The 144,179-nt window shown below is 39.5% G+C and overlaps 3 protein-coding genes, 2 long non-coding RNA genes and 1 pseudogene across 10 annotated transcripts; 4 read left to right on the top strand and 2 right to left on the bottom strand.

The window, feature by feature from the left end:
• The first annotated feature begins 12,389 nt into the window (after window positions 1-12,389).
• LOC121819182 (uncharacterized) lies at window positions 12,390-17,888 on the top strand. Its single transcript, XR_009599930.1, has 6 exons — window positions 12,390-12,540; window positions 12,654-12,712; window positions 13,475-13,643; window positions 13,981-14,145; window positions 17,483-17,561; window positions 17,874-17,888. It is a non-coding gene; the product is annotated as an uncharacterized LOC121819182 (long non-coding RNA).
• A 26,074-nt stretch (window positions 17,889-43,962) lies between these two features.
• LOC101102969 (lysozyme C, tracheal isozyme) lies at window positions 43,963-120,261 on the bottom strand. 5 transcript variants are annotated; one of them, XM_060412806.1, is made up of 8 exons: window positions 119,920-120,002; window positions 119,662-119,829; window positions 116,481-116,550; window positions 69,207-69,292; window positions 49,058-49,142; window positions 47,717-47,881; window positions 46,013-46,088; window positions 43,963-44,827 (listed from the first exon to the last, which is right to left on the bottom strand). In XM_060412806.1, the coding sequence occupies exons 2-8, from the start codon at window positions 119,662-119,664 to the stop codon at window positions 44,761-44,763; spliced, it is 552 nt and encodes a 183-aa protein (XP_060268789.1). In that variant the 5' UTR covers window positions 119,665-119,829; window positions 119,920-120,002; the 3' UTR covers window positions 43,963-44,760. The 5 variants fall into 5 exon arrangements, with proteins under 5 accessions (XP_060268789.1, XP_042102864.1, XP_060268792.1 ...); XM_042246930.1 differs by lacking the exon at window positions 119,662-119,829; XM_060412809.1 differs by lacking the exons at window positions 69,207-69,292; window positions 119,662-119,829; window positions 119,920-120,002 and adding an exon at window positions 120,128-120,261 and having other exon boundaries at window positions 49,058-49,292.
• On the top strand, window positions 49,174-68,909 carry LOC106991077 (uncharacterized). Of its 2 annotated transcripts, XR_009599931.1 has the most exons (4): window positions 49,174-49,225; window positions 50,357-63,842; window positions 63,950-64,123; window positions 65,852-68,909. It is a non-coding gene; the product is annotated as an uncharacterized LOC106991077 (long non-coding RNA). The 2 variants fall into 2 exon arrangements; XR_009599932.1 differs by having other exon boundaries at window positions 50,357-50,512; window positions 54,348-68,909.
• On the bottom strand, window positions 67,939-68,038 carry LOC114114169 (U6 spliceosomal RNA; annotated as a pseudogene).
• On the top strand, window positions 103,865-109,379 carry LOC101102714 (lysozyme C, milk isozyme). The gene is given in 4 exon segments (NM_001306119.1): window positions 103,865-104,000; window positions 105,762-105,926; window positions 107,966-108,044; window positions 109,313-109,379. Coding segments are annotated over 4 exon segments (447 nt in total).
• A 75-nt stretch (window positions 120,262-120,336) lies between the features above and the next one.
• Window positions 120,337-142,920, top strand: YEATS4 (YEATS domain containing 4). Its single transcript, NM_001163059.1, has 7 exons — window positions 120,337-120,387; window positions 123,235-123,354; window positions 125,817-125,883; window positions 125,986-126,080; window positions 130,185-130,277; window positions 130,369-130,456; window positions 142,751-142,920. The coding sequence occupies exons 1-7, from the start codon at window positions 120,337-120,339 to the stop codon at window positions 142,918-142,920; spliced, it is 684 nt and encodes a 227-aa protein (NP_001156531.1).
• The last annotated feature ends 1,259 nt before the right edge of the window (window positions 142,921-144,179 follow it).

Genomic DNA, 144,179 nt, shown 5'->3' with positions numbered 1-144,179 from the left:
GACCACCTGCAGAACTACTGGAGGTACTGACTTTTAAAAAGAAGAGTTTTCTATACCCCCCCAAAGTTGATATTAAGCCCTGAGAATCTGTTACTTTAACAGGCACTCCACGTTTTTTCAAATATTAACTGTAAATCTTAGAGTTTCGCAGAGTATTTCGTAGACTGAAGGGATATATACATGGGCACAGTTCTCTCTCTTTAAAAAAATTATTTCCACATTGAGAGTAATGGCCAGCCTGCAAAGAGATTCCCTATCCTGCCTCACTTAGCCCTGGAAAGGATTCAGTTCAGTTCAGTCGCTCAGTCATGTCCGACTCTTTGCGAACCCATGGACTGCAGCACACCAGGCCTCCCTGTCCATCACCAGCTCCTGGAGTCTACTCAAACTTATGTCCATTGAGTCAGTGATGCCATCCAACCATCTCATCCTCTGTCCTTCCCTTCTCCTCCTGCCTTCAATCTTTCCCAGCATCAGGGTCTTTACAAATGAGTCTGTTCTTCCAATCAGGTGGCCAAAGTATTGGAGTTTCAGCTTCAGCATCAGTCCTTCCAAAGAATATTCAGGACTGATTTCCTTTAGGATGGACTGGTTGGATCTCCTTGCAGTCGAAGGGACTCTCAAGAACCTTCTCCAACCCCAACAGTTCAAAAGCATCAATTCTTTGGCACTCAGCTTTCTTTACAGTCTAACTCTCACATCCATACATGATTACTGGATGGACCTTTGTTGGCAAAGTAATATCTCTGCTTCTTAATATGCTGTCTAGGTTAGTCATAGCTTTCCTTCCAAGGAGCAAGCGTCTTGTAATTTCATGGCTGCAATCACCATCTGCAGTGATTTTGGAGCCCAAAAAACATAAAGGCTGATACTGTTTCCTCTGTTTCCCCATCTATTTCCCATGAAGTGATGGGACCAGAAGCCATGATCTTAGTTTTCTGAATGTTGAGCTTTAAGCCAACTTTTTCATTCTCCTCTTTCACCTTCATCAAGAGGCTCTTTAGTTCTTCTTTGCTTTCTGCCATAAGGGTGGTATCATCTGCATATCTGAGGTTATTGATATTTCTCCCAGCAATCTTGATTCCAGCTTGTGCTTCCTCCAGCCCAGCGTTTCTCATGATGTACTCTGCATAGAAGTTAAATAAGCAGGGTGACAATATACAAACTTGATGTATTCCTTTCCCTATTTGGAACCTGTCTATTGTTCCATGTCCAGTTCTAACTGTTGTTTCCTGACCTGCACACAGGTTTCTCAAGAGGCAGGTCAGGTGGTCTGGTATTTCCATCTCTTTCAGAATTTTCCACAGTTTGTGGTGATCCACACAGTCAAAGGCTTTGGCATAGTCAATAAAGCAGAAGTAAATGTTTTTCTGGAACTCTGTTGCCTTTTCAATGACAGTTCCATGTATATGTTACCCTGTGCCCTGACCATTGCTAACTGGATTTTAGTTAGACCTGGGATACAGGTTTGTTGATCAATTAGAATTTCTTAAAATTTAAAGTAAATAAACAAAGCAATTGTCGTTAGTCCATGATGAGTACTCATAAACCAGGGGACTGAATGCACCAATGGGCCTTGTATCAGGGGCAGAGAGAGGCTACAAACAAATTTAGCCTCTACCACTGGACAGCTTTGCCCTGTCCAGGAACCTGCAGTTGAACAGGTTTTGGCAAAAGGTTTGTCCCAGTTTCTCATGATAAACCAGGTTTGGTCATTATATTACTCACACATTGCCAAAGTTAGTTACAAAAGTTTTTTTGTGTGATGATGTTAAACATGTACTTTCAACAAATTTAAATGTGCAATAGAGTAACTGCCCGGAGCCAGCGTGAGGAAACCCACCCATGACAAGGTCATGTGGAGAGACCTGATGGGCAAGGCAAGTCAGGCCTCAGGGTTTCCCCCTGGTATTTCCTGAGCATGTACCCCCCAAAATAAGAATCTGCCTGCCTTATTGTATTGTACTTTTCCACTCTTCTGGCACACTCTGGAAAAAGTTAACTCAGGACTTTAGTCTTCTGCATTTGAAAGGAATGTTTCAGTTCAAACCCCCTCTGATAACACTCTAGCCTGCCTACAGGACTCTTACAGCTGTGCATGTGATTGTTTACAGCAACCACCAGAGGCACAGGAAGCTTAAAACATCCTAGGAATGCAGGGGCTTCCGAGGTGTCAAGATCATTAGAATAAAACTGATTAAGCGTTTCATTGTTGAGCCAATACTTGCTGCCAAATTTTCGTATCTTTTATTTGTTGATATAGTTGGTATATAGAAAAAACAAGTAGCAACAAGTAACTATAGTCACTGTGTTGTACTTCATATCCCCATGATTTGTTTTGTGACTGGAAGTTAGTACTTTCGGACCTCCTTCACCTTTTCTTCCACTGCCCACCACCTTCCCCCACTTCTGGCAACTTTTCCTCTGTTCTCCATAGCTATGAGCTTGGTTTTCTTTCCTGTTGTTGTTGTTTTGTTTGTTTATTTATCCCATGCTGGCTCTTTGTTGTAGCCCTTGGGATCTTTGATCTTCACTGGGGCATGTGGGATCTTTAGTTGCAATACTTGGGATCTTTTTTTTGTCTTCAGTTGCATCTTTGGGATCTAGTTCTCTGACCAAGGATCAAACCTGGGCTCCATGCAGTGGGATTGTGGAGTGTTAATCACTCCACAACAAGGAAGTTCCTGTTGGTTCACATAGTAGAAGAAGAACTTTCAGAGTTCAACAGGCACCAAGTGAGTCACACGTGACTTTGGAAACTAAGATCAGAAAGTCTGTCCTCTACCTGGACATTCTCATCTTGTAGAATTAAGAAAAAGATCTGCCAAAAAAAAAAAACAAACCAAAATGAAACCAAAACCAAAAAAACCACCAAATATTTAAAAACCACAAAACCCTGCAGATGGAATTAATACTGTAGGTAGGCAGAATAGGGAAAAGGAGTCCAAAATGGCGGTGGCTAAAAGACAAAGAAGGGAAAAGCCCATGAAAATAGAGCAAAAGAAGGTCCAAGGACCAGAGTGAGGACCTCAGGTAAAACAAACAACACTCCTAGCTGGCCCAATTTACACAGGACAGCCCCAGGGAGAGATAAACATATAAAAAGAGAAGCCAAAGCTAGCTCTCTCTCTCTCTCTCCTGCATGCTGGGACGCTTTTCTCCTCGTGTCTTTGGATCACCCTCATGCCTCAGAGATGGATTTTCCTGCTATCTTCTAAATAAAATAAAGCTGTAACAATGAGCTGTAACACTGCTTTGTCTAAAAGCTATAACATGGTCCATTCGAGACCTGAGAGCTATGACACGGTCTATCCAAGACCTGAGAGCTGTGACACACCGAGGGGGCTTTAATGTCCATCACTCCAGATCTCTGTTGTGACGAGACAAAGAACCGAGGAACATACACTCACGTGACAATACATTTCCCCTGACAGTTATTTAACCTTTCCACTCCTTTCCAGCACCATCTCCACCACCACCCTCTGTCCCCATTTCTCCCCCATCCTTATTCAAAGCTGTTTTCTTAACTAAGCTAGTAGTTATTCACTCCAGACAGTGTATACTTTCAAGAGTTTGCATACTTAGTTTCCCATATTTCTTTAGAGAGGCTCATTCTTGATGAGGAAGTAAAACTCCAGCCTTTGCAAGTATTTGGTGGCTCCTGACTTCTCCCTGAAGCTATTTTTCTGGTGGAGCCAGGGAATTACCCTACTAACAATGAGCACAATGAACACATGGTTTGATTATCTGCCCCGTCAGGTGGGCCTCTCCTTCTGTGTAACTTAGAATAATCACTTGGATAGAATGCTAAGTGAACATCAACAATAAAAGGAAGTCTGATAGAGCACTCTGACATCAAGCCTGTACTTCCATTTCCCACAGATTCCAACTGTTTTCTGATGAACCGCCCATTAGAGGCATTTTGATGGGCCCTTATTAGGCAGTTTTATTGAAGTGTTGGTAGGGAAGCAACAGTTAGAACTGGACATGGAACAACAGACTGGTTCCAAATAGGAAAAGGAGTACGTCAAGGCTGTATATTGTCACCCTGCTTATTTAACTTCTGTGCAGAGTACATCATGAGAAACGCTGGACTGGAAGAAACACAAGCTGGAATCAAGATTGCCAGGAGAAATCTCAATAACCTCAGATATGCAGATGACACCACCCTTCTGGCAGAAAGCAAAGAGGAACTAAAAAGCCTCTTGATGAAAGTGAAAGAGGAGAGCGAAAAAGTTGGCTTAAAGCTCAACATTCAGAAAACAAAGATCATGGCATCCGGTCCCATCACTTCATGGGAAATAGATGGGGAAACAGTGCAAACAGTGTCAGACTTTATTTTTTGGGCTCCAAAATCACTGCAGATGGTGACTGCAGCCATGAAATTAAAAGATGCTTACTCCTTGGAAGAAAAGTTATGACCAATCTAGATAGCATATTCAAAAGCAGAGACATTACTTTGCCGACCAAGGTCCGTCTAGACAAGGCTATGGTTTTTCCACTGGTCACGTATGGATGTGAGAGTTGGACTGTGAAGAAGGCTGAGCACCGCGGAATTGATGCTTTTGAACTGTGGTGTTGGAGAAGACTCTTGAGAGTCCCTTGGACTGCAAGGAGATCCAACCAGTCCATTCTAAAGGAGATCAGCCCTGGGATTTCTTTGGAAGGAATGATGCTAAAGCTGAAACTCCAGTACTTTGGCCACCTCATGCGAAGAGTTGACTCATTGGAAAAGACTCTGATGCTGGGAGGGATTGGGAGCAGGAGGAGAAGGGGACGACAGAGGATGAGATGGCTGGATGGCATCATGGACTCGATGGATGTGAGTCTGAGTAAACTCCGGGAGATGGTGATGGACAGGGAGGCCTGGCATGCTGCGATTCATGGGTTCACAAAGAGTTGGACATGACTGAGCGACTGAACTGAACTGAACTGAAGTGTTGGGTAGAGCTTACAGGAAAAGCAGGTGGACAGGCAGGGGGGCCTTTTACTCACTCCCAGAGGGTCTGTGGGCAAACTGCTGGACTTCAGTGAATTTCTGTTTCCTTACCTGTAAAATGCCAATGTTGACAATACCTTTTTCAAGGGGAGTTAAGTGAGTTAATACATACAAATAATGCCTGGAACATGGCAAGCACTGTCTGTATTTGCTGTTACAGTACAGGAGGTCTCCAACTTCACAATGGCTAAAGGTTTTTCAACTTTACAATGGTGTGAAAGTGGTATGCATTCAGTAGAAAATATACTTGGAGTTTGAAATATAATCTTGTTCCGGGCTAGTATGTATTTTGTTTACAAGGGTAAACAACCAGTATACTTAAAACAATTCTGTACCAAGACAACCATTCTGTCTTCTGCTTTCAGGAGTGTATTCAATATATTACATCAGATATTCAACACTTAATTCTAAAATAGGCTTTGTTGCCCAATCATAGGCTAATGTATGTGTCCCAGGGAGGTTTGAGTTATGGTAGTCAGAAGTATGATATTTGGTAGGTTAGGCGTATGGAATGCATTTTTTATTTACATTATCTAACTTATGATGGGTTTATCAGAATGTTACCCAACTGTAAATCAAGGAAGATTGGTATATAGACTCCCTTCTTCTTTCAGAAACACAAAACTCCTGATAAAAATCACCTGGCAGAGGCCCAGAGCAGTATAAATTCATGAGAACTAATTTTGAAACATAAGAATATTCATTTAAACAATGGCATCGCTGGGTGTACCAGAGGGTGAAGAATCCACCTGCAATGTGGGAGACCTGGGTTCGATCCCTGGGTTGGGAAGATCCCTTGCAGGAGGACATGGCAACCCACTCCAGTATTCTTGCCTGAAGAGTCACGGCAGGCCTTAGTCTACGGGGTTGCAAAAGTCGGACATGATGGAGCAGCTAAGCACAGTAAATTCCTAGGGCAAGAGCTAATTCCTTTCAAATGATTAAAAATTCTAAAACATTCCCCCTGCATTTTGTCTGGAAGTTATAAAAAAATAGTTTTATAAAAGAATATAAGGAAGTAGCTACATTCTTATAACTATTACGCAAGAATTTGTTGCTATTGTTCAGCCGTTAATTTGTGTCCATCTGTTTGCAATCCCAAGGACGGTAATCTGCCCAGTTCCTCTGTCCATAGAGTTTTGGCAAGAATAATAGAGTGAGTTGCCATTTCCTTCTCTAGTAAAGCAAGAATCAGTTCAGTTCAGTTCAGTCACTCAGTCGTGTCCAACTCTTTGTCACCCCATGAATCGCAGCACGCCAGGCCTCCCTGTCCATCACCAACTCCCAGAGTTCACCCAAACTCATGTGCATTGAGTCAGTGATGCCATCCCAGCCATCTCATCCTCTGTTGTCCCCTTCTCCTCCTGCCCCCAATCCCTCCCAGCATCAGGGTCTTTTCCAATGAGTCAACTCTTCGCATGAGGTGGACAAAGTATTGGAGTTTCAGCCTCAGCATCAGTCCTTCCAATGAACACCCAGGAATGATTTCTTTTAGAATGGACTCGTTGGATCTCCTTGCAGTCTAAGGGACACTCAAGAGTCTTCTCCAACACCACAGTTCAAAAGCATCAATTCTGCGGTGCTCAGCTTTCTTCACAGTCCAACTCTCACATCCATACATGACTATTGGCAAAACCATAGCCTTGACTAGATGGATCTTTGTTGGCAAAGTAATGTGCTGTTTTTGAATATGCTATCTAGGTTGGTCATAACTTTCCTTCCAAGGAGTAAGTGTCTTTTAATTTCATGGCTGCAATCACCATCTGCAGTGATTTTGGACCCCCCAAAAATGAAGTCTGACACTGTTCCCACTGTTTCCCATCTATTTGCCATGAAGTAATGGGGCCAGAAGCCATGATCTTTGTTTTCTGAATGTTGAGCTCTAAGCCAACTTTTTCGCTCTCCTCTTTCACTTTCATCAAGAGGCTTTTTAGTTCCTCTTCACTTTCTGCCATAAGGGTGGTGTCATCTGCATATCTGAGGTTATTGATATTTCTCCCAGCAATCTTGATTCCAGCTTGTGCTTCTTCCAGCCCAGCGTTTCTCATGATGTACTCTGCATGTAAGTTAAATAAGCAGGGTGACAATATACAAGCCTTGACGTACTCCTTTTCCTATTTGGAACCAGTCTGTTGTTCCATGTCTAACTGTTGCTTCCTGACCTGCATACAGATTTCTCAAGAGGCAGATCAGGTGGTCTGGTATTCTTTTTCAGAATTTTCCACAGTTTATTGTGATCCACACAGTCAAAGGCTTTGGCATAGTCAATAAAGCAGAAATAGATGTTTTTCTGTAACTCTCTTGCTTTTTCAATGATCCAACAGTGGTTGGCAATTTGATCTCTGGTGCCTCTGCCCTTTCTAAAACCAGCTTGAACATCTGGAAGTTCATGGATCACGTATTGCAGAAGCCTGGCTTGGAGAATTTTGAGCATTACTCTAGTCAAGTGTGTGCTGCTACTGCTGCTGCTAAGTTGCTTCAGTCGTGTCTGACTCTGTGCGACCCCATAGATAACAGCCCACCAGGCTCCCCCATCCCCGGGATTCTCCAGGCAAGAACACTGGAGTGGGTTGCCATTTCCTTCTCCAATGCATGAAAGTGAAAAGTGAAAGTGAAGTCACTCAGTCATGTCTGACTCTTAGCGACCCCATGGACTGCAGCCTACCAGGCTCCTCAGTCCATGGGATTTTCCAGGCAAGAGTACTGGAATGGGGTGCCATTGCCTTCTCCCAGTCAAGTGTGTGAGATGAGTGCAATTGTGCGGTAGTTTGAGCATTCTTTGGCATTGCCTTTCTTTGGGATTGGAATGAAAACTAGCCTTTTCCAGTCCTGTGGCCACTGCTGAGTTTTCCAAACTTGCTGGCATATTGAGTGTAGCACTTTCACAGCATCATCTTTCAGGATTTGAAATAGTGCCACTGGAATTCTATCACCTCCACTAGCTTTGTTCATAGTGATGCTTCCTAAGGCCCACTTGACTTCACATTCCAGGATGAGACTGTGGCTCAGATCATGAACTCCTATTGCCAAACTGAGACTTAAAGAAAGTAGGGAAAACCACTAGACCATTCAGGTATGACCTACATCAAATCCCTTATGATTATACAGTGGAAGTGAGAAGTAGATTTAAGGGACTAGATCTGATAGACAGAGTATCCTTTTCCTAAGGGATTCCTGCCCACAGTAGTAGATATAATGGTCATCTGAGTTAAATTCACCCATTCCAGTCCATTTTAGTCCGCTGATTCCTAGAATGTTGACAGTCACTCTTGCCATCTCCTGTTTGACCACTTCCAATTTGCCTTAATTCATGGACCTAACATTCCAGGTTCCTATGCAATATTGCTCTTTGCAGCACTGGACCTTGCTTCTATCACCAGTCACATCCACAACTAGGTATTGTTTTTGCTTTGGCTCCATCCCTTCATTCTTCCTGGAGTTATTTCTCCACTTATCCCCTGTAGCATATTGGGCACCTACCGACCTGGGGAGTTCCTCTTTCAGTATCCTATCATTTTGCCTTTTCATACTGTTCGTGGGGTCCTCAAGGCAAGAATATTGAAGTGGTTTGCCATTCCCTTCTCCTGTGGACCACATTCTGTCAGACCTCTCCACCATGACCCATCCATCCTGGGTGGCCCCACATGGCATGGCTTAGTTTCATTGAGTTAGACAAGGCTGTGGTCCGTGTGATTAGATTGACTAGTTTTCTGTGATTATGGTTTCAGTGTGTCTGCCCTCTGATGCCCTCTCACAACACCTACCATCTCACTTGGAGTGTGAAGACAAAAGAGTCTGAAATGCAGTACTTGGATGCCATCTCAAAAATGACAGAATAATCTCTGTTCATTTCCAGGGCAAACCATTCAATATCACAGTGATCCAAGCCTATGCCCCAACCAGTAACGCTGAAGAAGCTGAAGTTGAAAGGTTCTATGAAAACCTACAAGACCTTTTAGAACTAACACCCCCAAAAGATGTCCTTTTCATTATAGGGGACTGGAATGCAAAAGTAGGAAGTCAAGAAACACCTGGAGTAACAGGCAAATTTGGCCTTGGAATATGGAATGAAGCAGGGCAAAGGCTAATAGAGTTTTGCCAAGAGAACACACTGGTCATAGCAAACACCCTCTTGTAAGGAGGCCTTACAAATAGCTGTTTAAAGAAGGGAAGCGAAAAGCAAAAGAGAAAAGGAAAGATATTCCCATTTGAATGCAGAGTTCCAAAGAATAGCAGGAGAGATAAGAAAGCCTTCCTCTGCGGTCAATGCAAAGAAATAGAGGAAAACAACAGAATGGGAAAGAGTAGAGATCTCCTCAAGAAAATTAGAGATGCCAAGGGAATATTTCATGCAAAGAAGGGCTCAATAAAGGACAGAAATGGTATGGACCTAACAGAAGCAGAAGATATTAAGAGGTGGCAAGAATACACAGAAGAACTGTACAAAAAGATCTTCACGACCCAGATAATCACGATAGTGTGATCACTCACCTAGAGCCAGACAAGCAAGAATAATTGGATAGAAATGGTGTTTCTGGCAGATGGAACAAGTTAAGTTTACCCACCCAGAACGCTGAATCCTTTTACCAGTATTTGTGGGAAGGCATGTTAAGGTTTTTACTTGCCTGTTTTTAGCTTTTATTTTTAAATGGGGGGAAATTGCTTTACAATGTTGTGTTGGTTTCTGATGTACAACAACACAAATCAGCCATAATTATACATGCATCATCTCCCTCCTGAACTCAGAATTGCTCTTCTCCACAGAAATTTTTAGTAAAAGGTGAAAGATTTATATGATAGTAAGAGAAGCAGAATATTACTTGCCTTTAACAGATAATCTTATGGGGGTTGTGGATAAAATTTGTGGCAGTTACAGAAGTTGCAGAAATATCAAGTAGCAGTTTGCTATTTAAAATCTCTTTCTCTTTTTGTTTTTTTTTTTTCCAGTCCCAAGCAAGGGTGCTTTAGCCAACCATTTGGATGCTCCATTTCAAAGATATGATAAGATCAATATTTCCAAGGGACTAAGAATCATAAGTTTTATCTAAGGAGGAAGTCAGGAACATATTTGCCTGTTATCGGAAATCTAGGATAAGTACTATAATCTTTTTTATTTTCTTTAATAGTCTGTAGATTAGTTCAATATTTTTTGTGTGTGAAGTGCTGTCCCCAAATACACAAAGATCTGGACCTGGTGGGGTCTGCTTACAGAGTAAGGGACAATAAATCAAGCCTTTCAGTACATTTCCTGGACTTTTGTCAAAGCAGTTTCCTGGCTATCAATATTTACATAAGTTTTATACTTGCTGTGTGCCATTGTAGTTCTTGACATCAATATTTACAGTTTTATACTTGCTGTGTGCCATCTGTAGTTCTTGACATTTGTTCTCTGATTTTCCCCTCTTAATCTTGTAGAAGCAATAAAGGGCCCTTATAACGTCTTTATAAAGACAAACTTTCCTGAGACCCAGTGTGGTTAGTTAGACAAAGAAAATGTTGACTGTTACTTCATGTCTTAGGGTCCTAACTAGTTACTGAGGCAACCTGCACCCCTCAAGTGGCAAAAATGAGAAGGAATATTCTCACTGGTTACAAAAGTTCTCAGTACATACTGCTGCTGCTGCTAAGTCGCTTCAGTCGTGTCTGACTCTGTGCGACCCCATAGACAGCAGCCCACCAGGCTCCCCCATCCCCGGGATTCTCCAGGCAAGAACACTGGAGTGGGTTGCCATTTCCTTCTCCAATGCATGAAACTGAAAAGTGAAAGTGAAGTCGCTCAGTCATGTCTGACTCTTAGCAACCCCATGGACTGCAGCCCCCCAGGCTCCTCTGTCCATGGGATTTTCCAGGCAAAAGTACAGGAGTGGGGTGCCATTGCCTTCTCTGTCTCAGTACATAAAACAAGACAAATAAAGATTCTTGTTTTAATGTTTTTCATTCCTGTGACAAATGAGAGAGACAAAGGAAAGCATGACTCTTTCTGGGAGGCTAAGAATCGATAACCATGGGTGTTGATGACCAAAAACAAATTCACAGGAGGCATGATTCAAGATCTATTTTCACAAATGTTTTTCTCCTGCCAGTGTGAATTTGGAAAGGAACAGAGAAGGAGAAATTTTTATCCTCCTCTCTTGAGTGCACTACAGAGAGCTGGGAGACTGACATGGTAAGAATCCTTACCTTCTGCTGGTATCTTGTCAATTATTCCATATCTCAACTGCAGTTTGAGGAAAGAGGAGTGTTCTAACCTTTCCCTGTCCATCCTCATCACTAGAAACTCTACAGGAAGAAATGTGTTTCCTTTTGCCATTTTAAGGTTTTTGTTTGGGTCTCTGTAACAAAAGATTAACAAGAGAAAAGTAAACAAGTGCATTAACACGCACATCTCATATATGCTTATGAGAAATGCTAGCAGGCATAACTCAAAAAGATGGCTAGAACTTAGACTTACAGAGTATCTTAACCAAAGAACAATATACTTTTAGAGTAGCAACAAGACAGAGGAAAAGAATGCTAGGCTTCAAGGCTGGCAGATTGTGGGATGATAATAAATACATTAAAAACTAATACTCAGTAAAGGTGGTTTTATTGAGTCCTCTGATGTTGTCTTGGGGCTGATAAGAGTCAAGGGTTGTTGGTGATTCATATCTGCACAAATTTATGTTCTGCTTTCAGGGAACTAGGGGGAGGGCAGAGAATTTTTCTTGGATCTGCTTCTTTTCAATCGCCTCAGCTCAAAATAATCCTTGTGCCAAAGGGGAAGATTTTTGGGCGGCATATACTGTTATTCTCCTGTAAGTTTTGCTGTCAAGTTCCTTTGCTTTACAATGACCCTTTATGTTCTAACATGGAAATGTGAAGTAGGCATTGTCAGAAAGGAGTTAGGAATGTGTTCACAGGAGCAGTTTGGTTGAACAACATGGTATGGTGCTACATACTTATCAGAACACCAGGCAGTATGTCATGTTGTTCTGTGGAAATATATATAAAATAATTTTACGTGAAAAAGAAGACAACATAGTGAAAGCACATAAAGAAATTTAATGAAAGACTAGAGTTCTTTTTTGGTTGGATAAAATATTCATTCAGTAATCTTTTTCTTTATAGTTACTCAAATTTGTAATAAAATAGGAGGAAATTCTTCTTTGGGCTAGAGTGCTAATCCCAGTTCTTCCTGAGCAAGGTCATTAAGCAATATCATTTTAGTATTTTCTTGCTGGTTAATACTTAGGATATCAGCATATTCCTTTAAACATAAGGAAGAAAACTTTGGTCAGTGGACCAAAACACAGGACCTGCTTTCCACATGTCACCAAGGGTGGAGCCCCCAAACTAATCAGAGAAGGGGGAAGTGAAAAGATGTTAAATACCAAGTCCAGCCTGGATATCTGGCTTGTCAGTCAACATGAAGGCTGTCCTTATTCTGGGGCTTCTCCTCCTTTCTGTCACTGTTCAGGGCAAGAAATTTCAGAAGTGTGAGCTTGCCAGAACTCTGAAAAGACTTGGATTAGATGGCTATAAGGGCATCAGCCTGGCAAAGTGTAAGTTAACTATTCCTCCTTCAAAATAGTGAGCCAAGTGTGGAACAGATACTAATAGAGGATGAATAATAAGAAAGGGATGTTGTGTAATGGACTTTTTTTATTTCTTTTAGGTGTTGTACATTCACAGTGGTTAAAACATCAACGGTTCCTTTAGAATCAGATGTACCAGGTGAAGGACTGAGGCATGGGAGGGTCAAATTCTGTACCATTCTAAGCATGCCAGGTACTGCTATACTCCTCTAGAGCCACTGAATTTGCCAGCTGGCATATGGAGGCTGACTATAAGATATATTTCAGAACCTGAATGTCTGTTAAGCCCTTGGTATTTGACTCTAGCCATTTCCAGTTTGGAACTTGAGTTCTGCAAGCCTGAGTAAGGCAGTATTTTTCTCATTTTTAATGCCCTTACCATGATGTTGGGCAAAGTTTTTTAAAAATTTCATTGAACTCTTAAAACAGGGACAAATGGAACCTATTTCCCCTCAATCAATATCTATATAAGGATCCCTGAAATGCAGTAAGAAATGACATTATTCTGACTCTAGTTGATGAATTATTTTTCATTTTCTTCCATTCAAGATGTGTCCTAAGGAAAAGTGACTGTGTGTTTTAGTCCATATTTGTCAGTCATCACTGTATTTTTCAGATTGAATTCAGACATTTCTCCTCCATAACTATTTTTAAATGAATGAGTAACTGGCTAGAAGGATGGTTGGATGACATAGTCTTTCCTATTCTGTGACTCTTTTCAGGATTCTAATTTGATATCCAAATTCAACTTTAGGTATCATAAGAAATTTTTTTTTTCCTCCCAGAAAAAAACACTTAAAAAAAATTTTCCCTAATAAAAGTATTTTTCCATTAGTGTATGCATATGCCGCTAATTGGGCTTTCCAGATGGCTCAGTAAAAGAAACCATCTTCTGATGCAGGAGACGCAAGAGACGTGGATTCGAGACCTGGGTTGAGAGGAGGGCGTGGCCACCCACTCCAGTATTCTTGTGTGGAAAGTCCCATGGACAGAAGAGCCTGGCCGGCTACAGTCCATGGGGTTGCAAAGAGTCGGACACCACTGAAGCAACTTCGCTCACACATATACTGGTTATGACAAAATCTACTCAGTAACTGTTGATTTTTCTATTCTAGGCTGAATCTTACATGAGCAATGGGAGCAGGGGAAGGGTAATAGCAATAGACGAAACATCTATTTTAATATTTTTTTAAATATGTTACTTGTTTCATTAATATTAACAAATGTTTTGCTAACAAAAGAATTCTCTTAAGGGCCCTTTAACACGAAAGTGTTAAAATATTTTACAAGTAAAATACATCTTTATACTTATAAAATAAGTTGTTAGTAAAACAGAATTAAATAGAACTAATTATGCTGTGAAGTATAAGTTATGTCGTGTTGCTGTTTATTACTAATTTTTTTCAGGGATGTGTTTGGCCAGATGGGAAAGCAATTACAACACACGTGCTACAAACTACAATCGTGGAGACAAAAGCACTGATTATGGGATATTTCAAATCAATAGCCGGTGGTGGTGCAATGATGGCAAAACCCCAAGAGCAGTTAACGCCTGTTGTATACCCTGCAGCGGTAAGACAAGATAAGGTGGAGTGATGGCACAGGGCTCACCTGGTTACACCTGTTGGGTTATCCAAAAGGTTCGCTCAAGCTTTTCCATAAATATCTTATGGGAAAACTGGAATGATACTTTAGGTCAAGATTCAATAGAAATAGTGAGTGATGTTGAGCATCTTGTCATGTGTTTGTTAGCCATCCGTATGTCTTCTTTGGAGAAATGTCTATTTAGTTCTTTGGCCCATTTTTTGATTGGGTCGTTTATTTTTCTGGAATTGAACTGCAGGTGTTGCTTGTATATTTTTGAGATTAGTTGTTTGTCAGTTGCTTTGTTTGCTATTATTTTCTCCCATTCTGAAGGCTGTCTTTTCACCTTGCTTATAGTTTCCTTTGTTGTGCAGAAGCTTTTAAGGTTAATTAGGTCCCATTTGTTTATTTTTGCTTTTATTTCCAGTATTCTGGGAGGTGGGTCATAGAGGATCCTGCTGTGATGTATGTCGGAGAGTGTTTTGCCTATGTTCTCCTCTAGGAGTTTTATAGTTTCTGGTCTTACGTTTAGATCTTTAATCCATTTTTAGTTTATTTTTGTGTATGGTGTTAGAAAGTGTTCTAGTTTCATTCTTTTACAAGTGGTTGACCAGTTCATTATCAGAGAAATGCAAATCAAAACCACAATGAGGTACCATTTCAAACCAGTCAGAACGGCTGTGATCCAGAAGTCTACAAACAATAAATGCTGGAGAGGGTGTGGAGAAAAGGGAACCCTCTTACACTGTTGGTGGGAATGCAAACTAGTTCAGCCACTATGGAGAACAGTGTGGAGATTCCTTAAAAAAACTGGAAATAGAACTGCCTTATGACTCAGCAATCCCACTGCTGGGCATACACAGCAGTATGAAACCAGAATTGAAAGGGACATGTGTACCCCATTGTTCACTGCGGCACTATTTATAATAGCCAGGACATGGAAGCAACCTAGATGTCCATCAGCAGACGAATGGATAAGAAAGCTGTGGTACATATACACAATGAAGTATCACTCAGCCATTAAAAAGAATACATTTGAATCAGTTCTAATGAGGTGGATGAAACTGGAGCCTATTATACAGAGTGAAGTAAGCCAGAAAGAAAAACACCAATACAGTATACTAACGCATATATATGGAATTTAGAAAGATGCTAACGATAACCCTGTATGCAAGACAGCAAAAGAGACACAGATGTATAGAACAATCTTTTGGACTCTGTGGGAGAGGGAGGGGGTGGGATGATTTGGGAGAAGGGCATTGAAACATGTATACTATCATGTAAGAAACGAATCACCAGTCCAGGTTCGACGCATGACACTGGATGCTTGAGGCTGGTGCACTGGGACGACCCAGAGGGATGGTACGGAGAGGGAGGAGGGAGGGGGTTCAGGATGGGGAACACGTGTATACCTGTGGCGGATTCATGTTGATGTATGGCAAAACCAATACAATATTGTAAAGTAATTAACCTCCAATTTTAAAAAAAAGATTTAATAGAAATAAAAGTCTTGAGGGGCTCATCAGGGACTTAAAAAATCTCCATCTTAACTTCTAGAGGCTCTTTACTTTGCTCCTCATAATTCCTTAAGTTAGAAATTAAAGAGCTGGTATCATGAAAGTTTGCTGTTTGTTAACATACCAGAGTTTCTGGAGTGACCTATCACTTCATCATAACTGGACATATTAATGCTTTGTAAAGAACAATGCCATTCCTCCTACTTTCCTTGTTTGTGGAGGTTTAGGGATAATTTGGTTGTGTGGGAGTTTATTTGTTTTCTTCAATGTACCCTCCTTTATTAAAAAATAAAAGTATTAGTGGTTAACCAAAAAGAGGAATATATGTGGTCTTTTTAAAATATAACTTTTACTTTTTATTGTGAAATGTTTTAAATATTTGGAAAATTAGAAATATTAGCATAATAAGCATCAATTTGCTCATCATGTACTTTTACAGTTACTTACATTTTGTCATATTTACTTCTTTTATGTATATCATATATATGGGATTGTTTGCTGAGTGATTTTAAACTGATTTAGAAATATTATGACATTTCATTTCTAAATTTTTTGGTTTGCATCTTCAAAAAATCCAATGCCTATATAAGCATAATCATTCTAATAAGCTAATTAACAGTTTTGTGTAAATGGGGTGAAAAAAATATTCTATTGAGTTCCTTTTAAAGTAGAGATAACATATGAATCTTTACTGCATAAAATATTGAAGAAATATTGCAAAACCGATAGTTATATTTTAAATATTCAAAATCCTAATAAAAGATTAATCTTTAGAATATTATTTTGTATGCAGTTAATTTATTTTATACAAATATTTTACATTATAAAATAACCTGTGATCATTGAGTAGAAATTCTTACTACCAAGAGATGCATGAACACTGGTAACTTTTGGTATCCATATCTTCTTTCAGAATCTACATCACTCATGTAAATGAATTAAAGCTATATTATGCACAGTTATATCCACATATGAACATGTAAGCAATGTGTTTCAACATAAAAGAAATTGTACTAAGTTTATAGCTTTACAATTTGCTCTTTATTACACAAAACTATTTTTGTTAACAAATACTAATCTTTATTATTTTTTAAGATGAATAGAGTTATACTGTGTAGATGTTCTATAATTTATCAATCCACTTCTTTTTTTAACATTTGTTTGTTTATTTTTGGCCATGTGAAGTCTTAGTTGCCACAGGCAGGATCTTCATTGTGCCATACAGACTTCTCTCTAGTTGGGATGTGCAGGCTTAGCTGCCCTGCAGCATTTGACATCTTCCTTCCCCCAGAGATTGAACCAGCATCCCCTGCACTGGAAAGTACACTCTTAACCACTGGACCACCAGGGAGTCCCTCAGTCTCTCTCTTACTGTTAAGCACTTAGGCTGTTTTGATTTTCTCCTTTTATATTAACTGCTATGAAACATGTTATACACACATCTTTGGGTACATACCATTACTTTTTTAAGATAAATTTCCATTAGAATTGCTAAGTAAAAAACTCTAGACCTGTTTCTGCTTGTTTGTTTTGTTTTCACACTGCCTAGTAAAAAGGGTCCCTTGTATCACATTAGTTAATAGTTCCTGAACATCCACTGACTTTGGTAGAGGAGAAACAGAATGCTTTATTTCATACCAAAGGAGATGGAATGAAGAAAGAGTTTCCCTCCAACATTCACACAGATACATGGACTTTTAAAAAATAATATTAGTTGTTCTTTCCTCAGCCTAAGAGAAAGCTGACTTAACCTAAACTTAAAATGAAATTTCTATGAAGATTGTTTTCACTTACCACTTCTTTTTCAGATTTGCTGAAAGATGACATCACTCAAGCTGTAGCAAGTGCAAAGAAGGTTGTCAGTGATCCACAAGATGTTAGAGCATGGTATGTTTTTTTTCCCCCTTTCCAGTTTTACTGAGATGTAATTAACATACAGCACTGTGAAAGTTTAGGGTGTACAGCATAGTGATTTGATTTATAGTCATCATGAAATGATTATCACAATAAGTTTAGTAAGCATTGATTATTTCATATGGATACAAAATTAGAAAAATAGAAGAAAAAAATTCTGTGTGGGATGAAAAGTCTTAATAATTTACTCTCAACATCCTTTATATACATATAACATATAGCTGTGTTAATTATATTTATCACGTTGTATATTGTGTTGTTGTTTAATTGCTAAATCCTGTCCAGTTCTTTCAGGACCCCATGTACTGTAGCCCGCCAGGCTCCTCTGTCCATGATATTTCCTAGTCAAGAATACTGGAGTAGGTTGCTATTTACTTCTCCAGCGGGTCTTCCCGACCCAGGGATCAAACTTGGGTCGCCTGCACTGCAGCTGCAATCTTTTGCCATTGAGCCGCCAGGGAAGGTCTGTTGTACATTACATCCCTACTATTGTCTTATAACTGGAAGTCTATAGTACCTTCCACTGCCTTTGTCCAGTTCCTCACCCCTCACCCCGCCCTAAAGCCCTACTCTGGATAACCACAAATCTGACCACTCTTCTATGAATTTCTTTGTACATTTGTGTTTGAAATATAATGGACCTACAACACTGTGTAAATTAGTCTTTAGAATAAGACTAATCTTATTAGTCTTTAGTTCCTGTTATAGAGCACAGTATGCATTAAGCACTAAAGAGGAGAGCTGATTCATCCTGCTGTTATGAGAGAAGTGAGGGAATATTCCCAAAGACCCTGGTAAAACTGTAGCTTTAGGTTTATGCTAAACAGTGTATTACATAGAAACAACATTTTACCAGATTCAGAAGCTTACTCTTTTACTACTCAATTTTTTTTAGGGAATTTCTAGAGGCTTTATAATTCTCCATATAATACCAATACCTTGTCATATCTCAAAATTAGTTTTGGAATTAAGTAAATGTGGGCTGCACTTTGCAGTGCTGTTGTGGACTGCACAAGACTCAACATTTGTGTTCAGCATTCTGTGCCCTAGTGAAGCCTTTGGGGAGATGTGAAGGCCTTGGTATACATGTCTCCAGTTAATAAATAAGCAACACTTGGATCTATCTGTATCTTGATTTCATGTACTGATTAACTATTTTGTTCTGGCAAAGGATTTGAAGTATCTATAACACAATGAAGATATGTTTCAACCTTCTTACCATATGTTTCATCTTTTTCTACAGGGTGGCATGGAGAAACAAATGTCAAAACCAAGATCTCAGGAGTCATCTTCAGGGTTGCGGAGCGTAACAGTGGATTTTTCACTTCAGCTCATTTTGTCTCTTTTTGATATAAAGGAAGTAATAGTTGAGTAAAAGGTTTCACTACCACTCTTCAAACAAATTATGTTTTTATAGAAGCAAGAGCATGCAGTCTTTCTTCTGAGAGGCTTGACGTTTACCTCACGTGTTTATTGTTTGATATTAGGCCTACAACATTTTTCAGCTTGCTAACAGAACTGATGCTGGTGAATATTTGTCTAAAATCTTCATTATCAAATGTATCTAGTACATTCAGTTCTTAATCAAAGAAATAACCCAGACTTAATCTTGAATGATACAAGCACGCTCCAGTATTCAACAAAAATATAATGAGTATCTTTAAACAAATTGATCTTAGGCAAAGTCCCACCTGTGTAGGCATGTAAACCTTCATCTGTTCAGTCAAAAGGAGCAGAACAGTGAAAGCACGGAGTCTTAACCATGGGTGTTTGTGTTAGTCACTCAGTCATGTCCACTCTTTGCAACCCCATGGACTATAGCCCGCCCAACTCCTATATCCATGGAATTCTCCAGACAAGAATACTGGAGTGGGTTGCCATTTCCTTCTTTAGGGCCTAACCATGGAACCACCAAGGAATTCCCCTCACCTTAACCTCATAAACATAAATTTAAATTGGGCCCTCAAGTCGGCCTAGTCATCTTAGTCACTTCTCTGCAATCCTTCTGTGTTGGTGTCCCCACTCACCAAAACGATGGTCACTAATTTTTTTTTTTTCTTTTCTTTTTTTGACTGTCACTGTTTACCTCTCTCTTTTCAAAGTCCCAGCACATATGCCCAACCACTGGCCTTCTACAGCTGCACTCAACTAGATGATCTAACCTTATTTTACACTGACAGAACAGAAGCAACTCATACAAATTTTTACCCTCCTGGCCACCGTAATAGAGTTCGCGTCTTTCCTTGGGCCCGCCTTCCCTTCCTTCCCCTTTATTGCTAGGATGAAGGGCCTCTGCTCCAGCCAGTGGCAGTGTCTCCACACACAGTCCATCACCATGCTGCCCTGGTAACCTGGCTTGTTACACAGAACTCTCCGTGGGCTCTACGTAACCCTCCAACTGCAACATCATTCTCTGCTCCCTTTCCAGTAACACCTCTGGGGTGCGATATCTATATTCACCCACTCCATGCTCTCACCTCCCTTTGTGTTTTCACCTCTCCTTAATCTGACTGCGGTCCTCACTCAGCTGAAAACGGCTCCAATGTGACTCCTTCCAGGATGCACTGGGGCCAGTTCTAGTGATCAGTTGTTTTCTGCTCACCCTACTTGATCTCTCAGCAGCATTTCAGAGTGAACCACTTCCTATTTCTGAAAAGTTCTTCTTCCTCAGCTCTCCTCCTTTATATTCTGTCTCATTGATGGTTCCTACTCAGCCTTTCTTGGCTGGCTGTTTCTCTGCTGACTGATTTTTAGATGTTGGAGTATCCCAGGGCTCAAGCCTGTAACCATTTTATACACGTTTTACTTATTCTTTTATTTATTCTTTTTTGATGAAGTATAACTTTCAAAGGAATAGTTTTTCCCACTTTTTAAAGAGACTGAAATAATCTCATTCTTTCCCCAAATTTGCAAATACAGTACAACCTTTTATGTTTTCTGAACAGTTTGAGAATACACTGCCAACACAGTGCCCTTGGCTCTGAATCCTTCAGTGTTTAACTCCCACAGAACCTGAAAACGTCATCCAAATCATCAGGTGAACACTGACAAGACCACCTAGTCATCTGATCTATGCAATTTCATCGATTGTTCCATAAACCCTTTATTAAAAGGTCCAGTTCAGAATCACATGTCATATTTGGTTCTTATGTTTTCCTGTTTCCTTCAGTCTAGATCACTTCTTCATCTTTCCCATGACGTTTATGACCTTAACCCTTCTGACGACCTCAACCACCTATGGTGTAAAATGGCCTAAGGTTTTTCTGATATTCTCTGGAGTAGGTTAGGTTATGCATCTTTGGCAGGGATGCCACAGATGTGATATCATGCACTCTCATTGTGTCCTTTTAGGTGACATGCAGTTTTGAAATGTTCTGTTACGGATGATGTTCACACTGATCATTTGATTAAGGTAATGTCTGCAAGTCACCTCCACTGTGAGGTACTTGGGAGAGGATGAGGTACTTTGAAATCTGAGAAATTTGAGGAATTTTCTTCCTCATCAAAATGTCAGTTTTTGCATGTACTTATTATATCAGTATGGACCCCTGGCTTCCTACTTTATTCCAATTATAATGAGTCATAATCCATTGCTATCATTTATTTTGATGTTCACATTGTTCCTTATATTTCTCCTTTCAGAAAGCCTCTGCAAGCTAGCTTCTGCGTCATCTTGACATGATCTCATCATTCTTTGGGCACTTTATTGTTTTCTGGCACAAGCTATTGTAATGCTCACCTTGTTCTCTTCCTGCTTCAGCCTAGAATCAGGTATTTCTCCAAAAGCTCTTAGCCCTCACAGTTGATAACAGTATTAAAAAAACAGTTCTGGGCACTAGAGTGGCACTGTTCCCATGCCCCATCAAAGGAAAGAGCTAGAAGATGTATGTATTTGCCTAATTTTATCTACTCTAATTGAGTTCATAAAATACCTCCAATTCCAATGCCATATTACAAGGTTAATTGTAGATTTTCTTTTATGTTGATAACTTCCTTGTAATACAGTCAGAAAGCAGGTACCCATTTTTCTTAAAATTCTTAAAGCATATCCTGATCAGTTTGCCTGTATGTAACCAATCTCCCAACACTGCCACACAATGGAATAGATGGTCTCCACTCAGGCTTTGATACCCCTCAGGCAGTCACCCCTTCTTCCACATTGGGACATCTTTACTGCATTTCATCTCTGACATACCATGCTGGGACACTGTTTTTACAGCAAGGAGGGCAAAAAGTTTTTCCTCTTGTTTATGCCCACATTCCCAATACCTAGAACAGTGCCTGTAACGTGATATATGGTCAATAAAAACCAGCTGCTTGAATGAATCTCCCTGAGGATTTAGTATATTCCCCCATGCTGGGCATTCTGAGAGTTTTTTACTCTCCAATCTCACTTCTAGTATAGCAGCTTCCGTGGCTCCAAGGGCCAGGTCTCAAATCTATGTGACCAGTTCCCTGGAGGACAGCAGAGGGGCCCAACTCAGGTGCATCCTAAGATTTCAGGATTCTGGGAGCATTTTAATATGAATCAACAGGAAAGAATGTGGGTTTATTCATATCAGGATATCCAGGGGTGCATGAAGAAGTCAAGGTAGGGGAGAGAGGCTTGAAGAGTAAGAGCTCAGATGCAGAGATAGGATGTATCTGAGAAGCACCAGGACTGAACCATGACAATGGCTGACTGAAGAAACAACCAGAGATTAGCAAAAGTTGGCCTAAGAGAGAAAGCAATTCTTGTTGGAGATTTTGCTTAGTGCTTTTGATAAATGTCGTGTCTTACTTATACCTGTTATTTTAATGCAATCAAGTTCCCAAACCAAATTTTCACCCTTATTTAGAGAACGAAGTAAAAACAGATATGAAAGTTTCATCATTTTTAAAAGAAACCCAATTCCGATGTTGCTTAGTTTCACATCAGGATATTACTTGAAATGCAGAGTGATATTACAGATTAAAACTGGGCTTTCATGTGGCACTAATTATAGTTGAGCTCTGAGCACATTTCTTCCACTTTTATTTCAGTTCAGTTCAGTTCAGTCGCTCAGTCATATCCAACTCTTTGCAACCCCATGGACTGCAGCACACCAGGCTTCCCTGTCCATCACCAACCCCTAGAGCTTGCTCAAACTCATGTCCATCGTGTCAGTGATGCCATCCAACCATCTCATCCTCTGTCATCCCCTTCTCCTGCCTTCAATCTTTACCAGCATGAGAGTCTTTTCCAATCACTTGTATTTAGGAGACTTTAAAAATATTTTTTAAAAGTTGCTAAAGAGCTTCCCAGGTAAATCTGTCTGCCAGTGCAGGAGATGTAAGAGATGCAGTTTAACATGGCAACCTACTTCAGTATCCTACCCAGAAAATCTCATGGATAGAGGAGCCTGGCAGGCTAGAGTCCATAGCAACACACAGAGTCAGATATGACTGAAGAGACTTAGCAGGCACAAAGGGAATTACTAAAAGTTATAATCATGAGTGACTAATATCATATATAGATACAATGTTTTCAATTAAATATATGTCTATTAAACAAATTATATTTTAAATCATTTAAAATTTTTATGAGGTTATAAGCTAACAGTCAGATAGTTCTACAAGATTTTTATGTAACTCCCCATTTTTCCCTCTTCACATGAAACAGTGTTCTACTTTTTTAGCTTAATGTTAGGAATCCTAGGCAGCAGGCACCGCAACTACTGAGCCCCTGGGCTGCAATCACTGAAGCCCACACGCCCTAGAGCCCATGCTCTCCAACAAGAGAAGCCACTGAAATGAGAAGCCTGAGCACCACAGCTAGAGTGTAGTCCCTGCTTGGTGCAACTAGAGAAAGCCCCTGCGCAGCACAAAGACCCAGCGCAGCCAAAAAATAAATTTAATTAAATTTAAAAACAAATCCTAGGAAGTTCCCTGGGGGCCTTCCTGTTAGGTCGGTGCTTTCAGTTCCATTGCCTGGATTCAATCCCTGGCCTGGAACTGAGATCTCAGAAGCTGTGAGAAATGACCCCCCCCCCAAAAAAACAAAACAAAAAAAGAATTTTACATTTTCTCCCATGGTTTTATGTATCAGGCTTGTATTGTTTCTGATGTTGGTTCCTAAAGTGGAAGTTAAGGATTAAGTTCTATTTCCTTCTCCTGTATCTCATCACACATGGCACCTTTCCCTAAAACCCATCCTTCCAATGTAATTACATATACTTTTTAAGATCAATACTCAGTATTTGCATAGCTGTAAATACAATTACTTTCTTCTCTTATGCAAGATTTTATTTTCCCTAGAGCCAGTAACTGCATATTTGTTATAATGGCTTACCTTTATTTGTATCTATCATTAGTTCAATTCCCAAACTCTAGGGGTCTTTTTTCTTTATTGAGGTATGGTTCATGTACAATATTACTAAGTTTGAGGTGTACGACATAGTGATTCACAATTTTATAGGTTATATTTCATTTAGTTATTATAAAATATTGGGTATATTCCCTGTATGGTACAATATATCCTTGTAACTTATTTATTTTGGACTGTGCTGCATGGCTTGTGAGATCTTAGTTCCCAAAGCAGGGATCAAACACACACACCCTGCAGTAGAAGTGATGAGTCCTAGCTACTGGACAGTCAAGGAAGTCTCAGTTTATTTTATACATGCTAGTTTGTACCTTGCAATCCCCACTGCTCTATGTCTTCCATTTAAATCTCCTCTCAGGTCTTCAGAGGCAATGAGAATTTCATTAGTCTAACCTTGCTCTGAGTTTGTTTTTTTCATTTCTGTTATCATAGCTTTAATTTCCAACAACTCCTTTTAATTTTTGAATATTCTTTTATCATTGCGTCATGTACGCTATTTCTTATTTTGTATACAGTATTAATATGGGCTATATTTACTATATTTTGGATATAGTAATAATAAGAGCTTCCCTGGGAGCTCAGCTGGTAAAGAATCCACCTGCAGTGCAGGAGTCCCCCATTCAATTCCTGAGTCGGGAAGATCCCCTGGAGAAGGGTTAGGCCACCCACTCCAGTATTCTTGGGCTTCCCTGGTGGCCTGGATGGTAAAGAATCTGCCTGCAATGTGGAAGACCTGGGTTTGATCCCTGGGTTGGGAAGATCCCCTGGAGGAGGGCATGGCAGCCCACTCCAGTATTCTTGCCTGGAGAATCCCCACGGAGAGGGGATCCTGGTGGGCTATACTCCATGGAGTCACAGAGTTGGACATGACTGAGTGACTAAGCACAGCACACAGCATAGAAATAATAACATTTTGGTTGTTTTTGGTTTTAGTTGACTTCTCTATGTTTCCTTGTTTGTTTACTGTGGATTATATCTTTCATACCAGAGTCATTTTTCTGTTATTTGGCAATCCTTGGTTATCTACTTAAATTTAAGATTGGGAAACACTACTATTCATAAGGAACAAAAAAGTAATTCTGTAAATGCTATTGGAAAAATTGATAACTTTTGAGAAGAAAACTTCATTTAGATTGTGCTTCATAGCACTTACCAAAACAAATTCCAGTTTTATTAATGATAGTTAATTGTCTGGGGTTCTTTTGTTTTTTGTTTTTCCACACCATGTGGCATACAGGATCTTATTCCCAAACAGGGATCAAACCCATGCCCCGTGCATTGGAAATGCAGTTTTAACCAATGAACTGCTAGGAGAGTCCCTAAATGTTTCTTTAAAATCTATTTACCTGTTAAAAAAGTTAGAGAAATGATTGTCTGTCCTGGCTAAGGCAGACTTTCTAAATTTGAGGTGTTAGAAGAAATTATATTGAACGAAAGACCAAAAAAAATTTTGCAAGATGTGTATAAGTTACACATTTCAAAAGGGCAAAAAAAAGAAAAGAAATAAATTTGTAGAAAATATGAGACAGGATTAATATCTTTAAAACAAAAAATTTAAAAAAATAGAATAAAGTTTTAAACTGCAGTTGATAAATGGACAAAAGACATGGACAGACAGAAGAGATGGCTAGTAAATAGAAAGGGAAAGTATTTGACCTTGCTAGTAATTATTAAAATGCAAAACAGATAATAATGGGTGGTTATATTTATATCAGATAAGCAAAGAAATGTTTCATAGTTGGGCCTGTTAAGGATGTTGTGAAACCTGTGTTCTCATGAATTGTTTGTGAGTAGACCTTTTGGGAAAGCAATTTGGGAATGTTAATTAATGGTTTAAAAAAGATAGGTACACTTTTGCTTGTATGAGAGCATTATATTCAATATTTGATAAAAATATGAGATTTATTGAGTGCTTACTATTTGGCATCATCTAAATCTGTGCATGTATAAACTCATTTACATCTATAATAATTTTATTAGGTTATCCATTTAGCAAAGGAAACTGAGGCATAGGTTAGTAAGAAGTCTGTAGAAGTTAACATGAGTTACTGATAGAGCCAGGACTCCTGGGCAGTCCTCAGAACTTAGGTTCTGAAAACATTGCAATATTTTTAGATAGAGTAATAGTCAGGATGCAGACTGCTCATTATAAAGCAACATTAAAAGTTTGTAAAGATTTTTTATTGGTAAACCTGTGGAAATCTACTTAAGCACCAATTATCTAGATTTTAACTGAAATTCCTTCACAAGGAATAACTAAAGTGATAGGGAATCCTTAATGGGAGCTTCAGTTCAATTCAGCTTAGTCGCTCAGGCATGTCTGACTCTTTGCAACCCCATGAATTGCAGCACGCCAGGCCTTCCTGTCCATCACCAACTCCTGGAGTTCACCCAAATTCACATGCATCGAGTTGGTGATGCTATCTAGCCATCTCATCTCTGTCGTCCCCTTCTCCTCCTGCCCTCAATCCCTCCCAGCATCAGAGTCTTTTCTAATGAGTCAACTCTTTGCATGAGGTGGACAAAGTATTGGAGTTTCAGCCTCAGCATCAGTCCTTTCAATGAACACCCAGGACTAATCTCCTTTAGGATGGACTAGTTGGATCTCCTTGCAATCCAAGGGACTCTCAAGAGTCTTCTCCAACACCACAGTTCAAAAGCATCAATTCTTCAGTGCTCAGCTTTCTTCACAGTCCAACTCTCACATCCATACATGACTATTGGAAAACCATAGCCTTGACTAGATGGACCTTTGTTGGCAAAGGAATGTCTCTGCTTTTGAATATGCTCTCTAGGTTGGTCATAACTTTCCTTCCAAGGAGTAAGCAACGTTTAATTTCACGATTGCAATTACCTGTACTAAATAAGTGCTTTTACATTTCTTAACTTATTGAATATCCTTAACAACCCTTGGAGGAAGGTAGTATTGGCCCCATTTTGCAGAGAGATTTGATATCTTGCCTCAAGTTACTCAGCAGAGCCAGGATTTAAACCCATACAGAGTCTAGACTCAACCAACATACAGAGTTGTATCTCTTTTTAAAAAGCCCTACAGTCAAGTTACATTGTAAATTACATTGACTTTGCAAAAATAACAATTTTTCTTTGAATTGATTTACTGTAAATTGAGGCTTCATTTGGAAATTTGAAACATTTTATATAGATTTATAAACATACACACATATATACATACATATATAATGTATGTATAAGCATTTAATCTAAAGAAACAGAAAACTAAAATAGGCTAAAAGAAGTTTTAAATGTTTTCCCCTAGGATCTCATTGCTATTTAACCCAGTTCTTCCAATATATGGTACCCTTTCGAATCTTCTGATTTGTTGAAAATAAAGTGTAGTGACTAAATCAAACAACAAAAATCCATATATGTAGTGATGCAATCCCCTGACAAATGAGTTAAAATCAGATCCTCCTGACTAGATTTATTTTTTTAATTTTTATTTTTACTTTATTTTACTTTTACAATACTGTATTGGTTTTGCCATACATTGACATGAATCTGCCACAGGTGTACATGAGTTCCCAAACATGAATGCCCCTCACACCTCCCACCCCATATCATCTCTCTGGATCATCCCTGTGCACCAGCCCCAAGCATCCTGTATCCTGTATCGAACATAGACTGGCGATTTGTTTCTTACATGATAGTATACATGTTTCAGTACCATTCTCCCAAATCATCCCACCCTCTCCCTCTCCCTCAGAGTCCAAAAGTCTGTTCTATACATCTGTGTCTCTTTTGCTGTCTCGCATACAGGGTTATCATTACCATCTTTCTAAATTCCATATATATGTGTTAGTATACTGTACTGGTGTTTTTCTTTCTGGCTTACTTCACTCTGTATAATCAGCTCCAGTTTCATCCATCTCATTAGAACTGATTCAAATGTATTCTTTTTAATGGCTGAGTAATACTCCATTGTATATATGTACCACAGCTTTCTTGTCCATTCATCTGCTGATGGACATCTAGGTTGACTAGATTTAAAACTACCTGTTACACTCAGGCAGTCCTTGTTTCCCTAATCTTTCTGTACTATTTCCAAGGCCTGCTATATCCAATTCATCCAACTTCTCTCTTATTCTTTAAAATTCAGTTCAGATTTTACTACTGCCAAGAAGCCTTCCTTAATGTACACACACACCATTTACCCTTTTGTAGGACTCCGATCTGCTCTCTTAGCTCCCTGACTACTTCATGACACTGTAATGCATTTTTCCTTCTTATCTGTCTGCTACCTCTGCTGTATCTGCTGTATCCCACCCAGCATCTAACAATGTGCTTTTACTCTGCATGTGTTTTAAATTGATATGGTGGGGGAGGGTTGAGGGGGAACAGGAAGATAAAAATTTCCACATACTCAAAAAGGCATTGTCAACAAAGTCTATAGACAGACATACCATGAAGAAATAATGTATTCATACCCTCCATGACTTTTTTCTTTGAAACAGAAACAGCTCCTGCACTTCATTAAAAAAAGTCCACTAACCAATAACTAAAAGGCCTCTGCACAGCAAAGGAAACCATCAACAAAATGGAAAGGCAGCTTACTTAATGGGAGGAAATATTTGCAAATTATGTATCTAATAAGTCCAAAATATATTTTTGTTTTTATCAAAAGTACATAAACGCATGCAACTCTGTGGCCAAAAAAAAGCATAAATTTCAATTAAAACTGAGCAGAAGAGTTAAATAGATATTTTTCTAAAGAAGACATGCAGATGCCAACAGATACACAAACATGCTCAATATCACTAATGATCAAGGAAATGTGAATCAAAAACACAACGCACTATCACTTCATATCAGTTAGAAAGTCTGTTATCAAAAACACAAGAAATAACAAGGTTGGCAAGGATGTGGACAAAAGGAAACGTTTGTGCAATGTTGATTGGTACAGCCACATCTAGACTGTATACTGTCACCCTGCTTATTTAACTTCTGTGCAGAGCACATCATGCGAAATGACAGGAGGGATGAGGCACAAGCTAGAATCAAGATTGCTGGGAGAGATATCAACAGCCTCAGATATGCAGATGATACCACTCTAATGACAGAAAGTGAAGAGTAACTAAAGAACTCTTGATGAGGGTGAAAGAGGAGGGTGAAAAAGCTAGCTTAAAACTCAACATTCAAAAAATGATTTCATGGCATCTGGTCTCATCACTTCATGGCAAATAGAAGGAGAAAAAGTGGAAGCAGTGACAGATTTTATTTTCTTGAGCTCCAGAATCACAGTGGATAATGACTGCAGCCATGAAATTAAAAGACAATTGCTCCTTGGAAGAAAAACTATGACACACCTAGACAGTGTATTAAAAAGCAGAGACATTACTTTGCAGACAAAGGTGCATATAGCCAGTGCTGTGATTTTTCCAGTAGTCGTGTACAGATGTGAGAGTTGGACCATAACGAAGGCTGAGCGCCAAAGAATTGATGCTTTCAAATTGTGGTGCTGGGAGGACTCTTGAGAGCCCCTTGGACAGCAAGGAGATCAAACCAGTCAATCCTAAAGGAAATCAACCCTGAATATTCATTGGAAGAACGGATGCTGAAGCTCCAATACTTTGGCCACCTGTTGGGAAGAGCTAACTCATTGGAAAAGACCCTGTTGCTGGGGAAGATTGAAGGCAGGAGGAGAAAGGGGCAGCAGAGGATGACATGGTTGGATAGCATCACTGACTCAATGGACATCAGTTTGAGTAAACTCTGGGAGATAGTGAAGGACAGGGAAGCCTGGGGCCCTGCAGTCCATGGAGTTGCAAAGAGTCAGACTTTCCCCCCACTCTTTTTTACAGTCTATCCCCAGGCTCTACCTTACACCATGGACCCTGGGGTAAGAGGGAGGGAGAAGTCAAATGATGCCTGGCACAACTAGAAATGCCATCTCGAACCCCCGAGAGGTCCTCTGATAGCGGTTTCAGACCACAGAGAGAGCTTTGTACACCCTCCATAATGCTTGTAAAGGTTGCAACACAAAAACATAAAGTGACGAAGTAAAAATTAACAGCCCGTCAGGGAAAAAAATTAACAACCCATCAGGGCAGACAGATAAACAGTAAGTCAAGTGGCTAGTTATAATTCTACAGAATGCACAAGCATTATCTGCACTAGGCACAAGCATGGTTTCCATTTTAGGAGCTTTCTAACATTAATATTACGTGATTTCCAAAATCATTTCCTACTTACTGTTGATCCTAGGTTGCCAAGATGGGGCAGCCAACATGGCCTTAAAAATTAATCACCACTACTATTCAGATTAGATGACTCAAAAGTAGAGGGCTCACCATGTGGATCTGAGCAGGACAGGGGATAGATCAGAAAAAGAATGAGGGGAAAGTCCCATTCTACTTGAAACCTGACATGGGAGAGCATCCCTCCATGAGCCTAGTTGGATTACCGCCAAGAATGTGTTTGTTCATAAAAATAAAGTTCATGGAGGTAGTTTGACTTTTTACATGGTGAAATACAAGTACAAAATACATCGTCATGACTTCTTCTTGCCATTTGTCAACTCTTACTTCTATGTTGGCTTTAATCCAAGTAGATTTCCTCTAACCCAAGTGTACACGGAACCATTTTACACCCATCATGATGCTTATGATTATTTGCTTATTTTTGTTAATTTTGCCTGCATTGTGTCTTCATTGCTGTGTGAGAGCTTTCTCTAGTTGTGGTGAGTGGAGGCTACTCTGTGCTGAGGTCCATTGGCTTCTCACCGTGGTGGCTTTTCCTGTTGCAGAGCACAGGTTCCAGGCATGTGGGCTTCAGCAGTCATGGCTCATGGGCTCTAGAATGCTGGCTCAGTGGATGTAGTGCATGGGCCATGTTGCTCTGCGGCATGTGGGATCCTCTCAGACCACAAATGGACCCCATGTTCTCTGCATAGGCAGGTGGACTCTTAATCTCTAGACCACCAGGTCAGCCCTGGATGCCTATAATTTTAAAGAAAACAAAAATAAGTTGGTGAGGATGTGGGGACATTGGAACCCTCATACATTGCTGATAGGATGTAAAATCGTACAGCCACTTTGAAAACTGGTTTGGCAATTCCTCAAAGAGTTGGTTGCTTTAATGGCCCAGCAAGTACTCTCCTAAATGTGTACCCAAGAGAAATGAAAATATTCACATAAAACTTGAATGTACCTGTATGTTTGAGGCAGAATTATGTGTGATAGTCTCTGGAGGAGGAAATGGCAGCCTACGCCACTATTTTTGCCTGGAGAATTCCATGGACAGAGAAGCCTGGCAGGCTACAGTCCACGGGGTCACAAAGAGTTAGACATGGCTGAGTGGCTCTCACTCACTCACTCATGCATTTGAGTGAAAAAAGAAACCCCAAATAGTCATCAGCTGATGAGCAAATGAATAAAAGTAATATATCTAAACAATAGAATAGTATACAGCCAGAAAAAAGGAAGTAAGTATTAATTGTGCTATACAATGAGGAATCTTGAAAATATAGGCAAAGTGAAAAGCCAGACACAAAAGCTACAAGCTGTATGTACGGATGAGGAGTTGCTTCAGTCTCATCCGACTCTTTGTAACCCTATGGACTGTAGCTTGCCAGGCTCCAGGATTCTCCAGGCAAGAATACTGGAGTGGGTTGCCAGGCCCTCCTCCAGGGGATTTTTCTAACCCAGGGATCAAACAAATCCAAATCTCTTATGTCTCCTGCATTGGCATGCAGGTTCTCTAACACCAGCATCACCTGGGAAACACACTATATTTCCATTCATGTGAAATACCCAGAATAGGGAAATCTGTTAAAAAACAACAACAACAACAAAAAATAGTTGTTTAGGATGGGGACAGGGGGATTACTATTTGGGGTGATAAAATGTTCTGGAATGAGTGGTGATGATTCAATAATCCTGAACATATAACAAAAACTCTCACTTGTAATTTTTTCTCAGTTGTACATTTTAAAAATGTTCCCAATGAACACTGTGTGAATTTTACATCAAGAAAAATTTTTATACAGTCAACTGTCAAATTTTGTATAAAATTACAAAAATTTAAAAAATATTCTACAAGGTCTTGATTTCTATTTCCCCATTCTTCTACAAGTAGAAGAGAATATTTTCCAAAGATTGATTACTTCATTAAGATAAAGACAAAGAATAATAAAAGGAATCTTGTCCAGTTAGGCAACCCTGTTCTTTAAAAAAAAAAAAAACAACACTATAACAGACTTTAGTTCAGTTCAGTTCAGTTCAGTTCATTCTCTCAGTCGTGTCTGACTCTTTGCAACCCCTTGAACTACAGCACGCTAGGCCTCCCTGTCCATCACCAACCCCCGGATTTTACCCAAACTCATGTCCTTCGAGTTGGTAATGCCATCCAACCATCTTTTCCCCTGTCATCCCCTTCTCCTCCTGCCCTCAATATTTCCCAGCATCAAGGTCTTTTCAAATGAGTCAGTTCTTCAATAAGCAGGGTGACAATATACAGCCTTGATGTACTCCTTTTCCTATTTGAAACCAGTCTGTTGTTCAATGTCCAGTTCTAACTATTGCTTCCTGACCTGCATACAGGTTTCTTAAGAGGCAGGTCAGGTGGTCTGGTATTCCCATCTCTTTCAGAATTTTACACAGTTTATTGTGATCCACAGTCAAAGGCTTTGGCATAGTCAATAAAGCAGAAATAGATGTTTTTCTGGAACTCTCTCGCTTTTTTGATGATCCAGTGGATGTTGGCAGTTTGATCTCTGGTTCCTCTGCCTTTTCTAAAACCAGCTTGAACATCTGGAAGTTCACCATTCACGTATTGCTGAAGCCTGGCTTGGAGAATTTTGAGCATTACTTTACTAGCATGTGAGATGAGTGCAATTGTGCGGTAGTTTGAGCATTCTTTGGCATTGCCTTTCTTTGGGATTGGAATGAAAACTGACCTTTTCCAGTCCTGTGGCCACTGCTGTGTTTTCCAAATTGGCTGGCATATTGAGTGTAGCACTTTCACAGCATCACCTTTCAGGATTTGAAATAGCTCAACTGGAATTCCATCACCTCCACTAGCTTTGTTCGTAGTGATGCTTTCTAAGGTCCACTTGACTTCAGATTCCAGGATGTCTGGCTCTAGGTGAGTGATCACACCATTGTGATTATCTGGGTCATAAAGATCTTTTTTTCTGTGTACAGTTCTTCTGTGTATTCTTGCCACCTCTTCTTAATATCTTCTGCTTCTGTTAGGTCCATACCATTTCTGTCTTTATCTAGCCTATCTTTGCATGAAATGTTCCCTTGGTATCTCTAATTTTCTTGAAGAGACCTCTAGTCTTTCCCATTCTGTTGTTTTCCTCTATTTCTTTGCATTGATCGCTGAAGAAGGCTTTCTTATCTCTCCTTGCTATTTTTGGAACTCTGCATTCAGACGCTTATATCTTTCCTTTGCTCCTTTGCCTTTCCCTTCTCTTCTTTTCACAGCTATTTGTAAGGCCTCCCCAGTTCAGTTCAGTTCAGTTCAGTCGTTCAGCCGTGTCCGACTCTTTGCGACCCCATGAATCGAAGCATGCCAGGCCTCCCTGTCCATCACCAACTCCCGGAGTTCACTCAGACTCACGTCCATCGAGTCAGTGATGCCATCCAGCCATCTCATCCTCAGTCGTCCCCTTCTCCTGCCCCCAATCCTTCCCAGCATCAGAGTCTTTTCTAATGAGTCAACTCTTCTCATGAGGTGGCCAAAGTACTGGAGTTTCAGCTTTAGCACCATTCCTTCCAAAGAAATCCCAGGGTTGATCTCCTTCAGAATGGACTGGTTGGATCTCCTTGCAGTCCAAGGGACTCTCAAGAGTCTTCTCCAACACCACAGTTCAAAAGCATCAATTCTTTGGCGCTCAGCCTTCTTCACAGTCCAACTCTCACATCCATACGTGACCAGTGGAAAAACCATAGCCTTGACTAGACGGACCTTAGTCGGCAAAGTAATGTCTCTGCTTTTGAATATGCTATCTAGGTTGGTCATAACTTTTCTTCCAAGGAGTAAGCGTCTTTTAATTTCATGGCTGCAGTCACCATCTGCAGTGATTTTGGAGCCCCCAACAATATAGTCTGACACTGTTTCTGCTGTTTCCCCATCTATTTGCATGAAGTGATGGGACTGGATGCCATGTTCTTCATTTTCTGAATGTTGAGGCCTCCCCAGACAGCCATTTTTCTTTTTTGCATTTTTGCATTTCTTTTCCATGGGGATGGTCTTCATCCCTGTCTCCTGTACAGTGTCACAAACCTCTGTCCACCAGGCATTCTATCCATCAGATCTAGCCCCTTAAATCTATTTCTCACTTCCACTGTATAATCATAAGGGATTTGGTTTAGATCATACTTGAATGGTCTAGTGGATTTCCCTACTTTCTTCAATTTAAGTCTGAATTTGGCAATTAGGAGTTTTGACCTGAGCCGCAGTCAGCTCCCAGTCTAATTTTTGCAGACTGTATAGAGCTTCTCCATCTTTGGCTGCAAAGAATATAGTCAGTCTCATTTCACTGTTGACTATCTGGTGATGTCCATGTGTAGAGTCTTCTCTTGTGTTGTTGGAAGAGGGTGTTTGCTATGACCAGTGCATTCTTTTGGCAAAATTCTATTAGCCTTTGCCCTGCTTCATTCCGTATTCCAAGGCCAAATTTGCCTGTTACTCCAGGTGTTTCTTGACTTCCTACTTTTGCATTCCAGTCTCTTATAATGAAAAGGACATCTTTTTTAGATGCTGGTTCTAAAAGGTCTTGTAGGTCTTCATAGAACCATTCAACTTCAGCTTCTTCAGTGTTACTGGTTGGGGCATAGACTTGTATTACTGTGATATTGAATGGTTTTCCTTGGAAACAAACAGAGATCATTCTGTCGTTTTTGAGATTGCATCCAAGTACTGCATTTCAGACTCTTTTGTTGACCATGATGGCTACTCCATTTCTTCTGAGCTATTCCTGCCCACAGTAGTAGATATAATGGTCATCTGAGTTAAATTCACCCATTCCAGTCCATTTTAGTTCGCTGATTCCTAGAATGTCGACGTTCACCCTTGCCATCTCCAGTTTGACCACTTCCAATTTGCCTTGATTCATGGACCTGACATTCTAGGTTCCTATGCAGTATTGCTCTTTACAGCATTGGACCTTGCTTCTGTCACCATAGTTCATCATCAAAGCCAGTTTGTTCCTTGAAACGTCTGTTAAAAATGGCACCCCAAACAAGGAAAAGAGAATAAAATAGTCAGGAATGAGATAGGAGGATATCATAGTTCTTGCAGATAGTGAAAAATGTTGTCAGCAACTTGAATAGGTATAAAACTTCTGAAGAAAATATTAGCAAGTTAACTCAATATATGGTGGTGTTGGAGAAGACTCTTGAGAGTCCCTTGGATTGCAAGGAGATCCAACCAGTCCATTCTAAAAGAGATCAGTCCTGGGTGTTCATTGGAAGGACTGATGTTGAAGCTGAAACTCCAATACTTTGGCCACCTGATTGGAAGGGCTGACTCATTTGAAAAGACCCTGATGCTGGGAAAGATTGAAGGTGGGAGGAGAAGGGGATGACAGAGGATAAGATGGTTGGATGGCGTCACCAACTCGATAGACATGGGTTTGGGTGGACTCCAGGAGTTGGTGATGGACAGGGAGGCCTGGCATGTTGTGGTTCATGGAGTTGCAAAGAGTCGGACATGACTGAGTGACTGAACTGAACTGAACTGAACTAACTTAATATATTAAAAAGTTACAACATGAACAAATTGAGTTTAAGATATAGCACAATATCGGTTTAATATAACTTTCCACACTAATTTTATAAAGGTGAAAAATTGTCTGATTATTTTGTTGTACTAGAAAGTATTGATTGGGATTAGCATTGGTCATGATAGTAACTCTTATTATACTAGGAAGAAACGAAAAGAAAGTTTTCTTAATCTGAAAAAGATATCCACCCAAAAGTCTACAGTATAGTTTACATATGTGGCCTTCAAATCTGTAATTAAAGCCTGTGTCCTGTCAAAGGTCATCCTGACCTCATTCAGACCTCTGCTGTTCTATTAGGCACTTAATTGCTCATCTTCTCTATGATTTCATCAAAATTGATAGAATAAAAGAAAACTGAAGGGAATACTTTTTATCTTTAATACTATATAGAGTGCCTAAAAAGACATTATGAGCAGGTTAAATATCATTATGATTTTAAGTTAGAATTGCCTGAGATCATACCTGTATTGAGAGAAATGCAGAATTGGAAGAAAGGGTCAGTTTCAGAAGAGAGGACAAGGGCAAGATCTAGGGCAAGCTGAGATGATGGGTAGCTGTCATAGGTCCAAGGATGCTATGTCCAGAGCCCAGGAAATGCAAGCCCACTGAGGGAGGCAGGGCTGTTGTCTCCTTGGAGGACAGAGGCTAACTAAGGTACTACTCTAGGCAGCTCTCTAAAGAAGACCAAAGTGTAAGTCTCATGTTTCTAAGCAGTGTGGTAGGTGTTGCTATCATTATTTTATAGATAGGAGATTTAGGAACTACAGCTAGATGCTGAGTCAACAAGCAGTGTGACTCAGACCATCTTTCTGCCTCAGTAATACTTCTCATATTTAAAGACTCAGCATTTTTAATTGTCTGATGCTCATGCCTAAATATTTGTCAAATCTCCTTTAACTAATTGGGGAAATTTAAAGAGTACTTATGAACATCAGGTGGCATGAATGTGAAACAATGAGGTAAGAATCTTGCTAACCATTAGTAACATGGAAAGAAAATTCTGGTGTTAAGTCTTGTTGGATGGAATATTAAAGAACAGATATTTGAAATTTCTTGTAGAAGTCATTTCAGGTACCTGTTCCTTGGCATTACCCTGCCGCTGCTGCTGCTAAGTCGCTTCAGTCGTGTCTGACTCTGTGTGACCCCATAGATAGCAGCCCACCAGGCTCCACCACCCCTGGGATTCTCCAGGCCAGAACACTGGAGTGGGTTGCCATTTCCTTCTCCATGGCATTACTCTACATGTCTCCAATTTGATTTTTGTCTTTGCTGTTATATATGTATTTAAAATTTTTGTATATTTATTTGGGGCTGGGCTAGGTCTTTGCTGCTGCTAGGGCTTTTCCCTAATTGTGGGAAGCAGGGGCTACTCTCCAGATACTGTGCTCAGGCTTCTCACTGTGGTGGCTTCTCTTGCTGCGGAGCACTGGCTTTGGGGTGTATGGGCTTCAGGAGTTGAGCTCCCGGGCTCTAGACCACAGGCTCAATAGTTGTGGTGCATGGGCTTAGTTGCAGCAAATGGAATCTTTCCAGATCAGGGATCACACCCTATGTCTCCTGCATTGGCAGGTGGATTCTTGACCACTGAGCCTCCAGGGAAGCCTTGTCTTTGCTTTTTAAGAAAATAGTTATAGTTCATATTCTTAAGATTGAAACCAAAGAAAATGAGACCAGACAGGTACTATGTAGAAAACAATGAGTAAATATTTTTCTGGAGTCGGAAAGTTCTTTTAAAGCAGGATGGGGAACTCAGAAATCATAATGTTCTAGATCTCAAAGGAGTTTAGGAATCTCCTGGGATTTGATTTAAAATGATCTGGGGAATGGAAGATGGCAGAGGGAATAGGGCTCATAGATAAAGCAAGATAGACCATATGTTCAATTTTTGAAGCTAGGCAATGGGACATGGGAATTATTTTCTCTACTTTTGTATATGCTACAGATTTTCCATAATAAAAGGGGCTTTTTAAAATTTAAATGTTTTTTTTTTATTTAAATTTCTTTTCTTGGAATGTAGTTGCTTTCCAATGTTGTGTTAGTTTCTGCTGTACTTTAAAGTGAACTAGCTCTATGTATACATATACCCCCTCATGGCCCTTCCTCACACCCCATCCCATGCATCTAGGTCACCACAGAGGACCGAGCTGAGTTCCCTGCGTTGTACAATAGGTCGCCACTAGGTATCTGTTTTACACGTGGCAGTGCACACACACCAATCTTGATCTCCCAGTTCGTCTCACTGACATCCCACCCCCATGTCCATAAGTCCTTTCCCTCTGTCTCTGTCTCTATTCCTGTCCTGCAAACAGATTGATCTGCCATTTTCCTAGATTCCACATACAAGTATATTTGTTTTTCTCTTTCTGACTTTACTCTGTATGTCACATTCTGGGCCCATCCACTTATCTACAAATGACTTGTTTTTGTTCCTTTTTATGGCTGAGTAACATTTCATTGTGTATATGTACCCCATCTTCTTTATCCATTCATCAGTCAGTGGACACTTAGGTTGCGTCCATGTCCTGGCTATTGTAGACAGTGCTGCAGTCAACACTGGGGTGCACGTGTCTCTTAGAATTACAATTTTCTCAAAGCCTGTGCCTAGTAATGGGATTGCTGGATCATGTGGTAGTTCTATTTTTAGTTTTTTCAGGAACTTCCATATTGTTCTCCATAATGGCTGTTATCAGTCTACATTCTCACCAACAGTGCAAAAGAGTTCCCTTTTCTCCACCCCTCTCCAGCATTTATTTTTTGTAGATTTTTTTTGATGCTGGCCATTCTGACCATGTGAGGTGATACCTTATTGTAGTTTTGATCTGCATTTTTCTAATAATTAGTGATGTTGAGCATCTTTTCATGTGTCTTTTTGTTGCAATGGTAAATGGGATTGTTTCCTTAACTTCATTTTCTGCTTTTTCATTGTTAGCGTACAGGAATGCAAGAAATTTCTGTGCATTCACTTTTGAATAATGCAGCTTTACCAAATTCAGTGATTAGCTATGGTAGTTTTCTGGTGACAGCTTTAGAATTTTCTTCATATAGTATCATGTCATCTGCAAACAGTGACAGTTTTACTACTTCTTTTTCAATTCAGATTCCTTCTACTTCTTTTTCTTCTCTGATTGCTGTGGCTAGGACTACCAAAACTATGTTGAATAATGGCAAGAGTAGACATCCTTGTCTTGTTCCTTATCTTAGAGGATATGTTTTTGGTTTTTCACCATTGAGAATGATGTTTGCTGTGGGTTTGTTGTTTATGTCCTTTATTATGTTAAGATAGGTTCCCTCTCTGCCTACTTTCTAGAGAGTTTTTATCATAAACGTGTATTGAATTTTCTCAACTGCTTTTTCTGTACCTATTGAGATGATCTTATGGTTTTTATTCTTTAATTTGTTAGTATGGTATGTCACATTGATTGATTTGTGTACATCGAAGGGGCCTTGTATCACTGGGATCCAACAATCCTGGTATGATTCTTTTAATGTGTTTCTGGATTCTGTTTGCTAGTTATTTTGTTGAAGATTTTTGTGTCCATGTTCATCAGTGATATTGGTCTTTTAATTTTGATTTAATTTAAAATTTATTGGTCTTTCATTTTTTGGTGATATCTTTGTCTGGTTTTGGTATCAGAGTAATGGTGGCCTCATAGAATGAGCTTGGGAGTGTTCCTTCCTCTGCAATTTTTTGCAAAAGTTTGAGAAGGATGCATGCTAATTCTTCTCTGAATGTTTGTTAGAACTTGCCCATGAAGCCATCTGGTCCTGGACATTTGTTACATAGCAAACACTAACATAGAATTGTAAAGGAATTAAGGTGAAGTCGCTCAGTCATGTCCGACTCTTTGTGACCCCGTGGACTGTAGCCTACTAGGCTCCTCCGTCCATGGGATGCTCCAGGCAAGAATACTGGAGTGGGTTGCCATTTCCTTCTCCAGGGGATCTTCCCGTCGCAGGGATTGAACCCAGGTCCCCACATTGGAGGCAGACGCTTTAACTTCTGAGCCACCAGGGAAGCCCAAAAATCAATTAAAAAAAAAACGCTAAGCAAAATCTTTAGAGACATTGCTTTCCCTCTTGGGCCAGCTTTTACTAATCTGTCCTCGCATGGCTGATCACATAGACTTGAGACCTGACCCTTGGAGCCTCAGAAGCTGCTGTACTGGAATCATGTGGGATGAGAAAGTAAGAAAGCTATCGCAATGCCCAGCTTGGGGGAATATGCTAAATAATTGGAGAGATTGATTCAATCAACTGATATTTATTGGTCATGTATCATGTTATGGGCACTGTTATAGGTGTTTGGAATATGGATGTAAACAGGAGTAAAAAATTTCTGCCCACCTTCCTGTAAGGACAGTGGCCAAACATGATGTGTTAGAGATGTAACACAGTAGAGAAGGTGTCCAGATGTGGAAGAAGAGGTGACCCAATGAGAGGTATCAACGACTGTGTGGAAAGCATCTATTCCATAGTATGGCAGTGTTGAAAGATTGATTATATATAGACAAATTGATCAAATCTTTGCATATGCTCAGATACATTTAAAGATATTAAAGACAGTGGGAGCTTGGTTTCTCACTGTCATACTATGGAGTTAGTGAAAGTGAAGTCGTTCAGTCGTGTCCAACTCTTTGCGACCCGTGAACTGTAGCCCACCAAGCTCCTCCATCCAAGGGATTCTCCAGGCAAGAATATTGGAGTGGGTTGCCATTTCCTTCTCCAGGGGATCTTCCCGACCCAGGGATTGAATCCAGGTCTCCCACATTGCACTATGGATTTATCAACATAGAAAAGGAAATTTAATTAATAACTACAGTTAACCTTGTAGTGTGAGATTGGAATAGGACGTATTATATGAATTCAGTTTAAATAGATAAAATTATGTAATTACATACATTCTCCAGCTCTATCCATGGACGGAACCTGGGAACAGTGATACTCTAGTGCCCAGTGCTTAGTTTTTTAAATATCATTGTCCTCTGTGAGGAATAAGGGCTTTTTGGCAAAATACCTGATTCCAGGCTGAAGGAGGAAAAGAACAAGGTGACTCTTAGAACATCCTGTGATAGAAAACAAACAGGTGCCCAGAGAATGATGGGGACAAGTCAAAATGACAAAGTTAGCTGGCAGAGACTCTCATGGCCAAATCAGGGACAATATGAACATCAAAATAAATGATAGCAATGAATTATGATTCATTGTAATTGGAGTAAAGTAGGAAACCAGGGGTCCATACTGATATAATGTGTGCATGCCTGTTCTTTGCAACCCTATGGACTGCAGGCCATGAGGCTCCTCTGTCCTTGGAATTATCCAAGCAAGAATACTGGAGCATATAGCCAGTCCCTTCTCCAAGGGATCTTCCTGACCCAGGGATCAAACTCATGTCTCTTGCGTCTCCTGCATTGGCAGGCAAATTCTTTATCGCTGAGTCACTGGGGAAGCCCATGCTGATATAATAAGTAAATATAAAAAAAATTTTTTGTTGTGGAACAACATTTCTCAAAGTACCTACCCCTCTCCCAAATACTTCACAGTGGAGGTGATTTGCAGACATCACCTTAATCAAATGATCAATGAGAATGTCATCAGTAGTAGAACATTTCAGAACTGCATGTCACTTGAAAGGATGCATCGGGAAGAATACAGTATCACATCTGTGGTATCCCTGCCAAAGGTGCATAACCTAATCTACTCCAGAGAATAACAGAAAAACCTTAGGCCGTTTTACACAATGACTGGTTGAGGTCTTCAAAAGGGTTAAAGTCATAAAAGTCAAGGCAAAGGTGAAGTGAACTAGACTGAAGGAAACTGAAAAACATGACAGCCAAATTATAACACTTGATTCTGAATTAGACCTTTTCACTAAGAAGGATTTATGGGACACTTGATGAAATTGCATAGGATCAAATGATTAGGTGGTCCTAATTTGTCAGTGTTCACCTCCTGGTTTGGATGATGTTTTGAGGAGTTACACACTGAAGAATTCAGAGCCACTGGGCACCATGTTGGCAGTGTATTCTCAAACTGTTCAGAAAACATAGAAGGCTGCACTGGACTTGAAAATTTGGTGGGAAACTGAGATTATTTCAGACTTCAAAAAGAAAAGTGAAAGTTGCTCAGTCATTTCCAATTCTTTGTGACCCCATGGACTATACAGTCCATGGAATTCTTCAGGCCCAAATACTGGAGTGGGTAGCCTTTCCCTTCTCCAAGGGATCTTCCCAACCCAAGGATCAAACCTAGGTCTCCCACACTGCACGCAGATTCTTTACCAGCTGAGCCACAAGGGAAGCCTAAGAATACTGGAGTGGGTAGCCTATCCCTTCTCCAGCAGATCTTCCCAACCCAGGAATCCAACTGGGGTCTCCTGCCTTGCAGGCAGATTCTTTACCAACTGAGCTATCAGAGAAGCACTTCAAAAAGTAGAAAACACTCTCTTTCGAAAGAGACAAATATATGAATAGATAAAACACGTCTATCTTATGGTTATAGGCTTCAGCCCTGGGATGCTCCAACATTTAAAAATCGATCAGCAGAGAAACAGCCAGCCAAAAAGGGCTGAGAAGAAACCATCAGTGAGGCAGAATATAAAGCAGGAGAAGCTGAGGAAGAAAAAGTTTTCAGAAGCAGCAAGTGGTCCACTCTGTCAAATCCTGCTGAGAGATCAGGTAGGATGAACAGAAACCAGATGATCACTAGAACTGGCCCCAAGGCATCCTGGGAGGAGTCATGTTGGAGGCGTTTTCAGCTGAGTGAGGACAGCAGTCAAATGAAGAAGAGATGAAAAGAGAAAGGGAGGTGAGGATGTGGAGTGAGTGAATATAGATATCTCACCCTAGAAGTGTTTTTATAAAAGGGAGTCGAAAATGTTGTAGTTGGTTGCAGGGGTTAATAGTCAGCCACACGTTGCTCTGGCTAAGCCATGAGAAAATCACCATGGGAAAAGAATAAAAGCAAAATATAACAATACAGCATAACCCAAACAAAAGTACATCAGGTTGATTAGTTGGGGTCATCATGCCCTGCTAATCTAAGGAAAAACATGATGTGGCCCTTGGAACACTAGGTCAGCGCAAGTTCACATCACTGCTTGTGCACACACCAAGATGTTTTCCCAAGATGTTTTCCATATGCAGGTCTATGCCCTCCAGCTAGACGATACCCCTTGTATAAGAAAATAACAAAGATAGTTTAAAGTCATCAATAAAATGGGAGACATGACTGGGGACACAGGAGGCTGACTTCATCGCCACACCACAGATGCTTTCTGTTGCCAAGACACTAAATAAAAGCGATGCTCCGAAGAACAGGGCTCTTGATCTAAGAGGTCTTGAGTCCCCTGGTCCCATCTTTAAAACTTTAATTCTGACTCTAGTTTATTGTTCCCAAACTCTGCGTCTACCACTTTTGATCCCTACCTGCTGCACTGGCCGAAGCAGTTAGAGGGTTATATAGAGCCTATGGAGAGTTCTTTGTAAGATGAAACGTTACCAGGGCAGCTCATTCAGTGATGGGCATGATCCAGCAAAGGGGAGAAATTCAGGATGCAGGAAACCCTCAGCCTAAACTGGGGTAGAGAGAGGGCTGTGATGAAGACTGTATTTGGAGACTGTCATTTGAGGAGCAGAGGCCCTTCATCCCAGTGATAAAGGGGAAGGAAGGGAGGATGGGCCCAGGGAAAGATGTTAGCTCTGTTATGCTGGCCAGGAGGGGAGTATTCTGTATGAGGTTGCTTCTCTTCTGTCAGTGTGATATCATCTGACAGATGACTTAACTGTAAGACAGACTCGAAAGTCATCTGCTGAGAGCAGAGTATGGAAGGCCAGTGGTTGGTGTGTGTGCTGGGACTTTGAAAACAGAGAAGTAAACAGGGACAGTCATTTTGGAGAGTGAGGACACCAACACAGAAGCATTTCAGAGAAGTGACTGTGATGACCAGGTAGACTTGAGGGCCCATTTGAGATTTGTCTTTGTGAATTTTAAGTGAGGGGAAATCCTTGGTGGTTCCACAGTTAGGCCTCTGTGCTTTCACTGTTTAGAGTAAGAAGTCAAGCCCTCTTGGGGAACTAAGGTCCCAGAAGCTGTGTGGCACAGCCAAAACAGATTAAAAATTTAAAACAATAAGTAAGATATCAGCATGCTTATGGATTTCTCTAGCAGTACTGTTTCAGTACAGGTGAGGATGTAGGAAATACTAAGTGTCAGATCATTATTTCCCAGTACACACGTATTTCTTCAGAGGCATTAAATGGCTCTAAACAAAGGAAGACAAGGTATGAACTGCAAAGCGTTTAATGAAAATGTTTTTCTTTTACAACATGCATAATTTCACATCAGTTTAATAGCAATTAATTCAATGCTTGCAAACTCATCTGCCTCTGAATTTAGTCATAATGCATGAATTTAAGCTAATAAAACTAAGGACAATCAACAGCTCATCTAATCCTTCTTTATATTCCTCAGGATCAGCAGGATGCATAAATGAGTTCTTTATAAAGGCTAAAATAGGTGGATGTATCAATTGTGAGTTTATTTTTAAAAATCTGTGTAAATGCACCATTTCTACTAAAACATTTAAACCAAAGGTCACACTTATGAAAACAAAATTCTTGATTGGGGCTGTTCCCATTTTTAGCCATTTGACGTTCTGCTCTTTTTGACTGAACAGATGAGAGTTCACATGCCTACACAGGTGGGATTTTGCCTAAGATACATTTGCTTAGAGATATTCTTGTGTTATATTTTCTTGAATATTGGGAAGTAGTTATATCATTCAAGATTAAGTCTGGGTTATCCCTTTGAAGAACTAAATGTACTAGAGATACATTTGATAAGGAAGATTTTAGACAAATATTCACCAGCATTCGTTCTGTTAGCAAGCTGAAAAATCTTATAGGCCTAATATCAAATAAACACGTGAGGTAAACATCAAGCCTCTTAGAAGAAAGACCACGTGCTCCTGCTTCTGTAAAAACATTATTTGTTTGAAAGAGTGCTAGTATAACCTTTTACTCAACTGTTATTTCTTTAATATGAAAAACAGACAAAATGAGCTGAAGATGAAAACTCCACGGTTACACTCTGCAACCCTTAACATAACTGGTGACATCTCGGTTTTGACAGTTGTTTTTCCATGCCACCCTATGAAGAAAGATGGAACAAATGATGATAAGATTGAAACATATCTTCATTGTGTTATACAAACTTCAAATCCTTTGTGAGAACAAAATAGTTAATCAGTACATGAAATACAAGATACAGACAGATCCAAATGTTGCTTATTTATTAATTGGAAACATGTATACCAAGGCCTTCACATCTCCCCAAGGCTTCACTAGAGCACAGAATGCTGAACACAAATGTTGAGTCTTGGGTAGTCCACAACACAACTGCAAAGCGTGTTCCATATTTACTTACTTTCAAAAATAATTTCAAGAGATGACAAGGAACTGGTAGAGTGTGGAAAATCTTAAAAACTCTGGAAGTCCTTCAAATACATTGAGGTTAAAGTAGATTGTTTCTATGTAATACACTGTTTAGCATAAATCTTAATGTTTTAGATTTTCAATTTTCAATTCCCTTGGTCTTAGAGAATATTCCCACACTTTTCTCATAACAGTAAGATAAAACTGCTCCCTACCCTCCCACACACCCCTGTTTTTGGCCACACCACATGGCCTGTGGTATCTTAGTTCCCCAACCAGGTACCAAGTCCCCTCCTCCTGCATTGAAAGCATAGAATCCTAACCACTAGGGAAGACCCCAGATCTCTCCTTTAATGCTTAACCCATATCTTGCTCTGTGAAGGGAACTTACATAGTGTTGAAGGTTCATTATACTTGAAACACAAACAAACTCAGAAAAAGAAATCAGATTTGTGGTTACCAATTGTGGATACTGTGGGTGGGGTGAGGGGTGGGAATTGGATGAAAGCATTGGAAAGTACTACAAATCTCCAATTATAAGATAAGTAAACACTGGAGATGTGATGTACAACATGAGGAATATAATTAACACTGCTGTGTCTTACATATGAAAAGAGATTAGAGAATAAATCTCAAGATTTTTTATCACAAATTTTTTTCTTCTGTTTCTTTAATTTTTTTAAATTTATTTTTAAATGAAGGATAATTGCTTAACAGTATTGCATTGTGTTTCTTTAATTTTGTATCCGTTGAGATCATGGATGTTCACTAAAATTACTGTGATGATCATTTCATGATGTATGTGAGTCACTATGCTGTACACCTTAAATTTATGAAGTGCTGTGTGTCAATTACATCTTAACAACACTGTATGGAAAACAAAAACAAAAAAAGAACATACCATGCTGTAATGCCTTGCTGACTGACAATCTTCTTTGCACATGCTACAGCTTGAGTGATGTCATCTTTCAGCAAAGCTGAAAAAGAGGTGGTGAGAAATGAGGACAACGTTCACAGAAATTCATGTAAATTTTAGGTTCAGCCAGCTTTATTCTCTTAGGCTGAGGAAAGAACAACTAAAATTATCTTTTTAAGAGTCCTTGTATCTGTGAATATTGGGAGAAAACTCTTTCTCTCCATTCTATGCCATTTGGCATGAAATAAAGCATTCTGTTTTTCATTTGCCAAAGTCATTGGAAACTCTGGAACTGTTAACTAATATGACAGAAGGTTCTTTTTTCACTGGACACTGTGAAAACAAAACAAAAACAAACAAGCAGAAACCAGTCTAGCAGTTTTTTGCTCAGCAGTTGGAAAATTTATTCCAAAAAAAGAAAAGTAATAAGTGAGGTACCCAAGATGTATGTATTAATACAGAGTTAGATTAATAAAAATTAATAAGATTGATATTTGTTGAGAAAAATGATATTGTGTAATAGTGAGCAAATTGTAAAGTAGTAGCACAATTTCATTTTTGTTGAAGCATATTGCTTACAGGTTTGTATGTGGGTACAGATGTGGATTATATAGCTTTTTACATTCATGTACGTGAGTGATGTGTATTCTGAAAGAAGATGTGGATACCACAAGTTACCGTGGTCATAAGTCTCTGGGTAGTAGAACTTTTATTCAATGACCACAGATTATTGTATAATACAAATAATTTTTTAAACTAAACTAACTGTATATAAAAGATATGTCCAGAAACTAATCTTCTTTATTAGGAATTTTAATATTAAAAATGAAACAATATCAAATTTGCAATACTTCTCCAATATTTTATGCAATAAATATTGATGTGCACACGTGTGTGTGTGACTCTTTGCGACCCCACGTACTCTAGCCCCCCAGGCTCCTCTGTTCATGTTGATTTTCTAGGCAAGAATACTGGAGTGGGTTGCCATACCCTCCTTCAGAGGATCTTCCCAGTCCGGGGATTGAACCTCTATCTCATGTCCCCTGCGTTGTCAGGAGGGTCCTTTACTACTAGCCCCACCTGGGAAGCCCTAACTATTGCATATGTTATCTCAGTTTTAAAAGGAACTCAATAGAACATTTGTTTCACCTCACTTAAAAACAAATCCATATATTAACTTGTTAGAATGACAGTGATTAAATAGGAAGTGTATGTTTTAGATATGCAAACTAAAGAATTTAGGAATGCAATGTGATAATGTTTCTAATTCACTTTAAAATCACTCAGCAAAAAAAAACCCTACTGTATAATATATACATAAAAGAAGTAAATATGACAAAATTTAAAAAAAGACTACACAACTAAATTATCCCTAAACCTCTCCCAAACCAGGTAAATTAGTAGGAATGGCATTGTTCTTTACAAAGCATCAACATGTCCAGTTATAATACAGTGATAGATCATTCCAACTCTTGTATGTCAGCAAACAGCAACCTTCTATGATACCAACTTTTTAATTTCTTACTTAAGGAATTATGAGGTAGATGATAAAGCAGTTTCTAGAAGTTAAGATGGAGTTTTTCTGGGTCTCATGAACTCTTCAAGACCTTTTCATTTGTACTAAGTCTCTCTTCTTATAGGTACCACCAAATGGGCCCTGTGCCATCCCTCAACATTATCTTATCTTACCACTGCAGGATACACCACAGCCATTAACTGCTTTTGGGGTTTTGCCATCATTACACCACCATTTGCTGTTGATTTGAAATATCCCATAATCAGTGCTTTTGCTTCCAGGATTATAGTTTATAGCTTGTGTGTTATAACGGCTTTCTCCATAGGCCAAACACATCCCTGAAAAAAAAACATATTATTAGTAATAAACAGCAACAGCATATGACTTATCTTTCATAGCACAATTCTATTTTACTAATGACTTAATTTAGAAGCATAAAGATATATTTTACTTGTAAATATTTTAACATTTGGTGTTAGGGGCCCTTAGGAGAATCCTTTTGTTAGCAAATCATTTGCTAATACTAATGAAACAAGATAACACGTTGTAAAAAATATTAAACTAGCTGTGTCTTCCATTGCTCCCATGCCCCAGGTAAGATTGAGCCTAGAATAGAAAAATCAACAGAGTGGTTAAATGGGTTTGGTCACTAGCAGCAGATGCATATGCTAATGAAAAAATCTTTGTACTAGGAAAAATAAGGATTTACTAGGAGAAAGAAAATTTCTTATGATACCTAAAGGTTAATTTGGATACCAAATTACAATCCAGACAATAAGACTCATAGGACAGGAAAGACTATGTCATCCATCCATCCATCTAGCCATTTGCTCATTTACTGAAAAATAGTTATGGAGCAGAACTGTCTGAATTCACTCTGAAAAATACAATGTTGACATTGACAGGTATGGACTGAAATACAAGGGAACTTTTCCTAAGGCACATCTTGAATTCTGTGCAAGAAAATGAAAAATAATTAATGAACTAGAGTCAGAATAATAGAATGTTATCTCATGCTACATTTCAGGGATCCTTATGTAGATATTGACTGAGGAGAAATAGGTTCCTATAGTCCCTGTTCTAAGAGTTCAATGTAATTTTTTATAAAACGTGGCTGTTAAAAACCGGGCATCATGGTAGGGGGATTAAAAATGACAAAAATACTGCCTTACGCTTGCTTGCAGAACCCAGATTCCCAGCTGGAAATGGCTGAGGGCTGAAGTATATCTTGTAGTCACCCTACAAGTGCCAGCTGGCAAGTTTAGCGGCACTAGAGGAGTACAGCAAGACCTGGCATGCTTAGAATGGTGTAGAATTTGACCCTCCCATGCCTCATTCCTTCCCTTGGTACATCTGATTCTGAGCTGATGTTTTGAGCCATTGTAAATGTACAAACCCTTCAAGAAAAGAAAAAAAAAGAAAAGCCATTCACTCAAAGTCCCTTTCTTCTTCTTCCTCAATTCGTATCTGTTCCACAGCTGGCTATTTGGAAGGATGAAGAATAGTTAACTTACAGTTTGCCAAGCTGACTCCCTTGTAGCCAGCCAATCCAAATTTCTTCAGAGTTCTGGCAAGCTCACACCTCTCAAATTTCTTGCCCTGGACAGCAACAGAAAGGACAAGAAGCCCCAGAATAAGGAGAGCTTTCATGTTGACAGAAGCCAAATGTCCAAGTTGACCAGGTGAGCTGGACTTGGTATTTAACATCTTTTCACGTCCTTCTTTTCTGACCATTTTGGGAGCTCCACCCTTGGAGACATGTGGAAAGCAGGGATTGTTTATTGCTTCACTTACACTAAAAGTTTTGATGTCCTAAGAGTTAATTGCAAGAAAATAATGAAATGATATAGCTTGAAGACATTGCTCAGAAAGAAGTGGGATTAGCTCTATTGCCCAAAGAGGAACTTCCTCCTATTTTATTATGAATTTGAGCAACTAGGAGGAAAAAAAACCTGAATGAACATATTACACAATGGAAAATTGCTCCCATCTTTGATTCACATTCATTTGCATTCAGTTTTTGATGTGCTTTCATTATGTTGTCTTCATCTTTTTCACTTAGAATTATTTTATGTACACTTTCCACAAAGAATGTGACACACTGCCTGTTGTTCTGATAGGCATATAGCTTTTAAAGCACCACGTTGATCATGGATTCCTATACTGACTCTTTTGGTTGTTTCTCAGTTCTTAATTTGTAAATCGATATTTTACTGTTATAAGTAAGCCTCATGTGAACATTCCTAAGTCCTTTCTGACAATGTCTTACTTCACTTTTTCATGTTAGAACATAAAGAGTCATTGTAAAGCAAGAAAACAGTATAGTAAAACCTACAAAAGAATAGCAGAATCATGCCACCCCAAAATCTTCCCCTTTGGCACAAGGATTATTTTGAGCTGAAGGCAGTTGAGAAGAAGCAGATTCAAGAAAAGTCCCCTTCCTCCCTCTACTTTTCTGGAAGTAAAACATAAATTTGTGCAGAAAGTAATCACTTAAAACACTACACACTTATCAGCCCCAAGGCAGCACCTGAGGACTCTGCAAAAGAGCCTTTACTGACTAGCTATTATCTTCCATTCTTTCTTAATGTATTTATTGCCCCACAATTTCCAACTCTTGGAAGCCTAGTACTCTGTTCTCTGTCTTGTTGCTCACTTAAAAATATATTGTTCTTTGGTTAAGATAATCTGTAAGTCCACATTCTAGCTTTCTCCTTGAGTTAGTCATCCCTGCATTACTTACAAGTATACATGAGATGTATATGTTAATATACTTGTTTACTTTTCTCTTGTTAATCTGTCTTTGGTTACAGAGCGCCAGCAAAAAAATGAAAAGGGTAAAAGGAAACACATGTTTCCTCCTGTACAGTTTCTAGTGATGAGGATGGGACTCTGAAAGGCTGGAATACTCCACTCTCCCTGGAGACTGCAGTTGAGATACGGGATAACTGACAACAGACCAACAGAAGGTAAGAGATCTTACCATGTCAGTCTCGCAACTCTCTGTCTATAGTGCCTAGTCAAGAGAGAAGGAGAAAGATTTCTCTTTGTCCCTTTCCAAATTCACAGTGGCAGGAGAAAAACATTTGTGAAAATGGATATTGAATCATGACTCTTGTGAATCTGATTTTGGTAATCAATACCTATGGTTACTGATTCTTGGCCTCCCAGGTAGAGTCATGTTCTCCTTTATCATAAGGATGAAAAACTATCAGATGAGATTCTCCATTTGTTTTATCTTCTGTATTGAGAGCTTGGCTTTATAACCAGTGAGAATGTGCCCTCTGGTTTCTGCCCCTTGTGGGGTACAGGTTTCTGTTCTACTTGCATCAGCAGCCAGCTAGAAGCCTAAGGCATGAAGTGACAGGCAGCATTCTCTGTCCAAACAAGCTGGCTCTCAGGGAAGTGTGTCTTAATAAAGTGTCCAAATTCATAAGGGGCCTTTTTGGTCTCTACCTTCATTGCCTGCTTCTGAGGGGAAAAGTCACACAGCATTATCACTTTGCTGGTAACCCAGGTTAGGAGGTGGGTGATTTAAGATGTCTCACTTTGTGAGAGATAGAGGTTTATTTGTCACCTGAGACAAGGAAGGTCTGTGCTTTCTTAGGCTTTCTCTGCAGAGGCTCTGCATCTTGAGAAGGCTACATTTCTTAGAGAACACCACTTGTATCCATGGCTAAACCCTAATATTGGTTTTAAGCCATAAAAATACTCACAGGTTGGAGTCAGAACTGAAGTAGATATAGTGAAGATTTGGACTTTTACACCTAAAAGATTTTTTACATTTTATTTGTTTATTCACTTATTTATGTGTGGCTGCTCTGGGTCTTCGTTGCTGTCTTCAGGCTTCCTCTAGGTGCTGCTAGCAGGGGCTACTCTCTAGTTGTAGTGGGTGAATTCATGGCAGTGGCTTCTCTTGTTACTGAGCATGGGCTGCATCCAGGCTCCCAGGTTCTGTAGTTGTAGAGCGTGGGCTCAGTAGTTGTGGCGCATGGGCTTAGTTGCCCCACGGCATGTGGAATCGTCCCAGATCAGAGGTCAAACCCAAGTCTCCTGCATTGGCAGGGTTCTTAACTACTTTACCACCAGGGGGTCTCTAAAAGGATTTTTTTAAGTTTATTTATTTCTGGCTGTCGTGGGTCTTGATTGCTACGTGAGCTTTTCTCAAGTCGTGTAGAGAAAGTGCTGCTCTCTAGGGTGTGGGCTTCTCATCCCCATCATGGTGGCTTCTCTTGTCTGGACCACAGGCTCTGGGGCACATGGGCTTCAGGAGTTGGAATCCATGGGCTCCGTATTGCAGGTCCTGGGCTCAAGAACGTAGGCTCAGTCGTTGTGGTGCACAGGCTTAGTTGCTCTGGAGCATACGGGATCTTCCTGGATTAGGGATCAAACCCATGTCTCCTCCATTGGAAGGCAGATTCTTTACCACTGAATCACGAGGGAAGCCGGCTAAAAGGATTTTTAAGGGAGCTCTAGTCTTAAACAAATGTCCTCTTGGTACCTATAGGAAGATCAGATTAAAGAAGAAAGAAAGAGAAAGGAAGAAGAAAAAAGAAGAGAGAAGTATACACAGAATACCTTGGCTGTATATATACAAAACACTTCCTTAACATGTTTAGGAGGGGACAATCAGAGAACCAAATGTCAAGAACTGCAGATGGCACTCAAGTTGGTGTGAAACTTATGGAAATATTGATAGTGAGGAAACAGATTTGACGAAGGTCAAGAAAGTGCATAGAAAGTCTTGATAGACTGTCCCCTCCTCTGTAAGCTGACCCCACCAGGTCCAGACTTTCCCATATTTGGGACAGGTATTACTGAAAAAAAAAAAGATTGAGCTATCTTATCCAACCATTAAAGAAAAGAAAAACATTATGGTAATAATCCTAGATTTCTGGTAATAGGCAAATATGCCTCTGTGTTCCTTTTTCGAAATTCTTTCTTAGTCCCTTGGAAATATTGACCTTACCATGCCTTTGAAATGTAAGCATCCTAAAAGATAAATGTTGGCTAAAGCAAACATGGAACTGGGAAAAAAAAAAAACAAAAAAACAAAAAAATGAGAGACAGATTTAAAAAAAAAAAAAACAAATTGCTATTTGACATTTCCGTAAGCTCTTTCTTCAGATTTTGTCCACAGCCTCTATAAGATTATCTATTAAAGACAAGTAAAAATTTTTTCCACGAATATTGGTAAAATGCTTCAGCCATCTGAATGGGTATACTTAACTTGTTCCATCCTGCAAGAAACACCGTTTAGATCCAGCTATTCTTTTATAATAGTTATAAGAAATAACTACTCTACTTTTACTTTAAACTTATAAACCATAGAAGTTTCTTTCTCACAGCTCTGGGGGCTGGGAAGTCCAAGATCAAGGCACCAGCACATTGGATTCTTCTACAAGTCCTCTTCCTGGTTCATTACCAGTGCTTTCTTGCTGTTCTTCACAAGGTAGAAGGGTCTCTGTGGGGTCTGTTTTAGGAGCACACGAATCCCGTTCATGAAGGCCGCACCCTCATCACCTGAGAACCGCTCAAAGGCCACACCTCCAAATATATCATCTTTGGGGCTTTAGGATGTCAACGTCTGAATTTAGGGATAATACAAACAGAATATAACTACTCTTATAAAGCTATTCTTTTGTAAGTTCATCTCAAGGTGTAGCGGGAATGTTTGGGAATTTTAAATCCCTCAAAATGTGTTAGCTTCCTGCCCTAGCAATTTGCTAACAGTTGATAATGAATGAATATTGTTTATGATGTAAGATTAGTTCTCAAGATTTTCAGTGTTCTGGGACTCTGTCCGGTGATCTTAATCAGGAGTCCTGGGTTATTGAAAAAGGGGAGTCTATTTACAGGTCTTCCTTGATTACGGTGAGGTTACATTCTGATAATCCTACTGTAAATGAGACATATAGTAAGTCAAAGAATGTATACTATACACCTAACTGACCAAACATCATAGTTCTGCCCAGCCTACATTAAACTTTCCCGGGATAGATATATTAGCCTATAGTCGGGCAAAATCATCTAACACAAAGCCTATTTTAAAACAAAGTATTGAATATCTCATGTAATATATTGAATACACTTCTGAAAGTGGAAGACAGAATGGTTTTCTGGGTACAGAATGGTTGTAAGTATATTGGTTGTTTACTCTTATAAACAAAAAATATCACTAGCCTGGGAAAAGATCACATTTTCTACTGAATGCGTACCACTTTCATACTGTTATAAAGTTGAAAAACAAGAGCAAACATGAAGTTGGGGACCTTCTCTACTGTAATAGCAAATTCAGACAGTGCTTGCCATGTTCCAGGTGTTATTCTAAATAGCTTAATATGTATTAGCTCACTTAACCCACCTTGAAAAAGGTATTGTCAACATTGGTATTTTACAGATGAGGGAACAGAAATTCACTGAAGTACAGCAGTTTGCCCACAGCCCCTCTGGGTGTGAGTAAAAGGCCCCCCTGCCTGTCCACCTGCTTTTCCTGTAAGCTCCACCCAACACTTCAGCAAAACTACCTGTTAAAGGCCCATCAGAGTGCCTCTAACAGGAAGTTCATCTGAAAGCAGGCCAGTTAGTAGAGTTAGGATCTGCGGGAAGTGGAAGGACAGGCTTGGTGTCAGAGTGCTGTATCATCCTTTTGTCGTTGCTATTCACTTAGCATTCCATTTAAGTGAGTATTCTAAGTTACAGAAAAGGAGACGCCTACCTGTGTTTTCGTATATAGGTTCTGTTTTCTGCAAGAAAATGATGGGGCAGATAATCAAATAATGTGTTCGTTGTGCTCATTTTTAGTAGGGGAATTCCCTGGATCCAGGAGAAGAAAGCTTCTGGGAGAAGTCACAGTTCCCAGGAGCCACCAAATACTTGCAAAGGCTGGAGTTTTACTTCCTCATCAAGAATGAGCCTCTCTAAAGAAACTCAGGAAACTGATTATGCAAACTGTTGAAAGTATACACTTGTCTGGAGTGAATCAGTACTTGCTTCATTAAGTGCTGAGTTAAGAAAACAGCTTTTATAAAGATTGGGGGAGATATGGGGCAGGGGGTTGATGGTGGATATGGTGCTCAAAAGGAGTGGGCAGGATAAATAACTGTCAAGTGAACTGTATTAATTCCATCTGCAGGTTTTTAGCTTCTGATTTTTGTTGGATTTGAGGAAGTTTTGGGGGTTTGGTATCATTTTGGTTTGATTTTCGGCAGATCTTTCTCTTTAATTCTACAAGATTAGAATGACCAGGTAGAGGACAGACCTCCCTATACTAGCTACAGTGTCTGATCTTAGTTATGGTTTCCAAAGTTCTTTGCTACTCACTTGGTAGCTGCTGAACTTAGAAAGCTCCTCTTCTATTTTCTGAGAAAGGTGAGAATTGCGTTTTTAAAAGTTTGCACACAAACAGAAAACATCAGGAGTCTGTAAACGTCATAGAAGTTAGGTTTTGGCTTTGTGTCTGGGAGGGAGTCCCTTTATCCAGGAGAGTTGGTTTTGATCTTTCTAGGCAACAAGGCTTACCGTGGATGCTCCTCTCTCTTCAGCAGCCACAGGTCTGCTTGTGGCCTGGCATGTGCACCCTCCCCTTGCTTTAGCCACCCCGTGTGGACACAGGAGATTAATTAAACCCTGTGCAGTTCCTTTTCTCTGAAGAGTTCTAGGAGACTCTGCTCGAGAGGCCGTTCTGATTTTCAAGTGAGAGAAAATCTGCTAAACTTCTAGTCATTCTGGAGTAGCACCCTGAGGTGTCTTGCCACAAGTCAGAATCTTTGAATTCTGAGGCGATAGCTTAAATTCAAATCTTTTCCTTACATGTGTGATCTCTCAAGGAAAATGTTCCAAGTCCATGACTTATAGGTAAAACTGAGCATGTCTCTGAATGCCTGATTAATAAAAGATGGAGCCTTCCCTGTTGGCTCAGTGGTAAAGAATTAGCCTGCCAATGGAGGAGACGCAGGTTTGATTCCTGGCTTGGGAAGATCCCTTGGAGAAGGAAATGGCAGCCCACTCCAGTGTTCTTGTGTGGGAAATCCCATAGACAGAGGAGCCTGGTGGGCTACAGTTCATGGGGTTATGAAAGAGTCAGATATGACTTAGTGACTGTAACAACAGCAACGATGAAAGATGCTTGTCTGAGAATTTACATGGCAGGATTAGAAATCCAGGAACTTGACTGTCATCCTTCAGAAAAGCCCAAGCCTCATTGCCTTTGTTCCAGACAAATTTTCTGCAGGCGTTTGTGTGTTTGGGAAGGGTACGTGCTTCAAGGAAGACAGTGTGCAGGGTGTGGGTGAGGCCGGGGATGGTGTTTCTGTCCCTTGTGTCATGCCTGTGTCACTTCGTGCCACCCTCCACCCCTGGCTTGCTTTTAAAATTTCTGTTGTTTTGCAAGCAAGGTGAGGCAAGCAGAGGCACTGTAGTTCTTAGGGGAAAAGTTCTATGTAGCTTATAATTGGGAAAAGCTGGTGTTTAAGATCTGTTGGATCATACTTCAAGACAAAAGTGAGGTCATTACCCAATTTCTTTACGGACCACCTCCAGAACTACTGGAGGTGCTGACTTTTGAAAGGAAGATTCTTCTGTACCTCACCCCAAAGCTGCTACTAAGCCCTGAGCATCTCCTACTTTATCAAGCACCCCATGTTTTTTCAGATACTAATAACTGTAAATCTTAGAGCTCTTCAGAGTATTTCATAGACTGAAGAGGTATGTCCAGGTACACAGTTCTCTCTTGTTACACAGATTACTTCCACAGTTGAGAGCAACGGCCAGCCTGCAAAGAGACTCCCTGCCCTGCCTCACTTAGCCCTGGAAAGGAGAGTTCTATGTATATGTTACCCTGTGCCCTGCCCATGGCTAATTGGATTTTAGTTAGACCTCAGTTGCAAGGCTGTTGATCAATTAGACTTTCTTACAATTTCACGTTAAGAAACAAAGCAAATGTAGTTAGTCCGTGATGAGTACTCATAAACTGGAGGACTGAATGCACCAGTGGGCCTTGTGTCAGGGGCAGAGAGAGGCTGCAGACGAATTTAGCCTCTACCACTGGAGAGCTTTGCCCTGTCCAGGTACCTACAATCAGATAGGTTTTGGCAAAAGGTTTGTCCCAGTTTCCCTTGGTAAATCAGGTTTGGTCATTATATTAGTCATACATTGCCAAAGCTAGTTACAAAGTTTTTTTCTTGGGATGCGGATGTTAAACATGTACTCTCAACAGATTTTAAACATGCAACAGAGTATTGTTAACTATAGTCACTATGCTGTATATTACATCCCCATGACTTGTATTATAACTGGAAGTTGGTACATTGGGACCTCTTTCACCTATTTCTCCCACTCTCCACCCACTTATCCCACTTCTGGCAACCAACCATCTGTTCTCCCTATACCAGCTTGGTTTCTTTCCTGTTTAATTTCGCATATAAGTGAAATCAGTCTTTCTCTGACTTATTTCACTTACCATAATGTCCTCAAGGGGTATCCACATTGTCACAAGTGGCAAATACATTCTTTTATTTACGGCAGAAAAGTATTCCATTGTATGTATGTATTCTATTGTATTTGTACGTATTCTTCATCCATGCATCTATTGATGGATAGATAGATATTCTTCTATACCTTGGCTATGATAAATAATGTTGCAGTGAAAGTGGAATTTCAAATTGATGTTTTATTGTTTTCAAATAAATACCCAGTAGTGGGAATGCTGGATCATATGGTAGTTGTATTTTTCATTTTTTGAGAAAACTCCATACTGCTTTCTGCAGTGACGATATCCATTTATATTCCCACCAAGAGTGCACAAGCGTTTCTTTTCCTTCACATCCTGGTTTTTTGTTTGTTTGTGTGTGTTTGTTTTTTGTTTTGGCCATACCACACTGCACAGCTTGCAGGACCTTAGTTCTCAGACCAAGGACTAAACCCAGATCTCTATGGTGAAAACACCGAGTCCTAACCAATGGACTGCTGGGGTGGCCATTTTAGCAGGTATGAGGTGATATTCCAGGGGTTTTGATTTGCATTTCCCTCATGAGTGGTTGGGCTGAAAATGTACCCGTACCTTTTCATGCACCTGTTGTCCATCTGTATGTCTTCTTTGAAAAACTATTCACATCTTCTGCCTATTTTTTAATTCTTTGGTTTTTGCTATTAAGTTATATATATTCTTTACATATTTGGGATACTAACCCCTTCTCATCTATGATTTTAAATATTTTCACCCATTCAGTAGGTTGCCTTTCTATTTTGTCAGTGATTTCCTTTTGCTGTGCAGAAGCTTTTTAGTTTGATGTTGTTCCACTTGTTTTTATTGCTTTTGCTTATGAAGTCTGATTCAAAAAAATCACCATCAAGACTGATGTCTAGCAACATACAACCTATATTTCCTTCTAGGATTTTTATGGTTGCTAGTTTTGCATTCTTTAATCCATTTGAGTTAATTTTTCTGTATGGTGTAAGATAGTAGTCTAGTTTCACTCTTTGGCATGTGGTTGCCAGTTTCCCCAGAGCTGTTTATTGAAGATACTCTCCTTTCACCACTGGATATTCTTGGCTCCTTTGTCTTAAATTACCAAACCATATATGCATGAGGCTCTCTATTTTGTGCCATTGCTCCATATGTCTGTTTTTATGTCTATAGGAAACTAGGACAAACCTAAACAGTGTATTAGAAAGCAGAGACAATTTTGCTGACAAAGGTCCATATAGTCAAAGCTATGGTTTTTCCGGTAGTTGTGTATGGATATGAGAGCTGGACAATAAAAAAAGGCTGAATACCAAAAAATTGATGCCTTCAAACTATGGTGCTGATGGAGAGGACTCTTTAGAGTCCCTTTGACAGCATGGAGAACAAACCAGTCAATCCTAAGGGAAATCAAGCCTGAATATTCACTGGAAGGACTGATGCTGAAGCTGAAGCTCCAGGACTTTGGCCACCTGATGCAAAGAGCTGACTCACTGGAAAAGACCCTCATACTGGGAAAGATTGAGGGCAGGAGGACAAGGGGCGACAGAGGATGAGATGGTTGGATGACATCACTGACTCAATAGATATGAGTTTGAGCAAACTCCAGAAAATAGTGAAGGAAAGGGAAGCCTGGCATACTGCAGTCCATGGGGTCGCAAAAAATCGGTCGCAATTGAACGACTGAACAGTCAAGACTGAGCGACTTAAACAGCAACCATAGAATTTTGATTAATGTCTCTTTGATAGTTTGAAATCAGGAAGCATGATGCCTCCAGATTTGTTCTTCTTTCTCAAGATTGTTTTGGCTGTTGTTTTGGAGTCTTTCATGATTTCACCCAAATTTTGGATTGTTGGTTCTATTTCTTTGAAAGATGCTTTTGGCATTTTGAGAAGTATTGCATTGAATCTGTATCGTAGTTTGGGTGGTATGGACAGTTTAACAATATTAATGTTCCAGTCCATGAGCACAGAATATCTTTCCATTTATTTGTGTTGTGTATTCTTCAATTTCTTTCATCAATGTCTTTTAATTTTCAGTGTGCATGTCTTTCACCTTCTTGATTAAACTTATTCCTAGGTATTTTATTCTTTTGGGAAGGCAGCTGTGCTCACCTTGTTGGTTTGCCAAGGCCGCACTATTTTATTCTTTTGATGCAATTATAAATACGAATATTACATTTTATTTATTAAATTCCTTCATTTTTTCTGATAGTTTATTACTATATAGAAACAAAAAAATTTTATCTTAATATTTGCATCTTGCAGCTATACTGAATTCATTTATTAGCTCTAGCAGTTTCCTTGTTGGGAGTCTCTAGGATTTTCTGTATATGTCATCTGCAAATAATCCGTTTTAATTCTTCATTTCAAATTTGGAATCCTCTTATCTTTTTCTTGCCTAATTGCTCTGGCTAGGACTTCCAATACTATTTGAATAAAAGTGGTGAGAATCCTTGTCTTTTTCCTGATCTTAGATGAAATATTTTAGCTTTTTGATGCTGAGTATGATGTTAGCTGTAGGTTTGTCATGTGTGACCTTTATTGTGTTGAGGTATGTTCTCTCTTCTGGAGAGTTTTTGTCATAAATGGGTGCTGAATTTTGTTAAAAGCTTTTCCTGCATCTATTCAGATGATCATATGGTTTTTATACTTCAATTTATTGATGTGGTATATCACACTGATTGGTTTATGAATACTGGAAAATCCTTGCATCCCTGGGATAAGTCCCATATGATCACTTGGGTATGATCCTTTCAACATATTGTTGGGTTCAGTTTGCAAGTATTTTGATGAGCATTTTTGCATTCAGTTTCATCCGTGATATTGACCTGTAATTTTCTTTTTATTTTGTGGTATTTTTCTCTGATTTTGGTATCAGTATGATGGTGGCCTCATAGAATGAGTTCCTTCTGCAATTTTTTAAAAATAGTTTTAAAATGAATAGGCATTAAAACTCTTCTCTAAATGTTTGTTAGAATTTGTCTGTGAAGCTATATGGTCTTGGACTTTTGTTCACTGTGAGTTCTTTAAACACAGTTTCAATTTCGGTGCTTGTGATTGTTCATATTTTCTATTTCTTTCTGGTTCAGTTTTTCAAGATTGTACCTTTCTAAGAGTTTGTCCGGTTCTTGCAGGTTGTCCATTGTATTGGCATATAGTTGCTTATAGGAGTCTCTTATGATCCTTTATATTTCTGTGGTGTAAGTTGTAACTGCTTTTTCATTTCTAACTTTATTGATGTGAGCACTCTGTTTTTTCTTGATGAGTCTGGCTAAATGGTTATCAGTTTTGTTTATCTTCAAAAGAACAAGCTTTTTTAGTTTCATTGATGTTTTCTATTTTTTTCTTCATCTCCATTTCATTTACTTCTGCTCTCATCGTTATGATTTCTTTCCTTCTACCAACTTTAGGTTTTGTTTGTTCTTTTTTCTGTAGTTGCTTTAGGTGTGCTGCTGCTGCTGCATCGCTTCAGTCGTGTCCGACTCTGTGCGACCCCATAGACGGTAGCCCACCAGGCTCCCCCGTCCCTGGGATTCTCCAGGCAGGAACACTGGAGTGGGTTGCCATTTCCTTCGGCTAGGTTATTTAAGAGTTTTCTTGTTTCTTGAGGGAAGATTCTACGGCTGTGATCTCCTTTTAGAACTGCTTTTGCTGTATCCCATGGGTTTTGTATCGATGTGCTTTCATTTTCATTTGCCTCTAGAAATTTATTTCCTCTTATTTTGTAGCATGTTGTTTAACCTCCATGTGTTTGTGATTTTTACAGTTTTTTTCTCTTGTAGTTGATTTCTAATCTCATTGTGGAATAAAGAGAATCACGAGTTGTGAACATAAAAGATACTGATTTCTATTTTCTTAAATTTACTGAGGCTTTCCTAAATTTATTGATCCATATGATCAATGATGGAAGACGTTCCATGTGCACTTGAAAAGAATGTGTCTTCTGCTGCTTTTGGATGGAATGCTTTATAAAAATCAATCAAGTGCATCTGATCTAAAGTGTCACTTAAGGTCTGTATTTTGTTATTGATTTTCCATCTGAATGACCCATTGGTGAAAGTGGGGTGTTAAAGTCCCCTGCTATTATTGTGTTAATGGTGCATTTCTACTTTTATGGCTGTTAGCATTTGTCTTATATATTTAGATTCTCCTATGTTGGGTGCATACATATGTTTACAATTGTTATATCTTCTTTTTGGATTGATCCCTTGATTATTATGCAGTGTCCTTCTTTGTATCTTGTAACTGTCTTTATTTTAAAGTCTGTCTTGTCTGATAATGTTATGATTTTCATGGAATACCTTTTTGTCATCCCCTCACTTTCAGTTCCCTATATTTGAAGTGGGTCTCTTATAGACAGCATATATATGAGTCTTGTTTTTGTAACCATTCAGCCAGTCTATGTCTTTGATTGGAGCATTTAATCCGGTTACATTTAAGGTAATTATTAATATGTATATGCTTACTGCCATTTTTTAAATTGTTTTGGACTTATTTTTGTAGGTCTTTGTTTTTCCCCTTCCTCTTTTCTTCCCTTCTCTCGTGATTTGATGACTAACTTTTTAGTGTTATGCTTGGATTCCTTTGTGTGTCTGTGTGTGTGTATCTATTGTAGATTTTTGGTTTGCATTTACCGTGAGGTTTGATACAGTACTCTATATGTAAACAACATGGTTTTAAGTTGCTAGTCCTCTAATTTCTAATGTTTTTCCAATATCTGCTTATAGTCTTCACACTGCTCTGGTTTTGATATCATATTTGTATATGAATGATTTCCTACCTTTATGTTTGCCTTGATCACTGAGCTGACTCATTTGTAATTTTCTTGTTTCTAGTTGGGGCTTTTTTTCCCACCTAGAGAAATTCCTGTAGCATTTATTGCAAGATAGCCTGGTGGTACTAAATTCTCTTAGCTTTTGCTTGTCTGTAAAGCTTTTGATTCTCTGTTAAATCTGAATAAGATCTTTGCTGGGTAGAGTATTCTTGATTATAGGTTCCTCCCTTCCATCCCTTTAATATATTGTGCTATTCCCTTCTGGTCTGAAGAGTTTCTGCTGAAAAATCAGCTGATAATCTTATTCCATTGTATGTTATTTGTTGGTTTTCCTTTGTTGCTCTTAATATTTTCTCTTTGTCTTTAATTTTTGTCAGTTTGATTAATATGTGTCTCAGTGTATTCCTCCCTGGGTTTGTCCTGTGTGGGACTCCCTGTGCTTCCTGGATATGGGTGACTGTTTCTTTTCCTATGTTAGGGAAATTTTCACCTATTATCTCATCAAATATTTTCTCGGGCTCTTTCTCACTTCTCCATCTGGGACCCCTATAATGTGGATGTTGGCATGTTAATGTCCCAGAGGTCTTAGACTGTCCTTTCCTCTTTTCCTTCTTTTTTCTTTACTCTGTTCTATGGCAGTGATTTCCACCATTCTGTCTTGCAGCTCAGTTATCCATTTTTCTGCCTCATTTATTATTATAGATTCCATCTAGTATATTTTCCATGTCAGTTTTTGTATTGTTCATCTTTTTGTTCTTTAGATCTTCTAGCTCTTTCTTAAACATTTCTTGTATCTTCTCCATCCGTGCCTCTGTTCTTTTTCCAGATCTTATATCAACTCTACTATCATTACTCTGAATTATTTTTCAGGTATATTGCCTATCTCAATTTGAATTAGCTGTTCTTCTGGCGTTTTATCTTGTTCTCTCATATAGGACATATTGTTCTGCTGTCTCATTTTGTCTAACTTTCTGTGATTGTGGTTTCTGTTCCACAGGCTTCAGGGTTGCAGTTTTCCTTGCTTCTGCTGTCTGCCCTCTGGTGGATGACGTCTAAGAGGCTTGTGCAAGCTCCTGGTCAGGGAGGCTGGTGCCTGCCCAGTGGTGGGTGGAGCTGGGTCTAGTCACTCTGGTGGGGGTGTTGTATCAATGCGTGTGTTTAGTGGGCAGCTAGTGGAAATAGTGTCTGACTTTATTCTTTTGGGCTCCAAAATCACTGCAGATGGTGATTGCAGCCATGAAATTAAAAGATGCTTACCACTTGGAAGAAAAGTTATGACCAACCTAGATGGCATATTCAAAAGCAGAGACCTTACTTTGCCAACTAAGGTCCATCTAGTCAAGGCTATGGTTTTTCCAGTAGTCATGTATGGATGTGAGAGTTGGACTGTGAAGAAGGCTGAGTGCTGAAGAATTGATGCTTTTGAACTGTTGTGTTGGAGAAGACTCTTGAGAGTCCCTTGGACTGCAAGGAGATCCAACCAGTCCATTCTGAAGGAGATCCGCCCTGGGATTTCTTTGGAAGGAATTATGCTAAAGCTGAAACTCCAGTACTTTGGCTACCTCATGTGAAGAGTTGACTCATTGGAAAAGACTCTGATGCTGGGAGGGATTGGGGGCAGGAAGAGAAGGGGACGACCAAGGATGAGATGGCTGGATGGCGTCACTGACTCGATGGACGTGAGTCTGTGAACTCCGGGAGTTGCTGATGGACAGGGAGGCCTGGCATGCTGCGATTCATGGGGTCGCAGAGTCGGACATGACTGAGCGACTGAACTGTGCTGAACTGATAGGCTCAGGAAGACTTTAAGCAGTCTGTATACTGATGGGAGGGGCTGTGTTCCTGCCATGCTGGTTGTTTGGTCTGAAGGGTCCCAGCACTGGAGCCTATAGGCTGTTGGGTGGGGCCAGGCCCTGGTGAAAAAATGGCGGCTTCTGAGAGGGCTCACGCCAGTGAGTACTCCCCAGAACTACTGTCACCAGTGCCTTCATGCCTACAGTGAGCCAAAGCTGCCCCCCACCTCTGCCTATACCAGCATGAGGCCCTCCAATACCAGCAGGTAGGTCTTGCGCAGCCAGTCTGTGTTCCTTATGTCTGCCATGTCTCAGTTCAAGTTACTTGTGACCTTGTGTGCACCCTCCAAAAGTGAAGTTTCTGTTTCCCCAGTGCTCTGGAATTCCTGTGATCAAACCCTGGCCTTGAGAGACAAATGCTCTGGTGGCTCCTCCTCCTGATGCCAGAACCCCAGGCTGGGGAGTCTGACACAAAGTTCAGAATTTTCACTTCTGTGGGAGAACCTCTGTGATACAATTATTTTCCAGTTTGTAGATCACCCACCTGGTAAGTGTGCAATTTAAATTTATCATAGTTGCACCCCTCCTACTGTCTTGCTATGGCTTCTTCATTGTCTTTGGCTGTATAGGATATCTTTTTGGTAGGTTCCAGTGTTTTTTGGTTAACAATTAGTTGTGATGTGGGTGTTTCCATGAGAAAGGATGAGCTCACATCCTTCTATTCTGCCATCTTGTCTCTGTTCTCAAAACAACTGTTGCTCTTCAGCACATTATCTTACTTCAACAAGCCTCAGCTTCCTTCTATGAGAAGCTTGTCTTAGGCAGCCTCAAGATGAGTAGATCTCTGCACCCACTCAATAGAATCTTTAGGCCTATACAGAGGCTTTAATGGAGCTCCATCACATACATAGTCCAGATGGTCTCAACAACACCTTGTCTCTCAAGCCCTTTTCCATATAATTGGTTTGTTTGATTTTTAGTGTCTATTGATTTCTTTGGCTGCACTGGATCTTAGTTGTTGCCTGGGTGCTCAGTAGTTGTGGCATGCTGGCTTAGTTTCTTCGTGCGGGATCACATGTGGGATCTTAGTTCCCCGATCAGGGATCAAACCTGCTACCCCTGAATTTAAGACTGATTCTTTAACTACAACCAGTGGACCACCAGAGAAGTCAGTGGTTTTCTTTAATCAAAACTGTCTTGCTCGCATTCTGACAGCTTATAGCTAAGACTCTAGATTCTGGCCTTGGTGATGTTAGCCTGAGCTATTTAAACTCCACTTGGTTTTTTTTTTTCAAATTCCTTAGCTGTAGCTTATACTTACCTACCAAACATTTAGGCTTATAGAATTTTCTAGAGTTGGAGTCAGCAGACTAGATATCACAGGCCCACTGCAGCCACTCCCTTTTGGAACACAATGCATACATTCATTTATGTATTGCCTGAAATGGCTTTTACACTTCAGCAACAAAGTTGATTAGTTGCAACAGAGACTGTGCGACCAACAAACCCTAAAATACTTTTTATCTGGTCCTTTTTTGAACAAAGTTGGCCAAGCACTGCTCTAAAATAATGCTAAGGGACTTAGTTTGTCCCACAAGGTGGCAGATAAAAATAAAATACAATGCTATTTCCAGACTACACAACCTCCAGCCAGTCTGTGTTCATAATGTCTGCCAGGTTACCATCAGCATTGACTCTGATATCCCCTCAGATGAGAAATAAGTGTTCTTATGTGCCAGACATTTTACATGAATTGCCTTCCAGCTTTATCGACAGCCGGGAGAGGTCAGTGACTTACCCTAAGTTCATAATGAGCCAGATTCAAGCTCCTGTCTGAGGTGCACGCTTGTACTCGTACCTACCACAGTCTGTGTGTCTAAACTGTAAAAGATGACAGGGCTTTGAAACTACTAGAAGGGCTTTAAGCAAGGACTAGATTCTTCCACCAGGCTGTTTTATACTTTAGGGATTGCCTCCCCCCACCCACACACACATACACAAACAAAAGCTCAAACCTTTTCTCCTAACATCTATCAAGACTAGCTTTCTGTTTTTCCACTCCTCTTCACTTTCATTGTATTTGCTGACTTATGATGGAATACTCTAATTACTAACTCCTGCTTTGTACTAGACTTTCCCACTAGATCCTCTTCTGGTGATTTAGTTGTTCCTTTTGTATCCCTTCCTGCCAGTCTTTCCAGTTAATATTCTGAATGAAGTACTCAGTGGCTCATGAAAATTAATGTCACATTGTTTTTTCTTTTTCTGTCCCCAGGTATAGGTTTGACCCTTGTTTCATGTTTAGCAATCATGGCAGTGTCAGGACTCAAAGGTTTTCAAAACAGCTTCTGTAGTACCTCTGCGGTTAGATCCCTGCTCATCTCTTTCTGATGAAGTGATTGGAGTAGCTGTCTGAAGCTAGTCTTCAAGACCACACCTGGAAGGGGTCTTTGGACTGGCTTTAAGTCCTATTTGGAAAAGCGACCCTAACAGCTGACTTCCTTGTGCAATGTATTACGCTGGGAACTTTGCCTGAGTGTCAGGAGCGGCTGTCCCTGTTCCCTTTATTCAGCTGATGACAATACTCCTGAGTATTGTCAGACTCCTGAGGTCTTTGTTCTTACCAAACCCTTTTTGTCCTGGGGCCAGGTTTCTGTTATTCCCCATGTGGTCAAAGTCTGGACTTGTAAATCTATTCAGATAAATGACAGTGCTTTTGGGGGGGAGGGGATGTTTTTGGTATCCAGCTTGACCTAAAATCAAGAGGACCTGCATAGCATTCCAGATTGAGCACTTCACTATCAAAAATACTAATATCACATGGCTTGAAGAACCATCAGAGCTGAACCATCTGATTAAGAACAAAGGCCACTGTTTTTTAGATTAATAGAAATACACTGTTTATAATATTCATATAATATGGTAAGGTCACAAATTCAAAATATGTTCATTTGGGGGGAATTCTGTACTGGTGCTCCGTTAAAATAGAACAGTAGCACTCTCTTGGTATAGGTTAATTCCAGGTAGTTACTGAAGGGAATGGACATCTACTTGGCAGTGACTGCTAACCACATGGAGTGCCGGTTAACACCAGGGAGTATCAAAGGAATGAGTGTCTTCTGAAATCTGAAAAATGAAGTGGGTTAAGTATTTCAGCAGAGAACTTCCAAAGGTTGGTGAAAGCTGTGTTTTCAAGGGCCTTCTGTAGGTAGGGCTTTTAACAGGATGATGAAGGGCTGTAATAGGTGTAGTAAGTGCCTGCCCAGCTGGGAGCCATGTGTGAAGTTATGACACTCCCTCTACATTTTGCTGACATTCAGTTCATTTGTTATAAAATATAAGAATTTCTTAGGGTTGATGTAAAGTACCAACTGGTCTTCCCTAGTGGTTCAGTGGTAAAGAATCCACTTGCCAATGTAGGAGACCCAGGTTCGATCCCATGGTCGTGAAGATCCCTTGGAAAAGGAAATGGCAAACCACTCCAGTGTTGTTGCCTGGGAAATCCCATAGATGGAGGAACCTGGTGGGCTCTAGTCTGTCGGTCACAAAGAGTCGGACACAACTTAGCCACTAAACTACAACAAAATACCAGCTATGTGGCTTCTTCCCTTTCAGATAATTTCTTCCTGAGTTTTTGGAATCTTGTGTAATTTGGGCTTCGTTCACTATTCCTCTGTCAAAACTAGATCTTGACGTTTTCTCACTGTTTAGAATGCCTACATTTCTGTCTCTTGGCTTGAAGACCATTTCTTATATTGTCTTCACAAGAAGGCTAATTGGTAGTGGGGCAGCAGGGGAGGAGGAACTGTGGTTTATAAGCTGACCAACACAGGCAGTCATTGATTTTAGCTTTATGTAAGGTCCTAGGTTGGGCATTTAGCCCTTTGTAAGACATGGCCATAAGTAACTTTCTATCACAATTTCAGATCTCCATGTTGGGTTAATACCCATTGGGTTTATTCCTTTACCTCACACAATCCCAATAACCCTGGTAATAATTAGAAGTGAAATGAATACTTCTGCCGTGAACATTTTAGGAAAAGAAATTCTAACAGTTTGTAACTAAAAGCAAACGACAGTGTTGAGCGTGGTTATTGGCTTTATTCTATCCTTTGATTCTTAACATTAATCAGTCAGCTCCCACATTAATGAAAGTCGGCCTAGTTATTCCAGAATAAAAAGAAACCAACTCTTACCAGGTCTCATGCTGTGATGTCATATTATTCATTTATATGATGCTGGTTCTTGAAAGCAGGTAAGAGTGACACAGATCGCGGGCTGCTCTTACACTCAGCAGACTTCTGTTTGTGTTGAGGGGGTGGGGGATGCACTGAAGCCCTTTTTTTGTATCTCTAATTTTTAAAAAGTATTGAGCATTTCACTAATCTCTATGTCATCCTTGTGCAGGGGCCATGCTAATGTCTATATCATTCCAATTTTAGTATATGTGCTGCTAAAGCAAATAACTGCACCTCTCATTTTTGAATGGCCTCTGATGGGACTTTCTTTTGGAATGGTTTCATTCTAGATCTGTGCTAAAATCATCTTTCATAAAGAAGCCTCAGATTATAGTTAAAAACTTATTTTTAAATGTCTAGCAGACCACACAATGCACCGAAATTTTTCAGAATGGTATGTTCAAAGGCCCCACAGCAAGAGGCTTCCTTTATGTCTCTCTTAATTATACTGATTTGAATTTTGGTTATTTTTCCTTTAGGAAGACCAGGTCCATATGTATGGGGATAGGAAACTATGACCATTCAGAATAAACAGAGGTCCTGGGAATGAATAGAGATTTTGCCTTATAAGATTTCCTATTACAAAGCTCTTCCTCCCTCAGATACAATAACATTCCCTACAACTGAAAAGTAGAGAATGCCTTTGGAAGCATTCAAAATCTTTGAATTTGACCAACAGTGCTGTTGCAAAATATAATTTAATTGACAGCATTAGGGTTTTTGTACAAAGTTGTAATGGTATTCATGGAAAGTTATTCCTTAATCTGTGAGAAATGTTCTTAAATTTATTTTTAAGTGTCTAAGGACTAGTGTTGTTAACATAAGAAGATAAATTGTCCAGGATCCTTATTAAGAGAAAGCAAAGAGTATTTAAACTGATGCACCGTGGAACTTGGTGGGAACATTTGGCTCTTTCGTTTTACCCCCACTGAAGTCCCATTGACTTTGTGGAATTCCGGTGTTTGCATCATCTGTTCCTGGAAGTTCTTCTGCCCTGGCTCTGTGTCATCTGAGTCATTTGACTTAGAAAGTGCTCCTCATAGGATTCTGTTCACTGCTGCACTTTTCAATGAATTAAAGTGTACTTCTGTTCTAGTGGGATGTCTCCTTTGTTTTAGTCCACAGGTAGTAACTTTGACAAGATGTGGGGGTTTTTTTTCTGCTATAAACTGTTTAATTCTAAAACCGTTCACCTAGTACTGGAGACAGGCTATTTCTATGGGGTACTACAGTCCCTCCCTGGAAAGCTCATGTATGTGTCCCAGCTGACCAGTCTCTTTGATAAGCACCATGCATAAAATCCTTCCTGATAAATCTTAATGCATTTACAGTTTGGAGAAAAAAAAAGAAACTCTTATCTTGACCAGCTTTACTTAAATAAACTAAGCTCACCTTCATATATATCCAAGATGGTAGGGTAGAAGGACTTGCACTCATCTTCTGTGAGAACTCCAGAATTACAACTTGCTGCTGAACAGCTGTCAACAGGAAAATGTTGGATTCCACCAAAAAAGATACCCCACATGCAAAGGCAAAGGAGAAGCCCCAACAAGATGGCAGAAGGGGCAAAATCACATTTAGAATCAAACCCCATACTGCCAGAGATGCTCAGCAGGCTCAGACAAAACCTTGTGCACCCCAGGAAACCATAGAGACTGAGCCAGACCTGCCTTTGAGTGTTTCAGTATCTCCTGTGGAGGTACGGGTCATCAGTGGCCTTATATGGGCAGGAACTCTGGGTGCAGCAGGCCTGGGTGTGGCATAAGCCCTCTCGGAGGAGGTCACCATTAACCCCACCATAGAGCTGCCAGAGCTTACACAGGACTAGGAAAACAGACTCTGGGAGGGCACAACCAAAATCTTGTGTGCACTAGGACCCAGGAGAAAGGAGCAGTGACCCCACAAGAGACTGAGAGTGTCCAGGAGTCTCTGGCAGAGGCATGTGTCAGTGGTGGCCTGTGCAGGGTCGGGGGCACTGAGTGTGGCAGTGTGTGCATGGGACCTCTTGAAGGAGGTTGTCATTATCTTCACTACCTCCACTAGAGTTTAACCTCAGGGCAAACAACAGGGAGGGAACATAGTCCTGCCCATCAACAGAAAATTGGATTACAGATTTACTGAGCATGGCCCTGCCTATGAGAATAAGACCCAGTTTTCCCCTCAGTCAGTCTCTCCCATCAGAAAGCTTCCATAAACCTCTTATCCTTATCCATCAGAGGGCAGACAGAATGAAAACCACAATCACAGAAAACTAATTAAACTGACCACATGGACCACAGCCTTGTTTAGATTAGATCTGATAGAGTGCCTGAAGAACTGTAGACAGAGGTTCCTGACATTATACAGGAGGCAGTCACCATTCCGAAGAAAAAGAAATACAAAAAGGCAAACTAGTTGTCTGAGGAGGCCTTACAAATAGCTGCGAAAATAAGGAAAGTGGAAAGCAAAGGAGAAAAGGAAAGATATGCCCGTTTGAATGCAGAGTTACAAAGAATAGCAAGGAGAAATAAGAAAGCCTTCCTCAGGGATCAATGCAAAGAAATAGAGGAAAGCAATAGAATGGGGAAGACTAGAGATCTTTTTAAGAAAATTAAAGATACCAAGGGAACATTTCATGCAAAGAAGGGCACAATAAAGGACATAAATGGTATGGACCTAGCAGAAGCAGAAGATATTAAGACGAGATGGTAACAATACACAGAACTGTACAAAAAGATCTTCATGACCCAGATAACCACAATAGTGTGATTACCCACCTAGAGCCAGACATCATGGAATGTCAAGTCAAGTGGGCCGTTGGAAGCATCACTACAAACAACGCTAGTGGAAGTGACAGAATTCCAGTTGAGCTGTTTCACATCCTAAAAGATGATGCTGTGAAAGTGCTGCACTCAATATGCCAGCAAATTTGGAAAGCTTAGCAGTGGCCACAGGACTAGAAAAGGTCAGTTTTCATTCCAGTCCCAAAGAAAGGCAATGCCAAAGAGTGGTCACAATACTGCACAATTGCACTCATCTCACACACTAGCAAAGTAATGCTCAAAATTCTCCAAGCCAGGCTTTAACAGTATGTGAACCATGAACTTCCAGATGTTCACGTTGGTTTTAATAAAGGCCGAGGAACCAGAGATCAAATTGACAACATCCGTTGGATCATTGAGACTTCCAGAAAAACATCTAACTCTGCTTTATTGGTTACACCAAAGCCTTTGTGTGGATCACAACAAACTGTGGAAAATTCTTAAAGCAATGGGAATACCAGACAACCTGCCCTGCCTCCTGAGAAATCTACATGCATGTCAAGAAGCAACAGTTAGAAATGGACATGGAACAATAGACTGGTTCCAAATAGGAAAAGGAGTACGTCAAGGCTGTATATTGTCACCCTGTTTATTTAACTTACACGCAGAGCACATCATGAGAAACACTGGGCTGGAAGAAGCACAAGCTGCAATCAAGACTGCCAGGAGACATATCAATAACCTCAGATATGCAGATGACAGCACCCTTATAGCAGAATGTGAAGAACAAAAGAGCCTCTTGGTGAAAGGTAAAGAGGAGAGTTGGCTTAAAGCTCAACATTCAGAAAACTACAATCATGGCATCCAGTCCCATCACTTCATGGCAAATAAATGGGAAACAAATGGAAACAGTGACAGACTGTTTGGGGGGCACTCCAAAATCACTGCAGATGGTGATTGCAGCCATGAAATTAAAAGGTGCTTACGTCATCCCCATGCACCAGCCCCAAGCATGCTGTATCCTGCGTCATGGACTGGCGATTCAATTCTTACATGATAGTATACATGTTAGAATGCCATTCTCCCAAATCATCCCACCCTCTCCCTCTCCCTCTGAGTCCAAAAGTCCGTTATACACATCTGTGTCTTTTTTCCTGTCTTGCATACAGGGTCGTCATTGCCATCTTTCTAAATTTCATATATATGTGTTAGTATACTGTATTGGTATTTTTCTTTCTGGCTTACTTCACTCTGTATAATTGGCTCCAGTTTCATCCATCTCATCAGAACTGATTTAAATGAATTCTTTTTAACAGCTGAGTAATACTCCATTGTGTATATGTACCACAGCTTTCTTATCCATTCATCTGCTGATGGACATCTAGGTTGTTTCCATGTCCTGGCTATTATAAACAGTGCTGCAATGAACATTGGGGTACATGTGTCTCTTTCAATTCTAGTTTCCTCGGTGTGTATGCCCAGCAGTGGGATTGCTGGGTCATAAGGCAGTTCTATTTGCAATTTTTTAAGGAATCTCCACACTGTTCTCCATAGTGGCTGTACTAGTTTGCATTCCCACCAACAGTGTAGGAGGGTTCCCTTTCTCCACACCCTCTCCAGCATTTATTGCTTGCAGATTTTTGGATCGCAGACATTCTGACTGGTGTGAAGTGGTACCTCATTGTGGTTTTGATTTGCATTTCTCTAATAATGAGTGATGTTGAGCATCTTTTCATGTGTTTGTTAGCCATCCGTATGTCTTCTTTGGAGAAATGTCTATTTAGTTCTTTGGCCCATTTTTTGATTGGGTCGTTTATTTTCTGGAGTTGAGCTGCAGAAGTTGCTTGTATATTTTTGAGATTAGTTGTTTGTCAGTTGCTTCATTTGCTATTATTTTCTCCCGTTCAGAAGGCTGTCTTTTCACCTTGCTTATAGTTTCCTTTGTTGTGCAGAAGCTTTTAAGTTTAATTAGATCCCATTTGTTTATTTTTGCTTTTATTTCCAGAATTCTGGGAGGTGGATCATAGAGGATCCTGCTGTGATTTATGTCTGAGAGTGTTTTGCCTATGTTTCCTCTAGGAGTTTTATAGTTTCTGGTCTTCCATTTAGATCTTTAATCCATTTTGAGTTTATTTTTGTGTGCGGTGTTAGAAAGTGATCTAGTTTCATTCTTTTGCACGTGGTTGACCAGTTTTCCCAGCACCACTTGGTAAAGAGATTGTCTTTACTCCATTGTATATTCTTGCCTCCTTTGTCAAAGATAAGGTGTCCATATGTGTGTGGATTTATCTCTGGGCTTTCTATTTTGTTCCATTGATCTATATGTCTGTCTTTGTGCCAGTACCATACTGTTTTGATGACTGTGGCTTTGTAGTAGAGCCTGAAGTCAGGCAAGTTGATTCCTCCAGTTCCATTCTTATTTCTCAAGATTGCTTTGGCAATTCGAGGTTTTTTTGTATTTCCATACAAATCTTGAAATTATTTGTTCTAGTTCTGTGAAAAATATGGCTGGTAGCTTGATAGGGATTGCACTGAATTTGTAAATTGCTTTGGGTGGTATACTCATTTTCACTATATTGATTCTTCTGATCCATGAACATGGTATATTTCTCCATCTATTAGTGTCCTATGGGGAGGGAGGTGGGAGGGGGGTTCATGTATGGGGACGCATGTAAGAATTAAGGATTTAAAATTTAAAAAAAAAAGAATTTAGTAAGCTGGGAAGAGTTAGTTGATTTAAATGCTATGAGTCCAATGGGCCAAAGAACTAAATAGACATTTCTCCAAAGAAGACATACGGATGGCTAACAAACACATGAAAAGATGCTCAATATCACTCATTATTAGAGAAATGCAAATCAAAACCACATTGAGGTACCACTTCACACCAGTCAGAATATCTGCGATCTTAAAGTCTGCAAGCAGACTGTGGAGAAAAGGGAACCCTTCTACACTGTTGGTGGGAATGCAAACTAGTACAGCCACTATGGAGAACAGTGTGGAGATTCCTTAAAAAATTGCAAATAGAACTGCCTTATGACCCAGCAATCCCACTGCTGGGCATACACACTGAGGAAACCAGAATTGAAAGAGACACATGTACCCCAATGTTCATTGCAGCACTGTTTATAATAGCCAGGACATGGAAACAACCTAGATGTCCATCAGCAGATGAAAGCTGTGGTACATATATACAATGGAGTATTACTCAGCCATTAAAAAGAATACATTTGAATCAGTTCTAATGAGGTGGATGAAACTGGAGCCAATTATACAGAGTGAAGTAAGCCAGAAAGAAAAATACCAATACAGTATACTAACACATATATATGGAATTTAGAAAGATGGCAATGATGACCCTGTATGCAAGACAGCAAAAGAGATATAGATGTGTAGAGCGGACTTTTGGACTCAGAGGGAGAGGGAGAGGGTGGGATGATGTGGGAGAATGGCATTGAAACATGTATACTATCATGTAAGAAATGAATCATCAGTCTATGTCTGATGCAGGATACAGGACGCTTGGGGCTGGTGCACGGGGATGACCCAGAGAGATGTTATGGGGAGGGAGGTGGGAGGGGGGTTCATGTTTGGGAACACATGTACACCTGTGGTGGATTCATGTCAATGTATGGCAAAACCAATACAGTATTGTAAAGTAAAATAAAGTAAAAATAAAAAAATAATAATAAAAATAAAAAAATAAAAATAAAAGTTGCTTGCTCCTTGGAAGAAAAACTATGACCAACCTAGACAGCATATTCAAAAGCAGAGACATTACATTGCCAACAAAGGTCCATCTAGTCAAGGCTATGGTTTTTCCAGTAGTCATGTATGGATATGAGAGTTGGACTATAAAGAAAGCTGAATGCTGAAGAATTGATGCTTTTGAACTGTGGTGTTGGAGAACATTTGAGAGTCCCTTGGACTGCAATGGGACCCAACCTGCCAATCCTAAAGGAAATGAGTCCTGAATATTCATTGGAAGAATGATGCTGCAGTTGAAACGCCAATATTCTCACCTGATGAGAAGAACTGACTTCTTAAAAAAGACCCCGATGCTGGGAAAGATTGAAGGCAGGAGGAGAAGGGGACAACAGAGGATGAGATGGTTGGATAGCATCACCGACTCAATGGACATGAGTTTGAGTAAGCTCTGGGAGTTGGTGATGGACAGGGAAGCCTGGCATACTGCAGTCCATGGGGTCACAAAGAGTCAGACACAACTGAGCAACTGAACTGAAATGAAGCTCACCTTCAGAGGTCCCTTGCCTTGATGTCCAGTCACATAATCCATTGCCCTAAATGAGAAGTGAAGTTACTGGGGTTGACACACTTTTTCTTAAAGGAACACTTAGTATTTTACATTTGCAGGCCATGTCTCTATCGTAGATACTTAATTCGGCTGTGTCAGTACAAAAGTAGCCACAGACAACACACAAATGAATATGCATGACTATGTTCCAATAGAACTTTACCTAAAAAAAGAAAAAAGCCATAATTTGCCAACCTCAGACCTAGTCGGTTGACTTGTAGAAGTTCTGAACACCAAGCAGAAAAACAGGAGGTGAAAAGACACCCATTAAGTTTCCAGACTACCATCAGAAAAACAAGTACTTGGGTTTATCACAATATCAAGTCACCAAGGGAGAGGAGAATGTTTATTTGCATAGACTCAAAGTGAGGGTAAGTACAGATTACTCCATCCATTTTTCCTAATTTGCACCCTCTCTGTTCCCACTGAGACTGTACCCTGCCCTGTGGAAACAAACACCATAGAGATTGAGTATTTGTTTCACCTTTCTCTACCCACCATGGGTTTAATGGGATACTCATATGTATACCTTGAAGAAGGCCCCAAGCTGAAAGCTTGATGCAGAGACCTTTACTGATGACCTAGGGATTCCTACATAAGACAAGATTTACATATGGGACATGGGAGCTGGCTTCAGGAGGACCACAGAACAGATAACAGTTCTAAATCTCAGTCTCTGAGAGGAAGCTTTCATGACACCTTCAGCTGGTGAGACCTGAGATCTACACCTTCGTGACATGCTGTGACATGCTTATAGATGTTCAAAGGGCAGTGAAATATAAAGAATGGTTGTGATTAGCATTTACTGTGATAAAAAGGGCCCTGTAGACTAGGTTTTTTCCTCAGCTTCCTTTATGCAAGCTTCCTTTTTGAAGACATCTTTCTACTAAACTGCTATCTTTGTGATCTAAGGACTTTACCCTCCCTCATATATCTGAGTGCCTGCTCTGCCTGGAAGTGAGCTGGGTTATGAAGGAATTATTTTCTTTCTGACCTCCAGGACACTATCGAGTAGATTGAAAAGAAAACTTGTCCCTGATATCCGTATTTACAGGGAAAACACAGTTTCACACTAAGAAGGGAGTTAACACTACCATTCAAATGATTTCTTGTCCTGCTCCACAGCCTGACTTTTGAAAACAAAGTGAAAAAGATCTCCTCTGACAAACCTTTTAACTAGACTCACCAAGAATAAAAGGGGCTCAGATAAAATCACAGATGAATGGGGTGACATTACAACTAATACCACAGATATGTAATGGATCATAAGAGAGGAGCACAAACAATTAGACATCAACAAATTGGATAACTCAGAAGAAATGGATAAATTCTTAGAAACATACAACTTTCCAGGACTAAATCATGAATAAATAGAAAATATAAACATTCTGATCACTAATAAGGAGATTGTATACGTGCTAAGTTACTTCAGTCGTGTCCAGTTCTTTGCAACCCTATGGAGCACAGCCTGCCAGGCTCCTCTGTCTATGGGATTCCCCAGATCAGAATTCTGGAGTGGGGAGGCGGTCCTAAGTTGGCAGAGGTATAGGAAGGGGAGACCACTTTCTCCCCCACAAATTCATCAAAAGAACATTTGAACATTGAGTAAATTCCACAAAACAACTTCTGAATGCTGGCAGAGGACATCAGGCACCCAGAAAAGTAGCCCATTGTCTTCAAAAGGATGTAGGAAAAAATATAAAAGATAAAAAGAGAGACAAAGAGGTAGGGATGGAGATCCATCCTGGGAAGGGGGTCTTCAAAAAGAGAGAAGTTTCTAAACACCAGGAAATACTCTCACTGGTGAGTCTGTGGCGAGCCTTGGAACCTCAGAGGGCAACATAACCGGGAGGAAAAATAAATAATGAAAACCCACAGATTACGTGCCCAAAGGTAACTCCCAGCAGAGAAGCAGTGCAGACGCCCGAATCCACCACTAGCAAGCAGGGGCTGGGCAGGGAGGAGCAGACTGCATTGCTTAGAGTAGGGACCGGGCCTGAATGCCTGGAGGGCAATCTGAGGGAACTAACTTGAGATAGCAAACCAGAATGTGGGATAGCTATCCCTTGAAAAGCCCTAACCTAAGACACCAGCAGGCCGGCTCACAGAACAAAGGACTGAGCAGAGCTAGCCGGCTACAGACTGGCCCATCCCCCGCCGGAGACAGGCAGGCAAGGGCAGCCAGAGCCAGAAGGGGCCAATCGCGGCCCCAGAGAGGCATCATCTACCAGACTGCAAGCAGGCTTCTTTGCTAACCAAGACTTCCTGGGATTCTGGATGGTCGACACCTGCCAGGAGGGTCGCAGCCAGAGATCAGCTCCCCAGTAGAGACACCTGAGAAGGTGCGCCAGTTGTACACCCAGAAAACCAAATGGCAGGGACAGGGGAGGTGATAAGTCACATCAACCATGCTCGCCAAGCACCTGGTCACCTAGGCTGCTTGGACCGGGGAAGGCCACAAAACGCAGGCCCAGCCGAGTGTGCATCTTTGTGGAGTACCCGAGAACCTGAACCTGACTGGCTTAGACCTGTGAAGTGCACTCAACCCAGAGCCCGCCTCAGACAGTTCCTGGCATAGCAACCTAGAGACTGAGCACTGTCGACTGGGAAAGCACACACACCATGAGCCGGGACAAACCCAGTGTGGCCAAGACACTGCGAGCACACGTAACCCTAACCCTAACCCTAACCCACAGCACAACTGAACAAAGGGAGCCTGAAAGAGTGTCCACCACCGCCCCCTTGTGTCAGGGTGGAAATTAGACACTGAAGAGACCGGCAAACAGAAGAAGCTAAAAGAAACAGAGGGAACGGCCTTGGAAGCGACAGGTGCAATAGAATAAAACCCTGTAGTTAGCACTGACTACATAGGAAGGGGCCTATAGATCTTGAGAAATATAAGCTGGATCAAGGAACTATCTGAAAATGAACTGACCCTACACTGTCTATAACAACATCAGAGAAAGTACTAGATATATTTTTACTATTATCATTCTTTAAATTAAAAAAAATTTTTTTAAGTCCTCTATTACTCCTTTGGAAAAGACTCTGATGCTGGAACGGATTGGGGGCAGGAGGAGAAGGGGATGACAGAGGATGAGATGGCTGGATGGCATCACTGACTCGATGGACGTGAGTTTGAGTGAATTCGGGAGTTAGTGATGGACAGGTAGGCCTGGCTTGCTGCGATTCATGGGGTCGCAAAGAGTCAGACACAACTGAGCGACTAAAATGAACTGATTACTCTTTAACTTTCATTTCTATAACCTACTATTACTGTGCAAAAAGAATACCCTATTTTTTTTATTTTCAATTCATTTTGCTTTACAATACTGTATTGGTTTTGCCATACATTGACATAAATCCGCCAAAGGAATACATGAGTTCCCAATCCTGAACCCCCCTCCCACCTCCCACCCCATATCATCTCTCTGGATCTTCCCCGTGAACCAGCCTGAAGCATCCTGTATCCTGTATCGAACCTAAACTGGCGATTCGTTTCTTACATGATTATTGGAGAAGGAAATGGCAACCTACTCCAGTGTTCTTGTCTGGAGAATCCCAGGGACAGGGGAGCCTGGTGGGCTGCCATCTATGGAGTTGCACAAAGTCGGACACGACTGAAGTGACTTAGCAGCAGCAGCAGTAGTATACATGTTTCAATGCCCTTCTCCCAAATCATCCCACCCTCTCCCTCTCCCACAGAGTCCAAAAGTCCGTTCTACACATCTGTGTCTCTTTTGCTGTCTCGCATACAGGGTTATCATTACCATCTTTCTAAATTTCATATATATGTGTTAGTAGACTGTATTGGTGTTTTTCTTTCTGGCTTACTTCACTCTGTATAATCGGCTCCAGTTTCATACATCTCATTAGAACTGATTCAAATGTATTCTTTTTAATGGCTGAGTAATACTCCATGTGTATATGTACAATAGCTTTCTTATCCATTCATCTGCTGATGGACATCTAGGTTGTTTCCATGTCCTGGCTATTATAAACAGTGCTGCAATGAACACTGGGGTACACATGTCTCTTTCAATTCTGGTTTCCTCAGTGTGTATGCCCAGCAGTGGGATTGCAGGGTCATAAGGCAGTTATATTTCCAGTTTTTTAAGGAATCTCCACACTGTTCTCCATAGTGGCTGTATTAGTTTGCATTCCCATCAACAGTGTAGGAGGGTTCCCTTTTCTCCACACCCTCACCGGCATTTATTGCTTGTACACTTTTGGATAGCAGCCATTCTGACTGGCATGAAATGGTATCTCATTGTGGTTTTGATTAGCATTTCTCTGATAATGAGTGATGTTGAGCATCTTTTCATGTGTTTGTTAGCTATCTGTATGTCTTCTTTGGAGAAATGTCTATTTAGTTCTTTGGTCCATTTTTTGATTGGGTCGTTTATTTTTCTGGAACTGAGCTGCATGAGTTGCTTGTACATTTTTGAGATTAGTTGTTTGTCAGTTGCTTCATGTGCTATTATTTTCTCCCATTCCGAAGGCTGTCTTTTCACCTTGCTTATAGTTTCCTTTGTTGTGCAGAAGCTTTTAATTTTAATTAGATCCCATTTGTTTTTGCTTTTATTTCCAGTATTCTGGGAGGTGGATCATAGATGATCCTGCTGTGATTTATGTTGGAGAGTGTTTTACCTATGTTCTCCTCTAAGAGTTTTATAGTTTCTGGTCTTACATTTAGATCTTTAGTTCATTTTGCATTTATTTTTGTATATGGTGTTAGAAAGTGATCTAGTTTCATTCTTTTACAAGTGGTTGACCAGTTTTCCCAGCACCACTTGGTAAAGAGATTGTCTTTAATCCATTGTATATTCTTGCCTCCTTTGTCAAAGATAAGGAGTCCATAGGTGCATGGATTTATCTCCAGGCTTTCTATTTTGTTCACCTGATCTATATTTCTGTCTCTGTGCAAGTACCATACTGTCTTGATGACTGTGGCTTTGTAGTAGAGCCTGAAGTCAGGCAAGTTGATTCCTCCAGTTCCATTCTTCTTTCTCAAGATTGCTTTGGCTATTTGAGCTTTTTTGTATTTCCATACAAATTGTGAAATTATTTGTTCTAGCTCTGTAAAAAATACTGCTGGTAGCTTGATAGGGATCGCATTGAATCTGTAGATTGCTTTGGGTAGTATACTCATTTTCACTGTATTGATTCTTCCAATCCATGAGCGTGGTATATTTCTCCATCTATTAGTGTCCTCTTTAATTTCTTTCACCAGTGTTTTATAGTTTTCTATATATAGGTCTTCTGTTTCTTTAGGTAGATATATTCCTAGGTATTTTATTCTTTTCGTTGCACTGGTGAATGGAATTGTTTCCTTAATTTCTTTTTCTACTTTCTCATTATTAGTGTATAGGAATGCAAGTGATTTCTGTGTGTTGATTTTATATCCTGCAAATTTACTATATTCATTGATTAGCTCTAGTAATTTTCTGGTGGAGTCTTTAGGGTTTTCTATGTAGACGACCATGTCATCTGCAAACAGTGAGAGTTTTACTTCTTATCCAGTTTGGATTCCTTTTATTTCTTTTTCTGCTCTGATTGCTATGGCCGAAACTTCCAGAACTATGTTGAATAGTAGCGGTGAAAGTGGGCACCCTTGTCTTGTTCCTGACTTTAGGGGAAATGCTTTCAATTTTTCACCATTGAGGATAATGTTTGCTGCAGGTTTGTCATATATAGCTTTTATTATGTTGAGGTATATTCCTTCTAGTCCTGCTTTCTGGAGAGTTTTTATCATAAATGGATGTTGAATTTTGTCAAAGGCCTTCTCTGCATCTATTGATATAATCATATGGCTTTTATTTTTCAATTTGTTAATGTGGTGAATTACATTGATTGATTTGCGGATATTGAAGAATCCTTGCATCCCTGGGATAAAGCCCACTTGGTCATGGTGTATGATCTTTTTAATGTGTTGTTGGATTCTGATTGCTATAATTTTGTTAAGGATTTCTGCATCTATGTTCATTAGTGATATTGGCCTGTAGTTTTCTTTTTCTGTGGTATCTTTGTCAGGTTCTGGTATTAGGGTGATGGTGGCCTCATAGAATGAGTTTGGAGGTTTACCTTCCTCTGCAATTTTCTGGAAGAGTTTGAGTAGGATAGGTGTTAGCTCTTCTCTAAATTTTTAGTAGAATTCAGCTGTGAAGCCGTCTGGACCTGGGCTTTTGTTTGCTGGAAGATTTCTGATTACAGTTTCAATTTCTGTGCTTGTGATGGGTCTCCTAAGATTTTCTATTTCTTCCTGGTTCAGTTTTGGAAAGTTGTACTCTTCTAAGAATTTGTCCATTTCTTCCATGTTGTCCATTTTATTGGCATATAGTTGCTGATAGTAGTCTCTTATGATCCTTTGTATTTCTGTGTTGTCTGTTATGATCTCTCCATTTTCATTTCTAATTTTATTGATTTGATTTTTCTCCCTTTGTTTCTTGATGAGTCTGGCTAATGGTTTGTCAATTTTATTTATCCTTTCAAAGAACCGGCTTTTGGCTTTGTTGAATTTTGCTATGGTGTCTTTTGTTTCTTTTGCATTTATTTCTGCCCTAGTTTTTCAGATTTCTTTCCTTCTACTATCTCTGGGGCTCTCCATTTCTTCCCTTTCTAGTTGCTTTAGGTGTAATGCTAGGATACTTATTTGACTTTTTTCTTATTTCTTGAGGTATGCCTGTATTGCTATGAACTTTCCCCTTAGCACTGCTTTTATAGTGTCCCACAGGTTTGTGGTAGTTGTGTTTTCATTTTCATTAGTTTCTATGCATATTTTGATTTCTTTTTTTATTTCTTCTGTGATTTGTTGGTTATTCAGAAGCATGTTGTTCATCCTCAAAACGTTGGAATTTGTAATAGTTTTTCTCCTGTAGCTGAGCTCTAATCTTAATGCATTATGGTCAGAGAAGATGCTTGGAATCATTTCAATTTTTTTGAATTTATCAAGGTTAGATTTATGGCCCAGGATGTGATCTACCCTGGAGAAGGTTCCGTGAGCACTTGAGAAAAGGTGAAATTCATTGTTTTGGGGTGAAATGTCCTATAGATATCAATTAGATCTAACTGGTCTATAGTATCATTTAAAGTTTGCATTTCTTTGTTAATTTTCTGTTTAGTTGATCTGTCCATAGGTGTGAGTGGGGTATTAAAGTCTCCAACTATTATTGTGTTTTTGTTAATTTCCCCTTTCATACTTGTTAGCATTTGTCTTACATATTGTGGTGCTCCTATGTTGGGTGCATATATATTTATAATTGTTATATCTTCTTCTTGGATGGATCCTTTGATCATTATGTACTGGCCTTCTTTGTCTCTGTTCACAGTCTCTGTTTTAAAGTCTATTTATTGGATATGAGTATTGCTACTTCTGCTTTCATTTGATCTCTGCATGGAATAACTTTTTCCAGCCCTTCACTTTCAGTCTGTATGTTTCCCTTGTTTTGAGGTGTGTTTCTTGTAGGCAGCATATATAGGGGTCTTGTTTTTATATCCATTCAGCCAGTCTTTGCCTAAGAATACACTATTTTTTAAAGCAAACTTCATATATATATATTTTATAATTTTTGTGACTTTGTTTTTTTTTCATATTGTACTTTTGAAAATCCAACCTCTACTCTAGATTTTTAATCTTTGCTTTTTGGTATTTGCTATCAATTTTGTACCTTTGGGAACCCAATCTTCAGTACCCATTTGTACTTGGGAACGAGATTAATGGCGTGACTGCTCTCCCCCTTTGGAGTCTCCTTTTCTCCACCAGGTTGCCTCTGTTTCCTCCCTCCCCCTTCTCTTCTCTACCCAACTCTGCGAATCTCTTTGCATGTTCTGGACTGTGGAGAACACGTAGGGAACTGATTACTGGCTGGATCTGTCTCTCTCCTTTTGATTCCCCCCCTTTATCCTCTTGACCACCTGTGTCTCCTTCCTCCCTCTTCTCTTCTCTATGTAACTCTGTGAACATCTCTGAGGACTCCAGACTGTGGAGAGCACAAAAGGAAGTGATTACTGGCTAGCTTGCTCTCACCCCTTTTGATTACCCCTCTTCTCCTCCTGGTCACTTCTATCTCCCTCCTCCCTCTTCTCTTCTCCATGTAATTCTGTGAACCTCTCTGGTGTCCCTAACTGTGGAGAAATTTTTCATCTTTAACCTAGATGTTTTATCATCGGTGCTGTATTGATATGGAGAAGTCTTGAGGCTGCTGTAAAAACAAGACTGAGAACTAGGGGCAGGAGGCTTAAGTCTAAATCCTGAGAACACCAGAGAACTCCTGACTCCTGGGAACATTAATCGACAGGAGCTCATCAAACACATCCATACCTACACTGAAACCAAGCACCACCCAAGGGCCAACAAGTTCCAGAGCAAGACATACCACGCAAATTCTCCAGCAACACAGGAACATAGGCCTGAGCTTCAATATACAGGCTGCCCAAAGTCACACCAAACCCACTGACATCTCATAACTCATTACTGGACACTTCATTGCACTCCAGAGAGAAGAAATCCAGCTCCACCCACCAGAACACCGACACAAGCTTCCCTAACCAGGAAACCTTGACAAGCCACCCGTCCAACCCCACCCACAGCTAGGAACCTCCACAATAAAGAGAACTCCACAAACTGCCAGAATACAGAAAGGCCACCCCAAACACAGCAATATAAACAAGAAGAAAGGCAGAGAAATACCCAGCAGGTAAAGGAACAGGATAAATGCCCACCAAGCCAGACAAAAGAGGGAGAGATGGGGAATCTACCTGATAAAGAATTCCAAATAATGATAGTGAAAATGATCCAAAATCTTGAAAACAAAATGGAATTACAGATAAATAGCCTGGAGACAAGGAATGAGAAGATGCAAGAAAGGTTTAACAAGGACCTAGAAGAAATAAAAAAGAGTCAATAAATATATAAGGAATAGTGCAACAAATGAGATCAAAAATACTCTGGAGGGAACCAACAGTAGAATAACAGAGGCAGAAGATAGGATAAGAGACGTAGAAGATAGAATGATAGAAATAAATGAAACAGAGTGGAAAAGAGAAAAACGAATTAAAAGAAATGAGGACAATCTCAGAGACCACTGGGACAATGTTAAATGCCCCAACATTCAAATCATAGGAATCACAGAAGAAGACAAAATGAAAGACCATGAGAAAATACTTGAGGAGATAATAGTTGAAAACTTCCCTAAAATGGGGAAGGAAATAATCACCGAAGTCCAAGAAACCCAGAGAGCCCCAAACAGGATAAACCCAAGGTGAAACACCCCAAGACACATATTAATCAAATTAACAAAGATCAAGCACAAAGAACAAACATTAGAAGTAGCAAGGGAAAAGCAACAAATAACACACAAGGGGATTCCCATAAGGATAACAGCTGATCTTTCCATAGAAACTCTTCAGGCCAGGAGGGAATGGCAGGACATACTTAAGTGATGAAAGAAAATAACCTACAGCCCAGATTACTGTACCCAGCAAGGATTTCATTCAAATATGAAGGAGAAATCAAAAGCTTTACAGACAAGCAAAAGCTGAGAGAATTCAGCACCACCAAACCAGCTCTCCAACAAATGCTAAAGGATCTCTAGACAGGAAACACAGAAAGGGTGTATAAACTCAAACCCAAAACAATAAAGTAAATGGCAACGGAATCACACTTATCAATAATTACCTTAAACGTAAATGGGTTGAATGCCCCAACCAAAAGACAAAAAGACTGGCTGAATGGATACAAAAACAAGACTCCTGTATATGTTGTCTACAAGAGACCCACCTCAAAACAAGGGAAACATACAGACTGAAAGTGAAGGGCTGGAAAAAGATATTCCATGCAAATAGAGACCAAAAGAAAGCTGGAGTAGCAATACTCATATCAGATAAAATAGACTTTAAAACAAAGGCTGTGAAAAGAGACAAAGAAGGACACTACATAATGATCAAAGGATCAATCCAAGAAGAAGATATAACAATTATAAATATATATGCACCCACCATAGGAGCACCACAATATGTAAGACAAATGCTAACAAGTATGAAAGGGGAAATTAACAGTAATACAAAAATAGAAATTAACAATAACATTATAATAGTGGGAGACTTTAATACCCCACTCACACCTATGGATAGATCAACTAAACAGAAAATTAACAAGAAAACACAAACTTTAAATGATACAATAGACCAGTTAGATCTAATTGATATCTATAGGACATTTCACCCCAAAACAATGAATTTCACCTTTTTCTTAAGTGCACACGGAACCTTCTCCAGGATAGATCACATCTTGGGCCATAAATCTAGCCTTGGTAAATTCAAAAACAATGAAATCATTCCAAGCATCTTTTCTGACCACAATGCAGTAAGATTAGATCTCAGCTACAGGAGAAAAACTATTAAAAATTCCAACATAGAGAGGCTGAACAACACACTGCTGAATAACCAACAAATCACAGAAGGAATTTTTAAAAATTAAAATATGCATAGAAATGAGTAAAAATGAAAATACAACAACCCAAAACCTGTGGGACACTGTAAAAGCAGTGCTAAAGGGGAAGGTTCATAGCAATACAGGCATACCTCAAGAAACAAGAAAAAAGTCAAATAAATAACCTAAACTCTACACCTAAAGCAACTAGAAAAGGAATAAATGAAGAACCCCAGGGTTAGTAGAAGGAAAGAAATCTGAAAAACTAGGGCAGAAATAAATGCAAAAGAAACAAAAGACACCATAGCAAAAATCAACAAAGCCAAGAGCTGGTTCTTTCAGAAGATAAATAAAATACACAAACCATTAGCCAGACTCATCAAGAAACAAAGGGAGAAAAATCAAATCAATAAAATTAGAAATGAAAATGGAGAGATCATAACAGACAACACAGATATACAAAGGATCATAAGAGACTACTATCAGCAATTATATGCCAATAAAATGGACAACGTGGGAGAAATGGACAAATTCTTAGAAGAGTACAACTTTCCAAAACTGAACCAGGAAGAAATAGAAAATCTTAGGAGACCCATCACAAGCACAGAAATTGAAACTGTAATCAGAAATCTTCCAGCAAACAAAAGCCCAGGTCCAGACGGCTTCACAGCTGAATTCTACCAAAAATTTAGAGAAGAGCTAACACCTATCCTACTCAAACTCTTCCAGAAATTGCAGAGGAAGGTAAACTTCCAAACTCATTCTATGAGGCCACCATCACCCTAATACCAAAACCTGACAAAGATGCCACAGAAAAAGAAAACTACAGCCAATATCACTGATGAACATAGATGCAAAAATCCTTAACAAAATTCTAGCAATCAGAATCCAAAAACCCATTAAAAAGATCATACACCATGACCAAATGGGCTTTATCCCAGGGATGCAAGGATTCTTCAGTATCTGCAAATCAATCAATGTAATTCACCACATTAACAAATTGAAAAATAAAAACCATATGATTATCTCAATAGATGCAGAGAAGGCCTTTGACCAAATTCAATATCCATTTATGATAAAAACTCTCCAGAAAGCAGGACTAGAAGGAACATACCTCAACATAATAAAAGCTATATGTGACAAACCCACAGCAAACATTATCCTCAACGGTGAAAAATTTAAAGCATTTCCCCTAAAGTCAGGAACAAGACAAGGGTGCCCACTCTCACCACTACATTCAACATAGTTCTGGAAGTTTCGGCCATAGCAATCAGAGCAGAAAAAGAAATAAAAGGAATCCAAATTGGATAAGAAGAAGTAAAACTCTCACTGTTTGCAGATGACATGGTCCTCTACACAGAAAACCCTAAAGACTCCACCAGAAAATTACTAGAGCTAATCAATGAATATAGTAAAGTTTCAGAATATAAAGTCAACACACAGAAATTTCTTCCATCCCTATACACTAAAAATGAAAAAATAGAAAGAGAAATTAAGGAAACAATTCCATTCACCATTGCAACGAAAAGAATAAAATACCTAGGAATATATCTACCTAAAGAAACAGAAGACCTATATATAGAAAACTATATAACACTGATGAAAGAAATCAAAGAGGACACTAATAGATGGAGAAATATACCACGCTCATGGATTGGAAGAATCAATATAGTGAAAATGAGTATACTACTCAAAGCAATCTGTAAATTCAATGCAATCCCTATCAAGCCACCAGCAGTATTTTTCAGAGCTAGAACAAATAATTTCACAATTTGTATGGAAATACAAAAAAGCTCAAATAGCCAAAGCAATCTTGAGAAAGAAGAATGGAACTGGAGGAATCAACCTGCCTGACTTCAGGCTCTACTACAAAGCCACAGTCATCAAGACAGTATGGTACTGGCACAAAGACAGAAATATAGATCAATGGAACAAAATAGAGAGCCCAGAGATAAATCCATGCACCTATGGACACCTTATCTTTGACAAAAGAGGCAAGAATATACAATGGAGAAAAGACAATCTCTTTACCAAGTGGTGCTGGGAAAACTGGTCAACCACTTGTAAAAGAATGAAACTAGAACACTTTCTAACACCATACACAAAAATAAACTCAAAATGGATTAAAGATATAAATGTAAGACCAGAAACTATAAAACTCCTAGAGGAGAACATAGATAAAACACTCTCCGACATAAATCACAGCAGGATCCTCTATGACCCACCTTCCAGAATTTTGGAAATAAAAGCAAAAATAAACAAATGGGACCTAATTGAAATTAAAAGCTTCTGCACAACAAAGGAAACTATAAGCAAGGTGAAAAGACAGCCTTCGGAATGGGAGAAAATAACAGCAAATGAAGGAACGCACAAAGAATTAATCTCAAAATATACAAGCCACTCGTGCAGAAAAATAAATGACAATCAAAAAATGGGCCAAAGAACTAAATAGACATTTCTCCAAAGAAGACATACAGATGGCTAACGAACACATGAAAAGATGCTCAACATCACTCACTATCAGAGAAATGCAAATTAAAACCACAACGAGGTACCATTTCACACCAGTCAGAATGGCTGCTATCCAAAAGTCTACAAGCAATAAATGCTGGGAGGGTGTGGAGAAAAGGGAACCCTTACACGGTTGGGAGGAATACAAATTAGTACAGCCATGTGGAGAACAGTGTGGAGATTCCTGAAAAAGCTAGAAACAGAATTACCATACGACCCAGCAATCCCACTGCTGGGCATACACGCCGTAGAAACCAGAATTGAAAGAGACACGTGTACCCCAATGTTAATTGCAGCACTGTTTATAATAGCCAGGACATGGAAACAACCTAGATGTCCATCAGCAGATGAATGGATAAGAAAGCATTGGTACATATACACAATGGAGTATTACTCAGCCATTAAAAAGAATACATTTGATTCAGTTCTAATGAGATGGATGAAACTGGAGCTTATTATACAGAGTGAAGTAAGCCAGAAAGAAAAACACCAATACAATATACTAAGGCAAATATATGGAATTTTTTGTTTGTTTTGTTTTTAAGTTTTTATTTTATTTTATTTTTTAAATATATGGAATTTAGAAAGATGGTAACAATAACCCTGTATGCGAGATAGCAAAAGAGGCACAGATGTATAGAACAGTCTTTTGGACTCTGTGGGAGAGGGCAAGGGTGAGATGATTTGGGAGAATGGCATTGAAACATGTATATTATCATACATGAAACTAATCACCAGTCCAGGTTCAATGCATGATACAGGATGCTCGGAGCTGGTTCACTGGGATGACCCAGAGGGATGAGATGGGGAGGAAGGTGGGAGGGGGGTTCCTGATGGGGAACACATGTACACCTGTGGTGGATTCATGTCAATGTATGGCAAAACCAATACAATATTGTAAGGCGATTAGCCTTCAATTAAAATAAATAAATTTATATTTTTAAAAAAAGAATACTGGAGTGGGTTGCCACGCCCTCCTCTAGGGGATCTTTCCAACCCAGGGATTGAACCTACATCCCTTAAGTCCTCTACATTGACAAGTGGGTTCTTAACCATTAGCGCTACCTGGGAAGTAAGGAGATTGAATGTAATCAAAAAGCTTCCCAATGAACAAAAACCTAAGACCAGGAAGCCTCACTGGTGAATTCTACCAAGCATTCAAAGTGGAACTAATAACAGTCTTTCTCAAACTCTTCCAAATGTAGAAGAGGAAGAAACACTTCCAAACTCATTTTATGAGGCCAGCATTACCCTCATAACAAAACCAAACAAGTACACCAGAAGAAAAGGAAATTACAGGCCAAAATCCCTGATAAATATAGAGCAAATATCCTCAACAAAATATTAGCAAACTGAATTCAGCAACACATTAAAAGGTACATAATCCACGATCCTTAGTATAAGGATGTAAGAATGGTTCAATATACAAAAACTCAATTGTGATATACCACATTAACAAAATGAAGGGTAAAAAACATGATCATTTCAGTTGATGCAGAAGAAGAATTTGATAAATGAAATTAAACATCCTTTATAATAAAAATTTCCATTGTGGGTATAGAGGAAACAGTGTACCTCAACATAAAAAATCATAGGTGACAATTCCACAGCCACCATCCTCTTAAATGATGAAACACTGAAAGCTTTCCCCCTAAGATGATGAACAAGACAAAGATGACAACTCTTGCCAGTTTAGACTTGATGCATTTACAGTCATGGCCCATATTCAATTCAAAGTCAGGGAACTAAGATCCTGCAAGCTGTACATTGTGGCAGGAGGAAAAGAAAAAAAAAGGGAGAGAGAGAGACCAGAATATGAAGAAAAGGAAACACTTGTGCACTGTTGGTGGGAATGTAAATTAGTATAGTCACTATGGAAAACAGTATGGAGTTCCTCAAAAAATTTAAAATACAACTACCATATGATTGAGCAATCCTACTACTGGATATTTATCTGAAAAAAATGCTAATTTGAAATCCCATTTTCATTGCAACATTATTTATAATAGCCAAGGTGTGGAAACAATCTATGTATCTATCAATGGATGAATGGAAAGATAAGACGTACCATGGATGGAGGTTCATGACATTGTACAGGAGACAGGAATCAAGACCATCCTCAAGAAAAAGAAATGCAAAAAGGCTAAATGGCTGTCTGAGGAGGCCTTACAAGTAGCTGTGAAAAGAAGGAAAGCAAAAAGTAAAGGAGAAAAGGAAAGATATACCCATTTGAATGCAGAGTTCCAAAAATAGCAAGGAGAGATATGAAAGCCTTCCTCAGTGATCAATGCAGAGAAATAGAGAAAAACAATATAATGGGAAGGACTAGAGATCTCTTCAAGAAAATTAGAGATACCAGGGGAACATTTTATGCAAAGATGGGCTCAATAAAGGACAGAAATGGTAGGGATCTAACAGAAGCAGAAGATATTAAGAAGAGGTGGCAAGAATACACAGAAGAACTGTACAAAAAGATCTTTATGACCCAGATAATCACAATGGTGTGATCACTCACCTAGAGACAGACATCCTGGAATGCGAAGTCAAGTGGGCCTTAGGAAGCATCACTACAAACAACGCTAGTGGAGGTGATGGAATTCCAGTTGAGCTCTTTCAAATCCTGAAAGATGATGCTGTGAAAGTGCTGCACTCAATATGCCAGCCAATTTGGAAAACTTAGCAGTGGCCACAGGACTGGAAAAGGTCTGTTTTCATTACAATCCCAAAGAAAGGCAATGCCAAAGAATGCTCAAACTATTGCACAACTGCTCTCATCTCACACGCTAGTAAAGTAATGCTCAAAACACTCCAAGCCAGGCTTCAGCAATATGTGAACAGTCAGTTCACATATTGAACTTCCAGATGTTCAAGCTGGTTTTAGAAAAGGCAGAGGAACCAGAGATCAAACTGCCAACATCCGCCGGATCATGGAAAAAGCAAGAGAGTTCTTAAAAAACATCTATTTCTGCTTTATTGACTATGCCCAAGCCTTTGACTGTGTGGATCACAATAAACTGTGGAAAATTCTTCAAGAGATGGGAATACCAGACAACCTGACCTGCCTCTTGAGAAACCTGTATGCAGGTCAGGAAACAACAGTTAGAACTGGACATGGAACAACAGACTGGTTCCAAATAGGAAAAGGAGTACGTCAAGGCTGTATATTGTCACCCTATTTATTTAACTTATATGCAGAGTACATCATGAGAAACGCTGGGCTGGAGGAAGCACAAGCTGGAATTAAGATTGCTGGGAGAAACATTAATAACCTCACATATGCAGATGATACCACCCTTATGGCAGAAAGTGAAGAAAAACTAAAGAGCCTCTTGATGAAAGTGAAAGAGGGGAGTGAAAAAATTGGCTTAAAGCTCAACATTCAGAAAACTAAGATCATGGCATCTGGTCCCATCACTTCATGGGAAATAGGTGGGGAAATGGTGAAAACAGTGGCTGACTTTATTTTTCTGGGCTCCAAAATCACTGCAGATGGTGATTGCAGCCATGAAATTAAAAGACACTTACTCCCTGGAAGGAAAGTTATGACCAACCTAGACAACATATTCAAAAACAGAGACATTGCTTTGCCAACAAAGGTCCGTCTAGTCAAGGCTATGGTTTTCCAGTGGTCATGTATGAATGTGAGAGTTGGACTATAAAGAAGGCTGAGTGCCAAAGAATTGATGCTTTTGAACTGTGGTGTTGGAGAAGTCCCTTGAGAGTCCCTTGGACTGCAAGGTGATCTAACCATTCCATCCTTAAGGAGATCAATCCTGGGTGTTCATTGGAAGGACTGATGTTGAAGCTGAAATTCCAATACTTAGGCCACATGATACAAAGAGCTGACTCATTGGCAAAGACCCTGATGCTGGGAAAGATTGAGGGCAGGAGGAGAAGGGAATGACAGAGGGTGAGATGGTTGGATTGCATCACTGACTCAACAGACATGAGTTTGGGAAACTCAGGGAGTTGGTGATGGACAGGGAGGCCTGGCGTGCCGCGATTCATGGGATCACAGTCAGACACAACTGAGCAACTGAACTGAACGGAACTGAGGTCATTATGTTAAGTGAAACTAGTCAGAGAAAGAAAAATACTTTATGAACCAACAGGGATTTCCCTGGTGGTCCAGTGGTTAAGAGTCCACGATTCCACTGCAAGGGTCCAGGTTCAATCCTTGGTCAGGAAACTAGATCTCACATGACTCAATTAAAAAAGAAAAAAAGATTCCAAATGTTGCAGCTAAAGATCCCACATGCCCCAGTGAAGATCGAAGATCCCAGGGCCACAACAGAGACCGACATGGCCTAAATAAACTAACAACAGGAAAGAAAACCAAGCTTATAGGTTTGGAGAACAGATGAATGGTTGCCAGAAGCGGGGGAAGGGGTTGGAGAGTGGGAGAAATAGGTGAAGGGGGTCCAAAGATACCAACTTCCAGTTACAAAACAAGTCATGGGGATGTGACATACAGCACAATGACCAAAGTTAACAATACTCTATTGCATGTTTAAATTTGCTAAGAGTACATGTTTAATGTCCTAAACACAAGAAAAAAAATTTTTTGTAACTAGGTATGGCAATGTATGACTAATATAACAACCAAACCTGGTTTACCAAGAGAAACTGGGACAAACCTTTTGCCAAAACCTATCCAATTGTAGGTACCTGGACAGGGGAAAGCTGTCAGTGGTAGAGGCTCAACTTGTCTTTGCGGTCTCTCTCTCTGCTCCTGATACAAGGCCCATTGGTGTATTCAGTCCCCAGGTATATGAATACTCATTATGGACTAACTACAGTTGCTTTGTTTCTTAACTTGAAATTTTAAGAAAGTCGATCATATAAAATGATCAACAGCCTTGTATCCAAGTCTAACTAAAATCTAATTAACCATGGTCAAGCCACAGGGTCCTTTCCAGGGATAAATGAAGCAGGCAGAGAGTCTCTTTGCAGCCTGGCCATTACTCTCAATGTGAAAGTAATTTGTTTAAAAAGAGAGAAATGTGTACATGGATATATCCTTTCAATCTATCAAATACTCTGCAGAGCTCTAAGATTTACAGTTAATATTTGAAAAATCATGGGGTGCTTGTTAAGGCAGCAGATTCTCAGGGCTTAATGGTAGCTTTGGAGTGGAGTATAGAAAAATCTTCCTTTTAAAAATCACTTCTAGTAATTCTGCAGGTGGTACATAAAGAAACAGAGTAATAGCTTCATTTTAGTCTTGAAATATCATCCAACAAATCTTAGACACTGCCCTTTTCCAACTGCTAGCTTCATAGCAACTTTTCTCCTGAGACCTACTATGCCTCGGCTTGGATCACCTTACTTGCAAAAGAACAAAAATTTCAAAAGCAAGATGCAGGTGGAAGGTGACACAGACATGACACAGGGAACAGGAATACCATTCCCAGCCTCATCCACACCCTGCACACTCACTCTTTGTCTTTCTTGAAGCACATACCCTTCCCCAGCACACAAAACCCCACAGGAAGTTTATCTGGAACAAAGGCAATGACGTTTGGGCTTTCCTGAAGGCTGACAGACAAGTTCTCAATTTCTAAGTATCTCAGAAGTATTTTCTTGTGTATTCTCAGATAAGCATCTTTTATCAATCACACAGATGTAATGACATGGTCAGTTTTACCTAAAAGTGATGGACTAGGAACATTTTCCTTGAGAGATCACACATGTAAGAAAAAGATTTGAATTTAAGTTGTTGCCTCCCATAATTCAAGGGTTCTAACTTGTGGCAAGATGCCTCAGGGTGCTGCTCCAGAATGACTAGAACTTTAGCAAATTTTCTCACTTTAACATCAGAACATCCTCTCAGTTAGAGTCTCCTAGAACTCTTCAGAGAGAAGGAATAGCACAGGGGTTAATTAATCTCCCGTGTCCACACAGGGTGGCTAAAGCGAGGGGAGGGTGCACATGCCAGGCAACAAGCAGATCTGTGGCTGCTGAAGAGAGAGGAGCATTCATGGTAAGCCTCGTTGCCTAGAAAGATCAAAACCAACTCTCCTGGATAAAGGAACTCTCTCCCAGACACAAAGCCAAAACCCAGCTGCTTCAGAAATTTACGGAGTCCTGATTTTTTCTGTTTGTGTGCAAACTTATAAAAATGCCAAATACTCACCTTTCTCAGAAAGAGGAAGAGGAAATTTCTGAGTTCAACAGCCACCAAGTGAGTAACAGATAACTTTGGAAACTTTAACTAAGATCAGAAGGTCTGTCATCTACCTGGTCTACCTCAGCTTGTAGAATTAAAGAGAAAGATCTGCCAAAAAACAAACCAAAATGAAACCAAAACCCAAAAACTCCCCCAAATCCAAACAACAAAAATTTTTTAAAAACACAAAAACCGACAGATGGAATTAATACAGTTCACTTGACAGTTATTTATCCTGCCCACTTCTTTCCAGCACCATTTCCATCGCCACCACCCCGGCCCCTCTTCTCCCCCAGTCCTTATACAGCTGTTTTCTTAATTAAGAACTGAATTAAGCAAGTAGTGATTCACTCCAGACAAGGGTATACTTTCAAGAATTTGCATACTCAGTTTCTTGTGTTTCTTTGGAGAGGCTCATTCTTGATGAGGAAGAAAGCATTTGGTGGCTCCTGGGAACTGTGACTTCCCCCTGGAGCTATTCTTCTCCTGGATCCAGGAAATTCCCCTATTAACAATGAGCACAATGAACACAGGGTTTGATTATCTGCCCTGCCAGCTTCTTGCACGCAACAAAACCTATAAACAAAAATACAGGTAGGTGTCTCCTTCTATGGAACTTAGTATAACCACTTAAATGGAATGCTAAATGTACAGCAACAATAAAAGGAAAGATGATAGAGCATTTTGACAACAAGCCTGTCCTTCCATTTCCCACAGATCCCAACTGCCTTCAGATGAACTGCCTATTAGAGGCATTCTGATGGGCCCTTCAGTTCAGTTCAGTTCAGTCATTCAGTCGGGTCCGACTCTTTGCGACCCCATGAATTGCAGCATGCCAGGCCTCCCTATCCATCGCCAACTCCCGGAGTTCACTCAGATTCACGTCCATCGAGTCAGTGATGCCATCCAGCCATCTCATTCTCTGTCATCCCCTTCTCCTCCTGCCCCCAATCCCTCCCAGTGTCACAGTCTTTTCCAATAAGTCAACTCTTTGCATGAGGTGGCCAAAGTACTGGAGTTTCAGCTTTAGCATGGTTCCTTCCAAAGAAATCCCAGGGCTGATCTCCTTTAGAATGGACTGGTTGGATCTCCTTGCAGTCCAAGGGACTTTCAAGAATCTTCTCCAACACCACAGTTCAAAAGCATCAATTCTTCAGCACTCAGCCTTCTTCACAGTCCAACTCTCACATCCATACATGACTACTGGAGAAACCATAGCCTTGACTAGACGGACCTTAGTCAGCAAAGTAATGTCTCTGCTTTTGAATATGCTGTCTAGATTGGTCATAACTTTTCTTCCAAGGAGTAAGTGTCTTTTAATTTCATGGCTGCAATCACCATCTGCAGTGATTTTGGAGCCCCCAAAATTAAAGTCTGACACTGTTTCCCCATCTATTTCCCATGAAGTGATGGGACCGGATGCCATGATCTTCGTTTTCTGAATGTTGAGCTTTAAGCCAACTTTTTCACTCTCCTCTTTCACTTTCATCAAGAGGCTCTTTAGTTTTTCTTCACTTTCTGCCATAAGGGTGGTGTCATCTGCATATCTGAGGTTATTGATATTTCTCCCGGCAATCTTGATTCCAGCTTGTGTTTCTTCCAGTCCAGCGTTTCTCATGATGTACTCTGCATATAAGTTAAATAAGCAGGGTGACTAGGCAGTTTTACTGAAAAATTGGGTAGAGCTTACAGAAATGGCAGTGCATGAGCAGGGTGGCCTTTTACTTACTCCCAGAGGAGCCATGGGCAAGTTGTGAACTTCAGTGGGTTTCTGTTTCCTCATCTGTAAAATGGGGATGTTCACAGTACCTTTTTCAAGGGGAGGAAGTGATTTAATACATATTAAGCTTTTTAGCATAATGCCTGGAACATGGCAAACCCTGTGTCTGAATTTGCTATTACAATACAGAAAGTCCCCAACTTCACAATGGCTTGAGGTTTTTCAGCTTTACAATGGTGTGGAAGTGGAATGCATTGAGTAGAGAATATACTTGGAGTTTGAAATGCGATCTTGTCCCAGACTAGTGACATTTTTTGTTTATGAAGGTAAACAACCAATATACTTATAACTATTTTATACCCAGACTGCCATTCTGTTTTCCATTTTTGGGAGTGTATTCAATATATTACATGAGATATTTCAACACTTCATTCTAAACTAGGTTTTGTGTCAGATGATTTTGCCTGACTGTAGGCTAATGTATGGGTCCTAGGAAAGTTTAAGGTATGCTGATCAGAACTATGATGTTTGGTAGGTTAGGTATATAAAATGCATTTTTGACTTTATTTCTAATTTATGATGGCTTTAAGTCTGACTTTTTGTGAACCCATGGACTGTAGCCTGTCAGGCTCCTCTGTCCACAGAATTCTCCAGGCAAGATTACTGAAGTGGATTGCCATTTCCTTCTCCAGGGTATCTTCCCTACCCAGGGATTGAACCTGGGTCTCCCTTGTTGCAGGCAGATTCTTACTTTACCTTCAGGGAAGTCCAGTATCAGAATGTTATCCCACAGTAAATCAAGGAACATCTGTACATAGACTCCCCTCTTCTTTCAAAAACACAAAACTCCTGATAAAAATCACCTGGCAGAGGCCCAGAATAGTGTAAATTCATGAGAACTAATTTTGAAACATAAGAATATTCATTTAGACAATTATCAACTGGTATGGCAACCCACTCCAGTGTTCTTGCCTGGAGAATCCCAGGGATGGGGGAGCCTGGTTGGCTGCCATCTATGGGGTCGCACAGAGTTGGACATGACTGAAGCAACTTAGCAGTAGCAGCAAATTCCTAGGGCAGGAAGTGAACTACCTTTAAGGGATTAAAAATCCTAAAACATTCCCTTGGAACGTTCAGCACCTTGGGCCGAACTTAGAATAGTTTTTAAAGATATTGAAGAGAACAGTTATATTGTTATAAATATTAAGCAAGAATTTGTTGTTGTTTTTCAGTAGCTAAGTTGTGTCTGGCTTTGCGATGCCATGGACTGTAGCCCGCTTGACTCCTCTGTCCTTAGAGTTCTCCCAGCAAGAATACAGAATGAGTTCCCATTTCTTTCTCTAGATAAGTAAGAATCAGTTCAGTTCAGTTCAGTTCAGTTCAGTTGCTCGGTCATGTCCGAATCTTTGTGACCCCATGAATCACAGCACACCAGGCCTCCCTGTCCATCACCAACTCCTGGAGTTCACTCAAACTCATGTCCATTGAGTTGGTGATGCCATCCAGCAGTTGGATACAAATGCTGTTTCTGGCAGATGGACCAAGCTAAGTTTACCCACTCAGATGGCAGAAGCCTTTTACCAATATTTATGGGAAGACTTTTTAAGATTTTTACTTGTCTTTTTCAAAATTTATTTTTAATTGGGGGAAAATTGCTTTATAATGTTGTGTTGGTTTCTGTTTCAGAGCAATGCAAAGCAGCCATAATTATACATATATCATCTCCCTGTTGATCTCAGAATTATTCTTCTCCACAGAAATCTTTAGTAAAAAGCGAAAGATACTTGTCTTTAATAGATATCTCGTCGGGGACCTGGCAAAGGAGTTTATGGCATCAGAGTTACAGAAATATTAAATAGCATTTTGCTTTTTAAACCTCTCTCTTTGTTTCTTTCCAGTCCTAAGGTTTCTTTAGCCAACAATTATCTTTTTGAATGCCTACATTTCAAAGATATAAAATCAATATTTCAAGGGATTAGGAATTGTAGATTTTATCTAAGAAGGAAGTCAGGACATATTTGTCTGTTAGCAGAAATCCAGGATAATTGCTATAATATTTTTCTTTTTTTTAATGGTAGGAAGATTAGTTAAGTATTTTTTGTGTGTGAAGTGCCATCCCCAAATACACAAAGGTCTGGACCTGGTAGGTTCTGCTTACAGAGTAAGGGACAATAAATCAAGCTTTTTTTATAAATGTTCTGGACCTCTGTTAAAGCAGTTTCCTGGCTATCAGTACTTACATAAGTTTTACAGTGGCTGAGTGCCATCTGTAGTTCTTGACATTTGTTCTCTGATCTTCCCCTCCTAATCATGTAGAAGCGATAAAGGCCCGTTATGACTTTATTAAGATAAACTCCCCTGACAGCTGGCCTGGTTCAACAAAAAGAAGCTTGCCTGTAACTTCATGTCTTAGACTTCTAGCTGGCTGGCTAGCTGCTAATACAAGCCTGACAGACAACCTGCATCACCCAAGTGGCAGAAACCAGAAGGAATATTCTCACTTGTTACAAAAGTTCTCAGTATATAAAACAAGACAAATAGAGATTCTCTTCTCATGGTTTTTCATCCTTATGACAAATGACAAAGGAAAGCATGATTCCTTCTGGGAGGCTAAGAATCAATAACCATAGGTGTTGATTACCAAAAACAAATTCACAAGAGTCACAATTCAAGATCTGTTTTCACAACTATTTTTCTCCTGCCACTGTGAATTTGTAAAGGAAGGGAAAGGGAGAAATTTTATCCTCCTCTCTTGACTGTGCACTACAGGCACAGAGCTGGGAGACTGTTATTATTATTGTTGTTCAATCACTCAGTCATGTCCCACTCTTTGTGACTGTTTATGGTCTGCAGCACGCCTGGCTTCCCTGTCCATCACCAACTCCCAGAGTTTGCTCAAACTCATGTCCTGTGAGTTGGTGATGCCATCCAACCATCTCATCCTCTGTCATCTACTTCTCCTCCTGCCTTCAACCTTTCTCAGAATCAGGGTCTTTACCAAGGAATGGCTCTATGCATCACGCGGCCAAAGTATTGGAGCTTCAGCTTCAGCATCAGTCCTTCCAATGACTATTAATGGTTGATTTCCTTTAAGATTGAGTGGTTTGATCTCTTTGCTGTCTAAGGGACTCTCAAGTGTCTTCTCCAGCATAGTTCAAAGGCATCAGTTCTTCAGCACTCAGCCTTTTTTATTGTCCATCTCTCACATCCATACATGACTACTGGAAAAACCATAGCTTTGACTATAAGGACCTTTGTAGGCAAAGAAATGTCTCTGCTTTGTAATATGTTGTCTAGGTTTGTCTTGCTTTTCTTCCAAGGAGCAAGCGTTGGTTAATTTCATGGCTGCAGTCATGGTCCACAGTGATTTTGGAGCCCAAGAAAATAAAGACAGTCACTGTTTCCATTGTTTCCCCATCTATTTGCCATGAAGTGATAGGACCAGATGCCATGATGTTAGTTTTTAGAATGTTGAGTTTTAAGCCATCTTTTTCACTCTTTTCTTTATCCTTCATCAAGAGGTTCTTTGTTCCTCTTCACTTTCTGCCAAAAGGGTGGTGTCTTCGCCATATCTGAGGTTATTTATATTTCTCCCTGCAATCTTGATTCCAGCTTGTACTTCGTCCAGCCCAGCATTTCACATGATGCACTGTGCATATAAGTTAAATAAGCAGGGTGACAGTATACAGCATTGACGTACTCCTTTCTCAGTTTTGAACCAGTCCATTGTCCAAAACATCTCCAGGAGACTGACATGGTTAGAACTGTTACTTTCTGCTGGTCTCTTGTCAGTTATCCTGTATCTCAACTGCAGTCTCCAGGGAAAGTGGAGTGTTCCCGTCTTTTACTGTCTCATCCTCATCACTAGAAACTGTACAAGAGGAAACATTTGTTTCCTTTTACCTGGAATGTTAGGTCCATGAATCAAGGCAATTTGGAAGTGGTCACACAGGAGATGACAAGAGTGAACGTTGACATTCTAGGAATCACCGAACTAAGATGGACTGGAATGAGTGAATTTAACTCAGATGACCATTATATCTACTACTGTGGACAGGAATCCCTTAGAAGAAATGGAGTAGCCATCATAGTCAACAAAAGAGTCTGAAACACAGTATTTAGATGCAGTCTCAAAAATGATAAAATGATCTCTGTTCATTTCCAAGGCAAACGATTCAAAATCACAGTAATCCAAGTCTATGCCCTGACCAGAAATGCTGAAGAAGCTGAAGTTGAACAGTTCTATGAAGACCTACAAGACCTTCTATAACTAATACCCAAAAAAGATGTCCTTTTCCTTATAGGGGACTGGAATGCAAAAGTAGGAAGTCAAGAGATATTTGGAGTAAGAGGAAAATTTGGCCTTCGAGTACAGAATGAAGCAGGGCAAAGGCTAATAGCGTTCTGCCAAGAGAACACACTGGTCATAGCAGACACCCACTTCCAACAACACAAGAGAAGACTCTACACATGGACATCACCAGATGGTCAACACCAAAATCAAACTGATTATATTCTTTGCAGCCAAAGATGGAGACGCTCTATACAGTCTGCAAAAACAAGACCGGGAGCTGACTGTGGCTCAGATCATGAACTCCTTATTGACAAATTCAGACTGAAATTGAAGAAAGTGGGGAAAACCATTGGACCATTCAGGTATGACCTAAATCAAATTCCTTATGATTATACAGTCGAACTGAGAAATAGATTTAAGGGACTAGATCTGATAGACAGAGTGCCTGATGAACTATGGACTGAGGTTCACGACATTGTACAGGAGACAGGAATCAAGACCATCTCCAAGAAAAAGAAATGCAAAAAAGCCAAATGGCTGTCTGAGGAGGCCTTATAAATAGCTGTGAAAAGAAGGAAAGCAAAAAGCAAAGGAGAAAAGGAAAGATATACCCATTTGAATGCAGAGTTCCAAAGAATAGCAAGGAGAGATAAGAAAGCTTTCCCCAGTGATCAATGCAAAGAAATAGAGGAAAACAATAGAATGAGAGAGACTAGAGATCTCTTCAAGAAAATTAAGATACCAAGGGAACATTTCATGCAAAGATGGGCTCAATAAAGGACAGAAATGGTATGGACCTAACAGAAGCAGAAGATATTAAGAAGAGGTGGCAAGAATACGCAGAGGAACTGTACAAAAAAGATCTTCACGATCCAGATAATCACGATGGTGTGATTACCCACCTAGAGCCAGACATCCTAGAATGTGAAGTCAAATGGGCCTTAGGAAGCATCACTACAAACAACGCTAGTGGAGGTGATGGAATTCCAGTTGAGCTCTTTCAAATCCTGAAAGATGATGCTGTGAAAGTGCTGCACTCAATATGCCAGCCAATTTGGAAAACTTAGCGGTGGCCACAGGACTGGAAAAGGTCAATTTTCATTCCAATCCCAAAGAAAGGCAATGCCAAAGAATGCTCAAACTACCACACAATTGCACTCATCTCACATGCTAGTAAAGTAATGCTCAAAATTCTCCAAGCCAGGCTTCAGCAATATGCGAACCGTGAACTTCCACATGTTCAAGTTGGTCTTAGAAAAGGCAGAGGAACCAGAAATCAAATTGCCAACATCTGCTGGATCATCGAAAAAGCAAGAGAGTTCCAAAAAACCATCTATTTCTGCTTTATTGACTTTGCCAAAGCCTTTGACTGTGTGGATCACAATAAACTGTGGAAAATTCTTCAAGAGATGGGAATATCAGACCACCTGACCTGCCTCTTGAGAAATCTCTATGCAGGTCAGGAAGCAACACTTAGAACTGGACATGGAACAACAGACTGGTTCCAAATAGGAAAAGGAGTACGTCAAGGCTGTATATTGTCACGCTATTTATTTAACTTATATTCAGAGTACATCATGAGAAACGCTGGGCTGGAAGAAACACAGGCTGGAATCAAGATTGCCGGGAGAAACATTAATAACCTCAGATATGCAGATACCACCACCCTTATGGCAGAAAGTGAAGGAGAACTAAAGAGCTTCATGATGAAAGTGAAAGAGGACAGTGAAAAAGCTGGCTTAAAACTCAACATTCAGAAAACTAAGATCATGGCATCTGGTCCCATCACTTCATGGGAAATAGGTGGGGAAACAGTGAAAACAGTGCTGACTTTATTTTTCTGGGCTCCAAAATCACTGCAGATAGTGACTTCAGCCATGAAATTAAAAGACGCTTGCTCCTTGGAAGGGAAGTTATGACCAACCTAGACAGCATATTCGAAAGCAGAGATTACTTTGCCAACAAAGGTCCGTCTAGTTAAGGATATAGTTTTTCCAGTAGTCATGTATGGATGTGAGAGTTGGACTATAAGAAAGTTGAGCACCAAAGAATTGATGCTTTTGAACTGTGGTGTTGGAGAAGACTCTTGTGAGTCCCTCGGACTGCAAGGAGATCTAACCAGTCCATCCTAAAGGAGCTCAGTCCTGGGTGTTCATTGGAAGGACTTACGTTGAAGCTGAAACTCCAACACTTTGGCCACATGATGCACAGAGTGAGTCATTGGCAAAGACCCTGATGCTGGGAAAGATTGAGGGCAGGAGGAGAAGGGGACGACAGAGGATAAGATGGTTGGATGGCATCACCAACTCAATGGACATGGGTTTGGGTGGACTCCAGGTGTTGGTGATGGACAGGGAGGCCTGGTGTGCTGTGGTTCATGGGGTCGCAAAGAGTCAGACACGATTGAGCAACTAAGCTGAAACTGAAACCCTTTTAGGGTTTTTGGCTGGGGCTCTGTAACAAAAAATTAAGAGGAAAGCAAACATGTTTGTTAACATGTATATTTCATATATATACTTATGAGAAACACAGGCAGCAGTAACTCAAGAACATGGCTAGAACCAGGATTTACAGATTATCTTAATCAAAAAACAATATATTTTTAGAGTAGCAACAAGACATAGGAAGAGTTCTAGCTTCAAGGGTGGTAGATTGTGGGACGATAAATATATCAGAAGCTAATGAAAGATACTAGCTACTCAGTAAATGTTGTTTTGTCAGTCCTCTAGTGATTTCTTGGGGCTGATAAATGTCAATAGTTATTGGTGATTAATATCTACACAAATTTACGTTCTGCTTTCAGGAAACTAGTTGGGGGAGGGCAGAGAATTTTTCTTGGATCTGTTTCCTCTCAATTGCCTTCAGCTCAAAATAATCCTTATGCCAAAGGGGAAGATTTGGGGTGGCATATTCTGTTATCCCTCTGCAGATTTTATTGTTAAGTTCTTTTGCTTTGCAATGACCTTTTATGTTCTAACATGGAAATGTGAAGTAAGGCATTGTCAGAAAGGAGTTAGGAATGTTGTTCTCATGAGCTTACTTATCATAGGAAAACACTGATTCACAAATTAAGAATTTTCAATAGACACCAAAAAAGTTGGTAGAGGAATCTGGTTGAACAACATGGTGTGGAGCTACATACCTATCAGAACACCAGGCAGTGTATCATGTTGTTTTGTGGGGGAAAAAAAAAAAAATATATATATATATATATATATATATATATAAAATAATTTTACATGAAAAAGAAGACAACATAGTGAAAGTACATAAAACAATGTAATGAAAAAAATTAGTGAAAGAGTTGAGCTCATTTTCAGTTGTGTAAAATATTCAGGTTTTTTTTTCTTTATAGTTGCTCAAATTTATATTTAAATAGGAGGAAGTTCCTCTTTGGGCTATAGTGCTAATCCCAGTTCTTCCTAAGCAAGGTCGTTAAGCAATCTCATTTTATTATTCTTTTTTCAGGTTGATACTTATGATATCAGCATATTCCTTTAAACATAAGTAAGAAAATTTTTAAAGTCAGTGGACCAAAACACAGGCTTCTTTATAGTTGCTCAAATTTATATTTAAATAGGAGGAAGTTCCTCTTTGGGCTATAGTGCTAATCCCAGTTCTTCCTGAGCAAGGTCATTAGGCAATCTCATTTTATTATTTTTTTGCAGGTTAATACTTATGACATCAGCATATTCCTTTAAACATGAGGAAGAAATTTTTTTAAGTCAGTGGACCAAAACACAGGCCCTGCTTTACACATGTCACCAAGGGTGTAGCCCCAAAACTGGTCAGAGAAGAGGGAAGTGAAAAGATGTTAAATACCAAGTCCAGCTCACCCTGGTCAGCCTGGACTTCTGGCTTGTCAGTCAACATGAAGGCTCTCCTTATTCTGGGGCTTCTCCTCCTTTCTGTTGCTGTCCAGGGCAAGAAATTTGAGAGGTGTGAGCTTGCCAGAACTCTGAAGAGACTCGGATTGGATGGCTATCGGGGAGTCAGCCTGGCAAACTGTAAGTTAACTATTCTTCCTCCTTCCAAATAGTGAGCCAGGTGTGGAACAGATACTAAAAGAGGATGAATAATAAGGGATATTGTGTGAATGGACTTTTCTTATTTCTTGATGGGTCTGTACATTTACAATGGTTAAAACATCAATGGTTCCTTTAGAATCAGATGTACTGGGTAAAGGATTGAAGCATGGGAGGGTTAAATTCCATACAGTTAGAAGCATGCCAAGTCCCACTGCTCTCCTATAGAGCCACTGAATTTGCCAGCTGGCATATGGAGGCTGACTATAAAATATATTTCAGCACCTGGGATATGTTTGTCAAGCCCTTGGTGTTTAACTCTAGCCATTTACAGTTTGGAACTTGAGTTCTGCAAGCCTGAGTAAGGCAGTATTTTCTCATTTTTAGTCCCCCTACCATGACACTGGGCAAAGTTTTTATAGATTTCATTGAACTCTTAAAACAGGGACAGAAGGAACCTATTTCCCCTCAGTCAATATCTATATAAGGATCCCTGAAATGCAGCCTGAAACACATTTTATTATTCTGACTCCAGTTGATTATTTTTCATTTTCTTCCACAAAATTCAAGATGTGTCCTAAGGAAAAGTGACTGTGTATTTTAGTCCATATTTTTCAATGTCATCACTGTATTTTTCAGACTGAATTCAGACATTTCCCCTCCATAACTATTTTTGAATGAATGAGTAACTGGCTAGATGGATGGATGGATAACATAGTCTTTCCTATTCTATGACTCTTTTCAGGACTCTAATTTGATATCCAAACTCAACTTTAGGTATCGTAAGAAATTTTTTTTTTCTCTCAAAAACTCCTTATTTTTCCAGATAAAAGTATTTTTCCATTAGCGTATGCATATACTACTAATTTGGAGAAGGCAATGGCACACCACTCCAGTACTCTTGCCTGGAAAATCCTATGGATGGAGGAACCTGGTAGGCTGCAGTCCATGGGGTCACTAGGAGTCAGACATGACTGAGTGACTTCACTCACTTTTCACTTTCATGCATTGGAGAAGGAAATGGCGACCCACTCCAGTGTTCTTGCCTGGAGAATCCCAAGGACGGGGGAGACTGGTGGGCTGCTGTCTATGGGGTCGCACAGAGTCGGACACGACTGAAGCGACTTGGCGGCAGCAGCAGCAGCAGCATACTACTAATTGGACTTCCCAGGTGGCTCAGTGGTAAAGAATCCAACTGCTGATGCAGGAGACATAAGAGACATGGATTTAAGACCTGGGTTGAGAAGATCCCCTGGAGGAGGGCATGGCCACCCACTCCAGTATTCTTGTGGGAATATCCCATGGACAGAAGAGCCTGGCAGACTACAGTCCATGGCGTTGCATAGAGTCGGACATGACTGAAGCGACTTACTTCAGTCGCTTACTTCACTTACTTACTCACATATGCCGCTAATGACTGAATCCACTCAACTCTGTTGACTTTTCTATTCTAGGCTGAATCTTACATGAGCAATGGGAGCAGGGGAAGGGTAATAGCAATAGACGAAACATCTATTTTAATATTTTTAAAAATATGTTACTTGTTTCATTAATATTAACAAATGTTTTGCTAACAAAAGAATTCTCTTAAGGACCCTTTAACACAAAAGTGTTAAAATATTTTACAAGATACATCTTTATACTTATAAAACAAGTTGTTAGTAAAGCAGAATTAAAAAGAACTAATTATGCTGTGAAGTATAAGTTATGTCATGTTGCTGTTTATTACTAATTTTTTTTCAGGGATGTGTTTGGCCAGATGGGAAAGCAATTACAACACACGTGCTACAAACTACAATCGTGGAGACAAAAGCACTGATTATGGGATATTTCAAATCAATAGCCGGTGGTGGTGCAATGATGGCAAAACCCCAAGAGCAGTTAACGCCTGTCGGATACCCTGCAGCGGTAAGACAAGATAATGTGGAGTGATGGCACAAGACCCCTCTGGTTATACCTGTTGGGTTATCCAAAAAGTTCGTTCAGGTTTTTCTGTAAACATCTTATGGGAAAACTGGAATGATCCTTTAGGTCAAGAGTCAATAGAAATAAAAAGGTCTTGAAGGGCTCATCAGGGACCTTGAAAAACTCCATATTAACTTCCTAAAACTCCTTATTTTGCTCCTCATAATTCCTCAAGTAAGAAATGAAAGAGCTGGTATCATAAAAGGTTGCTGTTTGCTAACATACAAGAGTATCTGGAGTGACCTATCACTTCATCATAACTGGACATGTTAATGCTTTGTAGAGAACAATGCCATTCCTCCTACTTTCCTTGTTTGTAAAGATTTAGGGGTAATTTGGTTATAGGGGTTTTTCATTTTTTTTAATCTGCACTCCTTTATTGGAAAACAAAAGGATTAGTGGTTAACCAAAGAAGAGGAATATGTGTGGTTTTTTTTAAATGTAACTTTGCTTTTTTATTATGAAATGTTTTAATATATGGAAAATTAGAAACATTAGCATAATAAACATCAATATGCTCATCATGTACTTTTACAGTTATTTACATTTTGTCATATTTACTTCTTTTATGTATATGGGGGGTTTTTTGCTGAGTGATTTTAAACTGATTTAGAAACATTATGACATTTCATTTCTAAATTCTTTGGTTTGCATCTCCAAAAAATACAGTGCCTTTATAAGCATAATCATTCTAACAAGCTAATTTACAGATTTAATTGGGATGAAATAAATAATCTATGAGTTCCTTTTAAAGTAGAGATAACAAATGAATCTTTAGTACATAAAATATTGAAAAAATATTGCAAAACTGATAGTTATATTTTTAAATATTCAAAATCCTAATAAAGTCTTTAGAATATTATTTTATATCCAGTTAATCTTTTTAAAAAATATTTTTAAATAATACTTTAAAAATAAAAAAATAATTTTTACATTATAGAATAACCTATGGTCATTGAATAGAAATTTTTAATACTGAGAGGTACATGACCACTGGTAACTTTTAGCATCCACATCTTTCAGAATCTAAATCAGTCATGTGAATGAATTAAGGCTATATTATGCACATTTTTGGGGTCGCAGAGTCGGACATGACTGAGCGACTGAACTGAACTGATGCACATTTTTATCCACGTGAGAACATAAAAGCAATGTATTTCAACGTAAAAGAAATTGTTACTGAATTTACTGCTATACAATTTGCTCTTTATTATAATACAAAATTATTTTTGTTAACAAATACTAATCTTTATTATTTTTTAAGATGAATAGAGTTATACTGTGTAGATATTCTATAATTTATCAATCCACTTCTTTTTTAACATTTGTTTGTTTATTTTTGGCCATGTGAAGTCTTAGTTGCCACAGGCAGGATCTTCATTGTGCCATGCAGGCTTCTCTCTAGTTGGGATGTGCAGGCTTAGTTGCCCTGCAGCATTTGGCATCTTCCTTCCCCCAGAGATTGAACCAGCATCCCCTGCACTGGAAAGTACACTCTTAACCACTGGACCATCAGGGAGACCCTCAGTCTATCTCTCACTGCTAAGAACTTAGGCTGTTTCCATTTTCTCCTTTTATATTAACTGCTATCAAACGTTTTGTATACACATCTTTGGGTACATACCATTTCTTTAGGATAAATTTCCATTAGGAGAGCTGCTGAGTAAAAAACTGCTCGACTGTTTCTACTTGTTTGTTTTGTTTTTACACTGCCTAGTAAAAAGAGTCCCTTGTATCACATTAGTTAATAGTTCCTGAACATCCACTGACTTTGGTAAATGAGAAACAGAATGCTTTACTTCATACCAAATGGGATGGAGTGAAGAAAGAGTTTTCCTCGAAAATTCACACAGATATAAGGACTCTTAAAAAATAATATTACTTGTTCTTTCCTCAGTCTAAGAGAATAAAGCTGACTGAACCTAAACTTAAAATGAAATTTCTATGAAGATTGTTTTCATTTCTCACCACTTCTTTTTCAGCTTTGCTGAAAGATGACATCACTCAAGCTGTAGAATGTGCAAAGAGGGTTGTCCGTGATCCACAAGGCATTAAAGCATGGTATGTTTTTTCCCCCCCTTCCAGTTTTATTGAGATGTAATTGACACAGAGCATGGTAAAAGTTTAGGGTGCACAGCATAATGATTTGATTTATAGTCATCATGAAATGATTATCACAATAAGTTTAGTAAGCATCCTTTATCTCATATAGATACAAAATCAGAGAAAGAGAAGAAAAACAATTTTGTGTGGAATGAAAGTCTTAAAATTTAATCTCAGCATCCTCTGTATATGTATAACATATAGCAATGTTAATTATATTTATCATGTTGTATCTTGTACTGTTGTTGTTTAGTTGCTAAGTTGGATCCAACTCTTTAATGACTCCATGGACTGTAGCCTGCCAGGCTCCTCTCTTCATGGGATTTCCCAGGCAAGAATACTGGAGCCGGTTGTCATTTACTCCTCCAGCGGGTCTTCCCCACCCAGGGATCGAACCTGCATCTCCTGCATTGCAGGCAGATTTTTTACCACTGAGCCACCAGCATAGGCCTGTGATATATTGCATCCCTACTGTTATTATTACAAGTCTATAGTACCTTCTACTGCCTTTGTCCAGTTCCTTACCCCCTCACCTCACCTCCAAGCCCCACACCAGGTAACCACAAATCTGACCACTTTCCTATGAGGTTGTTTGTATGTTTGTATTTGAAGTATAATGGACCTACAACAGGTGTAGATTAGTCTTTAGGATAAGACTAATCTTATTAGTCTTTAGTTTCTGTTAAGAGCAGGGTATGTGTTGAGCATTAAAGAGGAGAGCTGATTTATCCTGCTGATGTGAGAGAAGTGAAAGAATATTCCAAAGACTATACAGTATGCTACTGAGAATTGAAAATTGCAGCTTTAGATTTATGCTAAACAGTGTATTACATTGAGACAATCTATTTTACTTGATTCAGAATCTTTTGCTCTTTTACTACTCAGTTTATTTTAGGGAATTTCTAGAGGTTTTGAAATTTTCTACACAATATCTTGAAACTATTTTTGGATTTAAGTAAACGTGGAATGCACTTTGCAGTGCTGTTGGGGACTTCACAAGACTCAACATTTGTGTTCAGCATTCTGTGCTATAGTGTAGGCTTGTGGAGATGTGGCGTCCCTGGTATACATATCTCCAGTTAATAAATAGCAACATTTGGATCTGTCTGTAGCTTGTATTTCATGTACTGATTAACTATTTTGTTCTCGCAAAGGATTTGAAGTATGTATAATGCAATGAAGATATGTTTCAATCTTATCATCATTTGTTTCATCTTTTTCTATAGGGTGGCATGGAGAAACAAGTGTCAAAACAAAGACCTCAGGAGTTATGTTAAGGGTTGCAGAGTGTAACTGTGGAGTGTTCGTCTTCAGCTCATTTTGTCTCTTTTTCATATTAAGGAAGTAATCGTTGAGTAAAAGGTTATACTATCATTCTTTCAAACAAATAATGTTTTTACAGAAGCAGGAGCATGTGGTCTTTCTTCTCAGAGGCTTGATGTTTACCTCATGTGTTTATTGTTTGATAATAGGCCTACAACATTTTTCAGCTTGCTAACAGAACTAATGCTGGTGAATATTTGTCTAAAATCTTCCTTATCAAATGTATCTCTAGTACATTTAGTTCTTCAAAGAGATAACCCAGACTTAATCTTGAATGATATAAGTACTCCCTAATATTCAACAAAAATATAACAAAAGAATATCTTTAAGCAAATTGATCTTAGGCAAAGTCCCACCTGTGTAGGCATGTGAACTCTCATCTATTCAGTCAAAAAGAGCAGAACGTCAAATGGCTAAAAATGGAAACAGCCCAAATCAAGAATTTTGTTTTCACAAGTATGACATTTGGTTTAAATGTTTTCATAGAAATGTTGCATGTACACAGAATTTTAAAAATAAGCTTACAATTTATACATCAACCTATTTTAGCCTTTGCAAAGAACTCATTTATGCATCTTGCTGATCCTGAAGGAATATAAAGAAGGATTAGATGAGCTGTTGATTTTCCTTAGTTTTATTAGCTTAAATGAATCCATTATGACTAAATTCAGAGGCAGATAAGTTTGTAAGCATTGAATTAACTGCTATCAAACCTATGTGAATTTATGCATGTTCTAAAAGAAAAACAAACATTTTCATTAAAAGCTTTGCAGTTCATACCTTGTCTTCCTTTGTTTGGACCCATTTAATGTCTCTGAAGAAATACATGTGTGTATATTTGGGAAATAATGATCTGACACTTATTATTTCCTATATCCTCACCTGTACTGAAACAGGTGGATACTGCTAGAGAAATCCATAAGCATGCTGATTCTCAATGTTTTAAATTTTTAATCTGTTTTGGCTGTGCCTCACAGCTTCTGGGACCTTAGTTTCCCACTTCAGTTCAGTTCAGTCGCTCAGTCGTGTCCGACTCTTTGCGACCCCATGGATCGCAGCACGCCAGGCCTCCCTGGCCATCATCAACTCCTGGAGTTTACTCAAACTCACGTCCATCCAGTCGGTGATGCCATCCAGCCATCTCATCCTCTGTCATCCCCTTCTCCTCCTGCCCCCAATCCCTCCCAGCATCAGAGTCTTTTCCAATGAGTCAACTTTTCATATGAGGTGGCCAAAGTATTGGAGTTTCAGCTTTAGCATCAGTCCTTCCAATGAACACCCAGGACTGATCTCCTTTAGGATGGACTGGTTGGATCTCTTTGCCGTCCAAGGGACTCTCAAGAGTCTTCTCCAACTCCCAAGAGGGCTTGAATTCTTACTCTAAACAGTGAAAGCATGGAGTCCTAACCATGGAACCACCAAAGAATTCCCCTCACTTTACTTTCATAAACATCAATCTCAAATGGGCCCTCAAGTCAGCCTAATCATCTTAGTCACTTCTCTTCAACCCTTCTGTATTGGTGTCCCCACTCTCCAAAATGACTGTCACTAATTACTTCTCCAATCTTTTCAAACCCCCAGTAAACAAGTCCAACCACTGATATTTGACATGTGCTCTCAGTAGATGACCTGGTCTCATATTACAAAGACAGAACAGAAGCAACTCATACAAAATTTTCCTCTGCTGGCCATCATAACAGAATTCACATCTTTCCCTGGGCCCACCTTCCCTTCCTTCCCCTTTATTGCTAGGATGAAGGGCCTCTGCTCCAGCCAGTGGCAGTGTTTCCACATGCAGTCCATCACCATGCTGCCCTGGTAACCTGGCTTGTTACACAGAACTCTCCATGGGCTCTACATAACCCTCCAACTACAACATCATTCTCTGCTCCCTTTTCCAGTAACACTTCTGGGGTGCAATATCTATATTCACCCACTCCATGCTCTCACCTCCCTTTGTGTTTTTACCTCTTCTTAATCTGACTGCGGTCCTCACTCAGCTGAAAACGGCTCCAACATGACTCCTCCCAGGATGCACTGGGGCCAGTTCTAGTGATCACCTGGTTTCTGTTCATCCTACTTGATCTCTCAGCAGCATTTGACAGAGTGAACCACTTGCTACTTCTGAAAACTTTTTCTTCCTCAGCTCTCCTCCTTTATATTGTCTCATTGATGGCTCCTTCTCAGCCCTTCTTGGCTGACTGTTTCTCTGCTGATTGAGTTTTAAGTGTTGGAGTGTCCCAGGAATCAAACCTGTAACCATTTGATAGACATGTTTTACTTCTTCTTTTAGATGAAGTATAACTTTCAAAAGAATAGAGTTTTTCCCACTTTTTAAAGAGACTGAAACAATCTCAATCTTTCCCCAAATTTGTAAGTACAGTACAGCCTTTTATGTTTTCTGAACAGTTTGAGAATACACTGTCAACATGGTGCCCATGGCTCCAAATCCTTCAGTGTGTAATTTCTGCAGAACCTCAAAACATCATCCATATCAGGAGGTAAACACTGACAAAACTAGGAACACCTAGTCATCAGATCTATGCAATTTCATTAAGTATCCCACAAATTCTAATTAAAAGGTCTAATTCAGAATCACATTATATTTGGTTGTTACGTTTTTCAGTTTCCTTCAATCTAAGTAACTTCTTCATGTTTCCATGACTTTTACAACTTTAACCCATTTGAAGACCTCAACCAGTTATGATGTACAATAGCCTAAGGTTTTTCTGATATTCCCTGGAGTACATTAGGTTATGCATCTCTGGCAGGGATGCCACAGATGTGATATTGTCCTCTTCTCATTGCACCCTTTCAGGTGACATGCAGTTTTGAAATGTTCTGTTTCAGATGATGTTCACATTGATTGTTTGATTAAGGTGATGTCTGTAAGTCACCTTCACTGTGAGGTATTTGGGAGAGGACAAGATACTCTGAGAAATTTTCCTCCTCATCAAAATATCAATTTTTGCATGTACTTATTATATCAGTATGGACCCCTGGCTTCCTACTTTATTCCAATTATAATGAGTCATAATCCATTGCTATCATTTATTTTGATGTTCTCAATGTCCCGGGTTTTTCTCTTTTCAGAGAGACTCTGCAAGCTAGCTTCTGCGTCATCTTGACATGACCTCATCATTCTTTGGGTACTTTTTTGTTTTTTGGCACAAGCTGTCCTAATGCTCACCTTGTTCTTTTTCTGCTTCATCCTAGAATCAGCTATTTCTCCAAAAGCTCTTAGCCCTCACAGTGGATAATAGTATTTAAAAAAACAATTCTGGGCAGTAGAGTAGCACTGTTCCCATGTCCCATCAAAGGACAGAGTCTAGAGGATGTATGTGTTTACCTAACATTTATCTACTCAAATTGAGTTCATAGAATACCTCCAATTCTAATCCCATGCCACAAGGTTAATTGTAGGTTTTTTTCTTATGTTGATAACTTCCTTGTTATACAGTCAGAAAGCAGGTACCCATTTTCCTTAATATTCTTAAAATGTATCCTGAGCACATGCACATATTTAATCAGTTTGCCTGTATGTAACCAATCTCCCAACACTGCCACACAATGGAATAGATGGTCTCCACTCAGGCTTTGATACCCCTCAAGCAGTCACCCCTTCTTCCACATCAGGACATCTTTACTGCGTTTCATCTCTGACATACCATGCTGGGACACTGTTTTTACAGCAAGGAGGGCAAAAAGTTTTTCCTCTTGTTTATGCCCACATTCCCTGTACCTAGAACAGTGCCTGTAACGTGATACATGGTCAATAAAAACCAGCTGCTTGAATGAATCTCCCTGATGATTTAGTATATTCCCCCATGCTGGGCATTCTGAGAGTTTTTTACTCTCCAATCTCACTTCTAGTATAGCAGCTTCTGCGGCTTCAAGGGCCAGGTCTCAAATCTATGTGACCAGTCCCCTGGAGGACAGCAGAGGGGCCCAACTCAGGTGTATCCTCCGGTTTCAAGATTCTGGGAGCATTTTAATATGAATCAACAGGAAAGAATGTGGGTTTATTCATAACAGGACATTCAGAGGTGTACAAAGAATGAGTCAAGGTAGGGGAGAGAGGCTTGAAGAGTAACAGCTCAGATGCAGAGATAGGATATATCTGAGAAGCACCAGGACTGAACCATAACAATGGCTGACTGAAGAAACAACCAGAGATTAGTGCCAGTGAGGAACTTTGCCCATGGCAAAGGTCATGAGGAAGGAGGCTTGGCATACACAAAGGTGTGATCAAGTCTCAGGAAACCCCGTTCCCAAGCATCTACCCCCAAAACCAGAGTCTATCTACTTTACTGTTTCATGCTCTCGCCTACACTTCTGACTTTATGGGGGGCTGTTCCCCACCGGTTCTCTCGGAGAAGGAGTAAACATGCAGCTCCAAGTCAATAAAAATTCCTGGGCATGACAAGAGTGTTTAAACTTACGAACTCCTCTGAAGGTTATCTAGCCCACCTGTATAGGTTCGTCTGGCCACATGTGATTATTTACAGCCTCCCAACCTGAGAGGCACGAGATGTTTTAGACTTACTAAAGGCAAATTCTTTTGGGAAGTTAGAAATTATTAGTATAATGGGTTGTTTAGGTATTATATTGGTGAAGGGTTTTTCATTTGTTGTGCCAATAATTGCTGCTAATTCCCTGCCCTGGGTGGGATAAGGGTGTCTCAGGTCAAACCTCTCTGCTGGCAAACTAGCTTGTGTGACAGGATTATCCATACTCCTGCCACTACGCACATGATTGTTTACTACCTCTCAACCATAAACAGCACAGAGAGTTTTGGAGTATTTTGAGAGTCTTAATTAGCATAGGGCTTTTCTCATTGTTGAGTCAATGATTGCCACGAGGCCTCCATATCCTTAGGCACCTGGGAATATATTAATCAATGTATTTGGAATATAGAAAAGGAAATATAGTAGTTTTTAAGGTTAACAATACTAGACTTTTTGAGTTAATGAATTTTCTCTTTTATAATAGATCACTGTGCTGCTGCTGCTAAGTCGCTTCAGTCGTGTCCGACTCTGTGCAACCCCATAGACGGCAGCCCATCAGGCTCCCCCATCTACTTTGTTATAAATCACTGTGTCCTTGCTATGTAAAAATGTAACTTTATCACTATCTTAAGACTAAATAGATCTTAAGGGGAACATTGGTGAAAGGATTTTCATTTGTTGGGCTAATGTTTGCTGCTAAATCTCCATATTCCCTGCCCTTATAATGAATATAACTAGCATATAGGAGAGATAAGTATTAACCTTTAAGCATATAGGAGAAATAAGTATTAACCTTTAAGATTAATCATGTTAACCTTGGGTTAAATAAATTCCTTTCTTGATTGTAACTCACTACACCCTCACCCTATAGGAATGCAACTTTATTTGGAGAGTGGTGCCTGGTTTAAGAAAAAACACCCTTGGAAAAAATAAGTTTTTGGTTATCAGAAAGAAAGGGTCATAAAATGTCAGCAGGCCTCATGGCCAGAAGATGATGTAAAACCCCTAAGATCTTTTTTTTATGTAAAGCACCTGATTTTGATAAAGGTCAGGACTGCTGACCCCCGTGTGACTCTGTATTCATCCCTATGTGTAACAAAAGGTATATAAGCAAACCCAAAAATAAAGAAATCGGATCATTTTCCGGAAAGACTGATTCCCCGTTTTCTTGCTGGATTCTTTCTTTCTTTCTTTCTTGCTCCCCGTTTTTCTGGCTGGATTCCCATCTGGTGCATGGGTACCCACCAGGCCCGCTAATTTTGCCTGGGCTTCTAAGATCGGACCGGGGGGGCCTCAGTGTCTCCTCTCCTTCGGGAGAATGGGAAGACGCCTGCGGCCTACGTAGGTGGTGATTGGTATTCCATGTAAACCAAGTTATTCAGCCTCTTTTTCTCTGCTAATTTTCTAATCCCTCTCTATCTGTAATTAAATAAGTTATTTCCAAGGACACCGACTCCGTCCCCACCTTCGAATCACCCTGGATCCACCGGGGCTGGACCCCGGCAGATTAGCAAAAGTTGGCCTAAGAGAGAAAGCAATTCTTGTTGGAGATTTTGCTGTGTTTTTGATAAATGTCATGTCTCACTTATACCTGTTATTTTAATACAATCAAGTTCCAAAACCAAATTTTCACCCTTATTCAGAGGACAAAGTAAAAATCAATATGAAAGTTTCATCATTTTTAAAAGAAGTTCAATTCCAATGTTGCTTACCTTCACGTCAGGATATTATTTGAAACAGAGAGTGATATTCCAGATTAAAACTGGGCTTTCATGTGGCACTAATTATAACTGAGCCCTGAGCACATTTCTTCCATTTGTATTTAGCAGACTTACTTTAAAAATATATTTTTTTAAGTTGCTAAGGGGCATCCCAGGTGGCACTACTGCTTAAGAAACTGTCTGCCAGTGCAGGAGATGTAAGAGATGTGGGTTCAATTCCAGTATTGGGAAGATCCCCTGGAGGAGCACATGGCAACCCACTCCAGTATTCTTGCCCACAGAACCTCATGGATAGAGAAGCCTGGCAGGCTACAGTCCATAGTGTCACAGAGTCAGACATGACTGAAGCGACTTAGCAGACACAAAGGGAATTACGAACAATTATAGTCATGAGTGACTAATATCATTCATAGATAAAATATTTTTCATTTAAATACATGTTTATTATACAAATTAATTTTAAATCATTTTAAATTTTTATGAGGTTATAAATTCTCAATGTTTACAGTCAGATACTTCTACAAGATTTTTATGTAACTCCCCATTTTTCCCTCTTCACATGCAGCTGTTTTCTACTTTTTCAGCTTAATGTTAGAATTCTAGGCAGCAGGCACCACAACTACTGAATACCGCAGCAGTAAGCACTGAAGCCCATGTGCCCTAGAGCCCATGCTCTCCAACAAGAGAAGCCACTGAGATGAGAAGCCTGAGCACAACTAGAGTGTAGTCCCTGCTTGCTGCAACCAGAGAAAGCCCCTGCGCAGCTCCAAGACCCAGCACAGCCAAAAAATAAATTTAATTAAATTTAAAAACGAATCATAGGAAGTCCCCTGGTGGCCTACCTGTTAGGTCAGTACTCTCAGTGCCATTGCCTGGATTCAATCCTTGGTCTGGGAACTGAGATCTCAGAAGCTGTGAGATATGACCGAAAAAAGAAAAAAAATTATATTTTCTCCCATGGTTTAAAGTGTCAGACTTGTATTGTTCCTGATGTTGGTTTCTACAGTGGAAGTTAAGGATTAAATTCTATTTCCTCCTTCTGTATCCCATCACACATGGCACCTTTCCCTAAAACCCATCCTTCCAATGTAATTCCATATTCTTTTTAAGATCAATACTCAGTATTTACATAGCAATGGCACCCCACTCCAGTACTCTTGCCTGGAAAATCCCATGGATGGAGGAGCCTGGTGGGCTGCAGTCCATGGGGTCGCTAAGAGTCAGAGACGATTGAGCGACTTCACTTTCACTTTTCACTTTCATGCATTGGAGAAGGAAATGGCAACCCACTCCAGTGTTCTTGCAGGAAGAACCCCAGGGATGGGGGAGCCCGGTGGGCTGCCGTCCATGAGGTCACACAGAGTCGGACACGACTGAAGCGACTTAGCAGTAGCAGCAGCAAATACAATTACTTTCTTCTCTTATGCAAGATTTTATTTTCCCTAGAGCCAGTAACTGCATAATTGTTATATTGGCTTACCTTTATTTGTATCTATCATTAGTTCAATTCCCAAACTCTAGGTCTCTTTTTTCTTTATTGAGGTATGGTTCATGTACAATATTACTAAGTTTGAGGTGTACGACATAGTGATTCACATTTTTATAGGTTATATTTCATTTAGTTATTATAAAATATTGGCTATATTCCCTGTATGGTACAGTATATCCTTGTAACTTATTTATTTTGGACTGTGCTGCATGGCTTGTAAGATCTTTGTTCCCAAAGCAGGGATCAAATATATGCACCCTGCAGTAGAAGTGATGAGTCCTAGCTACTGGACAGTCAAGGAAGTCTCAGTTTATTTTATACATGCTAGTTTGTACCTCGCAATCCCCACTGCTCTATATCTTCCATTTAAATCTCCTCTAGGTCTTCAGAGGCAGCAAGAATTTCATTAGTCTAACCTTGCTCTGAGTTTTTTTTTTTTTTCATTTCTGTTATAGTTTTAACTTCCAACAACTCCTTTTCATTTTTCAATACTCTTTTCTCCTTGTTTTGTGTCATGCTTGCTATTTCTTATTCTATATATGGTATTAATATATTTACTATATATAATATGTAGTAAATAATATGTACTATATATAATAATATGTAGTATTTGCTATATTTTGGATATAGTACAATAAGGGCTTCCCTGGGAGCTCAGCTGGTAAAGAATCCACCTGCAATGCAGGAGATCCTGGTTCAATTCCTGCATCAGGACAATCCCCTGGAGAAGGGATAGGCCACCCACTCCAGTATTCTTGGGCTTCCCTGGTGGCCTGGATGGTAAAGAATCTGCCTGAAATGTGGAAGACCTGGGTTCAATTCCTGGGTTAGGAAGATTCCCTGGCATGCCAACCCACTCCAGTATTGTTGCCTGGAGAATCCTCATGGACAGAGGAGCCTAGTGGGCCTCAGTGCATGGGGGTCACAGATTTGGATATGACTGAATGACTAAGCACAGCACACAGCACATTAATAATAACAGTTTGATTGATTTTTATCTTAGTTGACTTCTCTGTTTCCTCTAATCTGCCATTTCGCTTGTTTACTTTGGATTATATCTTTCATACTAGAGGCGTTTCTCTGTTATTTGGCAATCCTTGGTTATCTACTTAAATTTAGGATTGGGAAACTTTAAAAGTCATTTGAGGTTCTGAGGGCCTGTGTGGATTTGACCATGAGTACTTCACTGAAGGATGACCTGGTGGGTTGAGTCAGTTTCACTGAGGCTCCTTAGATCTCTCCTCTTAGACTGGTCACATCCCCCAAGGCAGCCTCTCCCTATTCTCTACTCGAAAAAAAAAGGCCTGGTTGCCAGTATTTTAGAGTTAAATGACAGATGAAGTCTTAGTACCAGGCATGTGTTTAGCTAAACTGCCTATTTTCTGTAGGGTATTTCTCAGGTCAAGAAGCAACAGATAGAACTGGACATGGAACAATGGACTAGTTCAAAATTGGGAAAGGAGTACATCAAGGCTGTATATTGTCACCCTGCTTATTTTAACTTATAGGCAGAATACGTCATATGAAATGCCAGATTGGATGAAACTCAAGCTGAAATCAAGACTGGAGATATATCAATAACCTCAGATATGCAGATGATACCACCCTTAAGGCAGAAAGTGAAGAGGAACTAAACAGTTTCTTGATGAAGGTGAAAGAGAAGGCTTAAAACTCAACATTCAAAAAACTAAGAACATGGCATCTGATCTATCACTTCATGGCAAATAGATGGGGAAAAAATGGAAACAAACAGACTTTGTTTTCTTGGACTCCAAAATCATTGTGGATGGTGACTGCAGCCATGAATTAAAGATGCTTGCTCCTTGGAAGAAAAGCTAAGACAAAGCTAGACAGCATATTAAAAAGCAGAGACAAAACTTTGCTGACAAAGGCATGCCTAGTCAAAGCTATGGCTTTTCCAGTAGTCACGTACAGATGCGAGAGTTGAACCATAGAGAAATCTAAGCACCGAAGAACTGATGCTTTTGAACTGTAGTGCTGGAGAAGACTCTTGAGAGTCCCTTCAACAGCAGGGAAATCAAACCAGTCAATCCTAAAGGAAATCAACCCTGAATATTCATTGGAAGGACTGATGCGGAAGCTGAAGCCCAATACTTTGGCCACATGATGCAAAGAACTGACTCACTCGAAAAGACCCTGATGCTGGGAAAGATTGAGGGTAGGAGGAAAAGAGGACGAGATGGTTGGATGGCATCATCGACTCAATGGACAGAAGTTTGAGCAAACTCCAGGCGATAGTGAAGGACAGGGAAACCTGGTGTATGCCAGCCCATGCGGTGGCATAGCGTCAGACACGACTGAGAGACTGAACGACAAACAACAAAACTTGCAAAGTAGTTAGTACCACAGAAGGGACAAAGGAGGGGAGGTCCGTTGTCACGTTAGGGATCTTAGAATCGAAACTGAACAGAAAAAGGAAGGAAAGAGATGAAAAAGGCAGTAAATAAATTATAATAAATGATAAATTTAAATAAATAATAAAAATAGAATAATAAATAAAGAATCGATGCAACCATGTAAGTCTGAGACTGCTCAGTTCAGTCGCTCAGTCGTGTCCGACTCTTTGCGATCCCACGGACTGCAGCAAGCCAGGCTTCTCTGTCTATCACCAACTCCTGGAGTTTACTCAGACTCATATCCATTGAGTCAGTGACGCCATCCTCTGTGGTCCCCTGAGACGGCTAGTTGAACGCAAAGAAAAGCAGTGAGTAGCCGAGATATCATGAACATAATTTCAGAATTGTAACGCTTTAGCGATGGCAATGTATCACCTCGAACAGCCAGTTTCTCTGTCACTGCGAAGCCAGGTGGTCTGGGCCATCGACACGCTGACTGGAAATTCCCGGCTTCCTCTGACCCTGGCAACCGAGATTGGTCCCCCGACACCCACCGCAGCGGCCCTGCGCGTGCGCAGTGTAAGAGAGCTCGTCGCGCCTGCGCACACTTCGCCGCTGCCGCCCACTCCAGATCCGACCTTACCGAGAGCAGAGCTGAATGGGCTTCCGGGACGCCGTCCCCGGCGAGGAGTTGGCGCTTCCTAGGCGACCGGAACCCCGCTGACTCGTCCTCCTTCGACCAGAAACCCTCCTCCTGGGCCCGCGCGGGAGGAGTGGGGTCTCTGAGGGAGCGGCGAGCCCGCCGGCCCCGGTCTCTTTCCCTGGCGGCTGCGGCTTCTACCGTAAGACAATATGTTCAAGAGAATGGCCGAATTTGGGCCTGACTCCGGCGGGAGAGTGAAGGTCAGTGCACGGCCGGTGCCTCCCCTCACGGAATATCTTTTTCGTCCCGGCTCTTTCTAGCGCGGCCTGGGGAGGGTCAGCTTTCGCTCCTTCTTGCCTCAGGCTGAAACTGGGGTTTCTAGGAGGACGGCGACTCAGAGCCCCAAAGGGAAAATCGTGGTTTCATTGGGCCCCAACTTCAGGTGTAACCCCCTCCCTTCCATCCCAGACAAAATAAACTGACATAATCCTTGGTGCCTGGGGGAGAGATGGACGTCGTCGCCAAGGAAGAAGCCACTTGGAGGGCTGGCAGATCCTGGCTTGGTGTTCATCCGCTGCCAACCCAGGTCACCTGTAAATCGGGGTCGGAGTCACCCACCTATTGTGGGATAACAACAGCCGATTCCATGCTAAAGAAGCACGTAGGTGAATGCTTTACCGAATTCTCTCAGCCCCTATTGCAGCCTTAAAAAGGCAATGTTACTCCCAGTATTTACAAGTGTGATAACGATAGAGCTGGCTGATAGAAAAGTTCCAAAGACTTCCCCAAATTTGTAATGTTTGAAAGCCTCAAGGCTACGGCCAGGATACTAATTAATCAAGGCAAAGAAGATGCCTGGCACATAGGCAACATTCAGTACACGTTAGTTTCTTAGTTTGTAATTAAAGTTATAATCGAGCTTAACGTGGTGTTTGACACTGTGACAAATTTCCCTCCCACTTTAATACGTTACCTGGCACATTAATTTTTTATGTCACGACCAGCTGGTTCCTGATATAACATTGGTTTTTACCCCCTTCAGATTTTTATTTACCACAGAAAGAAAAAATTTTTTCAAAAAGAAATTACCCAATTTTTGCACCAGTCTAGTTGCTCTAGGTTTTAAGACTCCTTCTCCATATCATATTGTTTACAGAAATGTATGCTGTGTATGCAGTTGCATACATGGTGCTTTAATGCTTCTTATAAAGCGAGAGCTCTTTGAAAGTTTCAAAAGCTACTGAAATTAAATGGAAGGGGAAAGAGATGGCCAGGTAAAATTCATAGTAGTAGGAGTTTCATAAACATATTTTCTCTCTGCTTTGGGGCCAGATTTTGGAATGGTAAGAAAGTACTACAGAAAAGAGGATTATAAAAAGATTGAAAAATAATAATAAAAAATAAGGGAAAAAAGAGAGAACAGAAAAGAGGATTGTAAGATTAGCTTTCAGAGAAGAACTTACAGAGCTTTCTCAGTTTGTAATCATGTTAGGTTCTAAAAGTCTTGTAAGTCCAAAATGAAGTGAGGAGATCAGGCTTGTAGTCCTCAAATGCTTTTTCCACCAAAAATGGATGTGAGTTAGTCATTTAAAACTTAAAATTTAGGGACCTGTTTCTTCTCCTTGCTGACTGTTACCTGATATTGAAAGCACCTTTTTCCGACTTAGATAAGTTTCATCCTAGTAGAAAGTCCACTGGCAAATGAAAGCCCTTTAAATATTTGAAGACCTCTACAAGTTCCTGTCAACACTGGCGCTATGAAACCTGTTACCTACTCACCTTGTCAGTGCTCCTTTGTGTTTATTCATTCAGTCCTTAAAGGTGAGGCCGTATCTTTGTGTGCGCCAAAAGTGCTCTTGCTGTAACTTTTTTTTAATTTCCATAGAAACTGCTTGCCGTCTTCTGAATTAACTTTAGGCTAATAGGTATTGATTTATTTGAGGATTACCTAGTCGCAGTGAAGTTTTTCTCTTTATGACTAACCTACTGTATAGCAGGTGCAACTCTCGCAGCTTGGATGGGAGGGGAGTTTGGGGGAGAATAGATACATGTGTATGTATGGCTGAGTCCCTTTGCTGTTCGCCTGAAACTGTCACAACATTGTTAATTGGCTATACCCCAATACAGAATAAGAAGTTTGAAAAAAAAAGGAAAAACTTTTTCTATTTGTTCACCGCTTTCCCTCTTCTTATTACTTGTTGATTACATTGGCCCTACACTTTTTACATATGCTATATCTTGGTCTTGACCTTCAGGTACACTCCTACTATTCAACAGTTAGTCTTAAATTCATGTGCAACACTCAGCATTTTCTCCTGAAATTTTTTTCTCTCTCCTTTTCATCATACTCTGCCTTTGCAGTTCTGACATGTGCACAGAAACATGTACATGCATCACAGAACTGAGCACAAATATAGCAAACATGCCATCAGTCAAGTGTTTATCAAGCTTGACTCTTCCACGTGCCTCTGCCATTATCTGAATTCAAATGTAATATTTAACTTGTTTGTTTAAATCTAATGTTTAAAGTCCCTTCCTAAGCATTACTATTCTTGAAATTGTCATTTGAATTGCTAGTTGTAGTTGTGGTTTTTCTAATATAGATTAAAGTAAGCACAGGTAACAAAAAGAAAATGCTTCCCTTATTCTACCAAAAAAATTCTCTTTGAAACTGCCTTTAATTTTTGTACTGTGCTTTGGAAAACCCTGCTGTAAGCTGATTAATAAGGACATTACCATCAGGTGATGACAATCAAAGTTAGTGACTATTAATTACTGGTTGTTCTTTAAAGTCTGTAAATGAAGAACCTTTTCTGTTTCTTTATTAAATAACCAGAGCAAAAATAGAAACTCTCAAAGTACTTTATATGATTTAAATAGATGTTTTCAAAGTGAGAACACTGTAATTACTGTGATATTTAGTTATTTGTGGTAATATAAAATGAGGCTAATGGTCTGGAATTGATTTTTAAGGGAAATCCATGGTATATGCAAACCTAGGTTGTTAGGCCGCCTGCCATTTCTTTAATCAGGCTTTCAAAGCTTTCCTTCTGTTTATTTGGGTAATGGTACAATGTTAATTTATGTTGAAATTGTTTATCTTTTAGGGTGTTACTATCGTTAAACCAATAGTTTATGGTAATGTTGCTCGATATTTTGGAAAGAAAAGAGAAGAAGATGGGCACACCCATCAGTGGACAGTATATGTAAAACCATATAGAAATGAGGTAAATATTTCTTTTTCCTAAAACCTTTTTGACGCTATGGTTTGTTTTGCTTGAAGATAAATTGTAATGTCATTTTATAGTAACTGATAATAAAATTGTCCCATTGTAGGATAACCGAGGTCCTACTGTGTAGTACATGGAACTCTGCTGAATGTTATTGGGAAGGCAGTTTGAGGGAGAATGGGTACATGTATACGTATGGCTGAGTCCTTTCTGTTCACCTGAAACTGTCATAGCATTATTAATCAGCTTTACTGCAGTACAGAATAAAAAGTGTTTTTTTTAAAAAAGGTAAAATTGCCCATTGTAGAAATGTTACCCCAAAAGTTGAAAGAATAAAGTAAGAACTGTCATCTTTGTATACTTGTTAGTAGAAATCAATTTTCCAAAACTGTTTTCTAATGAAAATTAAGTTATGAGCTTCCCTGCTGGCTCAGTGGTTAAGAATTCACCTGCTAATACAGAGGAAGTGGGTTTGGTCCCTGGGTCGGGAAGATTCCCAGGGAAAAACTTGGCAACCCACTCCAATATTCTTGCCTAGGAAAGCCCATGGACAGAGGAGCCAGGCAGGCTGTGGTCTGTGGGGTAGCAAAAGAGCTGGACACAACTTAGCGGCTAAACAACAACAATGGTAACAAGAACTGTCCTGTATACATAGTATGTCTTCTAATCACCACCTCTTAAGGTAGCCTTGTGTATAATCACATGTTTCAGGAATGATAAATTTAAGTTATAATTTGAGAATCAGAGAAGATGAAAGACAAAACTGCTACATAATCTGGCTGCTGGTAGTTTGGTTTTGTGGCTGTATCTCTAATGCCTGGAATGTGGTCAGTACATAGTAGGTATTCAGTAGGTACTAAATGAATAAATATTCCTCTGTTTAAAACTCTTCATTTTGTATGTCAGCTGTTATTGATCCAATATAGTGGAAGCAATAAGGCAAATGAGAATTTATGTTATCATTGTTATCATTTGTCACCATCTGGAAACATCTGTAAAAGCATTTAGAGGCATCATGAAGAGATGTTAACGTCTGAAAAGTTGAAAATGGTGCCGAAAACCACAGGATAGATTCATAGCTTGATAATGATAAAGTTATCCTGCTTCAAATACTTTTACCACATGTAAGAGAGAAGAATTTCGGACTTATACTTTATCAAGGAGGGGGCACATTTTGTGAAGGAATCTAGTAACTATTCAGAATAACTTTATAGTGTCAGTTTTAAGGGTCATCTTCCCATGTAACCCCACACACTGTGTTCAGTCATGTTTAATAAGAGATGGTCAATTTGGAAGTAAATAAAACACAATATGCCTCACATTAAACTGCCATGTAGGACAGTTTATAGTGACTCAGCTCAGTGCCGGCATGCTAACTTGCTTCTGTCGTGTCCAGCTCTTTGCAGCCCTATGGACTATAGCCATGCAGGCTCCTCTGTCTGTGGGATTCTTCAGGCAAGAATACCAGAGTGGGTTGCCATGTCCTTCTCCAGAGGATCTTCCACACAAGGATCAAACCCACATCTCTTATCTCCTGCCCTGGCAGGCAGGTTCTTTACCACTAGCGCCACCAGGGACACCCACATAGAACTCAGTTCAGCCACAATTTAAAGGTGACTAGTTGAATGTAGCGGAGAAGGCAATGGCAACCCACTCCAGTACTCTTGCCTGGAGAATCCCAGGGACAGGCGAGCCCAGTGAGCTGCCATCTGTGGGGTCGCACAGAGTCGGACACAACTGAAGCGACTTAGCAGCGGCAGCAGCAGCAGTTGAATGTAGGCCACTGGAGCTGAGATTAAGCAAAATACAGCACAGCAAGTAGTGTTGCAACCCAAAGTTATCTTAATTTCAAGGGCAAAGAAGATTCTAGTTGACCTTTGATTTCTGTTTATCTTTTCTTGGTATATTTCACCAAAAGGCTGAATTAAAATAGTGAAACCAGCTAAGCTTGATAATGTTTCTTCTTCAGCAGTTATACTATCACGTATTAAACAAAATTAAAAGACAAAAAACTTTCAAAGTCCACACAAAAACTTGTATGTAAATATTCAGTGACATTACTCATAATTGCCCAAATGTCTCCAAACTGATAAGTGGATAAATAAAATATGGTGTATTCATACAGTGAAATATTATTAAGCAATAAAATGAAGTATTGATACAGTCTACTACCATGTGGAAAAAATGTATTTGTTTTTATAGAAAAATCAGAATTGATTTTGAATATTGTCAACAGAGATATTAGCAAACAATACTCAGAGGTACATAAACATAAGATTTGTAACACACGTGAATAGAGACATATATACTTATATGTATGATGAATTATGAAAGAATCTGGCATAAGCTTCCTTTGTTAAAAACAAACCTCCAGGTTGTAATTCATATTTCTTAGGCATTTCTTCCCTTCTAATTTTTATATGTAGATGGCAGAACTAATTAATTCTTCTGTATTTTAGGATATGTCAGCATATGTGAAGAAAATCCAATTTAAATTACATGAAAGCTATGGCAATCCTTTGAGAGGTACAGTAGTTCTGTGATTCATAACATACAAAATATAAAAGAACTAGGAAATTGTATCAGCAATTAAAAATTCCTGATTGTTTTCTTTTTTCTTTCTTTTAGTTGTTACTAAGCCTCCATATGAGATTACTGAAACAGGATGGGGTGAATTCGAAATAATCATCAAAATATTTTTCATTGATCCTAATGAAAGACCTGTGAGTAATGTTACTCTTCGTAGATATAAAATGGATTTTTTAGTAATTGTAAAAATGTAATGTAATAGTACATTAGACAACATATACAAGCTGTATGTTGACATTTTTTTATTCAAGTATAGTTTATATAAGTTTATGTCTTACTATATCTTGCCATGCATTAAGGTTTTTCCTTTTTAAATGAAATGCCTTTCAAAAATCTTTTATTTTCCAAGTATAAAAAGAAGGAATACAGTATGAACAGTTATTTGAAAGAAATCATGGAAATTATATGATTACTAAAGCAAAAAAAAGGTCTAAAATTCATTAGTATTTTTTGGTTATTAGTAATAAACAAATTGAGTCCATACACTTTGTGAAATGGGAGTGTCCAGTGTCTAGTTAAAAACCCTAGAATGCCTTTTTACTTTTTCATACTGTCATCAGTACTAGCAGCTTTATCTTATTCATGATTCCTTATTATAACTACTTTTTCATCATTTGCTCTCTTCTTCCAGTTGTTGCTAGCTAATGTAAAAAGTCCCAGAAGTTTTCGCTTTGAGCCCTCAGCAACTTGGTGAGGTTGGTGAGATCCTCTTTTTAGAGATGAGGATACTAAGGCTCAGAGATAAAGTCTTGTGCTCAAAAATACAGTTAATTGTGATAGAGCTAGTTTTTGGACCTGTACATTTACATTCAGATGTCATACTCTTTCCTTTACTCTTTTGACTAAAACCACTAAGGTTGCTTTATTGTTGAACACAGAGTTACAACTCAGGCTATTTCATTGCACATTTGTATGGTCAGTGTTCAACTCCACTTTCAGGGTTTTAACATTCATCATCATCAATTTTCATCTTGATAGATTGAGTTCATTCCTTCAGCACCAAACATTTACATTTTAATTATCTGATTACATTTGTAAAACTGTGTGCTTTTAAAGGACTTGAATAGCACCTGGGCCGGTGATAGAATTAGTTCCTAACTAACTATGCCAGAAGTGCCTAGGGTATTTTTTAGAAGTTCAGACATCTAGTCCCCATTCTCTGGATGGTGATTCATAGATTTGGAGAGGGGCCAGCACCCCCCAGGTAATTTTGATGCACAGTAAGATTTAGGACCGGTTGATGTAGACCACTACATAGAAGTTTCCTTTAACCCCTCCAGTATAGTAAGAAAAGAAGACTAACTTCCATCATGAAGTAAAACATCCTGTTCAGATTTGGAGAAGTTCTAGTTTTCAGAAAGTTCTACCTTATATTAATCTTCCTTGAACTTTTTCCTGATAACTATTCATAGATTAGTTTGTTTTTATTTTCCTCCTGAAGATCCATCTAAATGGTTATTTAAATATCTTCCATGTGGTAACGTTTTGGTATCTCCTACCATTCTTGTCTTTCTGTGATACTCTCACAGATACTCTGTTTGGCAAAAAATTATTAAATATATTTGCAAGATACTTCTCAGAGGGCAGGATACAAAGATCAGACACTACACCTATCCTTGATCAAAATAGTCTATTTGGGAATATAGAGCACAGAATATGGCAGATATTGAGAGAGGGGAGAGGGAGAAATTGTTAATGTTATTAGAGCTGAGGTTCTTATTAACTTCGTAAGGTTGCTTTGAATTCATTTTATTTTGAGAATGTGCTGCTTTACCTGTCTGCCGCCTCATCTGTCTCCCCCATCTCACCTCCCTGCCCCGCCTTGGAAGATACATCTCTGAAAGAAATCATTATATCATGTAGCCTCATTATGAGACAGTTCTGAAAGTCTACTCTTGGGAAAGGAAGGTAATACATTCTTTTGCACTTCTGCAGTGATTAATTTATTGATAGGTTTTTATGTAGATCTATATGAACCTGAATTTTATCCACTCCAAACTGTTCTTGTGTTCTTTCAGTGTAATGAAACTATTATAGTTTTTCAGTTGACTCTTATAGAAAATAAGTCATATGAAGATTTATTTAAATTATAAAAGAAAGACATGGGTAACTTGTGATTTGCTTCCGTTATCCAGTAACCTATTACAGGTGAAGCCACTATGTAAAAGGAATGGTTGTTTCTAAAAGCAAAATACTAATACTAGGGTTTTATTCCTAGAAATGTTGCCAGCAGGTATAGGCATTTTCATTGTTCTAAGAGTCTTCAAGCATCAGTGTTAATTGGAGACATTATGTCTTGAAATTTTTCATTGTCTGTATCTGCATGAATGCCTCTCAAAATCTGAACAAGGTTGGGAAAGGACAGTTTTATGATGTAGTTTTCAATACTGCTCAAATTATAAAACACATAATATATAGGTTTTAAAAGATTAAAAAATAAAATGTGCAAGCTTCCTGTATTAAGTTCCTATTGCTGCCATAACAGTATCACAAACTGAATGGGTGAAAACAGCAGTTTATTCTCTTGGTTCTGGAGACTAGAAGTCCAGTTTCAAGATGTTGGCCATGCTCTCTCCAAAGCCTCTAGGGGAGGATCTTTTCTTGCCTCCTGTAGTTTGTGGTAGCCCCAGGTGTTTCTTGGCTGTGGCAGCATTAACTCCAGTCTCTGCCTCCACTGTCACATGGCCGTCTCTCCCTTCCCATCTCTGCATCTCTTCCCTTTTTATGAGGATATCAGTCATATCGGGCTAGGGCCCCCCCGTGACTTCATCTTAACTTGATTACATTTGCAAAGACTCTGTTTGCAAATATGGTCACATTCACAGGTACTGAGGATAAGTATAGATTCTTCACTATCTTTGGGGGGATATAATTTAACCTCGTAACATAGAAACCCCATTTCTGACCCCTTCAGGAAAACGACAGTTACTGTTTTCAGTTCCTCTAGGAATTAACTCCCATGTATCTGATGTATTTAAATCCCTAAGTTTGGATTTTTCAATTTTAGATAGTGCCTCTCAACTCCTGAGGATGACACATAATCCTTTATCTTCATATTTCTTTCTTTTTTCATTTTGCTGGAAGAATTTCTTCAGAAAGGATGCCTAAGAAATAAATTTTCAGAGTAAATGCTCTCTAAAAATACCTTTATTTTTACTTCATGATTGATTGATTGGGTGAAGAATTCTGGGATCCACAGGAGGATATGCTCTCTTGTTTGTGAGTAAAAGGAGAAGAAGGAAGATTAACCAACCTAGCCACCCAAAGCATTCTTGATTTCTACACCTGTTTCTCTTGGGCTTCACTGGGGCCACTGTCTCTCACCTCTGATGTAGTTTTCTTCCCTAAGTTTTTCGGTTATGGATTTCTCCATTATGGTTTATCTATTGGTGTAGTCTCATCTGCTTTCTGTCATCCTAGAAATTTGTCAAATTATCTGCTTTAAATATGATGCCTGCTTTTTATGATGATTTTAGCTGACTTTTTGGAAAATTCTTCAAGTCCTCTCAGTCGCTTCTCCAACTTCAGCATGAACCTTTGATGTTTTACCTGCTAGATTTTGTTTTGTACAAATAATCATACATTGTGCTGCAAAGTTTTTCCATTGATGTCTTATTATATCTGTTTCCAAGTATTTTGAAGAGAGGTTGCTCTTGCCGAAGTGAATTATCAGTGGCTGACTTTTCACTTATTATGCTACTTATGTTATAATCTTAATATTACACTGGAGAAATTAACTTGTCCTCTAAAACTTGAGTATTTTAGTATTGATCATTCCTTTTGAAATCAAATCTTTTTTCCTCACAGTGAATGTGTAAACTTTATCTGTCACAGTTAAGCAAATTTCATTTGTATGAGTAAAAGACTTTTTGTCTTAGTGATTTCCCAGTTTAATTTGCATAGCCGTATCTTTTTTATATAGTTATTTTTATATATAGTTATTTTTATATATAGTCACTCTCTGGAATGCTTTGTAGCCAGTCTTTACTTATCCTCTCTGTAGCATACATATTAAACAGATATGGATAGATGTTAATACCTAATAGAATAAAAGTACAGTCAGAGTTCGGATGATCTGCCACTGTAAGCTGTAGTTGTGACAAGATCCTGAATTTGATAGGTTTACTGCTTTACTTTAGTAGTTACTTCTGTAACTGTAAATCAGTTAGAGAAATAATAATCTCACATGATGATGATAAAAACCATCCATGGATGTCATATCTGTTTTTATTTCACAGGTAACACTGTATCATTTATTAAAGCTGTTTCAGTCAGACACCAATGCAATGCTGGGGAAAAAAACAGTGGTTTCAGAGTTTTATGATGAAATGGTGAGAAGATTTTATAATAAGAGTTTTGAAAGCATTTTCAATTTGTAGATTTTGAAGTTACAGGGCTTTTTTTCCCATTCTATCCCATTAGATATTTCAAGACCCAACAGCAATGATGCAACAATTATTGACAACATCTCGTCAGCTTACCTTAGGAGCCTATAAGCATGAAACAGAATGTAAGTACCATGAGTTTATAATTAATCCTGAGTAATAATGTATTCAGTGATGATGAAAGGATTGTATGATAAGTGACTGTTAAATTTTTTATTATGTATAAGTAAAATTTTTAGGAGTTAGGAAACAAAATATGTATTACCAAAGAACAAATAAGAAGGATGCTTTAAATAGTTCTCAACGTAGGCCAACTTTCAAAAAGGTAAAAGACAGCTGCTCACACACTCTGAAATACTGTTTGCCTTTTATTCACTAATTCCATTTAAGTGTAGCTTGTCATTAATCTCACTGAACCTGTCACTCAGCCTTTTTCTGTGTGTTCTAGTCTTTGCTAATGACGGTGTGAAGAACCTTGCAGAACATTATACTTCAGTGTACTGTGGTTAGTGTCTCTCCACACAGCATTCCATGCAGCTGCATCAGTCATTTGCTTTTGTCATTCAAGGTGAAGCCTATTTAGCGACCCTCTGTGGACATCCATGTTACCATTTATTCAGTTGTTCCTTTGATCTTTCATTTATTTGCTTGCAATGTATATTGAGCATCAGTGCTATGCCAAGCATTGTTCTAGGTTCAGAAGATAAAGCAGTGTCTAAACCAGACAAAAGCCCTGTCCTCATGGAGCTTACATTCTAGTGGAAGGAAGAGGAATAGCCAATAAATAGAACAATGGAACGTTAGGTAGTGATTGGATGGCATGGAGAAACCTAGAGCAGGTGAGGGAGTGCTTCTGGTGCAAGGAGATTGTTAGAGTTTTAAATATCATGTCAGAGAATGCTTCCTGAAATTGTGGCGTTCAAGCAAATACCAAAAGGAGTGGGGAAATAAGCCACGCAGCTGCATGAAGGAGGCATGTTATGTGTAGAGGGGCAGCAAGGGCAGGAGCCCTGAGGTAAGAGCAGGCTTGGCATATCCAAGGAACAACAGAAAGGCCAGTGTGACTGGAGTAGAGGGAACATGGAGTGGGAGACGAGGCCAGAGAAGTAAGAAGTTAATAGAGGACCAGGTCAAACAGGGTCTTAAAGGTAACTATAAGGACTTTAGATTTTTAAACTGAAGGAGATGTGAAGTTTTTTTGTGGGTGTTGAGCAGCAGAGTGACATTATAGGAGTAACATTTTCAAAAGATCAATCACCCTGGTTGCTATATTGAGAGTAGACTATAAGCCAGAAAGAGTAGAAGCAGAGTAGTTAGGAGGTTGTTGCAGTTGTCCAGATGTGATAGAGTTGTGAGTGGTACCAGTGGGGCAGCAGTGGAGGTTCTGTTTTAAAGATAGTTACAATAGGATTGCTGATGGTTTAATAAGATGTGAGAAGAAGGTATATTAATACAAAGCATGGCTCTTAAGGTTTGGAGCCCGAAGAAGGAAACAAAAAATTATTGTTGCTTTTCATAGAGATAGGAAGTCTGGGAGGGGCAGCTTTGAGGGGAAAGATTAGAAGTAAAGTTTGGACATGATGAGTGTGAAACGCCTGTAAGACATGTAAGTGAAGATGTTGAGAAGGGAATTGTACTCAAAGTCTGGTATTCAAGGAACGGTCTGGGCATATAGATGGATTTATAAATTGTGAGGCCATATGGTATCATCAGTAGAGTAAGTGAAGATAAACAGAGGTTCAAGGGTTGAGCCCTAGGCTTTCCCAAAATTTAGAGATTAAGGAGATGACCGGCTAAGGAAATTAGTTTAGAAAATAAATACATAAACATGAGTGTGGAGGGAGTGAAGCTAGGTGCACATAATACCCTAGAGCCGAATGAAGAAGGTTCATCCAGAAATAGTCGTTAGCTGTGTACCTCTTAGAGAGCAAGTAAGATAAGAGCCAAGAAACAGGCGATAGCAACGTGAAATTCCTTGGTGACCTCAGTGGGGCAGTTGAAGGAGAATAGTAAGGACAGACATCCATTGAAGTGGATCCAGAGAGAATGAGATGAGACACTGGAGACAGGTGCTATGGATAAGCCTGTCTTGGAGTTTGACCTGTAAAGGGAAAGGAGCTCTTGAAGCAGTAGGAAAAGCAGGATTTGGGGTCCAGAGGCCAGTGTTTTCCGGGGGAAGTGGACCAGTAAATGTAGGTGTAGGCTGAAAGAAGTGATCCAGTAAAAGAAAAGGGTGAGGGGATGAAAATGCCCTGCTGGGGAAAGAGATTGCTGTTAAACCATTAATGGTTATAGTAGTGCTTGTGTTTTCATGAAACCCATGACTGGGGGGTTAAATGATCTGAATACTGATTAAAATTGCCACTTGTTAGTCATTTAAAATTTCAAATCACACTCATTAAAAGGATTTATGCTTCATTTTCTACATCTGAAAATATGGTCTACTTTGTCGTGAACATAAAACAGAAATGTATATGATCACTTCGAAAAGGTGAAAAGCGTTAATAATACGCTGTTTAAATTTGTTACTGGTAATTTTCTCTTCATTATAAATCTTTCTCCCATTTCATATTCATAGAGAAAAATTCTCTTTTAAAATTCAAGTGCCAAAAAAAATAAAATAAAATAAAATTCAAGTGCCTGCATTTCTGTGTTTTCAACAAGACTAATATCATTAATTCATATGTGTGTAACAGTAAAAACAAATGTTTTATAAAAAGACTTTTCCACAAACTACTTTTGTTATATTAAAACTTATATGTGGAGCTTTATAACCTTGGAAAGTTTCTTTTTTTAATTTATTTAGATTATTTTTTCAAGGCAGGTGGGTGGCCGACATTATCACCGCTTACCCTGTGTGCTTGCTTCACCAACTGGCATGACCTGAAACCCCCCAGGCATGGTCCGCTCCAACCCCCATCTCCCTCCACGCCTGGCTTTTGTGCAGAGCCCCTGACTCACGCACGTGTTAGACTCCTTGGTCCATGTTTCAAATTTATTTTTGGCTGCACTGGGTCTTTGTTGCTGCAGGAAGTCCTTCTCTAATTCCAGCAAGTGGAGGTTACTTTCCATTGCAGTGCATGGACTTCTCATTGCAGTGGCTTCTCTTGTTGGGGAGCACAGGCCCTAGAGCACAGCCTCAGTAGTTGTGGAGCATGTGCTTAGTTGCCCCACTGCATGTGGACTCTTCCCATACTAGGGGTCTACATGTGTCCCTTGCATCAGCAGCTGAGTTAACCACTGGGCCACCAGGGAAGCCCCAACCTTAGGAAGTTTTTATTAGTAAACTGCATTTTTGTATTATCTTGAGGTTATTTTCTTTTTTTTTTTTTCTTTTTTTAAAAAATATAATTTATTTTAATTGGAGGCTAATTACTTTACAATATTGTATTGGTTTTGCCATACATCAACATGAATCCGCCTTGGGTGTGCATGTGTTCCCCATCCTGAACCCCCCTCCCTCCTCCCTCCCCATACCATCCCTCTGGGTCATCCCCGTGCACCAGCCCCAAGCATCCTGTATCCTGCATCGAACCTGGACTGGAGATTCGTTTCATATATGATATTATACATGTTTCAATGCCATTCTCCCAAATCATCCCACCCTCTCCCTCTCCCACAGAGTCCAAAAGACTGTTCTATACATCGGTGTCTCTTTTGCTGTCTTGCATACAGGGTTATCATTACCATCTTTCTAAATTCCATATATATGTGTAAGCATACTGTATTGGTGTTTTTCTTTCTGGCTTACTTCACTCTGTATAATAGGCTCCAGTTTCATCCACCTCATTAGGACTGATTCAAATGTATTCTTTTTAATGGCTAAGTAATACTCCATTGTGTATATGTACCACAGCTTTCTTATCCATTCATCTGCTGATGGACATCTAGGTTGCTTCCAGGTCCTGGCTATTATAAACAGTGCTGCGATGAACATTGGGGTACATGTGTCTCTTTCAATTCTGGTTTCCTCAGTGTGTATGCCCAGTAGTGGGATTGCTGGGTCATAAGGCAGTTCTATTTCCAGTTTTTAAGGAATCTCCACACTGTTCTCCATAGTGGCTGTACTAGTTTGCATTCCCACCAACACTGTAGGAGGGTTCCCTTTTCTCCACACCCTCTCCAGCGTTTATTGCTTGTACACTTTTGGATAGCAGCCATTCTGACTGGCATGAAATGGTACCTCATTGTGGTTTTGATTAGCATTTCTCTGATAATGAATGATGTTGAGCATCTTTTCATGTGTTTGTTAGCCATCTGTATGTCTTCTTTGGAGAAATGTCTATTTAGTTCTTTGGCCCATTTTTTGATTGGGTCATTTTTTTTTTCTGAAATTGAGCTGCATAAATTGCTTATATATTTTTGAGATTAGTTGTTTGTCAGTTGCTTCATTTGCTATTATTTTCTCCCATTCTGAAGGCTGTCTTTTCACCTATCTTGAGGTTATTTTCTTAACAGCATCAAATCTATAAGGAAGAAAAATAATTCTGTAAATGGTATTGGCACAGTTGATAAATTTTGAGAAGAAAACTTAATTTAGATCATTGTTTCATGGCACTTAAAAAATTCCATTTTAATTAATGATGGTTAATTGTTTTTTTATTTTTTTGCCATACCATGTGCAAATGGCCAAGCAAAGATCACACCCGTGCCCCTTATATTGGAAGTGCAGAGTCTTAACAATTAGACCACCAAAGAAGTCCCTAAATTTTTTTTTTATCAATTAACCTGTTTAAAAAATTAGAGAAATGACTGTCTATCTTGGCTAGGGAAGACTTTCTAAATTTGAGGTGTTAGAAGAAATTACATTGAAAGACAAAATATTTTTTTGCAAAAGATATGTAACTTATGCATTTCAAAAGGGCAAAAAAAGAAAAAATAGATTTTTGAAAGATTTGACAAAGGATTAAAAGCTGTAAAACTCTAGAAAAAAAAGAATATAGTTTTAAACTTCAGTTTAAAACAAAGGACAAAGGAGTGGACTAGACAGAAGAAAGATGGTTAGTAAATAAAAAGAAAAATATTTGACCCTGCTAGTAATTTTTAAAATGCAAACCAATAATAATGGATGGCTATATTTGTATCAAATATGCAAAAGAAATCTTTCATAGTTGTACCTAGTAAGGATGTGTTGAACACTGTCTTCTCATGAATTGTTTATGTGAATAGGCCTTTTAGGAAAGCAATTTGGGAATATTAATCAAAGGTGTAAAAAAAGATAGATGCACTTTTACCAGTTTGAGAACATTATACTCAATATTTGGTAATAATATCAGATTTGTTGAGTACTTTTTTAATCTATACATGTATAAGCTCATTTATATCTATAACTTTTTTTAGGTAGTCCATTTAGAAAAGGAAACTGAGGCACACATTGGTAAGAAACTTGCTCAATTAATATGAGTGAGTGGTACAGCCCAGTCTCCTAGGCAGTCCTCAGAACCTAGGGTCTAAAAGCATTGTAATATTTGTAGACAGAGTAATAAGATAGAGGTTGCTCATTATAAAGCAAGTTAAAAGTTTATAAAGATACTTATATTGATAAACCTGCAGAAATTGACTTAAGCACTAATGGTCTAGCTTTTAATAGAAGTTGCTTCAACAAGGAATAACTAAACTGATATTGAATGCTTAATAGAGCTTACACATACTAGATAAGTGCTTTACATTTCTGAAGTGAAGTGAAAGTTGCTCAGTCATGTCTGACTCTTTGCGACCCCATGGACTATAGAGTCCATGAAATTCTCCAGGCCAGAATAATGGAGTGGGTAGCCTTTCCCTTCTCCAGGAGGATCGTCTCAACCGAGGGATTGAACCCAGGTCTTCTGCCTTGCAGGCAGATTGTTTACCAGCTGAGCCACAAGGGAAGCCCTTAGGAATTCCCTTAATAGCCCTCAGAGGGAGGTACTACTGTTAACCCCATTTTGCATAGAGAGTTTTGATCTTGCCCCAAATCACTCAGAAGAGCCAGGATTTAAACCCACACAGAGTCTGTACTCTTAAACAATAAACTGTTGTTTCTCTTTGTAAAAAGCCTGTGCTTCTAACCAGTGCGTTACATTTGCTTTGCAAAACTAACAATTCTTTGGATTGGTTTACTGTAAATTGAGGCTTCATTTGGAATTTAAAATAGAAATTTTATATATATTTATATATGCTATAAGCCCATGGAATTTCAAAGAGTCAGACACAACTGAACACACACACATACATACATACATACATACACATGTGTACATACATACACACATGGACACACACATATATGCACATATATATCTTAAATGTATGTGTAAACATTTAATACATAGGAAGCAGAAAACTAGAACAGGCTAAAACAAGTTTTTAAATGTTTTCTTTAGGATTTCCTCATTAACCCATTTCTCTAATATATGGTACCCTTGGCAATTTTATGATTTATCAAAAATACAGTATGGTAACTAAATCAAAGAACAAAGATCTATGTCTACAATGAATGCTGTCCTCTAACAGATGAGTTAAATTAAGTCTTCCTGACTAGATTTAAAACTACCTGTTACAGTCATAAAGTCCTTGTTGTTTCCCTCATCTTTCTGTACTGTCTCCAAGGCCTGCTGTGTCCCACTTCATCTAATTCCTATCTTATTCTTTAAAACTCAGTTCAGATTTTACTTCTGCCAAGAAACATTCCTTGATACACACACACACACACACACACACACACACACACACACACACACACACACACACACACACACACACACACACACACTCTCTCTCTTTCTCTCTCTCTCTCTCTCTCTTTCCCTTTATAGCTCCCTAATTACCTCATGACACTGTAATGCATTTTTCTTTCTTGTCTATCTCCTATGTCTGTGTCCCAGCCTCTGTCAATCCATTGTCAATGTGCCTCTGTCAATGTGGCTTTCACTCTGCTGTTGTTTAGCCGCTCAGTCGTGTCCAGCTCTTTGTGGCTCCATGGATGGTAGCCCGCCAGGCTTCTCTGGAAATCCACGTATGTGCTTAGTCACTTCAGTTGTGTCTGATTCTTTGCAACCCCATGGACTGTAGCCCACCAGGTTTTTCTGTCCATGGGGGTTCTCTAGACAGGAATACAAGAGTGAGTTGCCATGCCCTCCTCCAAGAGGCTCTTCCCAACACAGGGATAGAACCCAGGTCTCCCTCGTTGCAGGCAGATTCTTTGCCATCTGAGCCACCAGGGAAGCCCAGAAGTCCATGGGATTTCACAGGCAAGAATATTGGAGTGGATTGCCATTTCCTTCTCCAAGGGATCTTCCCAGTCCAGCGATTGAACCTATCTTGCATCTGCTGCATTGCAGACAGAGCCTTTACCATTGAGCCACCGGCGAAGCTTGCTTTCACTCTCTGTATGTCTTTTAATTGATATGAAGAGAATAGGGGAGCAAGGGGTAAAAATTTCTGCATTGTCAACCAAGTCTAAGGACAGACAAGCCATGAAAAGAAATATTGTACTTCTATCACAGATGACTTGTTTCTTTTTGATATAAAGAGCTCCTCACATCATTTTAAAAAGCCAATAACCAGTAATTAAAGCTTCAGGGCAAAAGAACCATCAACAAAATTAAAAGGAAACCTACTAAATGGGAGAAAATATTTGCAAATCATGTATCTGATAAAGAGTTAATTTCCAAAATATATATAGAACTCATACAGCTCAATGGCCAAACAAAGCATACAATTCAATTAAAACTGGACAGAAGAGCTAAATAGATATTTTTTCAAAGAAGACATGCAGATGGCCAACAGATATCAAAAATACGCTCAACATCACTTATCATCTGGGAAATGCAAATCAAAGCCACAAAGTATTATTTGATGTCTGTTAGAATGGCTGTTCAGAGAAGGCAATGGCACCCGACTCCAGTACTCTTGCCTGGAAAATCCCATGGATGGAGGAGCCTGGTGGGCTGCAGTCCGTGGGGTCGTGAAGAGTCGGACATGACTGAGCGACTTCACTTTGACTTTTCACTTTCATGCATTGGAGAAGGAAATGGCAACCCACTCCAGTATTCTTGCCTGCAGAATCCCAGGGACAGAGGAGCCTAGTGGGCTGCCATCCATGAGGTCGCACAGAGTCGGACACGACAGAAACGACTTAGCAGCAGCAGCAGAATGGCTGATATCAAGAAGACTAGAAATAACAAGTGTTGGCAAGGATGTGAAGAAAAGAAAACCCTTATTCAGTGTTGATTGGTGTAGCCACTATGGAAAACAGTGTGGAGGGTCCTCAAAAAAATAAAAGTAGAACTGCCATATGATCCAACAATTCCGCTTCTGGTATGGCCTGAAGGAAAACGAAAACACCAACTTGGAAAGATATATACACCCCATGTTTGTTACAGCTGCTGCTGCTAAGTCACTGCAGTCGTGTCTGACTCTGTGGGACCCCGTAGACGGCAGCCCACCAGGGTCCTCCATCCTTGGGATTCTCCAGGCAAGAACACTGGAGTGGGTTGCCATTTCCTTCTCCAATGCATGAAAGTGAAAAGTGAAAGTGAAATCGCTCAGTCATGTCTGACTCCTAGCGACCCCATGGACTGCAGCCCACCAGGCTCCTAGGTCCATGGGATTCTCCAGACAAGAGTACTGGAGTAAGTTACCATTGCCTTCTCCGGTTCATTACAGCATTATTTACAATAACCAAGATAGGAAAACAACGTAAGTGTCCATCAATAGATGACTGGATAAAGAAGTGTTATTTATACACACACACATACATACATACATATATACACATGTACACACACACATAATGGAATAATAGTCAGCCATTAAAAAGAAATCTCTCCATTTGCATCATCATGGATGGACCTCAAGGGCATTATGCTAAGTGAAATAAATCAGAGAAAAGCAAATACAGTGTAATCTTATTTATATGTAGACTCTTAAAAAAAAGCTCAAAAATAATAGAGAACAGATTAGTGGTTGCCAGAGGTTGGGGTTGGGGGGGCCATGGCCAAAAAGGTGCAAACTTCTAGTTATAAATAAGAGGTGATATGATTTATAACATAGTGACTATAGTTAATAATATTATATTGCATGTTTGAGAGTTGCTAAGAGTAGATTTTAAAATTTCTCCTTACAAGAAAAAAATTCGTAACTAAATATGGTTCAGTTCAGTTCAGTTGCTCAATGTCCAACTTCCTGCGACCCCATGAACTATAGCACGCCAGGCCTCCCTGTCCATCACCAACTCCCGGAGTCCACCCAAACCCATGTCAATTGAGTCGGTGATGCCATCCAGCCATCTCATCCTCTGTCTTCCCCTTCTCCTCGTGCCCTCAATCTTTCCCAGCATCAATGAGTCATTTCTTTGCATCAGTTGGCCAAAATATTGGAGTTTCAGCTGTAGCATCAGTCCTTCCAAAGAACACCCAGGGCTGATCTTCAGAATGAACTGGTTGGATCTGCTTTGCAGTCCAAGGGACTCTCAAGAGTCTTCTCCAACACCACAGTTCAAAAGCATCAATTCTTCTGTGCTTGGCTTTCTTTATAGTCCAACTCTCACATCCATACATGACTACTGGGAAAACCATAGTCTTAACTAGACGGACCTTTGTTGACAAAATAATGTCTCTGCTTTTTAATATGCTGTCTAGGTTAATCATAGCTTTTCTCTCAAGGAGTAAGCATCTTTTAATTTAATGGCTGCAATCACCATCTGCAGTGATTTTGGAGCCCCCCACAAAAAAGTCAGCCACTGTTTCCCCATCTATTTGCCATGAAATGATGGGACCAGATGCCATGATTTTCATTTTCTGAATGTTGAGCTTTAAGCCAACTTTTTCACTCTCCTTTTCACTTTCATCAAGAGGCTCTTTAGTTCGTCTTCACTTTCTGCCATAAGGGTGATGTCATCTGCATATCTGAGGTTATTGATATTTCTCCCACCAATCTTGATTCCAGCTTGTGCTTCTTCCAGCCCAGCGTTTCTCTTAATGTACTCTGCATATAAGTTAAATAAGCAGGGTGACAGTATACAGCCCTGACGTACCCCTTTTCCCATTTGGAACCAGCCTGTTGTTCCATGTCTAGTTCTAACTATTGCTTCCTGACCTGCATATAGGTTTCTCAAGCTGCAGGTCAGGTGGTCTGGTATTCCCATCTCTTCAGAATTTTCCACAGTTTATTGTGATCCACACAGTCAAAGGATTTGGCATAGTCAAAAAAGCAGAAATAGATGTTTTTAAAACTGGAACTCTTGCTTTTTCGATGATCCAACGGATGTTGGCAGTTTGATCTCTGGTCCCTCTGCCTTTTCTAAAACCAGCTTGAACATCTAGAAATTTACAGTTCATGTATTGCTGAAGCCTGGCTTGGAGAATTTTGAGCATTACTTTACTATCGTTTGAGATGAGTGCAGTTGTGCGGTAGTTTGAGCATTCTTTGGCGTTGCCTTTCTTTGGTGTTGGAATGAAAGCTGACTTTTACCAGTCCTGTGGCCACTGCTGAGTTTTCCAGATTTGCCCACACATTGAGTGCTGCACTTGCACAGCAGTGCAGTGAAGTAGTGCACTTTCACACTTTCAGGTCATCTTTAGGATTTGAAATAGCTCAGCTGGAATTCCATCACCTCCACTAGCTTTGTTCATAGTGATACTTCCTAAGGCCCACTTGACTTCACATTCCAGGATGTCTGACTCTAGGTGAGTGATCACACCATTGTGATTATCTGGGTCGTGAAGATCTTTTTTGTATATATGGTAACAGATGTTAACTTCAGACATACTGTGATGATCATTTTGCAGTATATACAAGTATTGACTCATTATGTTGTACACCTGAGACTCATATGTTGTATGTCAATTATACCTCAGTTTTTTTAAAAGGCGGGGGCCAGTCACCTAATAGAAAACAGAGGAAAGGATAAATAGGCAGTTCATAGAAAGAGAGGGAGAAATATCCCCTAACCATATTAAAAGATTATCAATCTCAGAAGTAATAGAAGTACAAATTAAAACTATTCTGAAATATAATTTTTAACCTTCCAGATTATTTAAGACCAAAAAGTTGATGCAGTAGGGGAACAGACATACTATGCTAATGATATTATAAATTAATAATAGAACCTCTAAGAGTCACTTGGCATTCTTCCAAAATTACAAGCACAGTTATTATTCAACCTAACAATTACTATTTACAGGAATTTATCACACAATTTTCAGCCTTTTAATTTTGTATCGGGTGTATGTACTATCTATTTTCAAAAATAATTTAAAAAATAAAAGCAATGAAAAATTACAAAGAAAAATGTGGATTGTTTTGGCAATGTAAAATGTATCACAAAAAGAAAGTCACCAGCATTGGGCAAAATGAGAACACATTATGTGTTTTTAACATGCTGAATGGTTTTTACATGTATTGCTTAATCCTAAATCCTCTGTGAAATACAAAGTTTTAACTGTATTATATAGAAAGAAGAAATTAAGTGAGAGAGATATCAGCATTCAGCTAGTAAGGGACCAAAGGTGTATTTGAACTCAAGTCTTTCTGATTTTAAAAGGTTTTAGTTTTTTTTCCTTCAATCCATGCTGCTTCTAACTAGTGATCATTTTAAACTAACAAAAGTACAGCTGTGCCTTAACAGCAATTACCTGAGATGTCTACAAGGTGGAAATGTTGGGTGATAGTAGACATTTTTCTCTATAAAACATGGTACTACACTATCCAAGTGGAATATTTAAATAAATATAGTCTATTTTGCAGTAATGATATTTTTCTTTAGTAATTTATTACATAGCCAGCTAGAATGTTTTAAATATTTAATGTTCCTCTGTCATAATAGTACTTAATATGTTTTTATGTGCCAGATGATATTCATTTTAAATCTTTTAAGCAAATAATATCACAAGGTGTTTGCAGTTATCATCTGTATTTTAGAAATGAGGAAATGAGCATGGAGATTAAAAAAATAGCTTATTCAGAGTGGCACAACTAGTAGAGCTAGAATTCAAGCCTAGGTAGTTACTACTCTGTTTTGACAAAAGATACAGGTTTACCAGTGTGGTTTTGTTATGTAAGTTTTTCCTACATGTAAATTTAAGAATCCTCTTTTTAGTGAAGTCTTATTACTTGGAAGTCTCTTGGACTATATACTCCCTAATTTCCAAATCAGTATGTAAATGGAGAAAAACAAGGACATTATGTCTTAAAATCTTAAGTGTGAATTAAAATACTGGTGGCCCGAATTTTATTCTTTGTGATAGAAAACATCTTAGATCCTCTCTTGAGAGTTGAGACTTTCTCACCCACCCTCCTGTGTTTAGTTACATATCTTAAGTTGTTTGCATTTCATCATGGAAACATTGACCTAACGGAATGTCACATTTATTACTCTGTGACATATCTCAGACATATGAGAAAAATGCAATAAATTAATAACAGTCTGTTTTCTTTAGTTGCAGAACTTGAAGTGAAAACCAGAGAAAAATTAGAAGCTGCAAAAAAAAAAACAAGCTTTGAAATTGCAGAGCTTAAAGAGAGATTAAAAGCAAGTCGTGAAACTATAAATTGTTTAAAAAATGAAATCAGAAAACTGGAAGAAGATGATCAGACAAAAGAAATATAAACAGTTCTGAAGACAACTTGATAGTGAGCTAAGATGAAAATAAGGTGGACTTTAAAGGAGAGATGGACTACAAATGCTACAGTGTTTCTAAAAGGAACTTTGTATATAGTTGTCGACCATAGATTTTTCAGCAATGGGGTCAAAGTATTTGTACTTTACCAGCAATCTTTAATGTGAAATATGTGTATAATAAGAATGAATGGTGTATAGGTATTTTACCAACCCATTTTGGAGTAGTTCTGTGATGTTAAGCACAATTTTAAAATATTTTTATTGCATTGTATGTATAGCTTATCCTTTTGACAGGCATTGAAATTTCATTATAAAGTATAACTTGTACAAATTTTGTACTTCCCCTAGTAGTTAGAATTAGTCGTAAAATTAATGTGTGTATTAAATTTTTACCTCCCCCATCCCAGCTCTTTTGTATCTGATGTGCCCGGTGTCCAGTAAGCACTGAATAAATGTAGTCTGCATATTCTATTTCTACCTCTTGATGGGTTTCTTTGTCTTGAAGCCCCTGGAACTCTCTCATTACGATTAATGTATCTCCATAGTATTGTGACCATGCATCTCTGATTTGCAGTCATTATAACATACCAAAGCTCTCAGATGGCCAAGATCATATCTGAAGTATTGTTCTGCCTAACTACCGCAGTGTCATTAGTTTTCACATAGAACAATATTCAATCCCTTGTGCATGTTCCAAAGACACATAGGATACATCTATGCAATAATTTTGTAAACTACCTCTGATTTCTCTACCTTCTCCCTCGGGCTGTCTTGTTCAAATCCACATAATGAGCCCTCTACTTTTTTTTTTTTCCCCTGACTTTGCTGGATCATAGCTTTAGCATAAGGGATCTAGTTTCCTGACCGCAGATCAAATCTAAGGCCCCTACATTTGAAGCACAGAGTCTTAGCCACTGGACCACCAGGGACATCCCAGCCCTGTACTTTTGAGTCATCTAATTTGAACACTAGTGGTACTTAATTTCTAAGGCTTTATTGGCTAACCCATCTTGGCAACCTAGGAACAACAGTAGGAAAGTATTTTGGAAAACGTAATACTAATATGTTACAAGTTCCTAAAAATGGAAGCTATGCCTGTGCCTAATGCAGATTTAATACCTTCTGGAGAGTGATAACTAGCCACTAGTACTTTAAGATACTTGTAATCTATCTGCCCTGGTGGATTGGTTAAGTTTTACCTTGTTGCTTTATTTTTTTAGGTTGTGACATTTATAAACATTATGGAG

Source organism: Ovis aries, chromosome 3 (genome assembly GCF_016772045.2).
Source record: "Ovis aries strain OAR_USU_Benz2616 breed Rambouillet chromosome 3, ARS-UI_Ramb_v3.0, whole genome shotgun sequence".
Classification (NCBI taxonomy): Eukaryota; Metazoa; Chordata; class Mammalia; order Artiodactyla; family Bovidae; genus Ovis; species Ovis aries.
The sequence above is the reverse complement of the archived record's forward strand: the minus strand, read 5'-3'. Positions and strand labels throughout refer to the sequence as shown.

What these genes read in the sequence shown, in the direction of transcription:
- LOC101102969 (XM_060412806.1), bottom strand. An exon ending in TGAGAGTACTGACCTAACAG is followed by an intron (nt 69,293 to 116,480) that starts GTAGGCCACCAG and finishes TCCTGTTGACAG; the next exon opens with CTGTTCAGCAGCAAGTTGTA. An exon ending in CTGTGGTGTATCCTGCAGTG is followed by an intron (nt 46,089 to 47,716) that starts GTAAGATAAGAT and finishes CCTCTTTTTCAG; the next exon opens with CTTTGCTGAAAGATGACATC.
- YEATS4 (NM_001163059.1), top strand. Translation starts at nt 120,337, where the DNA reads ATGTTCAAGAGAATGGCCGAATTTGGGCCTGACTCCGGCGGGAGAGTG. An exon ending in CAGAGTTTTATGATGAAATG is followed by an intron (nt 130,278 to 130,368) that starts GTGAGAAGATTT and finishes CTATCCCATTAG; the next exon opens with ATATTTCAAGACCCAACAGC. An exon ending in CTATAAGCATGAAACAGAAT is followed by an intron (nt 130,457 to 142,750) that starts GTAAGTACCATG and finishes TGTTTTCTTTAG; the next exon opens with TTGCAGAACTTGAAGTGAAA.